The 144179-nt window shown below is 47.6% G+C and overlaps 1 protein-coding gene and 1 long non-coding RNA gene across 2 annotated transcripts; both read right to left on the bottom strand.

Annotated features, from left to right (window-relative positions):
• Positions 1 to 28881: 28881 nt before the first annotated feature.
• LOC121835288 lies at positions 28882 to 41432 on the bottom strand. Its single transcript, XR_006077529.1, has 3 exons — positions 41311 to 41432; positions 37385 to 37515; positions 28882 to 28988 (listed from the first exon to the last, which is right to left on the bottom strand). It is a non-coding gene; the product is annotated as an uncharacterized LOC121835288 (long non-coding RNA).
• A 3070-nt stretch (positions 41433 to 44502) lies between these two features.
• LOC8050708 (metalloprotease TIKI1) lies at positions 44503 to 137834 on the bottom strand. Its single transcript, XM_040210879.2, has 7 exons — positions 137775 to 137834; positions 118918 to 118986; positions 69987 to 70289; positions 61264 to 61539; positions 56782 to 56915; positions 52478 to 52671; positions 44503 to 44597 (listed from the first exon to the last, which is right to left on the bottom strand). Exons 1-7 carry the CDS (start codon positions 137808 to 137810, stop codon positions 44503 to 44505), a joined length of 1107 nt encoding a protein of 368 aa, XP_040066813.2. The 5' UTR covers positions 137811 to 137834.
• Between the last annotated feature and the right edge of the window lie 6345 nt (positions 137835 to 144179).

Here is a 144179-nt window from a genome sequence, read left to right as displayed (position 1 = left end):
CGATAATTGCGACAAGTCAAGTTGAAGTCGTTGGACATCGGCGTCGCGTTCACATACCGTGTTTCTATAGGAGGTATTCACTGGACGCCATATTTGAGGGCGATGTTTAGAGCGCATGCTCAGAACGAGCTCGCATTAATAGCCTGCTAAGACCGGCAACTTTGATGGTGCTAAATGCACGCTCCAAAAGGACTGCGGAAGCTCGCCGTCGGCACGCGCTCAGCAGCAGCGCACACGGATATGGCCGCCAGTGAATACTCCCTATAAAAGCGTTCCAAACAAAATATACATCCGCTTTGTTCCCAACTCTCGTTTATATTATTTTTTTCCGGGGCGCGTGAAATCCCACCTCCCGGCATAACCTTTCTTTTTTTTTTTTTTCTTTAACAACCCCTTGGCATCGACAGTGCTACGAAGGCATTTTGTAATCGGCTATATTTTTTCTTTTTTTTTTTTTGTCCACAGGGTACGCTGTGGGCTTCCGAAACTAGAAAAAAGAAAAACAAACCTTTAGGCCCCTACGCACAGTTGCGTTTGAGAGCGTTTGAGTGCGTTTTAACTGCGTAGCGGCTGCAAGAAACCAGGATATTCTTGCTTCTTATGTCGCATGCCAAGCTATTCCTTGAATTGGATTCCACGCTTCATGGGAAGCACAGATGTGCCGGTTACTCGCTTTTGTTTCTGGGCGCAACGCAACGCAACGCGGTGCAAACGCTCTCAAACGCAACTCTGCAAAGGGGCCTTCAGTGTAGAGTGGGTTGTTAACGGCGTGGCATGGCGTAGCTTAGGGGTAAAACCTCCGCTTTGCACACGGCGACCCAGGTTTGATTCCGGCTGGTGGCCGGCAACCTTTATCAAGAATTTGAACACATGGATGACGGACGCCCTGCACATCGACAAAATCCACTACTACTACAGCTACAACGTCAAGAACGGACGTCATTTCCAGTGGTAGGAAGATCCCGTAACAGCTGCCGCTGTAAAGTGTCTTAATCTACAGTACAATTGCACGTCAAGGCAAAATTCATTTAATATAGAAAAAAAAAACATCACAGGGAAGCAGACATGTGTCCGTTATTAAAAAAAAGCTGTGTTTGGAGATTTGTGTTTGTCCTTTGTCCCTCTCGTTCCCCTTCTCCAGGGATTATTTTCGTCATTCTTGTCCAGCTCGCTTGCACCTTTGCATTTAATTGCATTATAATCATAAACTAAACACCGTTACTCCTTACCTTCTCAAAAAGTAACTAAATATGTTACTCGTTACCGATTCTCAAAAGGAACACGTTACATTACCTAAAAGATGACGAGTTACTTTTCGCGTTACTTTAACGACCAACTACACGACTGCTTTTGTTTCCTATGCTTTATTGTTTTGTTTTCATTAGTCGCTGCACTTTACTGGTAGCTGCCTTTCGAGGCTTTCATCTGCAGTTTTCCCGCGCTTCCTTGGGTATATATCTCCGACGACGCTGAAGAATCGTCCTACTGACGCGCTCGAAGGAAAGGCAGTGTTGTGCTTCAGGAAGAGCTGGTAAATCTGGGATTCCCCTCTCTCTTTTGCTATCTTCGCGTGTTAGCAACCTCCGGGTTTACATTTCGTCTGTTCACGAATCTAGAAGGTTCAGCCAAAGAACCTTATGATGTTCGCTGGGTGAAGGGCATTCCCAGCTGTAGAGTTCGACTGACGTGCTCAGGAATAAACTTGCTATACTGACATACTGTTTGGTTCTTTTTCGAGTTGCTCACCTGCCTTTGTCGCAATACACGCGTACTCGAGTTAGGATGAAAACGAGGCTGTTTCAGGCGGCCGTCCCTCCGCCCCAGCCCTAAAACCGGCGGCAGGTTTGTTAACGCGTCTTTTTGGCGGTGCAAATATCGAGTATGTGCGCGTGCCACAAATTTCGTTCTTTTTGCGAAAGAAAAAAAAGGCTAATTGATCTTCAGTGGCTTAGTGCAGAATGTGATGTGCATTTGTCAAAACCACGGTTGGAAGAAATACATTTAGGTGGTGACTCTGGCCGTCCTTCACGCGGGGAGCGTTCGGAGCTAGCCTCGAACATGGAGTATACTCTGTATCATTTTATGATGTACCGCAGGAAAGGCTACAAGCGCGAGCTCCTTGCTCTGTGGCACATCCCGGCGGCACAAGCTCTCGTGAATTAAGAGCAGCTGCCAACGCTATGAGCTCGCGCTTCTAGCTTTCGCAGCGGTACAACATAAGGTGAAACGAGGTGTAGTTGTTCCGCACCGCCGCGGAGGGCGCTGAGGTGTGAGCATCGTGAGTTTGAGGTCTCTCCTCGGCGGCCACGGTGTCGGGGGCGTAGCTTGCTCACCTTTTTCGCAGTGTGGTGGTGGTGTGCGGTCAGTGGCTGGCCTCATGTTTTGCTTTGTTGCTGTGTCAATCACCGGTGCCACCATCGTGCACGAAGATGAGCCTTAACTCGAAGAAGAAGGTATGCTATAAGGATGGGAAAGACGTGCTTCGTTCCCAACTGCAATGCGGGGTACCGGAACTGCGCAGAGCGAGTGTCCTTGTTTAAAGGTCCATTGAATGGCGCTCGCCTAGACCTATGGCGTCGTGCAATCCCGAGGGCCGATCGCAAGTTACTAGTCTCCTCATCTCGTTGACCAAGTGAAGACCAAGCTTGACAGTCTAATTTCTGTCGAAGACTGGGACTGCGAAGATGTCTGGACAGAAAAAACTCAAGAAACCAAGGCTGTGGACTGCATGCTTTCTTATGTAACTAAGTTTTTGAGCGTGAAAAAAAAAAAAAAAGCTACACGTTGTCCTGCATGCCGATCAGCTTTCAGCACCGACAAGAACACTTCTACTGAAGCAGCCCTGACAAACGTGAAGAACAGAGGAAGCCTTATACACCCCAACAAGAACCTTTTCCAGCTACTGAAGAAAGAGGAACAGTTCTTCGTGGAAAATAAAAGCCACCCGAGTGTCTACTGGGACACAATCGACAGTGTTCTTGACACATGCACAATAACGTTTCCATGCGCTGAACACAAAGAAGAAACAACTGCCCAGCTGCTCCACTACTACTTCAGCATGCGAATGCGAAAACATTGTAAGCATATTGCGATGAGTATCAACAAACAAGCTCAAGAAATAAAGAAATCAGCAAAGCAGCGCTCTTAGTTTAAGGGCATGGGCGAGAAACACAAGATGTAGGAGGTGGCGTTCTTTGGTAGTATGCAGCGAATTTAGTTTTTATTTACATTTTAAAGCAAAAATACTTGTCAGGTATTTCTTTACCTGTAAGATGGAGTGCCACCACATTGCGAGAGCTACTATTGTTTGACTTTCAGTCACTGTGTCATCATGTCAATCAGTATGTCATCCTACTGTGTCATCGTTTCAGTCACTATGTCATCATAAATAGGAATTTTTTCTGTTCACAAAGTTTGTATATTCCATGTTTATTTTATGTATAAAGCATTTGTAACGCTAAAACCTTTATCCGCATGTAAAGAATTATTTAGGCCCCACTATGTAACATTATTATAATTTTTTTTAATAAGGTAGGAGCAGGGGTGAAAAATCACTCGACCTCATATAAAGCCACGAAATGTGTGTAAACAAATTACGGAACTGTTACCAAAGATGTTGATTGACAAAACATGCGAGTACGACCTAGGTGTTTACTCTAAATTACTCTAAATCATTGAAGGCCCAGTAGATTATGCCGGGAAGTTTTATATTTATACGAGTATTATTTTCACGTTGAGACATCATCAAAATGTTCTCGTCTAAAAAAAAAAAAAAGAAAAAACAGGAACCGCACGGGGAAAAAGGCAATCCAGTGCCAGTGCCGCCAACATAAATCCATCACTTCACTACAAAGTACACGGGGACCGAGTAAAGAATGCATAATTTCCTTCAGAAGCCCTCTATACAAGCCTTCACAAGCCCCTCTATACCTGGGCGCCATCTATCCCCGTGCGAGTGAAGCGCGCTCGGTGCGCCGAACATAATGTGGTCGCTGCGCGAGACAGAGAGTCATCACCTTAACGTATTTCTTTCACCGTGGTCAAAATGTAACGCATAATAAAAAAAAACAACAAGAGGTACAAGTTTTGATATTTTCAAAGTTACGCCTTTACGCATTCCAACTTTCTAGACTTTTAATGCATCCAAGTCGAGTTCTTATTTTTGAATAAATAGATGAAGGATTCGTGTGGTTGTACTTGCGTTTCTTTCTTAATTAGTACACTCACATTTTAATTTTTATTCAAAAAGTGCCCCGTTTATACGATTTTGAAGTGTCGTAATTAAATTTCACATCATTACGCAGCAACGAAATTTCAAGACATGCTCATGGTAAACATAAGAACTCAGTATTTAAAAAAAATATTGGAACTGCAACACCAGCAGTCTTTTTGCAAACACTACCTGATCATGATAAAATTTCACAAGAATTTCCTACATGCGTTCTTTGTTTTCTCATATAGCATTCTAGCATCTGCTCGAACCAGGCTGGTTTGGTTGTATTCATATTCAGATTTTTTTTTAGACTAATTTTAAATCATGGGACTTTTTTGAAGCTCGACTTTGTAAGCAAGAAACTGGTTTCAAAGAAGAGGACAGCTATTTAAACAATGATTTTAATTACAGTTTTTATTGTTTTAATTAAAGTCATTTTCAATGATTGTAATTTTTTCAAAGCATACTAATTATCCCGAACATCATAAAGGTCTTATGTTGTAGCAGGCGACGCGCACTTGCGCCATCTTTTGAAAGGTAGCTAAAATTCGAGATTGGGAACATGGCCTCCGAGATTTTTTGCGTGCTCTGCTCCGGCCTGTCTAAATGATCGGCTGCCCAGCAGAAAAAGCGAGCCGAGTCAGTTCTCTAGATTTCCGCATGCGGCGCTTAGAACCAAACCAGAAACGAAAACAAAATCGCCTCAAAGCACGCTGTGAGTGTGAGAGGCATGAAGCTTGTATTTGAATTGTTCTAATCACCAAAATAGAGAAAAGTAAGTTTATCCTTTTTTAATTCGTAATTTCTATGCTCCGGTTTTTGCGCTGTTTACCTCAGAATGCAAGATCGGAAGTAGAGAAAGTCAGCTGGGCGTAAGACGAGTTTTTCCCATCGCCAAAGAGTCATCCGGACCAGTGGCACACATTATCAACTCTATACTTACAACCACTGCATCTGAGTGCTCTCGACGGAAGAGCCTGCTACCGAGTCCCGGCTGAGGGCCGAGTTTCAGCACTTCCTGGTAAGAGGCGTTCTCATTAGGCGGCACAAAAACTCGGTCCTGGGGGGCTATGTTGCGCTTTTTGGACTCCCAGGAGACTAGTGAGAGGGAAGTGACGTCAACGACACAGCAAATGCAGATTGGATGTTGATTTTGTTTTCTTCTGTCAATATCCAATCTGCATTTGCTGTGTCGTTGACGTCACTTCCCTCTTCCAAGTCTCCTGGGAGTGCAAAAAGCGCAACATAGCACCCCTGCTGCGTCGTCGGGTTCTTCTGTTATCCGTGGGTGCGTGTCAGCTGATCGCGCTTTCTGGCTTCAAGCGCGTTCAAGCTGTAAAATAGTTTTCTCTGTGTAAATGATACTAAAGGAGTCCAATTCGTTAATTAGCTTGCTTCTTTTTTTTTTTAGTTTGCGTAGCCAACGCCATATGGTAGTGGCTGCGCCCGCGCGGCGCCAACGCCATAGAGGCCAACACAACCTAGTGCAACGCAGAAAAGAGGAAAAAAAAAAAACGAGTTCCAGGTTTTGCTACGATCGTTTCTTTTCGGGGTCTCCCTTTAAACGTGGCGACGTGCTTGACGCCGTGCTTTTTTTCGCACGAAACAATCGCACACCGTTGCCAAGATGTCCAAGGGGAGGTGCAGCAAGGTTGCGAAACCAGAGGACCCCCTCATCGGCTGCGACAAATGCGGGAGATGGGCATACGTTTCCGAGAGCCATTTCAAGAGCACCCAAGAGGCTGAAAATGCTGACTTCGTCTGCAGAATATGCAAGATGATTAACGAAGTGGATAGGACACAGAGAAACAAGAGTGAGGAACTGGAAAAAACCATGATAGACATGATTAAAAGGTGAGAAGACACCAGCAAAGCAGGTGCCGTGGATCAGAACGACATGATACATGCACACCCAGACAGGGTGGATAAATTAGAGAATTGCGTCGATGAGCTTGTGTAGCGAATGTCCTCCAGTCAAACTGACAAGGTAACTCTGGACACAACAATGGAGAATTCTCCAGAGTAGAGTGCACGACGTGAGCAAGAAAAAGAAAAGGAAAAAAAGCCTAACCAGATTGACTATCAGCGACATGGGCCTGTGATGTCCCAAAGTGGTATCCCGTTTCCCGAGACCTGCGACAACAGAGCAGGACCACACCTTTAACATGAAAATGGCATGATGCAGGTACAAACAGAGCAGCAAGAGGCAACCACATCAGTCAAGGACTTGCCCAGCCAGGTAGGAGACCAATAGCAACAGTACCACCATAAATGGGACTCGCATAAACCAAAGGCACATCGATGAACACGTCCGTCCTCCCCAAGGAGTGACACGAGAAGTGATTGTTGCAAATGATAATATTGTTGCCCGTTTTGCGCGCACTCTCGTATGTCGAGTGGGGGACCATCGCCGAATGGGAATCTCATATAACAGAGGTGGAACAATCAGAGATGTACACCACCAAATAGACGAGTTTGAAGAGAAAGAAAGAAAAGTACCGCGATTGTATATATTGCATGTTGGTGTAAATGGCATCTTGCACGGCGAACAACTTGCCGCGATTGTAGAGCAACTGAGGCTGAAATGGACAGATCACAAAGACGCACTGGCCATATGCTCAGTACCAGAGATTAAGGGAAGAGGCAAAGGAATTCAAGCAGCAACCATGCTGCTGAATGCCCAACTAAAAAAGCTCGGTAAGTACCCCAAGGCGCGATTTATAGACCTGAGCCGAGATCTCAAAGCGGAGGATGCAATGGAGAGAGACAGGCTACGCTATAAGGAAGATAGGGTGCGAAACGTGGTCAAGAGGCTAGGAGCCGTGGCCAGCCTTTTTTTAGGCGTACAATGTCGCAGAGACTCAACAGCTTCAAAGATCGGTCAGCAGAGGAGTCCACTGGCAGAGCACAGGAATGAACCAGTGCAGGGAGGAAATACAACAACAATGTATGGCCAAGCTCAAGCTTATCACCTAGCCGAAAAGCACCGCATGATGCATGAGGCAATGGGGTGCCTGCATGCACAACACACGAACGACCCCGTGAACAGATGGCACGCCGGCAAGACCGAAGTGCTGGTTGGAAAGCCTTGCGATCACTATCCAGTCGGAGAGCAACGCACGAACTACCAGAGAAGTTTTCCGCCATTGGGCCCAGTTCGCGAATTGGAGAGATGGACACCGCGACCCCAAGACATAGTACATTGCATAAACTCGAACATGCAGCTTCCACCATCGCAAAACAGTCATGTAGCACTTGGGTGGACTCCAGAAATTGACCCTCTAGACCTTCAGCGGTAAACACTGTCAAACGGGGGACTCCCAGTGTTCCCCCAATCCTGGACACCCCTAACGTCAACACGTCGCTCCCAAATGTGACGTGCTGCCACATTTGGGAACATTTGGGGTCGTGGGGTTGAGGCAGCACAAACCTGTGCTGCCTCAACCCCGCGACCTGGCTGCAATCGTGGTCGAGATGGTCAGTCAACAGCTGGGTTACCACTACCAGCGGCACAGGGTATTAGCCCCGAAAAGTTCGCGTGGTGCCCCCTTACGGCGAACCGGGGTGACGTCACGGCCGAGGAGAGAATTTTTCCCCGAATCGCCCCGCTCGCCCTGTGGAGGCTGACAAAGCTAGCTGTCGGCGCGCTCGTTTCTATTGAATTTTTTTGGCGTGTTTTTCGTAGGAAGTGTAAATTTTTATATGTGCCTTTATTGAGGTATAGCCTGTAGCTACAGGCGAAACTTCAACCAACATTTTAAGCATGGTTGACAGGGCAGGCAAAGCATGAATCACAGCTGGTATATGAAAATAAAGAAATATGGCCACAATTGCAGGAGCATCGCTATAGATTTACATTTCGCACAATAAATGCTGCTGATGGTCTGAATGAATTGGCAGGTTATGTATACAATTTTTTTGTATCTCTGTTTTTAAACAAGATCGCCGAAGCAGAAAAGCTACATGCTGCTCGAGCAACATGCTAAATACAGTCTGGGCCATGGGGAGAGAATCACAAGTAAGACAGCCCAAGCGCAGGAGCAAAGTAAAAAAACAAGGAACATTTATTATATACATTGCTCGGATTTGACCTTTGCTGGATTCGGATAGTATTTCAATGGGCTCCACTGGTTGTATCTGTACACTTGTTTATATCATCCCTCAAGTAATGTACAACAAATGAGCGAAGGTGTCTTGCTCGTTATTAGTCCCTTAAGCCCTAAAATTGAGATTTTACTTAAATCGAATTGTCCCGAAGATGAAATACCAGAAGCTTTTCTCACGCAGACTGTCGCCCTTCACAGATTCCACATTTTCTGCTACTAGTGCTACATCTACCACTGGACAGACGTTCGAATGCTTGCTTTTAATCCTGTTTTTCTCTGTTGTCAGAGAGTTCAGCCGTAGGGAGTTTGGAGGCTGAGGAAGCTTTTGGGAACCTGACACAGTGTCTCTTTTAATTGGAAATGACAATTCAGACTAAACGGTGTATTTTCCAAATACCCAAGGTTTGAATAAAGAATGTCAGGAAAAAGTATAAACATTCCAAATTACGGCACTATTGCTGTGAATATTTTGGGCAGTTCAATACACATACAGGCAACTGGAGCAATTCGGCCGTTTTTGCTGCTACCATACAAATTTCCAGTAATTGTGCATATTTTAAGAAATATGCCTGCATACGTGTATCAACTATATAATTAATTCAGGAAGAACCTACATTTATGTAAAACAACCCTGTTTCACGAGCACTTCAAAGATCATCATACGCAGGGCCTTTAAAACATCTGCGAACCAGCGCATGCAGAGTGGCAGCGCAGAGTCGGCGTCGGGAGCTAGTTTGCCGACCACCCAAAGGTCCATGATATAAATGCCACTTCAAATGCCCTGAAAGCGGGATGTAATATTGTCTTAAATCATGAACATGCAAGGAACAGAATTCCAGCGTCTGAAACGCTTGCCCCACCGCTTCACCGACCCCTCGCAAGATTGCCTTGTGTCGTGTGGACGGACGGGGAGGTTCATCGGCGGAATTACCTCCGCCGATAGCTTTCGGGATTTGTAACCCAATTTTAAAGGTAAAAGGGACAAGCAGGCTTATAAAAGGCACGGAAGCACGTCAATATCGGCCTAACTCAAAGTCTTGTACACCGGGTAAACGAAGTCCAGCTCCTCGAAGAACTTGCGGCACACAACGCCAAACCAGGAAACCGGTGCTGGGAAACGAGCCGATGCGAGATCACGGAGCGGAGTCCTTCCCCTGACGTCACGGTCCACCTTACCCAATCAGGGCGCGGCGACCGCAGCGACGCTTGTGTTCGCTCTCGGGGCTAATAGGGCCGCTTTCGGGGACGGGGGTCGCAAATAAGAGGATGAGGAACAAAAGTAGGTGTGGCAAAAAAAGACGGAGACGACATAGACGCGGCAGATGACTGACAGATGTGGTAGGATTGCTCAACCTCCAAGGAGCGAAACGGGAACACAAATGGGAAGAGCTATATAGGGAGTTGGAGGCGGAAGGAATGACACTTTTTGGAGTGGCGGAGACGCGCCTACGTGATATTGAATAAGCTCCAACCGATAAAAATTGGTGTTGGGCTGGACGCAGTCGTGTGGAGGGACAGCGTCGAGGTGGGGGAGTTAGCGTGGTGTGGTGCAGTACACGAGCATGGTGCAAGGAGTCACGAGACTGCTGGGACCATATTTGGTAACGGGAGAGATAATCGGGATTCCTGTTGCCGTCTGTATAGTATACGTGTTGGTGGGAGCTCTGCGCAGAGAGGAGAACCAAAGTTTAATGCGTTGTGCGGGAACCGACGTCAAGGACTTCGCTGCTACAGAAGACATTCTCATTATAGGGGATTTCAATGGACACCCGCATGAACTGGACAGATGGGAGGACGAAAACGGGCGAGTGATGCTGTGGATGGCCGAAGATAACGCCCTGGAGATACTAAATCTCAGAGCCTCATGTGAGGGTCAATATACATGGAGTACCCGGGGGAGCAAAACATGCATTGATTACGACTTAGTCTCACAGAATATGGCCCGTTATCTGAATTAAGGTGGCGATGCAGGCGAGTTGGTTCATGTCTTAAGAAATCGGGAACAGCGCAAAAAAGACGAGGACAACGAGAGTAGAGCACAGGACAAGCGCTGACTATCAACTGAAGTTTTGTTAAAGACGGCTCAAACAAGAAAACACCGCAAAGCCAACCAACGCCGAAACAACCAATGGCGTGTCGCTCACCAGGCATCTATAAAATCTATCTCTTTTTTGTGAAGATAAACCGATGGCTGGCTGACGCAGTGCCCCGAGCCAGCTTTTTCGATAGCATGCGCCTCCATCACCTCTCTTTGCACTTATGTCCAAACCTGCCAAAGATTACAGTATCTTTGAAGACGGGGTGACACAAGCAGTCTTGCAGTGTACGTATAAGTGACCTCCTGTCATTGACCGCAGGTAAAGGGCATGTTCACGCATTCTCTCATTGACGCAGCATCCCGATCTGGTCCACGCACACATTGATGAAGCTGGTGCACACAGTATTGGGAGTGACCGCAACCAGGTACGGTTAGAATTCTCCAAAGCTACACCAAAAATAATAAGACAAAAGCCCTCTCCGACAGGCCTTTCCCGGCTATCTCCAACGGCAGTGGAGAAGGTGGTTGAGGAGTTTGGAAACAGCCCCAACAGAAAGAGCGCGGCCGGGTACGCGGAGTATCTGGCAGAATTAAAGCGACTCCTCCACCCACATTCTACAAAGAACCGAGGTGGGCGACGACAAAGAAAGCGTTGGGGGGACGGTGAAGTACAAGCCGCCATCAGACTAAGACCGGAGCTAAACAGGGAGCACCGCTAGGTTCTCCATGGCGGCCCGGCAGACGCAGTTGTAATAAGGTGGCAAAAGTACAACTTGCAGAAACAGGCCGTAAAACAGCTTGTGCAGGACAAAATGGCCCCGACTGATGTAGCCACAATGAGAGACATCAGTTCAAGTGGTCGAGACGCACCCAGAAAGGTCTGGCGATATATTGGAACTCTCAATGGAAGAGACCAGTGCCTGACAATCCTGAACGAAGACACAGGACTGCCCACAGAGAGACTTGGGCAATGCCTTGCAAACCATCTCGTTTAAATTGTTCTCGCCTCCAGGAGAGACACCACTACAAAATCTCTGCTGTGCACCGGATTGCAATAATGTAACAATTGGTAGGGTGTCAGTTATATGCGCCCTAACGCATATTAAGAACAACACCGCCCAGGGATTAGATAACATTCCGGCAAGTGTGCTCAGAACACTGGGCAAGGATTCCAGGGATCAACTCGTAGGAATTTTCAATGATATTGCATCTGGGACAGAAGAAATTCCTCAAGACTGGAGATGCAGCAGGGTCGTCCTGATTCATAAAAAAGGATATTGCCGTCAGTACCTTCGACAGTGTAGACCCCTGACTGTGACAAGCACGGTGTATAGGGCATTCGCCCACATCATGAAAAAACGCATGACCGCATGGGCGGGGGAGGAGGGTATACTTTCGGAAATCCAAGGAGGCTTCCGACGGGGACGTCGATTAGCGGACCATCTTTTTACCTTAACAGAATGTATTTAGGATGCACGGAAACAGGAGAGGAGCCTAATATGTTGTGTCTTTGCCATCGCAAAGGCCTATGATAGTAACCATTCTGATGTTAGCCTGAGACTGAGGCAGGAAAAGATGAAGTTTCAAAGTAGAAGAAAAAGGAACAGTCGAGGAGACGTATCCTCGACTGTTCCTTTTTCTTCTACTTTGAAACTTCCTCTTTTCCTGCCTCCGTCTCAGGCTAACATCAGAATGGTTAATTTCCACCAGCTCGCCTGCGCACTCACTACAATATCATTGCCTATGATAGTGTTTCCCCATGCCCACCCTACAGAAAAATCTGGTATAACTTTTCCCTATCCGGATTATGGAACCGAAAATTTGGTCACCCGAAATTCAGATTGCAGACACAAGCATAATTTCTGAAAGCCTAAAATCCAGATAGAATTCAAATAAATTTCTAGTTCCATAATCCAGATAGCGAAACGTGTACTATATTTTTCGGTAGGGCAGCTAATTGTTAGCCTACAAGAGCTTGACATGCCGCCGGAGTGGACAACACTCATCTTCCGCCTATACCATGGCAACACGGTTATGACCCATTTTGAGGATGCTCACTCTGAGGAGGTGCTGGTGACGAGGCGTTTACGCCAAGGTTGCCCGCTTTCTCCCCTATTGTATATGCTATATGTATCCACCATAAAGAAGCAACTTATCAGCACTACATGGTCTTTTCGCTAGCACATTTGGAGCATGGGGATCGAGTTGACTGGGTACTACCGGGATTGACGTACGCGGACGATGTGGTACTTACCACAGGATCAGTGTTTGAACTACAAAAACTTCTTGACATATGCTCCAAGGAGGCTATGGGACTTGGTTTAAAATTTAGCACAGCAAGTCAGCGGCGGTGGTGTGTTTGGGCTCCCTCGAGACAACTCTCTATAGCCTTCGCCTCGGAGGTTGCGATGTACCAATTCTTAATTCTTAAAAGTACTTGGGCATCACAATGTGAAACGACACAGACTACCTGCAAGGCCATCGCACTCATCTCCGCCAAGCAGCCCTACGAGGAGCCAGCATTATCCTTTAGCGAAGCCTCTGAGTCACCACAGGTTTATCGTTTCGCGGGAATTGTCGAAAGCAGTAATGGTACCAGGACTAACATTACCAAATGCAGCGGTGTGTTTCCCAGGAGATGTCCGCGCCAATATGGATCGTAGGCAGAGACACGTTGGACGCCGGGCCCTGGGCTGCCATGGAGCGGTCGCCAACGAGGCAGTGCAGGGTGACGTGGGCTGGTCCTCTTTTGAGGCTCGGGAGGCTTCAAGCAAGATTGCGCATGACGGACGCCTTTGGCTTATGGATATATGCCGTTGGGCGGAGAGACTGTTTATAAGCATCAACTTGATTGGTCTGCGGAGCCGCTGGCAGAAGCGCCTCTATAAACTTCAACACAAGTACGGCTGCTTCTCAGAGCCTGTTGATACGTTAACGGAGACGGAGTGGCCGTCGGAATTTAGGAACAGGGTGCTAGACTACGAGACCCAACAATGACTCCAGGACGCCCAAACGAAATTAACGCTGGGGGTGTAACTCGCCAACAAAATGACCATCGCCTCGAGAGTCCGGCTGTATGACAAGAGCCTGGGTAGCCGCTTCTTGTTCAAGGCACGTGCCGGGGCGCTCCGGACGCTTTCTTATAGGCGTCGTTTCGATACCACTGTTACGTCAACAACGTGTAGGGTGTGTGGGGTAAACGACGAAACGGTAGAGCAGATCGACTAGACTGCGCGAGGCTCAAGCCGCCCCGGTCACAGGACACTGGCCCAAGACTTCCAAAACCCTTAGCTCTCGCTGAAGCGTTGGGCTTCACAAAGAGTGAAATCAGACAATTCACAGCATTCTGCCTAACTACGGGGTTGAAGGTAGCCTCAAACGACAGAAAAAGGCTTGTTGCAGACACGAAAAGGAGACGGGAGGACTGGTGGCAGAAGATCCGCCTCAGGGAGCATTAAGACACCTACACTCTCAGGCTTGGGCACAAACCTTGTTTGAGTCCTCCCGATTCAAAGAGAAATAGCCGCAACATCATCATCATCATCATCAACACCGGGAGGCTCGTGCTGGAGAGTTTCCAGATGGAGTGGTCGTAAGTATAAAGTAGGTCATGGTGTCAAAAACCATGTCTTCGATCGACAGCGTGGTCATACTGCTCGGTTACAAACTCGATCTCAAGCTGGGAGACTTCAGAGCCCTCTTTCCCGAAAATGGACCCTCGGCCAACACTAGCGCTAACCCCTGGATCCCCATCATGGGGGTGCTGGACTTCCTGCGTTGCCGGAAATTCGGGTGGCTTGTCTGCAAGGCGGGCATGCAGGGACCCTCGCCAGGCGCTCAAGACCGGCCTACTAGAAGTCAGCAGCTCATGGTGACCCCACGAAGGCCACCGTCACGAAAACCGCTGCAGCCCTGACGCTTTTCCCCCCTTTCAACCGCAAAATCAGCTCCTCACCCTCGTCCACAAGCTCCATTGAAACCATCTGTTTTATGCGGGGATAAACTGCCAGGCCAACAGGACGTGGCCGGCTCAACAGAAACATGACAGTGATTTATTGTCCCGTGATGGCGATCGCGGTAAATGACTACTACCGCAACGGGATCTTGCAGCGCTAGCAACCAGATGTAGAATGTGACAACTTTCCCCCCTTAGAACATTTCAAGCATAAGACAACTAAGGGGAGTAGCGCTGCACGGGTCTTGTAGCCCTAGCGTTCGTCGCAGTATCCTCGCTGGATACTTTATCACGTAGCGCGTAGGGTACAGGGCTTGCTCGTGCCAACTTGGGTTGAGCGTCTTGGCGTGCGATCAGACTCACTGGTGGGCCTTGCAATGTCCCAAGTCCGGGCTCGAACAAATTTACGAATTCGTCGAGTAGCTGTTGTAGGCTCCGATCGTCCGTTGGTGCTGCAGTACCTGTGGCTGGAGCAGGGGTACTGACGCCTGAAAGACTGAAGACAGAAACTCCGCGCGCGTTCATGTTTTTAATTAGTTTCCGGCCACACAAAAAGAGGCCCGAACAGCCATGCACAATCAGATTGCTCTCTGTTGTCTTGGTCCTTCACGCGCATGTTCAGCTCTCCCAACACGGGCAATGTTTCAAAGAAACACTACAAACAACCCAACGACTTTTGAAGCGATCGGCCATGAGTTCCGGTTCTTGTCACAGACGTCTTGTGACATTGAGCTCTGGGAGATCCTGTGTCTACCAACAACCTGAGGGGCACTCCGGCCCAAACAAACTTCCGGATTAGCGGTTTTACTAAACCAACCAAATTGTCTGACCTGGCGTGGGAACATTGGAGCGTAAACAAACTTCCTTCCTCGCCTGGTAAGCTATCGCAGCCTTCGATAGAGTTCATCCCAGCATCATAGTTTTTTCAAAAGTCCACGCTTTCTTTTCTTGCTAGTCATGCAGTCTCGACAGCATCTGGCAATATAGCCAACCCGTCCACAGTGATGACATCAGGCTCTCTTGAACTGGCACGATTCCGCGTCGTGCGACGAGCTTCCATAGCGTGAGCAGGCGAGAGTTGTATTCTTTGCGGGAGCTTGGAGCAAGTGGTGCTTGGTGATGTGGGTTTTGTGTAACCGCGTTGACATCTGACTCCGGCTTCGGCTGCATGGCTGCGATGTTTACGGTAGCGGCTTCCGCGGCGAGCGCCATGTCTTCGGCAGCTTGTAGCAACAAGTCTTTTTTGGTGAACAGCAGTTTCCTCACGTCTGCGTTGGCGATTCTGCAGACAAGGTGATCACGCAGTAGACGTTCGCGAGTGTCACCGAACTTGCAGGTTTCGGCTAGGCGGCGAATCGCAACCAACGAAATATTCCTGTACGAACTCATTCGGCTTCTGATCCCTTTTGAAAAACTTGACTTTCTCAGCAATTTTGTTGTTTTGGTTAGTAGTAAGTCCCTAACTGCTCCACAACTTCGGCATACGTGAGCTTCTTGACCGATTTTGGTGAGCTGGCGGCTTATAAGACTTTGATTGTCTTTGAACTCAGGGCGGACACTAGCAACGTTCGTTTCTTCGCCGCATTGGTCACCGCATTTCCCTTGAAGAACGCTGCCGACCGCGTCAAATAGGACGTTCACTTATCTCTGCTTTCGTTGTTCTGGGGAACAACCAAGGCCATGGTGCGCGTGGTGGGGGTGAGTTGACCGGTTTCAGGCGTTGGGTTCGGCCTCGTCGCCATTCAAGTGAATGCCGAAAAAAGGAGCCATGGGCAGCGTGTCTGGTTTGCCAACAGATTGAACGTTTGTTCGACGCAGCCGATTGCTCTTATCGGCTTGGACGATCTTGTTTAATCGGCCGTGGAAAGAAAATAAAAACAAAATAGCTTCCGTCAGCCGCGTGCAACGCAATGTATTCAGCGTCATTCGCTCCCCAACCGGCCGTAGGACATCTAATGGTGTTTTAGAACGTCTTCCGGTCAGTAGCTCGCACGGCGCCCCGCCAGTGACCTAATGCGGATTGGTCCTGAGGTGGAACAAGAGTCCAGAAATCTGAGTCTGGAAATCCCCAGATGCACTTTTCTTGAGCTTGTTCTTGACAGTTTGAACTACACGCTCCGCTGCACCATTTCAAGCTGGAAGATAGGATAGTACAAGCATGCGGCGTATACCATTTCGTGTCGAGCAGGACCATTATCTTATGCTGTCATATCTGGTAGTTCATGCTGGGAGATGGAGCATAGGAGTCCATACTGGGCAAATACTACTTGCAAGGCTGTGATAGAAGCTTCCGCCGAGGTGGTGGGCATGGTGAAGATTACAACCCATTTTGAGAATGCATCAACCATGATTAAGAAGGCTCGCCCCATGAATAAACCTTCGAATCAACGTGAAGTTTAGACCAGGGTTTTTGTGGAAAAGACTAGGGCGTCTGCCGAACTTGCTGTGGAGCCCTTTGATGAGCTTGGCACGTTACGCAGCTCTTCACGTTTTCGGCGATCGTAAAATTCTCAATACCTGGCCACCAGACGTTTCTTCTGGCGACCATAATAAAAATAAGAAAGGGGCCTGACGTTCGCCGACGTTTCGGCAGTGGCACTGCCTTCTTCAGGACGGGCCGTCCTGAAGATGGCAGTGCCATTGCCGAAACGTTGACGTCTTTAAAACTGTACGCGAACTCGTTCTGCATATTACCCTTACACTTTACATTTAAGAAAGTATTACTTAACATACATTTTGGTGTTCATAAATCTGGGAAACTTGGTGGGTGGCTCCATTCGAGACATACGTCAAGAAGCACACTCGGGCGTCTTTTGTGTGCACACTTGTTTACCTCGTTATGTTTTTGCCCCCGAAGAAGTCCTGGCGGATGAATGCCGACAACTCAATTGCTCACACATTGGCTCCTCTTATTATAGAATACATGGCTTGCATTGACGTCAGGTCGGCCGCCATTTCTCTGTACTATGCTCCCGCGCCCGTGCCTTCTGCAGCGTACATTTTGTCATCATCGAATCTCTTCTTCTCGGCAAGGCATGCCAAGAACAAATTCTATTATGACAAATGAATGCAGCAAAAGGAACGGGCGCTGGAAAATGGTACGGTGCCGGGTGATGTCGCATGCAAGGCATGTATAACAGCCGACATTTTACATTTTAATACTATCGTCAAATTGCACGACAGACTGTATGACGAATAAATCCAAATACGATTTCCACATTAAAAAAAAAAAAAAAAACTTATAAACAACGTTCGGATATCTCCTACTGGTGGCAGAAAATTGCATATTTTGAGCAATCAGATAATTTAGCACGCTGGCAAGTTTGAAGGATAGCATTTGTTCACCATACGTTGTTTTGTTAATAAGAACCTTTAAGATATCTGTGTTACGGGTGGGGTGTATTGGTAGTTTGGCTGTAAGGGACACTAATTTAATAAAGTTGCAAACATTGTTCTCTTCATTAGATGTATGACTCATGCATAAATTGTATTTATATAAGGAACTTACGTGCAGCGGATTCAAACTTGAAAAAAGAGGGCCACTGGTGTGATTATAGTATAAAACGCTGCTGGTTATTCGTATTGTATTTTTTGTAACATAAGTATTTTGTTTAAATTTGAGCTTCTAGTATTTCCCCGAACTTGGTGAAAACCGTTTATTCGTGGTGAGAAATCGGGGTATCGCCGCCTGGTGAAATTTTTTCACAACCCAGTGTGAGGATACTTCTATTTCCTCTTCTGGTGCAAGCACGTGCAGTACCAGGCTTCTATGCCTTATAAAAATTACTACAAAACTGCGTGGGTGACACGTGAACTACCTATAGTACGGTACCTGGAGCTCGTCTACGGCTGGTGTGTTTAGCGTCCTATCCCGCCCACACATCAAAAGTGGTTCCGAAATGACAACAAATGACGTCAGAAAAGCCGGAGTGTCCTGCTGACGGATCTCGCGATCCTGGCGGTTGGTTGTAGAAATGCTGGCGAAAAGCACGAGCGAGCACGAGTGTCGCGGTCGGCGCGGCTTCCTAACTTCTGACTGCCGGAACTGTCGTGGACTGCAACACTGGAGAGCGACCTGCAGCACAACAGGCGTCTGCCACATCCACCACTACTGATGGGACACCGCCAGGATCGCGACAGGCGACAGAATTACTTCTATGACGTCATCAGGCGGAAATCAAGACACTCCTTTCTGGACGCGGTAAACACACCAGTCGAGACGAGTTCCAGGCACTATACCCACAGTGAGGAAAACAGAAGCGCCCCTAGCGAGCTCCCCACCTTGAATAATGAAACAGAATAAGGCCGCACTTCCTCCGACTCCCGTCGGACGAACGACACGTATACACGAACTTAGCTCTGTTACGTCACAAAGCGGTGGTGGCGCATCGGTCGCACTTCCGGTCTGGGGCTATGGCCGGAAGTCACCATGCAGGACGTGCATTCCTGTGTTGTTTTGAAAGAAACCAGACAAAAACCTACCTTCTTGTCAAAACGCCACGACTCGGGTGGTACAAATTCGGGAAAGGTTTGAAGGTGCGTTTTCATGCGCTCGGTTCGTCCGAGAACGTGGATATGTGCCGTCAAAAAGGAAAACCCGACGCCGTCGGACCACGATTGCTTGGGCGGGAAACACTTTGGGTTGAATTCACGAATACTTCCTGTCGTCAGATTTATTTGTTTTGTTCCAACGTGAACGCTGGAAAACCGCCAAAGTGTACGGACCACCCGCTGGAATATGTTCAGTTCATCTTCAAGTTCAAACGGCCGCCTGATCATTCGGACTGTCGTCTGCTCTTTAAAACGTTTCTGTTTGTTGTCGTCTGCTCGTTCAAACGACAGCGGCCATTAGACCAAACGTTGGCCCGGTAATTCCAGGCCTCAAAAAGACTTCTAAGTTTGAAAGTTGGTTAGGGTAAGTAGGCTTGGCGTAAACAGTACATACAAGGAGATGTTGATAATTGTTACTAATTGCCATCACCGACTTCTTATGCCCGATTCACTTGGTACGACTCTGCTTGCGATTCTCAATATCGACGTCGATCAACTCAGCTACGGTTCATGAAATGTTAGTCCTTGCGACGTCATCACTGAAAAGAGCGAGCAGAAGCTCAAAATGCAAATCAGGCTTTAGCGTCCATTCAGCGGCATCCACGCGGACTGAATCGCCGCACGTGACATTTCAAGTCACGCGAAGTTTTGCGATGTAACGAGCCTCGTTAATCTCACCGAAGCCGCCAAAATAGTAAGGCATTACCAGGAGGACTTGGAATCAACAATTCCAGCACAAAAAAGAGCACGGAGGACTCACACCGACGCCGACAACATCGCATTTCAATGGTTTGTTTATGGGTGACGGCGAGCTTCTTGCCCGCACTAAATCCCGCATGCGCGGCGCCGGTTGCGTCCGCTAGGGGCGCTCCGGGTTGTTTGTAAATACGAGTTCGTCTCTAGAAAACGCAAATAATGGCTCTCAGACCTGGTAATCTCTGAAGCTGCCCATGTAGTCTTTCTTCAGGAGACTAGTATTGACACGCCCGAAGAAGGCTAAGGCTTTCGCACGTTGTTTCGGAAGCTTTTTCTGGTGTTTCCACTCACTTATTGCAAATCGTGCACTGCCCTACTGCAAAACCCAGTATAAATTTTTACTATCTAGATTATGGAACTGTAAATCTAACTGGACTTCTTCCTGGAAACCTAAAGTTCAAACTGCAGACAAAGAATTAAATTCTGAAATTTTTAAATCCAGTTAGAATCCAGATAGATATCCAGTTCCAAAATCTGGATAGAGAAAAGTTGTGCTACTGGTTTTTCGGTAGGGTAGGAACGGCAGTCCTGATAACGAAGAGGCCCGAACGTGATGTAATGAATTACGAACTAAGTGACGACAGAAGCTTCAGTGTAGTAGACTGCCTGTTTGTAAAAACCTCACTCGTCTCATCTCGATTTATGCCCCTAATTGTGCGGACGAACGAAGGGTATTTTTTGTCACCTGAGCCCCTTTTGAAAACGCCCCGTACTGTGATACTCGGGGGCGATTTTAACTGTATTTGGAGCCGCAGTGACAAATCACGTCATCGTAAGAAGGCAGATCGAAGTGTGGGCGAGCTTCGTGGCAGACTGCGCGCATGGGATCTTGTGGATGTCACTTCGGAGATGTTCGACTTCGCACCACATTTCACGGACTGGCAGGGGCTGTCACATTTATGTGTCGAGCGAGTTGTGCGAAAAGGTGACATTGTATGACACAAAACCCGTTTCTTTCTCGTACCGCGGCTATGTGTTCTGTCTTGTGGAAATCGGCCCATGCGGAGAAAACGAACCAAGGCACAATACTGCTTGGAAGCTGAATGCCAGCCTTTTAAAGGCCGAGGGATTTGATCAAAAGATAAAAGATAGACTTTCAGAGCCTGACGGTGAGGGAGATTTCAACGCATGTAAGCGGGGAAGTTTCAAGTGCTTTGTAAAAAGAAAAAAAAAAGAAAAAAACACGTAGACTGTTTTTGGTGCAGTCAAGAGCGCACAACAGAGGGCAGAAAACAGAGTGCCCCGCGCTTACCGACTCGCTGCATGCACTCATCAGGGAGGCAGGACGGCAACCTGGAAGTTATACAGACGACATAAAGGCAATTAAAAAAGAGCTACAACAACTGCTGTAGCGGAAACACTGGGGTGCACTGATACGTAGCAGATAACTGAGGCTCGAGCATGAAACAGGGCCCTCTAAGGTGCTCCGATCTTTTGAAAGGGAGAGTTCAAATAAGAACAAGGTGAAGAACGTGATTCACGAAAACAAGCTTTGCAAGGGTCAAGAAGAGGTTTACAACGCCTTACATAATTTTTACGACTCACACTTCAGCAGGTCAGTGAAACCAGCCCAGATTCCGAAACAAATACTGTACAAAGTGAAAAGATGAAGAAAAAGACCAGCGAAGCAATTAATGAGCCGATAACGGCGACAGAGGTTGAGAGAGCTATTAAAGACCTCCCTGTCAAAAAGGTTCCTGGCCCCGACAGGATCGGAAGTGAATTCTACAAGGCCTTTTTTGAGAAACTAAGTGTAAGGCTTCTACAAGCATTTGGGGACATAAAAGAACGAGAACTCCTGATACCCACGATGTGCGGGAGCCACTCCTCAAAAATGTTGTAGCAACAACCTCTCCTAGTGTGTCAGACTTCCTATGACCTATGACCTATGAGTCTTCTTTCCACGGACTACAAGATACCTGAGAAAATCCTTTGCAGGCGCCTGGAGGTTGATCTGAGTGAGGTCGTTGGGTACCATCAGAGCTGTGGATTCAGGGGCCGCTCCATCACACCGAGCCCACAGTTGATGAGGATCGTCAGTGAGGCGGCAGAAGCGCGTGACTCCCCACTGGCCATGATTGAATTACCTAAGCAAGGCTTTCGACAGTGTGGATAGAGACTTCTTATTCGCATTGCTGCGGCACTGTGGAATATCTGGAGGACTTTTTTGCGGTATGCTTCAGAGACACTACCATGAAACTGATCTTCAGTGGTACTGTCGGATCTTCCATTATTCTCCACCGTTCCGTGCGACACGGATCCGCTCTGCCCGATCCTATTCGCATTATGCTTGGAGTCCATCAACCGTATGAAAATTCAAAACGATTCAATCAGTGGACTGCGACTCAATACCAACGATGTCAAGGTACTGGCATACGCGGATGACCTGGCATTCATCTGTTCCACCAAGAGGGAGGTACAAGCTGCTCAGAGCGAGGTTGAGGCTTTCTGTGAGTTTACGTGGGCGGTACTGAATCGTCAGGACACAGGAACATGGCTCGGTGACTGGGTCACGACGCCGTACCTTTCTGAGAATAGAATGAACCTGCACAATTCGCAGAGATCTGAGTTTGCTTGGGCCTCAGGGAGAGCCCCACCTCCCTCTGGCGCGCCTTGTAGCGGCGCCGGGGCTCCTCTCCCTCAGTGCGCACAGGTGGTCGAGCTCTTCCTCGTCTACCCTTTGGTCACATGACCTCCCCGTGAACCAATCAGCGTCGGGCATCTCAGTCGTCCTCTCCCACCCGATAATTATGATAATCAGTGGTGAGCCTCGCGGCCCCGCTTTTATCCAGCATTCACTTCGGTCGATTTACTTACACCTCCTGCACCAGTGCAGAAAAGTGTTGGGCCGCATACTTCTGCACGTGTATTAAGATACGACCGGAAGTACACCGCCCTACAGTTTTCTGCACCGGTGCAGGAGCTTCAGGTAAATCGAACGAAGCTACTTTTATGAGAGTTTGACGAAATGCCAAACACGTAGCTAAAGAACGTTTCACGTAAAAACGTGAGACAGGGTGTCAACTCGCTATCTGCCGGACACAGTGAAGGGCTTTCCCGACAAATATCAGCTCTGCTCAAGGTGACGTGCTGCATATAAAAACGAAAGAAATGTATCGTAACATGTTGAAAAGACACTTTCTTAAATAACTATATGGTCTGGGTTGAATTCCCGCCTGGTGCAACGCATTTTTACTGCGATGATCCCCCCCCCCCCCCCCCCCCCCCAATCAAAAAGCCACGCTTTTAGGAGGCTTCACGTTTAAAAAGAATGTTTCATGTAAAAAAACTATATAGTAGAGTAACTTCGTTTAACCACAAAAAAAAAAAAAAAACCTCTTGCAAAAAGAAAAAAAAACAAAAAAACCGCAGGGTATTGTGTTATCAATTTAGCGGTTCAAACTGGTTCGAACTGGATTGAACCGCTGTTTTTGCTCCCCGGAACTGACCCGAAACTGTCTTTAAAGCCTTGATAAAACCGATAAAAATGTTGGTTCGACACCCTGGCTAAGTGGTAACGCCTCCTCCTCGCACACAGCACACCCAGGTACGAATCCCGCGGCGGCGGGCTACCTTTCTCGAGCATTTGGCCAAATCGGCGACGGACGCCCTACGTCCTACGCCGTACGGCCTACTACAACAGTGACAACCACCACAACTTTCACGGACGTCATTTCCAGCGGTCGGAAGATCCCATAACACTTATCGCTGTAACACGTTAAAGTAGCCACCTAACGCTTTTTGCCTAACGACTTTCGTGCACAGCATCTTCTTTCTTTTTTTCTTTCTTTTAGGGGCGAAACTCTTTAGGGTTTAGCCTTGTCCGTCCGGCGTCCGTGCTCACATCGATTGCCATCCCATCTGTCTTCTTAAAAAAAGAAAAAAAAATGTTTGCAAAGTCGACAGGATTCAAACCTTTGCGGGGAGACCCCAATGGATTTCTAGTCCATCGCCTTAACCACACGGCCACGACTGCGGGACGAGTAGGGGGCTCTGAGATGTGGCAGTAACTCAGGAGCTGGGGATGTCATGGATGAAACGTTGCATGTAGCCGCTCAACTTCTCTACAGAAGAGGGCGCTGCGGTCAAATGCGTATATAATCGCGTTAAACTTTGCATGCATTGGCTCAACGTTGATAGACGAGAGGGCGCTGTGGTGAAATGCTCAAATGCGTATATAACTGCGTTCCATACCACACATTCTCGTTCTGACATGAATGAAAACGAACGAAAAGTTCGGTATGCTGCGGCTCAGCGTATCAGCGCCACCAGAGCTTCGTCCCAATCAACATCATTGACCACGTGGAGATGCGGTCATTTTTTTAGGGGGCGGGGGGGAGTACTCTACTCACTAATTAAGATGTGGTTTGTAAACACCGACACTTTAACACTAAAACACTTTAAGAATATGACTTATTTAAAAGTTAACGGATTGCAGCTGACGACACACCATTGCCGTCCCATCCTGTCACTTCCTCATCACCTGTTGCTGGGTTGGTGATTGAAGCCGCGAGAATGAACACTGGGCATCTTCCTGCCTTGGAGCGCCCGCGTTCCTTGTTGGTCTACGGAGGCCACCGGTAGTGCCTATCAGCGAATGCTACATGTTCGGACACAAACTGTGCCAGCAGCCCGGGAAAAGCCTTGCCACACAGAAAAACAAAAGTGGAGACATCAGCACAACATGTTCATCAGAGGTCGGTCAAGCTTCTTTCTCGGGCTTTGTTACGAAACAGCAGAGCGTTTACGTAGATTGTAAGCTGCGGATTACGGGCTCTGCGGGCCTGTGCTGCGCAATCCGCGTGACGGCACAAGCTCCGACTACCTCCCGTGAACAGCGCAAAGCTCTTCAGAAGATGAAAACAGCGCAAACAAATTCTGAGGACACCTAAGCTCTACTTATGAGTTGTGAATGCGAAAGCATGAATGTCGTTCTCCCGCTCCCTTAGTTCGTCTGCGGCGTACTGGCGTGGACAGCGACGTTTCGCAACTGCAGAGGTAGCGGCCGACGGCCGAGCGCGCGCTCTCGTGAAGTGGCCGCGCCGCGCTGAGATTGGCCGTGCAGCCTCTCCGGAGTTTGCCCGTGAGGGCTCTTCGGCCAGGCGCTCCCTTTTACCGGCGGCCGGGCCGCTGCGTGCGCTGCGCCGCCGAGAGGGCTTCTCAGGTGGAGTTCCTTGGAACTACGACGCGACACCTCGTTCCTTGAAACTATGACGCGCGCCAGCCAATGGGAGCCTATTCATTAGATCGCTGCTACAGACGACAGGCGTGGCTCCATTGGGACAGGGGTGTTAAGGTGCCATTGGGCGCGGCTTCAAGAGCTGATGACGTCGGTTCGCTCAATGGGACATTTAATGTTTTCGCATTAAAACGACGGACCGGGTGAAGGAAGACACAAACAGAGCGCTGTGTCTTCCTTCATCCGGACCGTCATTTTTTACGCTGTTTTTATCTTCTGACGTATGTCGGGCCAACTCGCTCAAGCTTCATCTTCAGCAAAGCTCTAGCGAACAATATACGAAAGGCTCCTGTAGTTGCTCATCTCATGATCAATAGTCTATTTATTGAGTGTCGACTTTGCCTTAAAATTCGCATGTTACATCCGTTGCATTGTGTGACCTTTTGACCGCCTAGGCCTAGCGAGGGAAGCCCTCACGACGGTAGCACGGTGGTGCCCCCTCCTGGCTTCATATAACAACTGAGACGTTCAGTGGATTCACCCGCGGCAAGATCATGCGAATAAACCTCAATGCAGTTGAAAATTGGAAACTTTTTATTCGTTCCTTCATAATTAATTTTATACAAGTGAGGCTCACATCCTTGCAGGGGACCCTAGATTCACAGAATCTACAAACATAGTGAGTCCTTCCTTGTTGAACCGCGCGTTTAACTCCTCACCCATAAATGCTCTATACCCATCTGAGCGCAAGCTCTTAAAGGCCAACCAGCCTTCCTTTGACTGTTCGAGGGGGCAGGGAGGAGTTCGGAGGCAGAACCACACACCGATACACAAGGTTCAGAAGTTAAACACATACCTATACACAGGTCGGCCATACACTTTATATCCCAGCCGACGAAGAGGTAGTCAGCGCAACAACATAAGCACGATGGTTCACTAGAATAGGCTAGACGGCCTCTTGGATTTAAAGGGCTGTTCAGACAGGACACGCTCTCTGCTGTGCACGGTAAATAAGGTCTGCACATTTCTCAAGGAATATGAACGCTTCTGCGCGCACGAACGTTTTCAGTAAGGAGATGAACCGCGCAAACAGCACGACTTTCTTTCTTGTCTCCTCGCTGTCGACTCATTGTATTGTATTCGGGAGCATACTTGTACGTAACTTAAATACTCTACTCAAGTCATTCTATCTTAAATACTTTTGGGGGTAACTTGGTATCTTGCACTATCTGCTGCACTTATGAAGTATGTACACTTCGTAGGTGTACATACTTATGAAGTCTGTTTGGGAGTTTGGGGACTTGTGAAGTGTACACACCGTATAAGTTACCTGTAAGTTACTTCCACCTTTTTAAAAGGGTTGACGGTGACATAGATTCAGCTTTGGAGACATCGTGTTTGCGTCCATGGTGACTTTTTTTCGCCCTTAAGTTAGCATAAAAAGGCTTGTTCCCTCTCCTTTCTACTAGCGTTCTTTTTGTGTACGCGTATATATATAATTTACGCAACACAATTTTCCGACACGGAGCGCCCCTCGGTGAAGGGTGAGGCGAAAGGACATATTTTCTATCACACTGATTAAAATGGGGGGGGGGGGGGGGGGGGTGGAAGGGCTCTGCTGCTATAGGGCTTCTTTTTCTCTTCTTTGTTTACTTTTTATAACAATATGTAACTTGAGGGTATCTTGGAGTAGCGAGTTACTTTTATGAGTATTTGTACTCTACTCAGATACTTTTTTTTTAGCATGGTATTAAGTTACTTAAGTGCTTTTTTTTTAACAACTCTATTTGAGAGTTTGGGGACTGACAACCACAGCGGAGGCCTTGACGACAGTCAGTAGAGCGTGTGAGTGGCTACGTCCTGCCATGCGTCATAAGCGAGCTCCAAAGCTTTGTCTAAGATCACTAGTGAAAGGAAACCTTCTCGGTTGGCAAAAAGAAGAGAGAAAAAAAAAACACGTTTTAACGCAGACCGGGAGCGGTGGAAAAAACCTCCGCTCCCGTCCTGCAAATGCTGTGCACGTCAGAATACGTGTCATGTGTGGGCAGCCCTTAATTCAGATAAAGCAAGGACGTCAATCTTATCTTGAACAATAGAGGAAACCTCAGACTTCTATCTGACCTTTGGCTATGACCAATGCCACCGAGACTACGTTATAATTATTGAGGATTTTCTCAAGCCGTTAGAAATCCATTGAAAACAGGAGCGCACGCTGATAATTAAAGGTCATGTTTGCACAAATAAATCACTGTACAAATTGCGAGTTCAAAAGCGGCAGAGGTCTTGTCAAAATATCACTCGTCGGAGAAAATCATTACTTCCAAAATCAATGAGCATTACTTCAGCTTTAATTTAAATTTCAGTATTTTGCAGCAATCAGACGTGGTTACGAACCTCGACAGCAATTAAACGTTTACAGAGGTATTTCTTTTTTAATATTGTTGTTCTTTGTTTCTCAATTTTTTTTTAATACAGCAAAGTCCCGATGGCGCGTTTGTTCTTTAAAGGAGCCAAAATTTATTAAGAGGTAAAGGGTAAGATAATTTGACATGCAATACCGTGAAATATTTACGAAATTGCTTGTTAGTCGTTTCAGATTGAAACCTGTACGTTAGAACGTTACTGAAAAACCTACCCCGTTACCAGTAACGTCGTCCCTTGAAACGCGTTACCTTCAACACTGGTAATGGGAAGCGGCGGCATCAGACGCTGCCTTGAGTGGGCAAGCCAGGACAACCTAAAACCTGTCGAAGATTCAAGCGTACTGTGCCAACTTCAATATTTCTGAATTGGCGTCATTGCTGTTATTGAGAATATTCACAAGTTGCTCCTAACTTCCGGAACCCTGAAACTCTTGCATGATATCCGGAGCCACTGACGGTGCATTTGTTTGCAGATCGAGTCTTCAATTATGCAAACATTATTCTTGAAGTGCGGGGTTCGCAATTTTCCAATAACACCCTGTATAACATATTTAAATATTTAAAATTAATTTAACGATGAACGTACATTTGAGCAACCTCTGAACAACAGCTTATAGAAGGTTCGTGATCGATAGCTTTCTTACGGCGATGGCTTCAGAGGTTGCTATTTTTTTCTACATAGATTTGTAAGATTTTATATGAAACCTTTGGTCTCCCGTACTAAACGTTTAATTGTTCAAACAGAATCTACACAATACGCACTCGCAAGGAGGTATCTTCACATAAACGGCAAGAGTATGAACGCGTTTTTTGTGTGCAATGTTTAGTTTTGTATGGATACTTCCGGCTGATATTTCCCAAAACCAGAGCCGTCTTGATAGCGCAGAGACAAAGTTGCAGCCAAAGAATCCCTGGTGGTAGGTGCTATCCCGGCCAAATAGACAGCGCCTGTTCAAGGGTTAAGGCTAGTTCACACACCTGCGTTTCGTTGCAATCGAGTGCGTAATGCAGCCTTGTGCTCCTTTACTAGAAAGCAAACAACACTTTAGGTTTTAAGAGAGGGAGAGGAACACTCGCAAATAGCAAGCGTTCCAAAGATACCGGATCCATGGCGCCAGTGAATCTTCTCGTCATAAGGGGAGCGCAAGGCCAAACAACGCATCTGGTTACAATCAAACGCAATGTATGTAAGCCAGCCTTTACGCTGTGCGGCGCCATGTAGCTCAGATTTCAGCTCGGATCTGAGGACTCTCAAATCACCCAACTCAGGCCTTATTTGGGACGTGTTCATTGCCCTCTTGTCTGTGGCCTACGGCCCTCAATATTCAATTTATAGTATTCATTCTGCGGATAAATAAAGGATTGGCACCGGTTTCTTGGATGGGAGTGGAATGAAAACGGTCGTACTGCGGGATCGATCTGCCCGAGGCTCCACTAAGCCTGTCCCGGACGGAAGAAGTTGAGCAAGTGTTCTCCCCTTCAAGCGCCTCTTTAACGCAAGGGCGCCGGGGGCTAGAAAGTGCCGGGAGATGGCGCACCCTCCCTTCCAATTGTGCATAGGAACAAGTGGCCCCGACATCCACACTCCGTCGTACTCATCGCAGGTCGATGCCCGAGAGCCTGTGCCAGAGGACGATCCAGGGCACGAGTTGTAGGGGACAGGCGGCGTAGCCCAACGTGGCCGAACTTCGCTGCCAAGACTTGAGAGACTGCTGTACTGCCAGCCCGTCATGTGGAGCTGTGGGCCGATGCTGCAGCAGGGAACGCCTGTAAGCCGCACATGAACAGAGATACAGTAAGATATATACAGGCGTTGACACCGCGCGCGTAGCTGCTGCAAAATGAAGTTTTCTCCACGCCTTGGTTGCCCAGTGCGCCACCAGATTACTCTTCTATAAACGGCTAGAGGTACCTTGTCGCGGACCCAGTTTGCCATGTTCCTCTAGAGACAGTCTTGTTGCTAAAGTCGTTTTCCTTGTGTGTCGCGCAATGTATAAATCAAAACTAACACAAAACTGTTAATTGCTTAGGCACGGCTACGTCACTAAGCAGTTTGGTGCCTCAACGACGACAAGAAGAGCTTTATGAACGTGTTGAAGCGGAAATATCTAGCGCGGTGTTCAAGCCAGCGTTTTGAACATGACTTAGCAGAAAGTTTCTGAACATGACACATTTATATGTCATGTTCGAAACCTTTTTCGATCAGGGATGTCTTCCACCCGACTGGCTTTGTGGTAGAGTTGTACCTGTACATAAGGGTGGGAGCAAACTGCTTGCTGAACATTACAGACTAATATCGTTAATTAGCACCAGCTGTAAGCTGCTTGAACGTGTCATCAGCATCTACATAAGTTTTTTTTTGTTTTTTTAATACCCGCAACATATTAGTCAACTTTCAACTTGGATTTAGATACCAATTGTCTACCACTACTTAGTAGTGCACGATTTCGACCATGCGACTAATAACAAAGAACAAATTAATGCAATATTTTTAGACCTATCCCAAGCCTTCGACAGGGTACCGCCATCACCTACTACTCATAAAATTGCTGCGGGCTGGCATTGCTCCTCGCCTTGTGACATGGATCGCTGCTCATTTCAAAACTAGAGTGAAATTTGTTGAAATTAACGGATGTCAGTCAGTACATCTTGACGTGCTCTCTGGATTACCACAACAAGGGTGGGTATTAGGACCTTTTTTTAAAAATTTATGTCGACGACATGGCCGATAACAATATCACAAGTGTGACTATGAAAATGTTTGCTGATGACTGCGTTGTTTATAGAGCTGTCAAAAATACGTTGGATCAAGTATCGCTTAACGAAAGCGTTTGCAAAATTTCAGAATGGTGTGAGAGGTGGCAAATAATTATTAATTACTCTAAGACATGCGCTCTCACAGTAACACACAAAAAAGTTCCTCTTAGCTTTGCATACCATGTAAGAGACAAATGCATCCAAACTGTAAACGAGGTACAGTGTCTGGGCTTCGATATTATAACCAAAATTAAATTGGGAAACTCAGATAATATAGCTGCAAAGGTTTTCAAAAAGTTGTGTTACCTAAGACGGAAGCTAGGACCATGTGACTTGTCTGTAAAACTTTCGGCATATAAAGGTTTATTCGGCCAGTACTAGAATATGCGTTCATTTTGTAGAAGCCGTACTTAAAATATATATGGAAAAAGTCGAGAGAATTCAGCGCCTCAGTGCATGATTCATTTCTTCCGATTCTAGGTGCCTATCATCAGTGTCGGGCTTGATACGCAAATCCGGACTTGAGTCGCTCGAGTCTAAGCGAAAAATTGCTAAGATGTCTTTTTTTTCTTATCTTTTTTAATTTACAATAATGAGTTTGACCTAGAAAAAACCTTATGCCTTTTACCACCTCCCCAGCGCTCTGCAAGGTTGAATCGCACAAAAATGTAGGACCATATATGCTCCTAAAAATAACACCTTTAAATACTCTTTTTTTTTTGTGCGTACGATTAATGATTGGAATTCACTGCCCTCCAATTGTGTGCATGCCCCAACTATTGACTGCTTTGAGAGTTCTCTTCGAAACCTTGCGCACTCGATTGTGTGCATTCCCAAAATATTGACAGCTCTGGCTGTTCTGTTCGAAACCTGACGTAACCCTCCGGTGCTTGGATGGTAAAAAACCATCTGCGGTATTCCCTAAATAAAACGATCGAATAAAGGAAGCTTCCGTCGAGGTCAGGGAAGACACGCCGAGAGGAAAGCGCGCGCGTCAGGTCTCCCCGGCGGAGGCGCTGTCGGCATAACCTATACTCGGTAGCGCGCCAATAGGACTTTATCTGGTCGATCGCGTCGCAGCAGCGTTCGGTCTGATGTGCGTTTTAATTTAAAAAAACAAAGAAAAACAACAAAAAAAACTTCCGCCATGAACAGGTCGCATTGGCTCGTACACGGTCCTCAGATGACCTTGTCTAAAACATTTTCCTCGCGCTATAAAACAAGCATTTCTTTTTTTAGGGACAAATTGAAGCACTACAGGCGTGCTGCCAACGTTAGGTGTGAACCTGTCAGATCACTCGGAGAACTTAACCGATGGACGTGGGTTCCGAGGAGCCACCGTGAAAAACCGCTAGATCCCACGGTCCTGTGCCAAAAAAATGGACTATTGGAAGCGCCATCTGCGGTGCTGCAATTTTGTAAAAACGAACTATTGGAAGCATCCAGCGCTGCTCCACTGCGTTACTTTACCTGTGTTGCCAAGTGACGTGAGAAACTCGGATCCATTCGAGTAGATTTATAACATAGCCATAGTTGATAGTGCATGATAGCAACCACTCACTTTTATATTTCTATTTACTGAAAGCAAAGCACTGATTAGTTATAGCGAAGTGATACTAACTCGGCAAAACAGATGGACGATGTAGAACTCCGCGACTGATATGCAAAGGTCAGCATTTTAGGTCGACCTCACTCACCCTCACCCTCACAGCCACACTCACCTAAGCCCCTCACTCACCTTCACAGCTACCCTCACCTTCAGCCCCTCACTCACCCTCATCCTCACAGTCACACTCACCTTCAGCCCTTCACTCACCCTCACTGAACCTCACGGCCCTCACGCCCCTCACACACTCATGGCCCTTACGCCCCTCACGCACTCACCGCCCTCACGGCCCTCACGCCCCTCACGGCCCTCACGGCCCTCACGCCCCTCACGCACTCATGGCCCTCACGTCACTCACCGCCCTCACGCCCCCCACTCACTCATGGCCCTCACACCTCTCACCGCCCTCACGCACTCATAGCCCTCACGCCACTCACCGCCCTCACGCCCCTCACTCAGTCATGGCCCTCACGCCCCTCACCGCCCTCACGCACTCATAGCCCTCACGCCACTCACCGCCCTCACGTCACTCACTCAGTCATGGCCCTCACGCCCCTCACCACCCTCACGCACACATAGCCCTCACGCCACTCACCGAAAAAAACGCCCCTCACTCAGTCATGGTCCTCAAGCCCCTCACGGCCCTCACGCACTCATAGCCCTCACGCCACTCACGCCCCTCACTCAGTCACGGCTCTCACGCCCCACACCGCCCTCACGGCCCTCACGCACTCATAGCCCTCACGCCACTCACCGCCCTCACGCCCCTCACCGCCCTCACGGCCCTCACGCACTCATAGCCCTCACGCCACTCACCGCCCTCAAGCCACTCACCGCCCGCACGCCACTCACCGCCCTCACGCACTCATGGGCCTCACGCCACTCACCGCCCTCACGCCGCTCACGCACTCACCGCCCTCGCGGCCCCTCACAGCCCTCACGCCCCTCACGCACTCATTGCCTTCGCGCCGCTCAGGCCAGCTTCAGATGGGGCGATTTCGCCCAGAGACTTGACGTCGCAACACCAGCAACCCGCGATCACACGCAGCAACCAATTGCTGCAATTTGCCATCACCATCATGAAATTTTATTTTTCTTGCACTATTTAGACACAATTACGCGTTATAAACGTGTTTTTATGAATTTAAATCTCGTTGAGAATACTAATGTACCTTTCTGAAACAGCTTATTTCTAAAAACGATGGATTTCAAACCAGAACCAAGTCTTTCGTTGTCATCACCTCCGGCACGAGGTATCACGTGAAAATTTTGCGCCCCTGATTGGATGCAGCCACTTTAAACGTCTTTGAATTGCTCCGAGTTGCTTGATTATTTCGAGCCGCACCCCATCTCAGCAATTCGTGTCGATCTAGGGAAAGCTAGAGAACAACCCGCCATCAACACCAAAATTGCTGAGAAAGATGCTCCGTCTGAAGGGGGCCTCATGCACTCACCACCCTCACGCCCCTCACGCACTCATGGCCCTCACACCCCTCATGCACTCACCGCCCTCACGGCACTCACGCCTCTCATGCCACTCACTGCCCTCACGAACTCATGGCCCTCACACCCCTCGCACCCCTCACGCACTCATGGCCCTAGGGGCCTCTCATGCCACTCACTGCCCTCACGCACTCATGGTCCTCACACCCCTCACCGCCCTCACACCCCTCACGCACTCATGGCCCTCACGCCACTCACCGCCCTCACGCTCCTCACGCACTCATGGCCCTCATACCCCTCACCGCCCTCACATCCCTCACGCACTCGTGGCGCTCACGCTACTCACCGCCCTCATGCCCCTCACGTACTCATGGCCCTCATACCCCTCACCGTCCTCACGGCCCTCACGCACCGCCCTCACAGCCCCACGGCCCTCACTCACCCTCATACTAATGAAATTTCCTGCTTCAGAAACTCACTCACCCTCACTTCACCTGTGAAGATGAGGGTGAGTGAGGGCCCTCATGAGTGAGGTTTGCCGAGGTATACTGATATGGTATGCAGCAAAAACATGTACACGCGTCGAAGCTGATCGGTATCGACGCGTGTGAAGGCGCATGGACGTGTGAAGGCGCGGGAAGTGTGCCGTTGCCTTGGCACACTTCCGTGTGCCACGGCAACGGCACGTTTAATCTCTCCAGCTCCCCTGCACCTTTGCATGAATTGCATTAACATCGTATCCTTTTATCACGCCGCCTGACCACGAGACATGTTTTTGGTCGAGTTGTACCATTTTTCTGCGGTGCTGCATTTTCGTAAAGGCAGCTCTGAGATGTCTTTGAGAACGGGGTTTTCAAAGACTTCGTCTGCGAGCGACGGCGAACGACCAGAAAACGTTCTTTCAGCACTCAGTCGCCCAGCCTCTGCAACGCTTCACCCTGCGCACACTTAAACAGGCCCAAGATGACCGATTCGCAACTCCCGGTGGCGTATCCGCGGAACAAGGAAGTGGGATCCAGCAAATTGTCATGAAGATCGGTGAAGTGTACCAAAGAAATACCACCCCGAACAAACCACCACATCAAATCGCCTTGCTGGCCACCACGAAAGACAGCTGGCAGCCATGACGCGTTTGTGACGTTTGTGGAAGTGTAAAGGAAAGGATAAACATATGTTTGTTTGTTTGTTTGTTTGTTTGTTTGTGTTTATCCTGTTTTGTCTTCCTCAGGGGTGAGCACTATGCACCGACCTCCACAGACGTTAGCGCGAAGTGCGCCTTGATAGTGGACTACTTGCGCATTGCAGAGGAATACAATACTGACAGTAATGAAGAGTGTGAGAGGAGCTTCTGCCGCATTCGTGATGAGACTATGAAATTATGGTGATAGTGATATTTATTTTAGCTCAGGATAGCCGCGGGTCAGCAGAAAGGCAAATCGTGCATTTACTGGGAAGGCCTGAGGCGCCGTGTTTAATGGTCATACAATGACACTTCACAGGTGAAAGAAGATTGGTAATGATGGGGTGCAAGGGGAGCCTGCGGGCGAGGGTGAGGGATTGACGTTGCCGGTGCTTTTGCTCTTGATTTCTGGTGCAGCTGGTCCGTCCTGCTTACCTTTAATATTCAACTCAAAAACATAATGAGAAATCACGTGATTGTGACGTGCTTGGGCACCGAATGCGATGCCTTGAAGCTTCCACCGTGAAGCACACCGTGGAACTTGTCATTCTCAAGTGATGATAAGTGCCGTCATGCCACTCATTGGCCACGAACGCGAATCCCAATATTCGTCGACTGAATTACCGCATAGGGACGCAGTGCTCGTGCCCAATCTGTGAGCTGGGGCTGGCTGCAGTGCTTGGGCACGGTGGATGCATCACGGTGAAAAGGCGAAGAGCTTTCGAAAGAAAGGAGGTAAGCAATAGTCCGCTATATTTTCAAAGTTTTCGTACCGAAAAGCAGGCTATTGACTTTCTACCTTCTTTTTTTTGGCCCACTAAACAATATGAGGTTAGTAAGATCCCAATGTAATATAATGCATCCCAGCCCAAAATTAATTTCATGGTCCTTTTAACTTGCATCTGTTTACAGTATGTGACTATACATCTTTTCAAAAACGTGAATCTGGCCGCTTTCTTTTGAGTGTTCGTGTGTATCGCGCGTAATTGGCTTGCTTTCCGAAGCGCCAACCTCGCGCATGCTGGGCCGTGGAGATCGCACGCTGAGCTGGGGATGTGTAAACATTATTTTTGTTCGATTTACCTGCAGCTACTGCACCTTTGCAGAAAACAGTAGGGCGAGCACTTCCGGTCCTATCTCAATGCACATACCGGAAGTACACTGCCCTACACTTTTCTGCATCGGTGCAGGAGGTGCAGGTAAATCGAACACAGCTACTGGAATGAGGTATAGTAGCGGAAACCGCCGAGGTTTCCAGATGCTGAACCGAAATTTGGATTTCGGAAAACAAGGCCGCAGATGTTTTGAACGGGACGCTGCTATCTCTAAAACATTACTCATACATCGATATCTCATAGGTATGGCCGTGTTCTTGAAAAAGAAGGGCGCGATCAAGCCAGGAATATGACGTCACGACTCTTTTCAAGCAGTTGAGAAGGAGGGAAAGCGGCCTCGCTTCACTCCTCCTCGCTTCGGTTCACCTGCTCGAGAGGACGAAGCGAAGACGAGAGGGAAGGAGGATCGCAACGTCACCTGCCTCGTCGGCCTCGTCGGAAGTGTTCAATCGCGCACTTCATTTTCCAGAATACGGCCACCCGTTTGAAATATCGATGTATGAGTGATGCTTCTGGATTCGTAGCGTCCCGTTCCACGCGTCTGCGGCCTTGTTTTCAGAAATCCAAATTTTGGAAAACGTGACTCCAGATTTTGCACCCACACCGAATCGAGACTTTATATCCACAGTGACTGTATAACCGTTCGCTCCAGCCTTCTTTTGTGAGCTCCAGACCTCTTTTGGGAGCTCCGAATTTCGGTTCAGCATGCCTTTAAGGTCGCACGATTTGTGTGTTCAGCTGGGGTGTCCTGGTGATACCAAGAATCTCTCTTCTTCTCCACTGATATACGCCGAGTTGAAACAAAAGTCTATTCTTGTTCCTCGCAGGTTTATCTTTCAGGTAGTTTACGGTAAATGCAGATATGAAACGGTAAACGATGCATGAAAAGAAGGGCAAGAAATGTATAGCATGACAGGCTTAAAAAAAAAACAAGAGAAAGGGGGCGCTTTCAAACCAATAGACGATCATTCTAATATCGCATTACAGCACTGAAGTCGCAAAATAACGCTTTGGCAACGTTCAGAACCATCTCTCGCAAAAGAAGACGGAAAACATGTACTGAGGATTATAGCTCTCGGTGACTTAAACGAACAGGTCAAATAAAACACAGTCACTTTTAGACAAATGTAAATGAAGGTTTCCATAACTGACTGCGTTGTGCCTTATGGAAGAACATTATTTACAAAAATTTGACTGTGGTCCCTATAACTCATGTTTATCTTGTTTGCTTTCTTTGTTTATAACAATCATCTCCCCTACTAAAAAATATATATATATATATATATATATATATATATATATATATATATATATATATTTTTTTTTATGGCGGTTTTACGTGATGTACTTCAGGCTCAGTATCTCGCCGGAAGCCACGTTGGTTACGTTTCGCCCTATGCCTTTTTATGCACATAGACAGCGTCTCCCCCCCCCCCCCCCCCCCCAAAAAAAAAAAAAAGTTTTTTTTTATTATTAATTTTTTTATAACATCTCGTGACTTTAATTTTTACGCTTTATTTACCATCCTCAGGTTTTCTACTCCAAAGGAACGCCTACCTGCTTGCACGACTGCTCACTGCAGCACGTTTTGTTGGCGTTGGAAGCCGGTGAAACAGTAGTGAGTTTTAGTATTGCGTATACGAGCGAACGCAGGCGCTGTGTGTTTGCGTTAGCTTTGCGTGTTCTACACAGCGCGTGCGCGGAACCCAAGCTCGTGGTCTTAGATTAGCGGATGGCGACGACGCGCATGTGAAGCGTGGAGCACGCAACTCTAATGCAAACGCACGGATCTTGCTTATATACGCAATAATAAAACTTTGTAGTAACGTACAATCCCATACCGGTTGCAGCACTACGTTGGAGCAGTGGAGAGGGTGGTTTGCAATCGGAAATGGCATTTCGCGAGCAGTTCAGCCGTGCCCGCTGAGCAGGAGAATCGGGGGACCCTCACTAGAGCGCTTCCCGTTTCCGCCGCTGGAGGGCGAGCAACGAGCTGGAACGCTGAACCCACCAGTCGAAGACGCGTTGCTCGCCCTGTAGCGAGGTCGCCCGGTCCCCTTACCACGTGGTGAAGCCGTCCAGCTTGACCCAGAGGTCATGAAACTTGCGAGGCCTTCCCGTGTGCGACGACGGCGTTGTCTGGGCTATACCCAGGGGCCGGTTGGTCCGCTTGGGGTTCCGCTTCGAAGAGCCCTGCACGCCATAGAGTTCATATACTGAATTTCCCGTAGCATAGTCTACACCCGGTGTATAGCTCGCAAAAACGAATTTCGACTGAAAAAAAAAAGAGTTTTCTTGGTGCATGGTTTCCACCTGGTGCCTGTAAATCGTACGCAAAACAAAAACAAACAACTTTTCTTACACAGGGCGCTTTGACAAATGCCTGGTTTATTAGCTCACAAAGAACCTTATATCATACAAAAATATTTATTAATAATGTCATTGCAAAATCCGTCATGTCTCGCCATAATAAACGATCTAAAAAAAAAATCCTTGTATAGCTTCAACCTATAGATGCCCCGCACCACGTAAAATTTTAACTTCTCAACATGCATACTCCGCGCGCTATAGTCCGAAAAACACGGTAATAACTCCGCCCACCCGCCCGCCCGCCCTCCCGCCCGCCTGGGACTGCACAGCCACGGGAATAGAGCCGCGTGACTGGTGCCCCGCTGCGGCGAGACGCCGAAACAAACTTCTCCCGAGCGAACGAGTGTGTTTCGGGTCTTCGCCGCTGCAAAAGCTGTGCGCTGACGTCCAGGTTCCCCGAGAAATAATGTTTTGATGCTCTGTGCTACCAGATCCTCGGGCTCCAAATCTGCGACCGGGCACTCTATAGCTGGGTCGTCGAACTGCCAGACTTTGTGAGTATAAAGGAGGCTATGCCACTGCACACGCCGAAAGCGTTAGAACGCGGAAAGCCGTGCATCCGGCGTTTGGCTTCTACACTGAAATGCGTTCGAGCTAGGAGTGCAATGGAGCCAAAGGCTGCCTTTGTCTCCACTGCACTTGTCGGGCGGGTCGAATGCAAAAGCCAAATGCCGCCGGAGACCGGCGTTCCGCATTCTAACGCTTTCGGCGTTTGCAGTAGACACAAGGGTTGCAAATTTAAGTCTACCCACTGATCATTCCAACCAGAATTCGGCATTGTTTCTTTTCTCTTTTTATTTTTTGGGTTTTCAGGGCCCTAAATTGTCAGACAAAAACAATTTCGGCCCGAAGAACTGTGGTACTTGAGCAACCCCCCTACTGAAGCTTGTGATTGCAGACTTTTTTTTCTTTATTATAATGACGAGAACTTTAAACCGCACATCGTAAGTTAGCTACCCCCCCCCCCCCCCCCCCCCCGTGTAGTGTCTGCATGTTTCACGTAATCTGAAAAATATGATATGCAGAAAGAACATACAATCTCTAATGGACCATATGCAGAGCACGACCGGAACACGAAATATTTTATGAGTTTCTGCAAGAATAAAGTAAAAAAAGCAAAGAGCCCACTGTTTTAATCAACATTTCCCGGTCGCAGTGAAAACCAGTTGCAAAGCGTTCTGGCTCGTAAACGCGAAAGAAAAAGCTAATTTTCAATATTACAAGAAGATGACCAAGAACATTACGCAAATGACTTGCCGATGAATACTCCATAAAGTATTTATTGATGTGGACCCCTTTATTTGGCAAATATAGTGCCTACACGCTCACTCCTATAGATTTGAGGAGTACGGTTTACGGCCGAATAAAGGCCGGGTACAGTGTAGGTATGCCCGAAGTTTTGACAGCCATATACCATGCGTCAAGTGCCTGATTTGGCGGCTCCCTTAATTAATTTACTCACGCTCTCTAATGACAAAAACGTCTCTTGTTAGAGCATTTTATTTGTATAAACTGTTCCAGAGTTCGTCCGAGCTCCATCAAAATAACATTCATCCACGTGCTTGCATTTTCCCTCATCTTGCGGTGGTTCTGATCAGGGCTGGTGCGGTAACTGTTAAGATCCGTTTGCTCTACCGACGGATATTCGAAGGCTCCGCTAGTCTTGGAGAGGTCCCGGGATCGAATCTCGGACCAGGCGGATTTTTCTTAGTGGACACCAGCCGCCTAGAGACGCTAGGTGCACCCCATTTCGGGTGGAAGTCAATTTATCCTTTCATGATGCCTTCACGTCAATGAGACTTACTAAGACGACGGACCGTTGGTATCAGGTGCATCTTTCACATACGAGCGGCATTTTTTAAATGGTTTATGAGCGTGTCTTAAGCGCACACAGATGTGTGTATGAGCGTATTAGATTACGGCCGCGCTCCAAAAACTCGTCCAGGCCCCTGGCGCCCTATTTGGGCAGAGATAGAGCGTTCCGCGATTCGAGGTGCCTTTAAAATGCAAAAATAAATCTCTTTTTTTTTTTCTGGGGTTATCTTGCAAGTCTTGCAGTCACCTTTACTGTCGTCTAACGTTGTATTCTGAATATCTTTATCATGCTGTTTACTGCCGTGCACGGCTATACAGAGCGTTCTTCAGTCTCTACAGATTGTTTTCACGATAAATCGAACAGTTACCTAACATTTGTTCATTAACTTTTTGGTTAATGAAGATAGGCCTATGGTTTTATTTAGAAACTTGATCAGCATCATCGGAAACCACTAAGGCAGCAAATTTTAGAAATATTGGGAGCGCATGGGAAAATCGGTGGTGCGCTGGAGTTACCACTTGGTCATCAGACGCAAGATTAGCGGTGCGAAAATTCGGGTGATTAGGATTCTATCATGCGCAGTTTCACACAATCTACCAACGTACTTTCCACGTGCTACAAATCTTTGTCAAATTTATTGATTTAGTGGTTTGAATGACAGTGAGCAAGTTTATAATTGTAATCATGGGCTTATTCTAATTAAGTAAAAAGTAAGGAACAAATCTTTATAAACAATCCTACCTGGCGTGACGATTAGATTCATGCATCATATCCCCCTGGTCATATATTTCACCTGCAAAGGCCACACAGTAAAGCTTTCACGGCTCTAAAAAGAAATTAGCTGCAGAAACCGCTATTGTTAATTGTCTGTGAATTGCGATGGCATTCGTCATGAGACTACGACACAGCTCACTATGAATACGACGACGCAAATTTTTAGTTAACACTTTCTATTATGAATGGTGTACGACGCAATCATTGACGTGAGCGCGACTGCAACACGCAACTTCGAAATTGAGCGACTGCTTCGTGTCTCTGTAATTCTGCAATCTTCCGTATCCTTTAATGTTCAAGCTGTTTCCACACCATCATTGCAGCTTCGTGTGTGTGTGTCTTGTCCAGTCTTTCTATAATCGTTTTATATCCAATCTGTTTCACCCCCCCCCCCCCCCATTGATCATGTACCAACTAGCTCAACTCAAGCCGATAATTGCCTCATAGCTTGGGCGCAAATGGGAATGTGTGCGTACTGCCGCTCCGTGTATGCGTGGTGCGGGCACCTCTGCTTGCTAGGACGACGGCAAAGACGACGTCAAAAACGACGTCTAGGACGACTTCAAGGACAACCTCAAGGATGCCATCTAGGACGAAGTCCAAGAAGACGACGTCTAAAACGGCCCCTAGGACGACCTCTAGGGCGATCTCAAGGACCGCCCAAGAGCGACGTCTAGGACGACCTCTCGGAGGACCTCTAGGACGATGCCGAAGACGACGTTCGCATACGCACGGTGCCAGCATCTGCGGATGACCTGCGTATGCGGAGGCGTCACCTATGCACACGAGCGTATCGCGAAAACCGTGTTAAGTAGCTAACCAATGCTATCTCGCTGAAAAACCCCCTGATGGTACAAGACCTCTGATGCAGAATGCACTGGGGGTCCTTGAACGGACTATGAGTGGGTCAGAAGGTCCGTGACGGCAAAAAGTTTGAAAACCACTGTGCTTGAAAACCACTATGAAAATTCCATATGGAATTTTCAGAGGCCACTAAATAAATACAGAAATAAATGTTTGGGAATTACCGGATGTGTCGGTGCTTGGCCGCTGGTTGCGCTGTCGTCCCTCTGGGCCTCACCGGGGCTCGAGGGACCTCCTTGATCGTCCAGAGAGTGAACGCTCTCGTCACGCCACGACTCCGACCTTCGGTCCCAGCTCTTCTTCAGGCTGCAGAGATTGGAGCGACACAAACGCTTCATCGCTGCGCGGGACACAGATACCACCTAAAAGACAATAGCTGAGCTTTCTTCCCTAGACTGGGGGTTAGGCGACTTGAGTCGCATTTCACCCCTTCCACCAAGACGTTCGTCAGAATAAAAATCGATTTTCAAAATTTTGGAACTACTGTGCCTGGTAAGCGTTTCTCACGTCCTATTCCGCCCATGCCTCGAAATTGTTCCCGAAGTGGCAACAAAGAACGCAGTCGGTGTGTCATGATGCCAGATGTCGCGATCCTGCTGTTCAGCATAAAAGTTCCGGAGATAAGCACGAGGGAACACGTGTGCCGTTGTCGTCCCGGAATCCCAACTCCCCTGCTTCTGAGATTTCCATGAACTTTCAAGCAGACGAGAGACCTGCAGCAGAACAGGTGTCTGCCACGTTTACTACTTCCGTTGCTGTGACACCGCCAGATTCGCGGCCGACGCTAGCGTGACACTTTTAAGACGTCACAAAGCGGAAATTGAGGGACACCTTTTGGATACGGCAAACAGACCGGTCAAAGGCGCGTTCGTGCCCAAACGCCATTACTAGTGGATCCATGCAGCGCCGCCTAGCTTGCGTCAGCGTTGCCGCCAGCGCGTCTTGCGGCGTCTCACAACGACGCTCGACGCAAGCCAGCGGTCGCCGCTTGCTTTCGTCGTACGCGTCTGCCGCGTTGCGGCGACTCTTTCGTCGAGCTTCGGCGTGTGTACCGCTAGGGGCGGGTCGGGGATCCACAAGCGACGACGTCATGGGCAGCCCTTGTCTTTCAGGTGGTTTTAATGCGGAGGCACTAACTGCAGTGAGCGAGGCCGGCGTTGTCTGTAGCAGCGAAAAATGCCACCTAAATGCCGTCTGTAGCAGCGAAAAACAGCGACTAAGTTCCCATTGGCTGAGAGAAGCGGCACCTAAAGTCCCATTGGCCAAAAGTACAGTAATATAGGTGCTTCGTCACGGACGCCGTGAAGCCAGCGGGGGTGCTCAAGGTCAAAGCGGACGTGCCTCGGAAATAAAACACGAAGAAAAGCACAGCGACGTAGATTCTTCGTCACTGAAGCCGTGAAGCAGGTGGGGGCGCCGCGCCTGCATAGTGTTGGAGCGTGATGCCACCGCCGGAGCGCCGTGTACGAAAGGAAGACGTGGCGCGCTGCTTATAGGAATGCGCTGCGTGTAGGAATGTTTTCGCTTTCTTACAGGTAAGCAGTCGTAAGTGTCTTCGTTTATTTATTTTTTAAACATACGCCCGCCTAAACTTTATGTGAGACTGTGAAAGCTATTTCAGCCTGTGAAACCTCTGCCGGTTTTGATTTTAGACGGACGTTGTATTCGAAAGCCTGAATGTGCTCACGAGTGTTATGCAAGTTTTGCGTCCTTTTTATTATGGCAGATCCGTCGCCCCGGTCTAACTAGACTTCAAAACAGCAGGGTGACATATCCCTACATATGAAGCAAAGACACGTAAAAAGCAGTGGAAGTAGACGTTGCCATAATAAGGCGCACGAGAGAAACAGTTGCGCGATATACGACACAAGCAGAACGGTATTGTAGCGTGCCACCTCTAGAACAACTAGATATGAAAGGCGTAAAAAAAATTCAATTTTTTTTTGCTTGTTTTTTTTAGAGCCCAGCTCTTAGGCGCCTGTTTCGGGATTGACCGGTGTCGCCGTCGGCGGCGGCGTAACCGCGCGTTGCGTTATGGGACGTTTGCCATAATGACGTCACACGTGACGTCCCGTGTGACATCACAAGTGATGTCACTCGTCACGTCACCGCGCGTTGCATTATGGGTAAATTTCTTCACTAAATTTAGCAAGAAAATTTCCCCGCTAAATTTAGCGGAACATTTTCCCCGCTAAATTTAGGAAAAAATTGCCTCGCTAAATTTAATGGGAAAAATTCCCCGCACAATTCACTGGGAAAAGTTCCCCGCGAAATTTAGCGGAAAAATTCCCCACAACAGTCAGCGGAAAGGATTCCTAGCGGAAAAATTTCCCCGCTAAATTCAGTGGAAAAATTCCACGTTAAATTTTGCGGAAAATTTTTTCCGCTGTATGTAGCGGGAAATTTAGGGAAAATTTCCTGCTAAATGGCAGGGGAGAAGGAGAGGAGGAAGGGAGGGTACGGGTGAGAAAGAGGGGTATACCCTCCTCTTCGTAGCTTCCCCTCCTCCTCCTCCAGAGCTGCGTAATTCGGCGTTACAGGGGATTCTAAAAAATTTTCATTCTTTACCTTAAAAGTAAAAAAAGTATTGGAGAACGCTCATTCTCTGCCCAAATGTAGCATTCACGGTCTGAACCAGATGACAAAGTTTCAGATCTAAACGTAAACTTATTCAAAAGTTATGCGACCTTCTGAAATTTTAAGTGAGAAAATGGCGGCCGGACTGAGTTCTCGAATACAAGGAGCCGAAAGGCCAGATACCGAGAGCGGGCCCCACCCTCACATTAAAATGTTCAATAGACACTTATAAGTTTTGAATAAGATGACGCGTAACTTCTCGTAGCGTAAATTCCCGTAAGACTGCCCATTTAAGATGATAAATGACAAAAACAAAATGGGGTGGGCTATCTTTGGAGATGTAGCCGAAAAAGTTTATAAAAAAATTAGCGATAAACATCGGGGTACCCACGTGGACCGGGAACTGATAGTGCACATGGCGGGCGCAGCAGATTCGCGTGTCACGGTGAGACAAATCCTCGAGAACCCGCTACGAACACGCCTGTCACACGTACCGGTACCGCAGATGTGATTGATGTGATTCCTGTCGAATAGCGCGTGATATATCCGACGGCAATTAAGGGGTGGGCTATGTTTCGAAATTTGTATGCTCTCGAAATTTATCCAAAAAACAGAAAGTCCGATCTCATGGAGGAGGGAGTTCATACGGGATTTTTCGGTAAATAAAACCCAAATTAAGCAAAAAAAATTTGGCGAGTAATTTTTATTTTTGTTAAAGATGGCGAAAACGCGAAACCCTATAACTTTTTCTCGCCGTTTATGTAATGTAGCCAACGCACTTACATTCGTATCCTGCGTGTGGCCACGATGTGCTCGATGTTGAAGCCGCCTTGGCGGACAAAGTCCAGAACCGTGTTGTTGCCCAGGAAATGTCCTGCAAAAGGAGAAAGGTACACGACCTTGCAAACTCTCGGTGATGGCTGCACATTACAACGAGAAATAAAACACTTCCACGCATGTAGATTCCAAATACCAGTTCCGCTTCTTTGCCGCTCAGTAGTTTACAACGAAAACGTTATGGAAAAATTGCACTAGCCTGATCATCAAAAACAGAATGTGTTGTGAATGAGCTAGGCACATGCTGCGTGTGTGTGTGTGTGTGTGTGACGTCATGGGAAGTCAAGAAGTCGAATGACTGTGACGTCACAAGACGTCGCGGCTCAGGTAACGTCGCGGTGTCACACAAAGTCATGGTGTCACGTCATGTGACATTCTCACGTCACGCGATTCAGTGACGTCAGAGTCACTTGACGTCATGCGAAATTATGACGTCACAGTCGCTTCATGTCGTGACGTCACAGGGGCACGTGACGTCGATCCTTCATGTCGGTTCTTCGTGACGGTTATTCATCATGGTGGTTGTTTTTTTCTTGTGCCAGTTCTTCATGAAAGTATTTTTTTTTTTACAAAATTCGGTTGATAAAACACGTTCCGTATTGAAAGGCTTATCTCAATTATACAGTAAAATAAAGCCCATATTTTTTGTGCAAATTACCATTTAAGCCTCCTTTTGTGAGTCAGGGCGAAAACGTCGTGGCAAAGAGGGCTGGCAACCACCACGGCGGCGGCCGCGTTCCCACGAACAACGTGTAGGGAAGCACGTCTCTTCCTCCACCCCGGCCTCATACGTTGCCGTAATTACTACCGCTCTCGATGCCCCTCTGAGACTTCCAGTCGCTTTGTGCCCCAGTCTTTTCCCTCGCCTGAGCCAGTATCCGTCTCGCCGGTACCATCTAGAAGCCGAAGCCTGCACATGACGTCAGCGTTTGTGGATCCCCGACTCGCTGAGACTCGACCAGGGTCGCCGCGTGCTAGCGTCGCGCTCGTTGAGAAGCGCTGCGAGACGCGCTGGCGGCGGTGATGACGCTTGATAATGTGGACGCTTGGGCTAGTTGATAGTTCATGCTTGGATGGAACAGCGCGGATATACAGTCACACTCGCCGACACACAAGAAAGAAACAAGAAAGAAACAGCGCAGCGCGTTTGTTTCTTTCTTGTGTGCCTGTGAGTGTGACTGTATATCCGCGCTGTTCGATCCAAAAATGATGACGCGAGTAATGCGAAGCGCAAGTTCGTCTGCTTCTTTTGCACGGGTTGTGGTGACGTCAGAACACCGAGCTCTGATTGGCTCTGAATGAAGGACAGCAGGTACACCTATCAAAGCAAGCTGCTTTGAGGTCTACACAGTATCCTTCCAAACAGAACCAATCACACCTCGGGGTTCTGACGTCACCACAACTTCCTGCAAAAAAAACAGCCTTTCCACTCTGGTGAAGAAGGAAGACCAGCGAAGCTGTACAATGGTAGGAATGAAGTAATAGCCGGCCGTAAGTCGGCAAGCCAGAGTGGAAAGGTTGGCAAGGTTGCGCCGTCGCTCACAGATGGCAGTAGCTGCCCAGAGTTTTGTGTCATCATTTGTTTGCTGACGGACACGATCCTGGGCAAACTTGCCCTTAACAGCTCCGTCGTAAAAAAAGCAAACTAACTTGCATCTTCATAGGTGGAGTGCAAATTAGTCTGCGCGGATCCACTTTACTCGGGAACAGCTTTTCCTGGCAATTCAGTCAAAGGTACGGGCACGCGTGTTCCCTATCCTTCTGAGCGCTGATTAAAGCTGTGGGCGCGCTCTCTTTCTCGCCTCGGAAATTCGAAGAAAAAAGTTGTCCCCGAGTATAGTGATGACAGTAAGGGGGAAAGGGGCAGGCCCCACCTTTACTCTTATCAGTCAGCTCGTCTAGATCAGATTTCGAAAGTTGGCATATCAAGTGTTAACAATCACACATACGACATCTCGTTTATACGTGGAACATCACATGACTCAAAGCACCTTCCCAATTCAATTTCTTCAACTAGAGATGCTGTTTTCTTATGTCGAATTAGAAAAACATAATCACTAATAATGTATGCAGGTTGCCAGGGCATCTCTGCCTAACATTTACCCTCGCATAACCGCTACAGTTTATTTTGAAACTTTTACTTAATGTATGTACTACCTTTAACTAAATCTTTTTTTTTATATATATACGCCAGGCACGCGCGTGCGCTATACTCTTTTGGAAGCGTACCTTCCTCCAACGGTGTGCTCCCTCCTAAGAACGCGAATGCGACATTTGTACTTTTCGAGATGTTCATCGCGGCGGGTTAACCCCGTGGAGCGAGTTTTTTGCCGAGCACCGGTGCACTGCAGAGAAACAACACCCGCGGAGCTTCCTTTCGCGGGAGTCGCTTCTCCGTAGTGCACTGGTGCTCGTAAAGAATCAGTCTCAATAGGGCTAACCCACCGTCATTGACACGTCGAAAAATACGAACATCGCAGTTCATCTCGAAGCAAAGATCGAATAGCGTACTATTTCAAACTACTATTCGAAAAATTAGAATATTAGCACAATCCTCGTTGACGCGCCACAGTGATTTACGCGCTACATTCCGTTTCAGACTATAAGTACGACCCCGGGCGACATCACGACTGAATGGACCCGGAAAAACATTGCCAAAAATGCTTCGTCACGGCGCTCGTTGTCCATGTGCGTTCTCTAAAAAAAAATCCACAGATCTTGACGCATTCACTGTGAACGATTGGCCTAGCTGGCGAAAACAATCGCGCAAATACAACAAGCGCCATGACGGTACACTTTTGATGCTTCTTGGTTGGCGCCACCGAATAGCAGCGTCGTCTGCGTCGGACGGTAAATGTAGAAAAAGACAGGGTAAATATTAGAAGAAAACGGGAAAGAACATAGAAAGTTACATGTGGGAGAAGAAAGAAGGCGTAACAATATCATCGTAGTTGGTTGAACATATCAAAAACAATTATCGCGAAAGATAAAGGACAAGTAGAAGAGTGGACAGGACGAGCGCTTCATGGGGAACACCGTGGTGCCGAATGGCGAAGGAATCGAACCGCGCATTGCACGTTGAGATGGCGATTCAATTCACGTAGAAAGAGACAGGGTTCAACGCAGAAGGAAACAATCCTTGCCCCCAATCGACGGTCTGGTTAATAAGTTCCAGGCTTCCTTTCTCTTCAACACTTCTCTCTCACAGAAAACAGGAAGCGGCCTATCGTAGAAGAAAGAAGTGGTGAAGGTATAAGCTTAGGATCTCGTTGGTTCAACATCTTGAGAACTGTTACCGCGAAAGACAAAGGACAAGTAGAAGGCTGGACAAGACATGCGCTTTGGGGAACGATATGGTGTCAAATGGCGAAGAAATAGAACCTCACCTTGCACGTTGAGATGGTGATCAAATTGATGGAAACAAATTGATGTAGCAGTTGATGTAGAAAAATCCGCAGAAAATATTGTCCCTGTCCGTTTTTTTCTCAGCTTGTGTCTGTTTCGTTCTGCATCAATTAGATCGCCACCCCAACGTGCAAGGTTAGGTACTATTTCTTCGCCATTCGACACCATGGGGTTCCCCAAAGCGTCTGTTCGGTCCAGTTTTCTACTTTTCGCGGTAACTGCTTTTGTGATCTTGAACTAACTAGGCCATCAACATACATTGAAAACACGGATGCCTGAATACTTCGAAGCGACGACGGGTCGCCGGAAATCGAGCACCGCACGGAGCTAAACAAAAAAGAATGTTAACCATCGGCGAAGATAAAAATATGTTTGTTTCTTTCTTATTTTTGATAGAACCGTTTCCCTTAGATACAAAGAAGACTGGATCGTTAAACATTTTAAAATAAAAACCGGACCCCTCCTCGTCTGAATCAGAGGAAAAGAAAAACGATGTTGCCTTCAGCCGTACCCTACGTGCATCGAATGGCAAATCCTCTTTGAAAATGGAATGCGCGTCTCAAAACGGCGTGCCAATTCAATAAAATCAGCGGGCGCCCGAGGCGCTCCGCTGTTCGAGAGGGAGACGGGATGAAGAAACGGCCCAAGCGCTCTTCCAATCCGTTGTTGGGATGCGGCGCCTCGCGGTGAAGCGATTCGATCGTGCAAAAGCCCAATCCTTGCAAAACTAAACAAGAAAAGAAATCACGTTTCCTTGGTTTACGTAAGTGCAACGGCAGCCTCCCTTTTAGAATAAGTATGTGAGGCCCCAGCAGGATTTCTAAAGAACTTTAAAGTTCTTAGGAAATCTCGCCGTCGCATTTTTGAACCACCCCAAACTATATCCTCTGTTGAAGGTTAAGAAAAGCGAGGCGAGCTCCTCCCGCTAGGCCGTTCACCCTTTTCACTTTAGGAGAGCAAAGGACGGAGAGGAGGCGAGTGGACTCGGCTTCTCTATTTCCTGCTCTGCAGCGTTAGCTCTGTTAAAATGGAAAGAGCAGAGGGCATTGCAGGAGAAGTTTGTGCTGCTTTTGTTAAAACGAGTTATAGACACATTTGCGGAATTCCCAGGCTTTGCTCTTCTCGACATGGTATTTATTATCTTTGCAATTTAGATTAATTATTGAGAAAATTGCAAATAATGTTTATGACTGAATCAACATTCAAAGTTTCGAACGCTTCCCAGTGTGGTGCCGTCGCATGTATAAATTGCGAGTCAAGCAGGCGATTTCAATACCGTAACATTAGGTCCGTCAAAACTCTCGTACCCCATCGGGAACAAGTTGTACTTCCCCCTGTTACAAAATTTGACCTCACTTTTTCAGTGTTGTTACAATATAGCCTTCTCAGCCTCTAAGACCAAATCTGAATATCCAATAACTTTGCAAAACCAAACTATTGTGACTCGTAATTTCGCTTACTTGTTATGATGTGCCTATTAACCTGTTAAACCGAATTGGAGGCAAATAGGCGACTACTAAAATTTAGGGGTGTGCCGTTAATATTTACTCATTCGCTCCCACCAAAATTGTCCATACTGTGAGTTGTACTTAATAACGAGACAAAAATGTATGCATTTAACCAGCTTGTCTCCGAAAATTGTGTCCATTAGCGGAGTATTAGGTTCATATATTAGTGATACATGACTGTACGAGGAATTTATTGGAAAAATAAAGCTTTCTAACGTTACCAAAAGCAGAGTTGTCAATTTGACGGTTTTTCCATTAAATATAGTGCTTTTCAACGTTGCTCAGTGAGAGAAATTGAGTTTTTCCAGGTGGCGGGATTTCTAGTGCGTTTCAAGTGATCCCAACGTTTTTTCGGGAGGTCTAGCGTGTTCTGTATACAGATTCAATTGTCAATCCTGGATAGCTTAAGTTCCGCGCTAAGTCAGGGTCATGGGGTCGCCATCTTTGCTTACTCCCAGCAGAATTGTTGTCAGTGATATAAAGGGTGTTGTCTTTCTTTGTGTTTTTTTTTTTAATCGAATGCAATGTTTTCTAAAAATAGCCGTGAAAGCTACGCAAATGCGGTCTGTGCATATGGGTTATACGGCCAGGCGCGCATTATGTTCAAGAGAGAATGCAACTAAAGTATGACTAATTAACGAAACTTCACTAATTACCTTTCATAATTACACGTTGGCGCCAGGCGGGAATCGAGCTCAAACCGTTTAGATCGTTAAGCGGACTGAGGTTCTATTTAGCGGGGCATCGGCTCTGCGTCCGGCAAATAGCAGTTTGATACCCTGTCACACGTTTTTAAAACCCGCGCTGGCGCAGGTATCTCCATTCCAGGAATTGCTATCGAGTGTACATACACGCGTTAATCCTGTAGCTACACTAACCGATGAACAGTGTCGACACCGTAAACGCCACATGTTTCACATGCAACACAATTGCCCAGCAATTTGCTTTGTATTTGTTTTGACTGAATACTTGAATCCCCCCGGGAGAGCCACTGCAGAACCGTTCTGAGGTACACTGAATATAGGACAGCTGAGCTTGCAATAGCGCCCGTCCGTCGAAAACCTCAAAAGTAAAAGGTAGTTCTACTTTCAAAGCCAAGAAATCCCCTTGTCCTGAGCAGCACAATTTACGATGCTGCCATGATCATGAAACGTCCGAATTCCATCTGGAATTGTATGCTTTCCGTGCCAATAAACCAGCTATCATACGAACAACACTGATGCTTCTGTAGGGTCACTTTCACAGGCTAATAAATCTGTCACTTTTAAGATAATTCGCTTTCGTGTCGAAGACGGTAGATACTGTTCGATGATTTCAAATTAGTAAAAAAAAAACGCTTCTCGGTGATATCGCGAAGGAAAGAAAAATAAACTTGTCGTGGCCGCTAAGGTGGCTTACGCTTTAGTTCGCCAGCCACGAAGCACCGGCTCCAGTCAGCTCCGGCGCGCTGTGATGTAAAATAGTGACGCAAATTTCGTCATTAACACGTTGCCCTCTGGCGTCAAACGAGGGTTGTCATCTCGGCGGGAATGGCGCGTCTGGTTTCGGTATCGACAGATTTTCAGTACAAAATTTGACAATAAACAACTCGAACGTCGTGCCCGGTTCAGGGATTTTAAAAACTGGACTGGCTTTCGGCATAGATTGCCTCCATTTCTGCACTATGAACATGTGCCCTAAAATGTCTAATTAAAAATGAATTATTGCATTTTCGTCAATTAGTCATCTTTTGTTTTCTCTTGAACGTAATGTTCGCCTGGCCGTATAGCTCGTTTGCACAGAACACATTTGTGTACTTCTCACGGCTTTTCTTTTTAGAAGAGTTTGACTTCAATAAAAAAAAAAAAGCATTCGTATTACGGTGCAAACAATGCAATTTTTTAACTGATTTATCCGTGAAAGTACGAATTTGTTTTTTAAGTCTACCAGAGGAAGCGGGCCTAATGAAATATACGCAAAATCCCGAAAAAAAAATTAGGGACTGGGATTCTAAACTGCCAGACCAGTACTGGAAGTTCCCAGCGATTTGAGAGGAGTAAAATGTTTCTACTGGAAAATATAACTTTCTGCGAAGCATGTGAATTTGGTTGCTGAAGCCTTAAAATGCCACTGAAGGTTTCACAAAAAGAAAAAAAAATCTGAACGATGAATATGTACGTCGACAGGTATACACCATTCCAATATTTACAAGTTCTCAGCCCAGTGTGCGATCTCCTCAGTCCATTAGACGCATGTTCGTCGCTTTGGAAAGTGACGTAATTTTGCGCCATACGCGCGAACACTGAAAATAGAACCAGCCGGGAGCCCTTTTTTCTTTGGAAAAGTCTATATCAAGCAACGCACATATAGTCAGTAACAGGCTAGGCTAAGAATTCAACGACAAATTCCACTCAAAAAGGATTTATATCACTCCTCCAGCCAATCACTTCCATTTGTTTTGTTGACATCACTGACGTCAAGGCTTAACAAACCTTTTTTTTTTTTTTTTCAACATGGCAGCGCAGGCTTTGATGACAGCCAGCAGAGCGTGTGAGGGTCTACGACCTGCCCTATAGACCTTTTTCGTGTACTCTCGTTCCCAGCCACCTAATAGGCGTGTCCGGTATGGGCGACGAAAACCTACTAAAACGTTTCAACCTGGAACAAGTAAAAAAATTAAGCGGAGGCAAAACTATAATGGGTGGCGGTTACGCTTATATCCTAAGTGGCTTCTACTGGCGTGGGGACGGCAAAACAATGTTTTTGCCCATACTGGAAGTGACGAAAATTCAAGATGGCGGCGCCTTTGGAGAAAGGGTCTATAGGCCGTCAACACGCTCTAAGGCTTTGTTCAAGAACTCAAGCAAAAAGTTACTTGCTCCCAACAACACAAAAGAAAAAAGAAAGTCCCGAAGCGGACTTTTACTTCCGTCCAGCAAACACTGTGCACAACAGAAAGTGTGACCTGTATGAACAGTCCTTTCGAAAGGCAGCCCGCGTGGCCGCAAAAGACGCGCTTGCCCACCTGCTCCGAAGGCGAAGAAGAAGCTCTGTCCGGGGTGTTCCCTGAGCAGTCGCAGCACGCGGTCCCCCATCCGATGGTTCCGCTTGTAGATGAGCTCGTCCCGGAAGTAGCGGTCGATGTCCCTCGCCAGGCGGAGCTCGCGGGCAGACAGCCGCACCGAACTGTTGGCCAGCCGAGGCACCGGGGCAGAGTCTCTGCACGAGCGCAGCTACAGGTTACTCTATTCAAATCATCTGGTGGGCTAGTTGGGTACACACGTTGGTAAAATTAGCACAAAGACTCCCTTGTTTTTGCGCTAATTTTACTAAGATACACGTAACTCGCGGGCACTAAGAATTGCCAGTTCCTTGCCGAGTCCTGAAAATGAACTGATGTGACAGTCGAGGCGCTACACTCTGCTGCACGAAGGCTACACACAATCATTCTCGACCGGCACAGAAAACTATCGAAGGTACGACCATCACGCGACGTCATGCCGTACAACGTTCCAATATCAACGCTATCCTTAGAGGGGAAATGTTCTACGTGACATATACGTGACGTGACGCCGCGTGATGTCACAATTTCCCCACTTAATTTAACGGGGGAACGTTTTCCATGACACACCGCTCGATGAACAGTGAGCTTCGCTTCTTTCGCTCACACCTGCAGCGTGTGTTGCTGATGTCACCATGTCACGGAGGAGACGACGCACCATCCTCTCCAAAGCGGAGCGGGCGCGTTCCGTGTATGAATAGAGGATATACTGGCTTCTTAGCCTGTCACTGACTGTAGTCCGTTGAAGATTCTTGGGCACCAATAACAGCATTTTGTGGCACTATCACGATTTTATACTTCCATCTCTGGCATATCTAGAAATTTAGAACAGGTTATTGAGGGTCGCTCCGAGTGTAATGCCTTTTACTTTAATATGTTGGCCCAAGTCGCTACAAGCGGGTGATGGCACTTCAACCTTTTCGTCATTATTCAAAAACTTTTCTTGCCGCGCGACAGTTGGCAGCACAGGCGCCGTATTACAAAATGTCGCCTTACACTAACTTGCATTTGCTGCAAAGTTGTGTACTAATTAAATTCTAGCATGCAAAAATATTGCATGACCATTGACAGTCACCAAACTCTCGCGAAACATTTACAGAGATAAAAGAATGAATATAAGAAAGAGTGCTAAGATGGGTAGCGCGTTTTAGGGCTGGCAACAGCGGCGTAAAAGACAGGCCACGTTCACGGTGGCCATACAGAGCTGTCACAAAGCAAAATGAAGAGCGTCTCGATTAGCTCATCTCCATGAATCGACGGATTACGACTATAGATCTCCGTACCAACGAACGCTACATCGCAACCCTGGCTGAGCTAAAGGCCCCGATTGCTAAAGTCAAGAGAGAAACATTTAACCTTTCTCTCCTAACAAGATAACGACAGGCCCCATACCAGTTTGAAGGCAATGCATCAGATTGCCAGTCTTGGCTGTAAGGTGGATCCAACCGAATCCACCTTACAGTCTGGATTTCGCACCTTCTGACTTCCATTTCTTCGGGGCGACGGAAGATGGGGAGCATTTTGTTAGCAACATCGCCGTCATGCATGCTGTGAAGCAGTAGGTCACCTCCGTTGGTACAGACTTTTGCCAGAGCTGCATGAAGGCTCTTGTTCATCGCTGGAGAAAACGCGTAACAGATAATAGGGACTATGTCGAAAATTAGGGCATTGTAGCTATTAATGTGCAGTACGAAGAAAGGTTGACGCGCTGTTTGTATCTGTTCTATTTCCCAGTGAAATAAATGGGTGGCCTTATTTTCAAGCCGATCCTTGAATCTAGCACTAAATCCGAAAGAAGTCCTAGGGCTCGTTAAAAAGAAAGCACGACAAAGTTTAGCATGGTTCTTTCCCACATTTTTAACATATGAGATGTATACGGAGCTTCTGACGCGTAACCTGTATTAAGATATGCACATGTTGTTAAAAGCAATTAAAGAAGTATCATTGGTACTTCATCGCTTGTATAATAACGAAGGAGATTAGTCGATATGAAACCTTAAACGGAACGAGAAAATTACACTTGTAGTAACATCTTAGTCTTCCTGACATATTTTAAGCAGATTGCCTTCTGATGCATGCTGCTATAAGACATGTGTAGGAGAAAATAAAATGGACATGGTAAAGAGTCAATCAAACAAACCTCGTCGATTATTTTCGCTTCTAAGACCTTTTCACACATACAGCACACTACTATCTCAGCGCTGGAAACAGTACTTTTAGTCGGCGCTTACCTTGCTGATGCATCGCTGACTTTGCCGCGTATTAGTGATAGAGAGAATATACAGCGCTGCGTTAATTCTATGTTTGCTTCATGTCAGCGTTGCATCAAGGCACTTCTTAGTGTTGACTTAGCGCTGCGCTCTAAGTTTGAATCGGCCTTTAGTCTTAAGAGGGCTAAGAGCTAGAAAAGAAGGAGTGAAGTACTTGTGGAGTCACCGTGGAATTAGGGGGAAGGGGAGCGAACGACCAATCAACTGGCCAGCTATACTTCGTTTCAGCTTAAGCCAAGGCGCCGCCGACGCTACAAACTAAAGAGACCGATCACGCAGCGTCAAAAGCGCAAGTCATCGGGCTTTTTTGTTGATGATTGATTCAGCGATTAAAGGTCACCTAGAGAAACATGAACACCATGATGGTGCGCCTCTAACGCTGCCTGATTGGTCCCACCAGCTCGTAGCGTCGACTGCATCTGGACTTAAGGGGAAAGGAAATATAGACGCTTTAGACACGTGCCAGATTACAGCCGCCATTGCTGACCTTCTCCTGTCTTACAGAAATACCGAGCCACTGAAACGGTCCTTGGCGAGCCTCCACAAAGGCCAATGCTGCGGAGAAGGACACAGTAGACTCTAAACTGGCAACAATCTGGCTATGGTAATGATGAAGTGAAGTAAATGTGAAAAAGGAAACAAAATCTGAAGGGCGGTCATGGTGGCCCCCATGCACGGCTTCCGCAAAGCGAACTGGTGTTAAATAAAGAAAGAAAATCTACCCTATAAATGAACAGTCACAACGATACCGTCCCACTTTGCGCACGCCTTGCAGGGTTATTCCGCCTGGTTCTCGCGACCGCACTGCGCAGGCAGAACCACAGCCTGTCTTAAAACAAGGTTGGTGCTGTACTTGTTCCTAAAAAAGGAGCTAAATACGTCACCCGATAACTGTTCAAGTGCCCTCCCAATTTCGTGTTAAACAAATATCACACTCCTAATTTCTGCGGTCGGCAGACCTGGTCGCAGCAATGTGCTTCGAACAGAATAATGAAAATTAAAGGGAGATCTACTGGTGGTTGCTTAGGAAATGCGTTAGTATGACGCTTGGGAGCCGCCCCCCACAGGCTCCCCTTTGGGAAACGCTTAGGCTGACCCCTTCATCTTTTCTGTTCTGGCGTTTCTCTTTTGGCTTTCTCTTCTGCTTCCCATATTTGTTTTTACTGCATTTTATTTTTGCTTCGTTACGGGGTCAGTGTTAGAGTTTCCTAAAAGACGACATGTGTGGCATTTCCCAAGGGTCATGCTAAAACATTCCCCAAGGATCTACCAATGGGTCTTCTTTTGCTTTTTTCCACGCAGATCCGCTTCGGCTTGCCGCTTCTTGCGCCACAATTCGGTCAGCCTAGCTAGGCGCTGCTGCCACTCCTTCATCGCGTTCGCACGCCTTGCACGCTCAGCGGCGGTATTCGCTACCTGACGCTGCTTTCGCTGTTCACCGGTTTCGGCAGCCCGTCTCCTTCGCTCACGGTCCGTCTTCTTTTGCCGCCTACTTGGACCAGCACTAGTACTTGGTTCATACTCCATTTTGTAGTACAAACCAAGGCACACGCGTTCTTCCCTCTGGCAAGTTCAGACTCGCCCCAGCATCCGCGCGCGCATTGGCTTCCTCCCCGTGACGTCGCCTCCCTCTCGCCTTTGTCCTTCACTACTCTCCTCCTCTCCACGCGGCGCGCTTCCCTTTCCACTGTTTTGTTCGCAGACGGACGCCGTCAGAGTTTCCCTGCCATGCGGGTACTAATGCTAACGCATTACAAATTATGAAGTCTTGATGTCCCGCATGAAGACAGTGAGGTGTTGTCAAAGGGCACGTAATTGGGCAAGACGGTAACTCATTGTAGAGGATAAAAGGGCCGAAAACAACGGATAAGCCGAAGATTGACAAAGACCACACCAAGCATTCGGTGGTGTTCGACATTCTTCTCGAAAGTCGGGAGTTACGACCAACTTGCACGATCGCAGCTCATCGGGTTCGAAAACTGCCACGAGCCTGCCCACCTGGAGAAGACGACGGAGTCCAGGTCGCCGCAGTTGTAGTGCCGGATCAGATCGTCGGCGCTGTACGTGGCGCGGTGCACGCCGCGTCGGATGTGCTCGTGCTGCCGCAGCGTCTGGTCCAGGGCGAACAGGACCTGCGGGGAAGCCGAAACTCAGCCGCACGCACCTCCTATACACCATTGAACCCAACCGCAGTAGACAAACGCTCAAAAACGACGGCTTATGCTTATGCCCAGCTGCGTTTTAGAGAGCTTCCAACCGAGACGACAACGTCACTGAGCTTGAAGGGCACTCGAATGGATATGAGGTCGTAAAGCGCAAGTTTTAAAAGCATGCATGCGTTACACGCGTTGGCATAACTAAGCTGTCGGAGAAACTTCGAAGATTTTTTCAGCAGACAATAGACCTATAGGGAGTATTCACTGGACGCCATATTTGTCGGTGCTGTTTAAAGCGCATGCTCAGAACAAACTCACATCAATAGGCTGCTAAGACCGCCACTCTTGAGGTGCGGAATGCACGTTGCAAAAGAACTGTCGAAGCTCGCCGTCAGCACGCGCTCAGCATTCCCGCACACAGCTATGGCCGCCAATGAATACTCCCTATTGCTATATTACCAAAGCATCAGGGGGATCGGTGGCCGAGTGGTCTAGCGCACACCAGCTCGGAGCACGTGGAGCGAAAGCTCGCGCTGCAGAACCCAGGGATCCTGGGTTCGAGCCCCACCCCTGCCCGTTTCGATCTGGATGAGCATCGTACCGGCGTGCGGTCGTGTATCACTACTGCGTGGTGCACGTTAAAGACCCCAGGCTAGCGGCTGTACCGCACTGGCTAAATTGCTCATCTACAGCTGGGAGACTCGTCGCCCCTGTGAGGCAGACCAAGTTCTAGGCTGTATAAACACACACACAACCCAATTTTTACCAAAGCATCAAAGAGAATGCAGGAATTGGTGTTCCATACGCCGCACGTGCTGGCCTTACCAGTAGTAACTTTTCTAAAGTAATTACATAAAACAAATGGCATATTGCACGAGCGTTTGTCAGCGCTTTATTTTGGTTATTTACTTCGAATCTTTTATACGGGGATTGTGTGCGCGTGTGGTGCGTGGAACACCAATCGCTGCATTCTCCTTGATGCCTGCGTAATATAGCAAATGGTCTATTGTGACGTCTGAAAAAGCAAGTTTAAAGGCTGAACTCCATGGGACGAATATACAGCGAAAAATCGACGAATTTGGCCCGGCGGATTTTGCTCTGCGCGTGGCATCAGCACAGTAGCTGCTGCGTCACGCGCAAAGCGAGCGTGACGTCGGCTGGCGTTCGTCAGTTATTCGTCGCAAATTCGCTCCATGGAGTCCAGCCTTAAGAACACTATTATCATCGAATGAAAGCAGAGTTGGGGCACAGGCGAGGTGGTAAATATTAAGCAACATAATAAAACCGGAGACATGGAAAAAGAAGGACACACGCAACATTATAACGAAGCCAAGAGAGAGGTGTGTGTCCTGGTTCCGTGTCTCCGGTTTTATTACGTTGCTTATTATCAAATGGCTGCTCAACCACCACAAAGGACTGGCAAAAAAAAAAAAATTTCAGACGCTATTGCTATAAGGTCAGAGCCTCATTCCAAAGAAGTCGTGACAGCATCCCGAAGAGCTCATTCAACATGCTTGGACTCCAACAACTACCTTCTCGATCACCATATGTAACAGGTTCGTCAGAACGTGTGAGCTTAAATGTGATTTTAGTTATTGATATAGTACGAACATTTAGTGTGCTATTCATAGTAATACGCTTTCGATTTTATATTGTTTTTTCTTCTTTTTTATGTAGAAGCCGGCTATTATTATCTGTCTGTTTTCCTTTCCACACAGTAGCCAACCAGCATGCTCGCAGTGTCAACCTCTGCGCGTTTTCTAATACATACGAACTAACTGTTGCCGCATCCACGTTCTTCACTATTTTCTTGCTATATTTCACATTTGAACTTCGTTGTGAGTTGCACCCACAAAAGTGAGATGGCGGTAGCTGACGGAAATGTGCACCCAATATCTTCCATTCATTCTGAGATTACAGAAAAGAAACTCGGGAGGTTCTGTCAATACCACCTGTAGATGACAATGTATGCGTCTTTGCCCCTCCAGCGTCAACGCTACCGAATCCACACAGCGCGGCCTGGCTCGCGTCTGCATCGCATTGTGCCACTACCACCGGAAAGACAAGGCCTGCGTATGACGTCATCGGCCGTTAATCTCTGACGCACTCGACCATAGCCTCCTATATACTGAGAAAGCCTGGCAAATCGCCACGAGAAGCGGCCGCCAAAATGGAAAAGGTGGAGCGACACACGATGGATGAGAGGAGAGCCACGTGACTGGCGACCCGCTGCGGCGAGACGCCGAAACACACTTCTCCCGAGCGAACAAGCGCACTTCGGGTCCTCGCCGCTGCAAAAGCTGAGGGCTGACGTCCAGGCTCCCCGAGAAACGGTTCTATGATGCTGTGTGCTACCAGGCCCTAAGTCTGCGACCGAGCACTCTATGGCTCCTTTGTCGAACTGTCGGGCTTTGTGAGTATAGAGGAGGCTATGACTCGACCCACGCCAAGCGGCAAACACGCTGAATCTCGACGCAAGAGTGACGCAAGACGCGGAGTGCATCTTGCCTGCTAGCGAGCGCGCGAGCGGCGACGGCAAGGGGCATTCGTCTGCTCCTTTGCCGCGTACTCTTGTCGAGTTTCAGCGTGTTTGCCGCTTGAGCCAATTCAGAGACCCACTAACTGTGAAGTCGTGCGAAGCCCTTGTCTCCTAACTGGTATTGGCTTCTTTCGGCCAGTGTTGTACCTGTCACCGAAAGTAAGTATTGAAATAGCGTTACTCATTAGTTACTAAAAAAATAACCCGTTACTGAGACTTCAAAATCTAATGAAACACCACTACCGTTACTTCCAAAAAAACTAGCGAATGTCACTTTCGCGTTACTTTGGATTTCAGTATTTGACAGAGATAAGCCGCGGTTACAAACTTCGACAGCGATTAAACGTTTACGATGCGGTTTCATATTTTTATTGTTTTGTTTTTTTTAAATAAAATCAGCGAGGTCCCGGTGTCGCGTTAGACCTTTCAAGAAACCAAAAAGGTGATTAATTTTAATCTACAAAGTGAGTCAAAGAATTCGATGGCTGTTTGAAGGGACTACATAAATCGGTTTCCAAGCGAATCAAGCTAAACTTTTGTACGGAGGTGGCCGGCGAACACGCATTAGGGTTATACAAATTCGCCTGGACAAGTTAAGCTGCGTAAAGAACTAGAAATAAATGAGGTCGGGGCTCCAATCCACAGTGTGAATGGGGTTGGCCAGCGAAGCTGTGGTATCACCTGCAATGATTGCCCACTGCACTATACCAAATGACTGACGAAAGAAAAGTAAATGCACTGTACCAAAACTTCTATTTTGAAACGACATTGATAAGTGCTTTGTTATCAATGCGGGGACGTGCTACGTGCTTCGCATTGTTTACCCGCGCCTTGTCATCTATCATGTGGTTTCGACACTTGTTTTGCGCTTTTCTTATTGAAGCGAATACTGGGGTGGTGTTACGTGTGTAATTCCAAAGGATATATGGTTTTCTGTCGACTAATGCTCTGTCGAAAGACACGAAGAAATACGACTAACGAGTCATATACAGCTTCGTTGGAAAACTTAAAATCGGACACAGAAACTTGAAGTCGGGCACAAAAACGATCTACGAAGAAAACTCCCTAATAGGGAGTTTTCGCAGATGGTTTTCGCCGTCCCGGAACGCTCTCCGCAACCCGCTACGATGCCCGAAACTCTACAGTCAAGGTCATGAGCGCGCAGGCGCAGTAGCGGCTCCTTTGTTGCGGAGGGTTTAGCGGAGAAGAAAAAGCGGTCTACGAAAACTCCCTAATATCTCTTACGACGAGAGGACACGCTGGCGCCATCTATTGGGTAGCAGTGTAAACTTGGCGGTCGGGCATATTTTCTATTTCTCTCGCGCATTATACTTTCTTTCTTGGCTCGAAGAACTTCTGTCAACGTTATAAACGAGCCTTTCTCACAGGTATTACGCACATTTGACCTCGGAAATCCCGCAGAACCTTCGCTCTTGTGAAATGCAGTTCCAGGGTCACCGCATAGATGGCGCCAGAGTGCCAGTGTGTTCTCGCGTCCTAAGAAATTTTAAGAGGTTTCAACAGGTCTCGTCTCTCTCGGTCGTACTCGGTTGCAAGTGTGTGAACGGGCCTTAAGACCGAGAGACACAAGACCAGTTTTTAAGCCTCTTGCGACGTCTCAGGACCGAATGCGCTGCTGCGGAGCAGGTCCTCCGCCGTCGCAAGAGGCTTAAAAACCGGTCTTGATTCTCTGTGTCGTACTCGGATGGAAGTGTGTCAACGGCGTTTAACGCTACTCTCAGGCCCTCCTCGGGGGGCAACGACGGGCAGGTGTGTCCCCCTTACCTGGCTGAAGTTGAGTCCGTTGAGCGGCAGGCACTGCTCGTGGACCCTCTCGACGGCGCCCGTGCGCTTGGCGAGGCGCTCTGCCTGCTGCGCCAGGTACAGGTCCAGGACGGGGATGCCCCTGGAGCGCACGTCGTTCTCGGTGAGCGAGTTGACCATGAGCATGACCCAGATGGGCCGCTTGCGCTCCCAGTCACCCGTGATGGCGTTGAACAGGTAGTCGGCGTACAGGCCCTGGCCCCGTTGGTCCGCCGTCATCCACGACGACATCTTCACCTGCGGGGATGTACTCCTTCTTGATTACGGCCCAGAGACCTTCCGGGACCGCCTTCTTCCAGCTCAGGTACTTCATAATAGCAGCAACAGCTCATATACCAAGAAAAGACACGGATAAAAGAAAGGAGACAAGGACGAATAAACGAAGACTTTCAGCGGCCCTGTTGGTCCTTCTTCGTGTCCCCTATTTTGTCCTTGTGTTTTTTGCGATGTTGCTACTAGTATGAATCCCCGACTCGTCCGAGTTTCCATCTTAATAAACTCCGGTGCCCGCTTCCGGCATGGCTTACCACGGAATGCTTGAGTCGTTTCGAACGGCACTCGAACTGCGACCGATCGATCAAACGGCCACCCTTTTCAAAACCCTACTAAGCAGCATTGGGGGTCTCCATATCCGGGGAACGAAGCGTCTGATTAGATCCCAGTCCTCGCCCAACGCCGACACAGTACTCATGTTTGGTACGAGCAAAGCCGAATTCACGCCGTACTCCGACGCCCCTCTACAGTGTCCAATACATGCTCAGAGTACAACAGCGGTCTTAGATATTTAGCACAGCAACTACAAGGTGACGCGCACTTTTGAGAAGAGTCTATTGAAGAGGACAACATACTTAGTTTCACCATACTTCTAGACGCAGCCCGCGCTACGAGCTGAGGGGAGCAATCGAAGTGTCAAAAACGCAACTCACTGGGTCTAGACTGTACTTACATGATAGGTTCAGTGTTAATAGAATACGTGACGAACATAATGACGTTGCGCTTTCGACGATGTTTCATTTGTCCCATCGTCTCGTAGCTTCAGCTGCGCTCGGATCTAAGGCGAAACAAAGTCCAGGGATACACTTTTCGCCACGCTGCAAGGTAAACGAGGTCCTTTTGAAAGTTAGAAATGAGATGGAGAGATTTTCTTTTTCGACTCCAATTATTTTATTGACAGCGCAATATTTTATCCTTCCGTGACACGACTGAACCTTAAAACTGTAGTCTTCTGGAGAGCTATTTTTGTTTTATTTTGGTTAATTGGTTAATAGCCCTAATTACCTTTTAGCAACATAAATAGATAGGCGCCTCCGTAAAGGAATGTGAACTGTACCGCGTCTTTTTCAACCAATGAATTGACCTGGCAACTTGTTCCAAAGGTCAAAAGGAGCGAGGAGTGTACATTCAGCCTTCCCTCCAGAAGTTCAGTGCAACGCCCGCGTGTTCAGAGGTGGCGGGGCATCGACATTTGAATCTCAAATGCACAGCACACCGCCAGGAGCCACCATGCATGTATTTATTCGTTTACGTCAAAACCGAAGGGTATCTGAGTTCCTCTGTACATGATTGGGGCGTAGGAATGCTTTGCTGCAGCGTTTTCGGTACAAGGGTATTTAGGTGCAAGGACGGTTCAGTAAGAAGCTTGAGCATTTCAGGCATCCGCCCCTTACACCCCCGAGGTGGGAAATTACAACTGCAATTACAGTAAGCATTCCTTGCAGAGAATCGATTCCCGTTAAAAATTGATCGCCCCCGACACTAATTACTGGCTGCAATCGCCTTCCCGCAAAGGCAGTTTCAATGACTGACGCTACTAATTACTTTAAGGCCACGGTCCCACTGAATGTGGCAGTCTAGGTACTTTTTGGCAGGCAATTACTCGTCACCTTTTGAATATTGTTTTGTGGGATTGATGTCATTCGAAAGGCAATGCAATCCTCTTTCATTTTATATTATGTATGTGTTGGTTTTTACTGTTCATGCGCATTTGTAGCGTTGCGAATATAATGGCGCGGACCCTCACTTGCTCCGGTAGTTCATGTTTTATGAACGATCCGTTCAAGATAGCACGGTTCCAATATAGCAGTTTTGTTAAGATGATGTCGGAGCAGAATCTAACGATCCACTTTTTTGATATTTGCACTACTTTGTTTTTTTCATCCCTCCAAATATTGCCCTAAAATTGACATTTTTCAGCACAAATATGTTTTTAATGACAAGAGCTAGGGCAACGAAATTAGCTACAGATGTAGTGCTTATAATTGGTAATATTCAGAAAGAAATTTAATGTTATGTAAAATTTTTTTGTTTAGATATTTTGTATCAAACGTAGCACTTTTTTGTGCTTCGAGTCATGGTAGTTCAAATGCCGCTGAAGAAATAATTAAACTATGATAAAATCTTTTATAAAATTTAGAGCTACAATGGTTGCCCAAGAGGTGGACGATGGCTTTTTTTCATTTTCAAAGTCATAACGCTCCAGGAGCCCTTCAAACTTACCTGTTTTTGACGCATATCTGTTTTGGACATCAAGCAGATTTATTGGCATTTAATAACATTTATTGTTTGGAATAGATATACATTGCGATGTATTAAATTTTCACAATGATCTTGCTTTGTTTCTTAATAGGTGTAGAGCTTAGCTAATTTTAAAAACAATTAAAAACTGTTTGGGTGTTTTGTTGCGCTACCTGGCGGATGGCAGACAAACTGCTGATTTCTAGTGTTCAAAAAATTTCCGAGGGCGGCGTTGGCGTCTGTATCATCATCAATCTCCGTGTCTCTTTACCTTCACATTTAAAAAATATATTGGAAGATTTACTATCGATAAATGAATGGTTTAAGTACTGGGTCAGGCTAATAAATCTGAGAAAAATAATTACACAAGCGTAGCGTGATATAATGCGTTCATTATTCGATATGATTGAAATCAATAAACAATAAAGACGAAGAGGAAAATAATACACCCGAGTTCACTTTATGAATAGAGTCACTACATGAGCTTTAAAGTATCGGCACTCAGTTCCCCAGAATTGGTTTGGGCGCCGCCATTCTGGGTCTTGCTCAGAGCAAACGCAACTGCCGATCGTGATGATCCAAAAGTAGGACCCTCAGCATTAAGCGCCGTTCACACTGTTGCGACCGAGTACGAATGAGAGAGACCAGACCGGTTTTTAAGCCTATTGCGACTTCTTAGGACCGGATGCACTGGAGCGCGGAGCTGGTCTAAGAGATCGCGAGAGGCTTAAAAACCGGTCTGGTCTCTCTCGGTCGTACTCGGTCGCAAGAGTGTGAACGGGCCTTTAGATGCGGTGCTAGGAAGCTGATGCAATATTGCAATGCTCTGTCGCGGGTTGTTTAAGCATTTGTGAGGGACGGAAAAGCGTTTCCTGTGATTTTAGATAACGCTCCATATAACTGGCAACCATGATTTTAAGCCACAATTTTAAGCCAAGTGTCGTTACTCGGAACCGCAGCTAATTTACTGGCACAAGCGGGAACAATGAAGAAGAGGCAGGTGTCAAAAGGTAGTGGCCCGTGGAATCCACGGGGCTTACGTCATGGCCCCTCCAGGTATTACAAGCCTTTTGAACAAGAGCATGAATAGTGTCATTAAATAAGCTACGGTTCCGAGTAGCGACACTTGGCCTTAGTGTGGCTTAAAATCATGGTTGCCAGTTATTTGAAGCTTTATCTGAAATCACAAGAAACGCTTTTCCGTCCTTCACTTTAAACAGTTTTCGACAAAGCAAAGCAACATTACATGAGCTTCTTAACACCGAATCTAATGCTGAGGATGTCGCACTTTTGAATCATGACGATCGGCAGTTGCGCCTGCTCTGCACAAGCAACAAAATGGCGGCGTTCACAACACTGTCGGTGAAGAGAGTGCCGATACTCTAAGCGCAGCTCATTTATTGGCTCTAGTTCCCGCGAAACTCCTTACACCGTTATTATAGCTTATTTAGTTATAACAAAATACACATAATGAGAGGAGGAAGCGGGCGGGTAGGAGAAACGCGAGTTTTGTGTGCGACCGTTCTAACCGTCTCAAAAGAAAGAACGCACAAGCTTGCGCTGGTTTAAAAAAAAAAAGCACCAAAAGAAAAGATGCGGCACGCTGTGTTCTTTGTTATTATGCGTCTAATTGCAAATTGTTGTGTGTATGTTTATACAGCCGGAAGTTAGTCTGCCTTAGTGGGCGTCTGGTGACTCAGCTGTAGATGAACAATTTAGCCAGTGCGGTACAGCCGCAAACCTGGGGTCTTTAACGTGCACCACGCAGTAGTGATACACGAGCGCACGCCGGTACGATGCTCTTCCAGATCGAAACGGGCAGGGGCGGGGTGGGTTCTGCAGCGCGAGCTTTCGCTCCAAGTGCTCCGAGCTGGTGTGCGCTAGACCACGCACTCGGCCACCGACCCCCCCCCCCCCCCCCCTTCTTGTGCGTCTAATTTATATACAGGTATAAGTATTTGAAGATCGACGATGGACGTCGATCGTCTCGAGGTAATGTAACGTAATAACATTGTATAAATAATAAACTTGTTGGAGGACTGAACGACTAAATTTTTCAATTCTTGGATTGTAATATGGCGGTAGCCTATTGTACTTACTGTTGATGAAGAGCAATATGAGGTGACCAGGTAATTATTAATTGATGAAGCTCCATAAGGACGACGACATTAGTGGGTGTCGAAAAACAACGTACAGTGCCAGACTTGTTTCAGGTATCGTGTACCCAAAGACTTGCTTCACCCGCAACAGTATAAGGTAGAATCAATGAAGATGCTGCTTTACAACTGTACGTTGAACAGGAAAACTGCACTGTGCGGAAGTGCGGCTTATTCGTTAATATGAGGGACGGATTTCTAGCAGCATTCCCTGATTGACTACTTGGAACAGATGGCCTCGTTGACGTAAAGTGTCCCCGTTCCAAAAGATTCTTGAAGCATACTTAAACCGCAAAGGAGTATGAAGCGAAAAATAAGAAAAAGGAGCCGGGTGTGAAAGGTCCAAATCACCACCATAGCTTCTACTACCAAATACAAGGGCAGTTAAACAATACACAAAGAGAGTTTTGTGATTTAGTTATATTTACACTGAAGGGCATTGATATCCAACGTATTCAGAGAGATGACACCTCCTGGTCAACCAACATAGAGCCTTTTCTACTCAAGTTTTACATGGAAGGCCCCACTTCTGCTGAAATTCCTCACGTAGACGAGTTGTCCGACCGATTAAACTGCTATTACTATCTATCTGGGAATCTCTCGATCTTTGTTCGTAGGCTACAGTATTATGAGATCGAGGGGTGTGGCTCTTCGTCCGCCGAATATTGCTTCGGTGGGTTTTTTTCGTGTAAGATGAGACCGTCGCGTGCTGCCGGAACAAGAACCTGGCGATTCTTGACTGAACTGCCTCTTCCGTAAACTTCTAAAAAAGCTTTTTTTCGTTTCGCACATCATCTGCTCTGCTTGCCCGTTAGTTGCAGGATGGTATGGTGCACTAATGTGATGCCTCATGCCGGTTTTTTTTTCTTCAAAAACTTGTTTATTTTATTTGAAGCAAAATTTTGCGCGTTATTAGTGAAAAGTATTTTCGGTAGGGCAAAAGTAGATAAAAGAGACCGTAGAACGTCAATGACGTGTTTGGACGTCGTGGCAGGCATCGTGTAAACTTCCAGCCACTTAGAGTACGCATCGCCCATGACTCCGTAAATGCCGATACGTTTCGCCACCCACCGACTGAATAGTGGATCGTTTTCAGTTACTGTTCATGATGGCGTTGGATTTAAGGAAGACTTCGAGTCTTTCCACAAAGTTAGCCCAGGTGCCAGGACTTTTGTCGAAAGTGGTAAGTGTTCGAAACGTCGACAACGTCGGTAGCCACGTGTTGTGCTTGACACTGGACACTTACCATTCGCTGAAAAGAAACTTGCTTGTTCGTCTGCCAGGAGTCGTCCGATATCAGGTCATCACCGCTACACCATCTCCTGACCAAACTGGTCTTCATTGTTCGCATGTCCATAGTTAGCAATCACGTCAAGTTATAAATTCCCGAACGCTCATAACTTGCCGTCGCTAAACGCCGTTCAATCATAGCGTCTTCATTGCAAATAAACGTCTTCCTATTTCTTCTGATGGTTTTCATCATATTCTTCCTAAGCTGTACTTACGACATTATGTGTGTCGGTACTTCCGAAAATATTGCAACGGCGTTTGTTTTCCGGGAACTATAATGTAACAACCTTTACAACATCTTCCGGACCTCGTGAAACACAATATTTCGTGACGTTATTTTAGTCGCCATTAAAATGGTGAGGTAAATACCGTAAATCGCGAAGCAGTTTACTTGACGTCCGCTTCCACTGGTTGAGTCTACTGAGCATGCATTCCTGAAGAGGAAATTTTCATTGATAGAATATTGACACGTCAATCAACATTTGATTCCTTCTTGGTAAGATTTATTGCTAAAGCCCGTTACAACCGCCGAACCGTATGTCCCTATATCATACAACAATTTATACCCAGCCTGACATTCTCGCATACATCCGTTTGCTGGGCCACGCTACTTGAGCTAGCTGAGCACAGCTGGCAGCGGCGCGAGCAAGGCCACCAGGGGAACGTGATGGTGCTCGAGCCATCCCACTGTGACCCAATGTTTCGGCCACCCCACGGGTGCGTGTCGCCATCTATTGGTTGAACTAACGCCTTGTTCAAGATGGCTGCCGTGGGACCGCAGCCTTAAGGGGCGGTGGAACACTTCTTTTATATTGGCAGTAAATACCGCTTAGGACTGCCTAAAAAATGCGGGTTAGTTTTTCTCCCCACGCAATAGAAGTCGCAGGAAAAAAGATTAAACGAAAAATGAGCAGCCTTCATTTCCTTAAATCTCAGCAAGAACAAGCGGCCACGCGACCTGGCGCCGATTATATGTGGACCATGTTCATCACAAGTCTACACTGGGAACCAACCATGTCTTCAGTTCCCTACATTGTCATTGGTGGGCTATTCCCGAGATTTCATTGATTGTTAACGGTTGGCGTTGTTTGCAGGATACCGCTTACGTGTGCTGAAGACCTAGCCTACATGGGCCAAACGTACCGGCATGTAAATAATGAGACGCGTGAGCATGCTCTAGAGTTTTGCCGTCCTCACAGTGAGATCCGAACGCAGGCACAGATTGAACTCGGGTACTGCGACAGGCGTTCGGCTGGAAGTCGTGTTCAATCAAAGCGTAGAATGTCGCTCGGCATCGGACTCGGGACCAATTGCTGAGTTTGTGCCATCCGACTGCGACGACGTTTCATGGAGGAAGAGGAGGATATTAGTTGGCCTCGATTCCTCCTTGCGGTGTTCCTAAAGGTCACTTGCTGCCTTCCCTGTGCAGACTTCTGCTGTCATACTGAGCGAATCATGATTATTGGCAGGGGCTGGAATCAAGTCGCACGAAGTTCGTTGTATCTTGGTTAAAAATCGCGCACAAAGAGACAAGGACAAACGAGGAAGGAACACACAACACAGACGGGCGCGTACTCACAACTCTGGAAAGATGAAGCACGATTCACGACAGGGGACAACGGCACTTTCCTTTCTTCACTTAATATACCACAGTTGTGAGTACGCGCCTGTCTGTGTTCTGTATTCCTTCCTCGTTTGTCCTTGACCCTTTGTGCGCAATTTTTAACCATGTTCAACGTTTACCAAGTCGCCCAGCCTACTACTTTATTATAGTTTCGTTGTATCTGTTCGAGCCTTCGACAAAGCTCGGACGTATGGTCAAACAATTTATAGACTTTTTTTCTTTAGATTGCAGTTTTTAGGTGCTTGTTTCCGGCATGAGTGGCGTCGGCGTCACCGTCGGCGTCGGCGTAATCGCGCGGTGCATTATGGGAAACGTCCCATAATGCAACGCGCGGGACTCGTGACGTCACACGTGACGTCACGAGGGTCACGATTGACATCACGAAGGTCCCGCGCGTTGCATTATGGGAAACGTCCCATGATACAACGTGCGGGGAGGAGGAGGAGAGGGAGGAGGGAGATGGGACGAGGAGGAGGAGAAGAGAAGAAAGGCGGAGGAGGGATGAGGAGGAGGAGAGGAGTGAGAAGGAGGAGATGAGGAGGGACGAGGATAGGAGGAGGAGGAGAGGGTACGGATAAGAAGGAGGGGAATGCCCTCCCCTCAGTACCCTCCCCCTCCTCCTCCTCAAGTGCTGCGCTCTAATTCGGCGTTACAGGAAGTTGGAAACGTCTTTCATTTTTTCGTCTTCGTTCTATGCACTCTCTTTTGACTTTTCTGACATTCTCGCGCGAACAAAGGACTTCTCGTCTAGAGTTCAGGGGACCCTAAACTCGTCAAACAAAAATTTGGAGCCGAAGCTTTACGGAGCGCGCCGACTGGACTCTTGAAACGATGACGCCACACATTTGTCGCTGAAATCCAACCTGCGCGCTCTGCGAACTTTCGGCTCCAACTTCGTGTCCGACGAGTCTAGAGCCCCAGTTGACTACTATTAACAAACCTAGAGCCTCTTCACAGAGAGACTTGTGCGATTTCCCGAAAAAAAAGGGTTTGGTCCCTCACTTTTTCTCATCATGATTAATCTCTTATCTAGCTCTCTCTCATCTCGAGTTGCACTATTTTTTCCGGTCGGACTCGGGCTGAACCCACCCGACGGGTACCTTGACGTAGTCGAGGTGCCGCTTGAGACGCTCGAAGAGATCCCTGGGCAGGACGTCGACGAGGCTGAGTCCCTCGGGCAGCATCTGGCAGGTGGCCAGCGCCGAGATGGTGGCCGGGTCCATGAGGTCCAGCTCGAAGACCACGTTGTCCGCGTTGCCGAATGCCTGCTTGGCGTTCTCCGGCACGTGGTCCCAGACGCGCGTGTACGGCACGTGGATGGTGCCGAAGAAGTACGACGGGGGCTCCTGCCGCGTCGACCAGAGGAACGACGAGCCCGTCTCCAGTACGCTGTCCGCCGGGCTCTGCGAGGTCCCAAGTCAGGGGTCACCGGGAGGAAAGCGTACTTGAAAAAGCTCGCGGAGCAAGTGAACTGATCGATGCCGGCACTCTGATTGGCACGTTTTCATGGACGTCGAGTCGGCTCATTTACGGCAAAAGAGGGAGGAGGGGGCTTAGATAAGCACGCCTCAATGATTCACGTGCTAGCCTTTAGCCGGCCACAAAAGGGAGTCTTCAGACACGGTCTAAACCACGTTTGCTCTTTGTTTGGCGGCCCTGTTAGATTGGTGACACTGATTTTAGACATAAGCCCATATACGTATGAATCAAACATGTTTCAAACATGCCTGCGTCGTGGCTGCAGATAAATCGGTCGTCATGTCTGCACGAACACCCTGCACCTTTTGTATGACGCATGACCAGCGTGACTGGGCAAAATTTTGATAGACACTCATTTGGATCGAAATTGGTTCAACGCACCAATAGACACAGTTGAACAATGCTTACCCAACTTATAAGTCACATTATTCGCCTCTTTCTCGCGAGCTTATTAAAGTGCTTTTTTTTTAATTTGGTTCGAAAGGTTGAGAGGTTCTGGCAACACTGCTGTAATATGGTGTTGGTACGGCTTCCTCTCATCGGGTTACAAGTTTGATGGTGTGAAATTAATGCAGGGAAGCTCACCGAAGCAAATTAAAAATAAAACGCGCGTAATACTCTGATTTTTAGACTGCCCACTCGACTTGCAAGTTACGCAAGATCCGCCACCACCCCTACTGAAGAGCGCGGCTAAATTTGAATGTAGGTCTTGGCCATAAACTTCATTTTCCCTTTTCTCAAGAGCTATTTTGAATTTTGGGGGAAAATAAACAAAATGGCAGAAATAGTAAAACCAGTGTATTTTGAAAATCTGCTTAGTGGCCTGGAGCGCTTCTCTGACTGGTGTGTTTCGCGTCCTATCCTACCGGTACATCTAAGGGGTCCCGAAGCGGCAACAAATTATGTCACAGAAGCCGAACTGTCCTGCTGTCGGATGTCGCGATCCTGGCAGTTCGTCGTAGAAATGCTGGCGAAAAGCACGAGCGAAAGCGAGTGTCGCTGTCATCACGGTGTCCTAACTTCAGGCTGCTGAAGCTTTCGTGGACTGAAGAGCGACCTGCAGCAGGACAGGCGTCTGCCACACGCACCACCCATGCTGGGACACCGCCAAGATCGTGACCGGCGGCGACAGCACGACACTTCTACGACGTACCCGCCAATCGGAAATCGAGGGACCACATTTTTGGACGCGGTAAACGCATCAATCGGAGACGCGTTCCAGGCACAATAGTTTGAGTAGCTCAGAAAGCAGTCGGCTTCCTTACCACTCAAACTGTAAGCAAAGTATGGGATTGAACACGACTGTTGCGTCATCATGCAGCTGGGATTCGGTGCCCTCGCCGATTGGTCACGAACCCCGGCCGAACGCCGACTCGGCAGTCGTGTCCAATCCGCGGCCCACGCTGGCCTGCGATCGGTGACGTATCGAAACTCCAGCACGGCGGCCTTGTTTGTTGTCCAGGAGGTGCTGCATCCCTCATCCCGGCCGAGGAAGAGGGGGCCAGGCTATCGGCGGACCGGGCGCAGAAGTGCACGCCGAGAGAAGAAAGCCAGAGACCCCCGCCGCGGTCCGATGCGTCGGTCCGCCCGCCGCCCGGCTTTCTCGCGGCTCGCAAGAAAGAAGCCAGATTTGTTTTCAAAGGCGGGAGGGCCTCCGGGGGCCGCAGTCTCGTTTCTCAATCGGCTAAGTGGACGGACGACTCCCTCGCCCGCGGAAACCCAGGGCTGACTCCTCGAGCCCGCCCAACGCGACCACTGCAAGCCAGCGTCTCCGAGGCACGCTCCGGAAGCGCGCGTCCCTCGAAAACCCTTTCGTGTTCGCATCCCTCGTTTCCTTTTCGAATCCGTTCCCGATTCAATTGGCTAAAAAGCAGCGCCGAAAGCCGCCGTCTCACTTCTTGTAGATCGGAGGAAAGGCGGTCTGCAGTCAAAGGCGTGTTTCTTCATGGTACGATGGCCCTGTCACATGGGACATACAAAAACTCTGCAGACATAATCGAAACGCACATCTGTATGAAGCAAGCATGCTTCGTCGAACCTGCTTGAGGCGCAGATAATTCTCTCATCCTGCCTGCAGACTGTGTGCTTTGTATGATGCAAGAGCAGGTTAACTGCAGCTTGAGGTTTTCAAGAAGCGAACGGGTCCTTTGCTATCTGTGAATTTTCAGCTTACATTATGTCCTCCGCAACATTTCAACATATTTGAAATCGAGGAAAGGAAGGTATATTTCATTTAGAGAAATTAACGCGGTGGAAGATCTGACCGTTATATCGTCACGAATGAAAATTGATGAGGCGATGATAACTGAAGAAACTAAACGTTTAATGGGGCGAATCTGTGCCTAAAACAAAAAGGGGAGGGAAGAAAAAATTACACCATCTTCTTGAGGGGAACCATGGCGTGATGCGGAGCATCGTTCCATCACACTTCATCGGAAGAACGAAGTGAAGTGGAGTCAACAGCGGTGAACTGAACGCGCGCAGAAATTGGTTTGCTCTTTATGTTTATACAGCCTTGATGGAGATGCGCCTCAACGGGTAATCGGTCTCTTCGCTGTAGATGAGAAATTTAGCCAGTGCAGTACAACCGCTAACCTGGGATTCTTAACGTGCATCACGCATTAGTGATCACACGAACGCGTGCCGGTACGAAACTCATCCAGATGGAAACGGGCGGGGGTGGCGGGGACTCGAACCCAGGAGGTTCCCAGCGCAAGCTTTCGCTCCACGCTCCGAGCTGAGACGCGTTAGCCCACTCGGCCACTTCCTCCCCTTGAACACGCGCAGCGCGCTACCGCTGCTTGTATTCAAACTTGAAGGAGAAGAAACTAGAGGAGGAGAGTTGCGCCTGCGCGCGCGGTGTGAGTAGAAGCGAACGCACGCGAAGTGCACGCAGCTGGTAGCTGCGTGCACTTCGCGCAGCTGTTGAAGAGAGAGAGAACGCACGCGCAGCTGTTGGAGAGAGGGACGCAGCTGGTAGCTGCGTGCACTTCGCGCAGCTGTTGGAGAGGGAGAGAACGCACGCGCAGCGAGGAGAGTTGCGCATGCGTAGTGTGAGTGCGGACTACGACGCCGCGGGACATAGCCCGAGCAAGAGATGCTCCGCATCTAAAACAGCAGAGCCTCGCGCGCGTCGATGACGGCGAAATTGAAGAATAGAGCGCTGCGGCGAGACTGACCCCGGCTCGCCATGCACGCGGAGCCCCTTTTGTACACGCGTGGGCTTCGTGAACATTCGGTGAAGAAGGTTCGGTGCTTAGAACACTCCTCGAATCAGCAAAACGGTTCTCGAATTTACCAGAACATCACTTTACAGGGTCCACAAAAATGGGTAGCCGCGGCAAGGAATTGAACCCGGCCTTTTGCGCTGAAGGCAACCACGGGCGCCCTGCCAACTTCGTCAGCTGCGCGCGCAGCATTATAGTGCCGTCTTTGTCTTATGGAGGCACTGCCACGGTTTGTTCCGCGCCAACAAGACAAGATGGCGGAGAGAACACGGCATTTTCCGGTTGCCAGACTCCCAACTAGGGTTGCTAGGTTGTCGCCATCTTCGAAACACTGCCCAACAATCCCAATATAAGCGGCACTGCACGTGGACATGCAGGGTGTTCCAGATAATTTAGACCAAACTTTAAAAGAAACAGAAAAAGGAGCGCTTTATTGGTGTGAAACCAACTGTTCGTTGTTAGCAAGCGTCTTACAAAACTGCAAAAACTTTTCTAGTGCGCGCTTGCAGCGCTCTCAGAAGTGCTCTGAAAGAACGAGGATCACCTTATCATTGACGCGCTGCTTGAGACAGGGCTTTGAGGACGCAAGTGCTCGCGCCTATCCTTGGGACCTGCGCCATCACGAAGCCCTGTCTCGGACAGTACGCGCCAGTGATAATGGGCACTTTGCATGTTCCTTCAGAACACGTCTGAAAGCTCTGCAAACCTGACGCGCATGCGCAGAATCACGTGTTATATATATATATAGCGTAAACTACTTCATTTTCGCGAGGACCTAATTTTCGCGAATTTCGCGAATCGCCTACAATTCGCGAAAAATAGGTCCCGCGAACAATTGAGGTAAAATGTAAACACATTGGATTCTATATGGAGATCCCACCGCGTCGCGAAGATTAGAACCCGCGAATTATTCCAAAACTTCACCTTTGACCTAAAACGCGAAATATTGAGACCGCGAAAAATAAGTCGTTTACAGTATATATATTTATTACCCTAGAAAGAAAGCCCGCAATATATATATATATATTGCGGGCTTTCTTTCTAGGGTAATTAAAAGAAGCGCGCAAAGTGAATAATGTAACAACCACCTTAATTCGGTGTTAATGAATGCTCTCTACAACTTTTTAAACAAACAATTTAGAAACTAGATAATTCATCTCGGTTAATAAGTTACTAGACGCGCTAAAAAAAATTGATGCTCTTTCCGAAGACACCTGCTAACAAAATACAGCCGCCTTCGCTCCCGCAAAAAGGACCGTTTTTTTGTTGTTGTTTTTTTTTTGTGTGTTTGTTTATTCAAGCTATTTGGGACTTCCTGTATATAAGCGATACGGCATATAAATTTCTTCATTCGGGAGCTCTAGTAGATCGCTCCGATACCTCCGATAACGGTACCCGATAATGATGTGACGCATGCGCAAAGACGCTGCCAAAGTATTGGGTATCATTATCGGAGTTACCGGAACGATCTATTAAACTCTCTAACGTATTCGCCAAGCCAGCAACGCCTATTTTATGATATTTATTACATTTTTTGCTAGAGGGAGTAGTGCTACTTTGTTATCCGCACGCAGTTGATATAAAAACCATTGATAAGTGCCCCGCTGTTGAGTGTGAGTTGACAGCGTGCCATTAGAACGTGCATTGCATATCATCGATGCTTTTGATGTGGATTATTGATGAGCTGTTTTGCCCTCAGCTCGAACTATTGATCCTTGTGCCGATCAATGACTCTTAGTGATCAATATACGCGAAGGAGAGGAATAAAAAAAGAACGAAAGAGATTTAAAAAAAAAAAGATCGCAAATGGATTGACGTTTTTTTACCGCTTCCACTCTATGGGTTCTATGACTGACTGCCTTCAGTTTTTTTTTTTTTATTTTTGTTTTTTTTTTGCATTTATTTATTTTATTTTATGTTTCTTATTTTTGTTTTATTTTATCTCAAAGCAGTACACATTCAGTGGTTGAACTCAGAGCTGCTCGTTCTATGTTGAGTGGCACTGAGTAGCAGAATACTACTCAAGCTTAAGTTAGGTAGCAGAAAAGCTACTCAAGCTGCGTTGAGTACCACTGAGTAGCAAAACGCTACTAAAGCTTGAGTTCGGTAGCAGAAAAGCTACTCAAACTACGTCTCCCTCTCCGTGAATTAGAGTAAATAAAATTGAATTGATTTGAATTGAATGCGACAGACACCATGAGCACATAGAAAAATAAAAACAAAATAAATGTTTTATACATTTCATTATTCTGAAACACAGCGTAACATATATCAAGAAGAAAATATTTTTTTACACCAAGACTTTATTTTTTTTTTTCACTCTGCTAGATATACATAGTATTGTCAGAGATGAAGGCGAACAGACGATGAATGATGAACTCAAATAAAGGTTAAATCAGCGAACTTGCGCCAGAAACAAGGGAAAGAACGAGCGTCCAGAAACTAGCAACGAGCGTCGAAGGTAGCAGCGGCGAGCGTCGCGTCACAGCCGGCTGGAGCGAGAGCGACGAGAGGGATTAGCGAGTTTTAGTAGACCATGTTTCCCCCTCCGCTAAATGAGTGTCCAAACAGGACACTACAAAACGCACGACTCCGACAAATCGTGAAAGTTGAAGCGGGCTTGAAGCGGGCTTGAAGCGGGCGCGTCCGCTTCAATTTTCATGATTTGTCGGAGTCGTGCGTTTTGTAGTGTCCTGTTTGGACACCCCTTGAGCCCCTCCGCTACCCGGAACTCTACAGCCAAGGCCATCGGCACGCAGGCGCAGTGGCGGTTTCTTCGTAGCGGAGGGTTAGCGGAGGGGGAAACACGGTCTACTAAAACTCACTATTAGGGAGATTTAGTAGACCGTGTTTCGCGCTCCCCTCCGCTACGAAGAAACCGCCACTGCGCCTGCGCGCCGATGGCCTTGGCTGTACAGTTCCGGGTAGCGGAGGGGCTTAGCGGAGCGGGAAACACGGTTTACTAAAACTCGCTATTGAATCCGCAAGGCCACGCTCGGACGTGCAGTGCGTTTTTGACACTTTCTTTTTAACGTTCGAGCGCTCTGCTATTTATTTAGTCCCATATTTCTCACACAGTCAACCGACACATATTTGTTCAATTTCTCCAAATGCCTCATTCAAGAAATAAACTAAGCACCCAAAGTTCCTTCTCTTTCGTGACAAAGGTCTATGCGACCCCAACGCCTAATTGCTTCGGTGAAATCTTGCGGCAACCGTTTTCAATAAAATAACATTTTCTTTTAGATTTTTAGCACGTTTTGAGAATTCTGCGAGATCGTCTTAAATGGCGACCAAGCATCTTCACCTCGTTCCGCGGAAAGATTTTCTTCTCTGGGTCGCTAAACTCGTGGACACAGAGATTCTTTGCGTTATGACGTAGTGGGGGGAGTGACCGAAAGAGCGCCGCAAAGTTGTCTTTTCTCACAAACCCGCAGATCTGTTTATCTTCGTGACGTTTTTCAATTGAAGGGGCGAAAACTCCCTAGCACTCCCTAGGTGCCGAACAAGAGCAGCACGAGAGAGAGCGCGGAGACGACCGTGGTTCATACGCGTGACGCCACGACAAAAGATTATTAGCTGCGACCGACATGTTTGATAAGCTTCAAAAGGCACGGCGCAGGCTTGTGGTAATTGCATTCTAAAATCAACACCGTCAAAATTGACAGCCCGATATCCTTCTTATTTCTGTCGATAAAGCAGAAGCAAAAATCACCAAGAACGTCCTCGCTGAGTCCTCGCTTTCCGCAGAAGCAGCGCTAGTTTTCGGTGCGAGCCAGACTTGTGCCTATCTAAATACTGTAGTCACGATACTTTATTTTAAATACTTTTTGAAGTATCTTGCAAATACTTTTGATCGAGATCTATTTGATACTCTATTTTAATTACATTTCTGAGTATTTTGTACTCATTGTCTGAAATACATTTTTGAAATTCCGTCATTTTCCGACTTTTTTCGTATCAAGTGGCATCGGCGTAGCACGAGCATGCGTGAACATTCTTTCGGGCAACCAAATCACGTTGCTAGCTCCGATATGCTACGGTGACTTCTGGCCTGACAACAGGTGTCAAGCGAGACTTTCTCAAACGATCGTTAGTCGATCCGATCATGCCTTGGACTGATTCAGCGGCGCATCCGCCGGCTGCCTTACAGACTCGAGGGGGCCGCATCAGCGCGGTAACGCGATAAAAAAACTACTCTCATATTAAAAAAGACACCTTCTCGACACTCCATTGGTTGTGAAACACTTCCTTTGCCTTCCCTTCTGCAATATACTCTCACTCACTCAGGCTGTCACACTCATCATGATGGAAGACGAAGGTTCTGTCATACACCGTGGCTGTATCTAAGGCCATATTTAGAATGTGTGTCTGAGAAAGGCAGCCATCTGCAAGTGAAATGCAAGTTATGCCTCCCCAAGACGAAGATGATCTCCGTTGACAAAGCTTCAAATTCCAATATCCGGAAGCGGTACGTTTGAATTTTTATTGGGGCTTTCAGGCTTCAGCTCTACATGCACAATTGTTATCCCAAAGCATTTGCATTCCAGACAACTCCTCTCTGTATCTATTTCGCTCAAACTGCAATTGAGATAAAGAACGATAAAGTAGAGAATTTTTAGTGTTGTGTCGTTGACCCGCAGTCCCGGGTTTTTTTCAGCCATGTGAAAAAACCTATTGAGTTTAGTATTGCATTTGGCGATTGTACTTCCTTTTGTCAGGGTAAACCGAAATTATGCGGTGATGTCTTCCAGCGCAGACGAGGGCGGATATCCGACGAGAAGTTCGAGAATCAGCATCTGTTGCTTGCCAATAAACCATTCTGGTAAACCAGATTCGCGCAACTGTATAATTTTGTTTGTCACTGACGTCGATACAAATTACACAATGCGTAAGTATTTGTAAAAGTAATTGAATTACATTTCTAAGTATTTGTACTCTACTCAAGATACTTTACAGTGAAAGTAACTTGAGTATAGTAGTTTAAATACATTATGAGCAGGTATTTAGTACGTTAACCTAAATACTTTTATCGAATATCTCGTCCAACCCTAGTGCGAACCAAGCCGATCGTGCACGCCGAACGCTGAAAGAGTCCTCCTGTTCAATACATGTTCAGAGTGTGTTCCCAAACAATGGCGCACTCCGACAATCGGAGCAGCTGCTACTAATGGTGGCGTGCGCGAACTACTAGATATCATCATCTTCGTTTGTGACGAAACGGGTAGGAGAGAGAGAGAGAACTCTGACGGCACGGCGTAGCAGATTCCTCGCTTCGTCCGATCGCTTCATGCATTTTTCGCATCTATCACGTGCGTTTCTCGCGTTCCTTTTTTTTTTTTTTTTAGAGCGCAGTTTTTAGTTGCATGTTTTCGGGTTGAGCGGCGTCGCCGTCGCCGTCGCCTCTGTACCGTCGCCGTCGTCGGCGGCGTAACCGCGCGTTGCATTATGGGACGTTTCCCATAATGACGTCACAGGTAGTTATGAAAATTTCCCGCTAAATGGGAGGGGAGCAGGAGAGGAGGAGGGGAGGGTACGGGGGGGTGAGAGGCGTACCCTCCCCTTCTGCTCCTCAAGAGCTGCGCTCTAATTCAGCATTACAGAGAATTATAAACGTCTTGCATTGTTATTTTTTTTCTTGTGATATTTGTGGGATAACTTTTTATCTCGGGCTGGGCGTCGATTGAAAATTTTAACCCGATTATTCGCCACCATTTAATCGATTACTTATTCGATTAATCGGTTTCACTCATCGCCATGCAGAAAATGTTTTAAAAAGTAAAATTTTTTTTTTCTTTTTTTTTTTTTTGCTGAATATGTGATAAACGTTACAATGTACAGTTTTGGAATTTAAATCAACCTTGAGGTGTAGTTGACAACAGCCAAAAGACTGTCCTCAACAGTCAAAAGCCAAAAAGACACCCACACTCACAAATGATCAGTTCAGCCGGAGAAGCAAAGACGTTCGTTCAACATCATGGTAAACCGATGAAGGTAGGAAAATATAAAACGCAAATGAAGACATAAAATGAACAAGCATCGTATCACGTCGCCTGTTCTTTTTCTTTTCTTCCTTCGCGTCTTGCGCTTTCTTACCGTAGTCTCAGGTTTCCCACCCTGTTCAACTCACACCAGCTCGCCTGAACTCGGACTATTATTCAGGTTCGCTGATAATCTCCGGCAAAGCGAACCTCCTTGATTGTTCACAGCAGCCTCTGCTGGGCTAAACGGGCACTCACACGGCGTTGAAGCGGCTGAAAATACGTATAACCTTCTCAACTTCTTTGAAGTCACGAAATCTCGCCTCTACTATCTACATTAGGTCAAACTTTCACCTAAAGTTCACATTCATACAGGTGCTCTCGTCCCCACCTGCGTTCTAAAAGCCTTGAAATTTTACCTTTTTGTTATTCAAAATTTAATTAATAAACCGGTTAAACATGTAATCGCGATTAAAGCATTAATCGATTATTGGGTAAGTTAATCGATTAAGTGCCTAGCCCTCAAAACTTGAAGACGTGGTACGAATGACGGTGCTAAGCAAACATTTTTGGTGCTGAAGTGTCAAAGCTCCGCGACGCGGGAAAGTCAAACTTTAAAATCTATATTATGTGTGCAGTAAATGCCTCAATGAAAGCGACTTGGGCCCACTGCGTTCTGTGAGTTGTGGACTCGTATTAATTCCAAGTTGTTTTGTTTTTTTTTTTTTTTTTTTTTGCGTTTGAAAACCAATAATTACGTTTCGCACGTTCGACGCAAAAAGTGCGAAGTCACTTCCAAGATCGACAACTCGAAGATCCAGCGAGTCGCGACACTTGGGTTGCACGTGACATCATCCAAAGAGCGCTCCGATGACCATCAGAGAAGAGGGGAAGAGGGAGCTCCCCTCTTATCAGGATCCTTTTTTATGCCTCCCGGAGCAAAATGATTTGTTGGCCTAGTTGGTTAAACATTACGAAAATTGAAAGGCGCTTGTCCTGTGTAGTCTCTCTTTTTCGCGCTTTTTTTAATTTTCATAGTGCCTCCCCGATTTGCACAGACCGTCGCTATTCTCCTCCCAGAAGATGATAGAAGATTACCCCGTCACTCAAAATTCTTATAAAAGCAGCTTCCCTCTCCTCCTCTTACATGGTGGTCAAAAGTATGCAATGTGACGTCAGTGCAACCCATGTATACACCTAAACTTGATGGATTACGACCATTTGTATTTGTTTTTGCGGGTCCAAAAATATTTGGCAGAACGTGTCGTGCACTTCTCAGCGAGAATTTCGAAATTTACAATTCATCTTCAATACAAGTTGAAGAAAACCATTTAACCAATTGCCCTAATTTCACGGGTCAAGCCCGACACTTTAAAGAAAAGGTTCTGTGTGAGAGAGAGAGATCGGACGGGACGGCGCGGCAGATTCCTCGGCTCGTCCTCGGCTCGTTTGTGTCGTTTTTACCCGCAATCTGGAGGAAAGGGGGAGGGGGGGGGGGGGGGGGGGGGGGGGTATGTTATGTTTAATTTACACCAGCTTGTTTGCACCCTTACATTCACTTCAGAAATTTCGGTTTTCGCTTTGAAAAGAAGTCGCGATGTCGCAAACCCCTTTATCACGTACACGATTTATTAAAAAAGGTCACATTAAAAAGAAAAAAAAGCTTTCACTTAGAGTTGGTCCGCACAGTATGGTACGGATACTCGTCAGCAACTGAAGCATCGGTAGCCGGCAAGCTTCATATATTAGCCAAAAGAAGTGCTGCGCCGCCACGCGAAACGGGGACGCGCGCGGAACTAAGATGACAGCACGTACTACACTCTGGTGACCGAAAAACAACATTTCCATATATATAGCCTCCGAAAGATCCAACAGAAAGAGAGTCAGAGACGTCGTGACTCACGCCGCACAAGCTGTCATATCAAGCTCTGCAGGCTCGTTTTTGAATATTTCAAAGATTGTGTCTTTTCAAGGTTGCTCTAAAAAAAATGTTGTACTTCCGTCTTACCAGAAAAAAAAAAAAAAAAAAACAACCTCATACAGAATCTTTGGAACGTATCAGGTGCTATCAATTCACTCATGAGCAAACTAACATGAGCACTCAGTGAAATTACTTGGCGCGCCCATCCGTTCGAATCACACTCGCTAAATTTAGCACACGAGAGCGCCCGCGGTGGCGCCACCGAAACATCTCGTCGCCAACTGATGACGCGCACTTTTGAAAAATGATCTATTGTATTTACGTCTTCGCAAACCCTGAATCAAGGGCGTCGATTATCCAGCCCAAACTAAAAAACAAGACTGCTCAATTTTTTTCTTTTTTTTTTTTAATGCGAAAGCATTAATTGGGTTTCATTGAGTGAATCGGCGTTATCAGCTTTTGAAGCCGGGCCAAACGGTACCCAATTTCTCCTGTTCGATGGAGGATAAGTTCCCATTGGCTGGCGCCCGTCATAGTTTCAAGGAGCGCCGCCCCACAGAGAAGCCCTCTCCATGGCGCTGCGGCCCCCGCGCCGGTAAAAACAGGGTGGCGAGCGCTCGCCGGAGGCCCCGAGGGGCAGGGAGGGGGGGGGGGGGGGGGGGGTGCTTTTTTCGGCGCTGACGAACATCGCGGCGCTTTAATACTCGCACCGCAAAACTCGAAGCAGTACTCAGCGGCGTTCAATTCGACATTCATGCTTTCGCATTCACAACTCACAAATGCTGAAATGCCCTCGATATTTTTTTGTTTTTGTTTTATACGGCAGTTTAAAATTAGGTCAAAATCAATCAATTGCGATTAATACTTTTTGGCACTGTGTGTAGTTTTGTAGACATGTGGTCTCAAAGTTACGTCTTAGGGGTGGATTTTCATGGCAAAGCGGGCGATTACATTACAACGACGTTGTGTGTTGTAGTAAGTGAGCCTCTGTGGTTTTGCGAATTGCGTCTGGTTTAGGCTCTTTGCAGCATGCGATGGAAAGGGGGGGGGGGGGGAGGGGGGGGGTTAGTGATTGGCTGTGGGGTGAAATAACAATACGATTAGATGCAGGAGAGTGGCATCTCATTGGATTCCGACCGAGAAATCTCTGCGAGGGAAGTGGGTCTGAGCAGTCCGATGCGAACGCTGGCTCCTATAGCGCTTGCGACGTGCTAGAAAGCAGTTCGCACCTTGCTAGCAAATAAAACCTTCTGTACTCTTCTGCTTCGAAGCGGCATCTGGGTCCACGTGTCGGCGGATCCCGAATGCAGCCCCTATGCGCTCTGAAACAAGTCCGTGCGTCTACTTTCCCGCACAAAACTCGGAGAGCCAATCACTGCAACTTACGGAGGCAGCTCAGCGAATGATGATGACAAAACATATGTTTAGACCAAAAAACGCAGTCTGAGTTGTCACATTAAGCAATGCAAAATGTCACGCTTGCATTGCTTAATGCAATGCAATGCAAGACTGCGTTTTTTGGTCTAAACATATGTTTCGTCATCATCATTCGCTAAGCTGCCTCCGTAAGTTGCAGTGATTGACTCTCCCAGTGTTGTGCGGGAAAGCAGACGTAAGGGCTTTTTTAGAGTGTGGGAAGTCCCCTGGAAGGCGATGCCGTCGGATCGAATGCGAAGGGCGAATCGTCTGAAATCTCCGTGCTGGAAATCTTAAAACATTTTCTGATCAGTGCTGAACTAAGTTACAAACTTGATGAATCCTATTTCATTATTTCCCACGGAAGATCGCGACGGCCTTTAGACTAATTCTGACGCTGGGCGAAGCAGGCTGAAGCTCCCCATGTGCTGATGTTAACACATCTGACGTCACGACAAGATGGCGAACCAGTAGAGTTGCAGGTTAGTTTCGGTTTCGGTTGTATCATATTTCTATAATTTAAAATTATATAAAACTTGGGAAAAGTTACTCGCTCCTGTAGGCCCAGTTTTTTTTAGCTCTTCAGAAAACATGTTTAGTTTAAAACATTCCAATCGACGCGGGTGCTTTGTACTTTGCTCAAATGCGGCTTAGAATAAATTCATCACGTTTAAAACTGATGAAACATGCTTTCGCTTTTCTCCCCACGCAATAATATACACAGAAAAAAAAAAAAGAAAAAAACGAACATAGTTTATTTTCCCAAATCGCAGCCAGAACCTCGACCGAACTAAGTTCGCGTGTTTCTTTTTCATACGGCCTGTTCCGTCGCAAGAGAAAGTATGCGCAACTTTCTGCGGAGGGGGGTGCTGCGGCCCGAATATATTCTCGTTATTCCACCTTTCTCTTCAATATGTTCTGTTCCGCGTGGCTCAATGAGTTACTGTTGAGTCCCGAGTTGCAAGCCCACATCGGGGAAGACTTCTGGCGTGCCTTCCCACCAACTGCCCAGACGAATCGCTAAGCCCCGGATGGAAGAAGAGGATACCAAGGCAGAAACTTACTGTGAACGCTAAAATATCCATCTACGGCTGTGCGCAGCAGGCACTTTAAACCGGGGATTACGTACCAAAATACCCCATAAAGAAGCTCCTCCCTGGAGCCGTGCTCAGGGTGATCGATCAGTCTTCGAAGGACCCAACGCCTGAGCCTACGAAAGCCCGAAGAGAACCCGTTTTGAACTAGTCGGCCTCGGCGCCGGCAGGCAGAAAGCGGGAGGCAGAGCTCCGAGAGGATTGTGAATGGAGCGAGCAAGATGAACCAAGTGGTTCTCAAGCGGTATTCACAGGAGGGAGAAATCCCAGAGATCTCTCCCCGGCGCGCGCATCCCGCGACGAAAACGTCAGGCTTTTGCGATGCGGCGTTGTGACGTCAGCTACGTATGAACACCACTTATGAACACCGTATGAACACCGCTTGAAGCGCGCGCTCCTGTACCTTTGACTGCATAGCCATGACACAGACTGCACAGCCGGAGCTGCTCAGCGGCGCAGCTCCCGGCCGCTCAGTGGCGCTTTCAGCCAACTATCTGCAACTATCTATTCGCGTCTCCAGCTCGACGCTCGCCCTCCCGCGGCGGAAACGGGAAGCGCTCTAGTGAGGGTCCCCCGATTCTCTTGCTCAGCGGGCACGGCGGAACTGCTCGCGATCATGGCTCGCGGAATGTCGTTTCCGAATGCAAACAACACTCTTCACTGTCCCAACGTAGTGCTAGAGCCGGTATGGGATTGTACCTTACTGAAGAGTTTTAGTATTGCGCATAGTAGCAAACGCAAGCGGTGTGCGTTTGCGTTAGAGTTGCGTGCCCCACGTTGTGCGTGCGCCTCATCGCCATGCGCCATCCAAGACCGCAATTTCGGGCTCCGCGCACGCGCAGTGTGGAACGCGCAAAGCTAACGCAAACACACAGGGCTTGAGCTCGCTCGTATACGCAATATTAAAACTCGCAGCTGTTTCACCGGCTTCCAACGCCAACGAAACGTGCTGCAGTGAGCAGACGTGCAAGCCGGTAGGCGTTCCTTCGAACTGGAAAGGCTGAGATTGGCAAAACGACGGCGAGCAGATACAAAAGTAAATAAATGTTATGAAAAAACTATTAATTAAAAAAAAGCTTTTTTTTTTTTTTTTACTTTTGGGCATTTGGTCTGGAAGTATTGGCGGCGACTTTGGACGTTTCGCCGATTGTCAAAAGTCGCGACTTTGATAGCACAATATAATTTACCCACAATTAATGTAATTTTACATGGATTTCTCACATTAGCTAGAATATTTTCATTGATTTTAGACTATTTTTATTTTATTTGTAATTAAAATGCAGCAATTGGAACCAGGGATGATAATTAGCACAGTTTTCATTGTCATATTTCTTCGCGCGTTAAAAATTAGATCATAAGCAACAAATTATATTAGAGCTTGAAGAATTACTTATTCAAATATGTGAACTTTAATATTATTATTATTATTAATACAAATCACGGCATGCCTCTAATTAGCGCCAAGATCACGAGAATACTCTATTTAACCATAATAGTCTTTCCGGAAAGGTATAATTCTGTTTTCTTTTTAGCATATGAAAAACACTGACATAGTTATCAAGATAGACAAACAGTTAAACGCTGGATGTATATGAAGTCCTATACGCGTCACGCGGTGCTAGAAACACACACACACACTTCAGCTGTCTGACTCGAATTTCGTCTTGGGTTGTCGCAGTGAGAGTAGCGTTTATTAGTCTATGCGTTTCGTGGACTAATTGTAAAAATTGTAATTATTCTCTTATTCTTGTGCTGGGATAATTGTCATTATTTCCCATGACAACTATCTGAGCGAGAAAAAGGCAGCGAGAACGCACGGATATCAGCACTGATTTTTTGAACAACTACGGATATCAGCCTGGATCGAACAGTATGTCACAAAATAAAGTTTCCGCGAACAACTCTTCTAACTAAATAATTACGATGCGAGACACATCTTGAGTCATGAAAGAATCCGAAATTAAGACCTCTATCGAGAAATGAAATCCAAAATAAAGATAAGTTTCGGTTTCGCTCCAGAATTAAAACGCGCATCCTTCCGTATATAATACGCTAAACACCGTTCTTGTTTTCAGGTTAAAGAGGTGGCCTTCCCTCATAAAACATTAGCTTCCTCGTATTACCAGAAATAATTTATGTCGCTCAGTGAAGCCAGCACACTAGACAGGCTCAACAGCGGCACGCATCTCTGACCCTCACTAAACCCGCCATCTTGGAAAATGAGTGGCGCCACCTATAGTTAGTTGGAGTCGCGAATAGTGCTGCATTACTAACATAGGTGCTGTCACGCCTCACCACTGATCTCCACCATAGGGGACTGGATGGCGCATTGAGCAGACAGGTATGAAGCCACCGGAAGTAAGCGGCTTGTCCCGGAAGTAAGCGCTTGACAGGCTTTTCTACTCTTCCGAGTGCTGAATCGAACAGCGTTCAGGGCGCTGGATTCTTTATTGTCATTACAAGAGATCCTGCTTGTTGCAGAGTAACAGCGCATGTGGACCCGAGAAGTCGCCTGGGAAGCCATTCAATGTGAACATCTTGAGATTCTAGTTGATCAAATGTGCGTATGTCCCTAGCTCAAATGCCTTATTCTCCGGATTTCATTCAGAACGCGAGTATTAAAACTCAATCAGAAACACAAAAAAAAGCATGGACACAAATATACACTGAATGTACTAGGAAGCCCAGCGCACGCCCGACTTCCAGGACAAGCGTCGAACTTCCGGTGGCTTCACTTGCGCCAGGCTCGGAGAGCTGCAGCTACGCGCCAACAAGCTCCCTTTAGTGGAGATCAGTGCGCTTCACTGGAGAGGCCTTGAGCGTTTCAATCGCTGCAATCCTGCACTTTTTAAAGCATGAAATGCTTTTTAACGCCATTCCCTACCCCAAAATTTCGTTCGTCCGTCCGTCTGTTTCCCGCTAAATTTAGCGGGGAAACAGAAGTGTTGTGTAAGACATGTACCAGTTACTCAAAAAAAGTAATGAAGTTAAGTTACTGAGTACTGGCCTCAACAGTAATTGGAGTAGATTCGAAATTACTCAAATGGAAAGTAATTGGGTAAATTACTGACTACCGTAAAAAAGTAGCGAATTACTTTTGAAGTTAATTTTATATTTTCTTATGGTAACAAGAAAGTGCATAGGTTTTGATCTGTTAGCGAAGTTCTGGTAGCAAAATAAAGCGATTTGTGTTTTCACAGAAAGGATTTAATAGCTGGTTCTGCTTTTGCGTGCGTAATTGTTTTGTACTTTTCTGTTTTTTGGTCAACGATGTGATGCGTAAGAATCATTTCTACTTTGGGGTTTGGCACTGCCTGAGCTTGATTTTGCAGGTAGTGTTTGCTTGTTTACAGGGTTGCGTAAAGTACATCTAAAAAGTACTTGAAGTAAAGTACAAAATAAATTAGACGTTTTGTACTTCAAGTAAAGTAGTAAGCACACCGGGTGCAATGTACTTGAAGTAAAGTTCTATAAATGTAATGTACCTTAAAAGTAAAGTACAAGTAATTTTTTAACACAATCTTTCATGGCGCCCTTTCATCCACATTTTACTTTTTTTTTTTTTTGGTGGGGGGGGGGGGGGGGGTGGTGTGCATTGCTTCAGGGGTAATCGGAGGTGCATCAGTTTTTTTTTGGGGGGGAAATGGCGGCTACGTTGGATAAAGTCGCTACAGAGTAGTTGTTTTACTCTCGCCCGTGAACTATTTAACACAAAAACCTATAAGGCACTTATTTGTATTGGTCTTATAGCGGCCAATATTTCACTCAGAGAAATGACCAGACGACGTCTTCATACGGTGATACGCCATTTTTTGTTCTTAAATTTGGGGAATGTACTTTGAAATCAGGAGTTCCACTTTCATGGGAAAGTTCCAGAAAAATTTTTTTTTAGTAAAGAACAAGTATATGCTTAGAGAACGTACTTCAAGTAAAGTACAAGTTTTCTAGACCTACTTGAAGTAACACTTTAAGTATGCATGCACTTAAAGTGTTTCCTAACACTGATGAAAATAATCCCTGGAGAAGGGGAACAACAGGGACAAAGGACAAACACAAATCTTGCAGATTTGTGTTTATCCTTTGTCTGTCTTGTTCCCCTTTTCCGGGGATTGTTTTCGACATTCTTGTTCAGCTCGCTTGCACCTCTGCATTTAATTTCATTCTAATCATAACCTTAAATAGCAAGCTTCACTCGTGTTGGTGTTAGACTGATGGCAGCTGATAAAACCCGCTTGCTCTACTGACGTCTCACCCCTCTTTAGCTCAGTTAGTGGAGCGCTCCACTGGAAATGGAGATGTCCCAGGTTCGATACCCGGACCAGGCGGATTTTTTTCGGTCGCGCAGCAGTCACAGCTGTGTTTGGAGATTTGTGTTTGTCCTTTGTACCTCTTGTTCCGCTTCTCCAGGGATTATTTTCGTCGTTCTTGTCCAACTCGCTTGCACCTTTGCATTTAATCGCATTTTAATCAATTGCGGACACTGCTTGTTTATCATTATTTTTCAATTTTTAAAAGGCGGGGGAATCACTAATGTTTCTCGAACGATTTTCACACCTTGGAAGACCTGCATATTCTGAGTTTTGGGGGGAAAGGCGACGAAAAGAGGTTACCTTAGCGTTGCCCTTTAGCACGCGATTTTTTTTTTTTTTTTTTTTTTTTTTTTAAGTACAGCGTAAACTACGGGAGCGCACCAGATGAACTTCAGGACGGGGGCTGCTTTTTGTTGCCTCCTTTGAGGATGCAGAGTGCAATGGCCGCATCTCCTGCAGTTTGCGAGAGTTCCTACGTTGGGGAGAAGCGAGGACAAGCTCTTTCTTCAAATACGTCAGGTCTCCTTGAGCTTCGGGACACAAGCAAACGCGTCTTCGGCGCAAACCCAGCGGTTACTCGGCCTCTTTGAGTCGTGTCTGTTCGCTCCCCGCGCCTCGTAGCAGTGTTGTTGCATCGGGGGGTTCGTGAAAATATTTGGGGGTTTCGGACTCTCCAAACTGTCTCCTCCCTCCCCCCCTCCCACGCCATATGCTTCCCCCTCTTTGCAAATATCAGCTGATCTTCCAACATCTTATCTCTTTTTGTACAGGAATGTTTGTTGATATGCAAAACAACCACTAAAATTCGAAAGTAATTTGTAATTTGACTAGAAGTTACTCGGAAAAAGTAATTAAAGTAAACTACTAATTAAAGAAATAAAAATATAATTGGAAGTTACTAAACTACTCGGAAAAGTAGTTAAATTAATAACTTGAGTAGAGTAGTTGAACTACATACAAGTCTGTATAATTTAGGTCACGTGACTTGCCCACGTCACCTAGACGCCAGTTCAGTTTCCCCGCTAAATTTAGCAAAAAATTTAGAACGAATTCGGTTTCCCCGATAAATTTAGCGGAATAACTGAGGTCATGTGACCTACGCACCGATTCGGTTTCCCCGCTAAATTTATCGAAAAGAAATTACGTCACGTGACTTGACGTCACGTGACCTATACACCAATCCATTTTCTCCGCTTAATACAGCGGTAAAATGGATTTCACGTCACCTGAAGTCACGTGACCTATTCCACTACCAAACAAACATGGCGGCTGGGAACAGGTCGCGTCGGCTCGGCCGGGCCGCCTGAACGGGTGGCGCATTCAATTTAACAGATTTTAGTTTCTTTAATGCCCTATTTTATAGGTATTTAAACCGCGACAGTTAAGTGTAGCCGGTGCACATAAACTTGCGGAGCATAGTTTTATTTTCCCGGTGCTTTTTTGTTCCTTTCATGTCAAACCTTTGTTTCGGAGATTTCGTTCAGAACCGAAACTATGGGCTCCGGAGAGACGGTAATAGACTCGAATCAGTTTTGATCAGATAAGAAAAGCGGCGATGACAACAGAATCGTTCCACCGAGAGTAATTTTCAGCTAACTCGCATTCCTCGACCATGCGACTTATCTGTCCGCGAAATCGAGCTTTTGTGCGCATCCGCGTTTAAGAAACAGCTCCAGTCGTCTGCTCGGTCAACGACACAGGCTGCAGGAAAATTACGAAAACTAAGCAAACGCTTCTTGAATCAAGGAGCATGTTAACCCGCTGGCGCCCCACTAAGCAGCTGATACTCGTATTTCAATTCAGGTTTTAGTACAAATCGCGAAGTCATTTTGACGAGCGGGTTATGTATTATATTACGTACTATGGGTCCCACTAAAGCGAAATTAGTATATTCTTCTGGTTGAAAAATGAGCTTAGTTGACTAGCTATTAGGTGCACTGCTTAATAAAAGCATATTTAACGGACAGAAAGATACTACTCAAACTAAGCCGAATGGTTCTAGCCGGTAGCACGGAGACGAATGCGGACAAACTGAAGAGAGCCTTCATCGGAGATTCAGGCAGAACCTCTCTGCATTGAACCTGACTTTTAATCCTGAACGGAGAAAATGAGTTGGCCGGACAACCTGAGCAATGTAGACGTATATTGCTGCTGGCTTCGACGGGGGTATAATATAAATATCGGATGCGCGATAGACCCTAATGTCGTGACAGCTTCTAACTTTGCGAGACACGTCCCCCATCTTTTGAAAGCAGACACTTCCCCTCGTTAATCGCATGCAACGAGCAGGTTTTCCGAAATCAAGTAATTGCGAAATCAGCCAAACTCCTTCGGCGTAATTCAGAGGGTTTTTTTTTTTTTTTTTTTTTGGCGAAAAGCAGCCAAGATGAATAGCCAACGCACCGACCGGCGTGGGTGGCTCAATCTTGAAGCTACTCGAACACAACCAAACTCGAGAAAAGCAGCTATCGAACCTTCCCATTCACTTGACTGCAACATTGGTGTTTCCTCCAGTGAAATGCCTCGTCGTCGTCCTCAGTCCACTGCCCTACATCCTTATAAAGCAACAATTTACAGTTACCAAACAGTCATCACTTTGAATGCTATTCGAGACAGACAAGAAATCAAAACGTATTCCGTGATTCCTCCCCATCTAAGAAATCGAAAGCACGCGACCATGTGTTGTGGAGTAAATGGGCTTTCAAGTACGCGATGGAAGGAAACAATCTACTGAGGCTTCACCGCACTAATGAACACTAAGGCAAACGTAAGAAATATTCGGACCTTCGTCAAATTACACTGCTCGCCCCCGCGCCGACAACACGTGTCCGCGAAAGCCGCTAGAGACGCGGAGAGACGCAAAGCGACCTGTTCCGGCTGGTTCCCGGTTTTTCCGCTTGTTGGTGTCCGTTTTGCTGCACGCCGGCGCAGTAGCGGTTTGTTCATCGTTGCGGGGGGCTTGCCGGAGGGGGAAACGCGGTCTACAAAAACTCCCCAATGCATTCTAAACAATTTTAAACGATCGCACCTTGGATACTGTTTTTCATTCACTATAGCTGCATTCATTGCGTGACTAGTTCAGCCCGTGATAGTAGGGAGTTTTCGTAGATCGTTTTCGCCGTCCCGAAACACTCTCCGCCCAACCGCTACGATACCCAAAACTCTACAGTCAAGGCCATCGGCGCGCAGGCGCAGTAGCGGCTTCTTCGTTGCGGAGGGCTTGGCAGAGGGAGAAACGCGGTCTACGAAAACTCCCTATTGGAACCACAAAAAAAGCGAGGGCCTTGAGGGGAGACGACGACGAAGTTGGCAGGCAAGTCCACTCTTCCTTTGGCTCCTGCTTATATTTCGATTTTTCTCTAATTATTTCATAATATTCATACCTTTTTATTTACCGGATATTAAAAAACAACGTCTGAGCAAGGGAGCAGCGTTTCCAGGCGCCGACGGGCGATCTCCCGCCCGAGAATACCAAGAATGAATTCCGCAAGCCCTGGCACCTCAGGAGGCCTAACGGCCGACCAAAGTGAGCAACTGAGAGACACTGGACCCATCGGCTGTATGCAAGATGCACATACAATCGCTGATCATGCAGCAAAAAGACCACGTACAGGTACGGAGGACTATTACGAGGACACAACCTCGAACTACTCGATAAGCGGGATGGAGAACATCGAAGAAGGAGGCACTCCATTCACCTTCGTTTCTTATAAAAAAGATCGCCCCTCAGGGATTCCAATCCTGATCAAACCAACAAACCCTGGATCATCGTTCTGGAGGGTAAATCCAAACGCAATTGCTTCAGGAATCCTCGCAGTGTCACAAGAGAAACTGATCGCGCATCGCTTCACCAAGGACGGGAGCCTGGCGGTCAATGTGGCATCACTTGCGTCAGCCAACAAACTCCTGGCCATAACCACTCTGGTTGGTGTTACATGCACAGCCACAGTCCCCAAGTCCTACTCCAGGAATATCGGAAAAATCACGGGAGTTCCTCTGGAATATACAGAAGAAGAACTCTTAGAGTTCTTGAAGGACTTCGGGGTGCTCTCACTCCGACGCCAGGCGTCCTACTACCGGCGTGAAGACGATGATAGCACAGACACAATATATCACGACAGCGTGATACTTCACCTCCGACCAGACAAGCCACTACCAACCCGGGTAATGTTAGGTTTCACAAGCCATCCAGTCCAAGAGTACTTTGGAACAGCTGTGCAGTGTTTCCGCTGTCAGAAACATGGTCACATTGCCAAGTACTGCCGGGGACCGCAGCGGTGTAAAGTTTGCGCGGGATCGCATCACCATAAAGAATGCGGTTTAAAACAATCTCCTCTCTGTGCGAATTGCGCTGGACCCCATGCAGCGTCGTACGGAGGATGCCCAAGTAAGAAAACTGCGTCTCTGTCGAGGAAACAGGAACTGCAAGAAGGAAGACCACAAAAGAGACGATCGCCTCCGCCCAATCCAAAGATGATTCGCACAACTCCAGTTCCAAGTCTTCAAGACCCATTGCACTTTCCCCACATACAAGGGACGAAGGGAACGTACTCTGCAGTTTTGACAAGCAACCCACTGAAAAGTCAAGTGCGTCAAAAAACCCAAGCTCCGGACGCACAGGAAACTCGACCAAAGCAGACTGTCACTTCACCTATACCTGCACCTCGGAGGAAACGTGCGAGCAGAAACGACGGTGGTACGACTACGAGGAACATACAATCAGAAAATGACAGCTTGGAGAAGATCATCCTTCCACTTGTATTCGCTGCGTTAAAAGCAATCTTACGATCATTTCCGGACATCCGAAATGTACAAGAGGTACAAACTCTCCTAACGATGGAACCTCTGATTACCCTTGCATCACGGGGATTCCAAACTCAACCTTATGAATAAGTCATATAAAACAACTGCCATATTTCAATGGAATGCAAACGGATTACGCTCAAAAAGCGCTGACTTCCGTCATTTCATTGCCCAATACCAATTTCCTATTTTGGCTCTCTCAGAGGCCAGAGTAAATGATGATTTTCGTCTTTCAAATTATGTAACATACAAATCACAGCGTTTAAATGGACTTAGCCGAGCCATGCTCTGTGTACGCAAGGACCTGCCCTCATCTCTAGTGGCCTCATCTGACGACTGCGACGCACCGGAGTATGTTACTTGCAAAGTTCTATTCGGGCGTGTGAGTGTGTGCTTATCAAGCGTTTACATCGAACCTGGTGCCAGGGTATCGTTTTCTTCTGTTTTAAAAACCCTAAGTGAGCCCTATATTGTATGTGGTGACTTTAACGCTCACAACACAATATGGGGAAGTGATCACACGGATGCGAGAGGGCGTTCGATTGAAAACATTATGGACAAATTCGATATTACCCTACTTAACGACGGTTCACCAACATTCCTGAGAGGTCACGATTATTCGAGTTGCCTGGACTTGACTATGTGCTCACGTGAATTTGCGCCCGGCATAACCTGGAGAACGGATACTGAAACTAGGGGAAGTGATCACCTACCGATTCTCGTGCATCACCCCAAACTTTTGCGCTCCAAAAATCGTCGTCTAATTTCATACACAAACTGGAAGGCGTTTCGCCATTTCAACACGGCAAATATTAATCAAGTGGCAACAATTGACAACTTCGCAGAATGCGTCCGCAGCAACCTCAAAAGAGTGACCCGAAAACTTCCCGTTCCGCAAGGTCACACAGGTATAAACGGAGAATATGAACGGCTGCGGGCCATACGCCGCAGGTCAGAACGTCGATATAGAAGAACTGGAAGTCTTGAGTTTTATAAGGAAGCCCAACGCATCCACGGACTTATGCGCAGAGAATTACAAAAACTGGCTACAAAAAACTGGCGAGGAATGTGCGGAACATTGACTCCATTCACTCCGATACCCAAAGTATGGATAATTCTACGCAGCCTGCAGCTCCCTGTTATCCAGAAAACACCATTTCGCGCTTTGGCTGTCGCACGCGGTGTACTTGAAATGACCGTGGCCGACGAGTTTTGTAAATTGCTCTCAAAACCAGGAGAAGCGGCCAACAGCTCTGAGCACAAATTATCTTGCACTTCTGCTGAAACCAGTTTCAAAAGGCACAGCTCAGAAGCTAATGTACAACTGGACAGCATGTATACCATGGGAGAAATGAAAACCGCACTTCGGACAACAAGAAAACGCACCGCCCCTGGTCCAGATGGTGTAACGTATGGAGCGCTCGCTAATCTTGGACCAACAGCAACGGACGTATTGTTGCAATTCTTCAATTGCATTTGGGAAGACGAAATTCTTCCTGAATGCTGGAAGATCGCACAAGTTGTTCCGATATTGAAGCCAGGAAAATCACCGTTGTCCGTGGAGTCTTTTCGTCCAGTCAGCCTCACCAGTTGTATAGGCAAGCTGATGGAAAAGCTTGTGAACGAAAGACTTCAATGGTGGCTTGAGGTCAACGACGTTCTTCCATACCAAATGACCGGATTCCGACGCCACCGCTGTACCATGGACAGTGTCATAGACCTAGTGACTTCTGTGGAACATGAAAAAACTCTGGGGAACGTCACCATCGCCATATTCTTAGATATCCGCCGTGCATTTGACACAGTAAGTCACATTCATGTACTTGAAGGACTGCTAAATCTTGGGGTAAGAGGTAGAATGATTCGGTGGATCGCTAACTTTCTAAAAAATAGGAAAATCTTTGTCCTTACATTAGATGGAAAAAGCAAAGACCATGACATGCCTCATGGAGTCCCACAAGGCAGTGTCTTAAGTCCGACATTATTTAATGCCGTCATGTCCCAGCTCTCCAAATTGCTGCCATCGTGTCTCAACTTTTCCATATACGCGGATGACATCTGTATTTGGGCTTCGAGCTCTTCTATACAAATACTTCAAGCACAGTTGCAGAACGGCCTAGATATCATTGAAAAGTTTCTAAAAGAACGCGGAATGGATTTATCGGTAGAAAAATCTGTCGTTCTGCCGTTTACGCGGAAACGTATAGAAGAATTTAAACTTGTTTCGCATGGTCGAAACCTTGAAATGGTTCGTGAACATCGATTTCTAGGATTAACGCTTGACCAATCACTCACATGGACGAAACATGTAAATGCGCTAGAGACCAGAATTAATAGAGTTATTCATGCCCTGCGCTGCATAGCAGGCACGAAGTGGGGAGCTTCAACATCGGCAATGCTCCAATTGCACGGCGCGCTCGTGCGTCAAGCAATCACTTACTCACTTCCAATCCTTCATGGGCTTTCGAAGACTCTGGACAACCGACTACACTACTTGTTGGCACGTAGCCTAAGAGTGTGCTTAGGTGTCCCCCGCGCTACATCCGGCGTCCTTGTCATAGCTGAAGCCAGAGAATTACCTATTTCAGTTCTCCGGAACCAAGAGACATGCAGGCACCTTCTACGTATCACTTCACAGCATCGCCACCACCCACTTGCGAACCTCGTTCAAGAAAGATATGGAGCGCGTTTACATAGGTCCTTAGCACTATGCGATACCATATGCCCACCGTTTGAATACTGGAAATATGAAAACAGCTGTGCACCTTGGACCATTACAGTTCCTCACATTCAAACCAACATACCAAACATTGAGAAAAAATCGGCTGTGTCCGGTGTCGTAGCTGCACAACTGACGTTATCCCACCTCTCGTCATTTCGGGATTCTAGCTTGATTTACACAGATGGATCAACCACAGAGACGGGCTCTGCCTCTGGTTTTACGATTCCAGATTTAAATGTAAAAGTGTGCAATCGTCTCTCCCACCAAACCTCCTCCACGTCTTCAGAACTTCATGGCATCTTGTCAGCTCTTTATTTTATAAAAGAAACCTACGAAACAAGAAGATGGGTCATCTGTACAGATTCGAAAGCAGCTCTAGAATCCCTACGAAACGTAAACACACGAAGTATAAATGCAAAGTTCGTTTACAGAATTTTACAGGAAACATCATTGCTTAAAAGTGCCGGACATGACATAAAATTACAGTGGGTGCCCGGACACAGTGGCGTACCTGGCAACGTGGAAGCCGACAGACTCGCCGCCCTGGGACATGACTGCGCAGAAGCCCAACTGATCCCGATATCACGAACTGACCTGAGGTCTCTACTCCGCAAGTCCAGTGAAAACTTATGTAAAGATTCCTGGTTTGATGAGCACTCAAAGAACTCTCTTCTCTTCTCCATTGATCCTCACCTGAATTTTCCAGCAGACACCATTTTACCACGGCATCTGGACACATTGCTTCATAGACTTCGTCTAAATGTTGCCTTCACGAAAAAATTCTTGCACAAAATATCACGAGCGTCATCCCCTGAATGTCCCTGTGGACAAGCAGAAGAAGATGTCGAACATCTGATTATTCATTGTGTCCGATTTTCAAGACAACGCAAGCGACTTGAACAGCGATTACGCTTCATGGACAATCGACCGTTTACTCTCTCGAAAGTGCTTGGACCATGGCCCAGTCCGGCTCTTCAAAGAAAGGCGTTAAATGCTGTGCGCGACTTTATCGTCGAAAGCGACATGACTTGTACGTACTAACTCGGAACGTTGCCTGGGGTGCGCAACTACGTACCATACGGTGTAGCATCGTTGCTTCTGTGCGCGTGAGTGTGGTTTATATGCCCATCCGTATGTATATATGAGTACACAGCTTTCAGGGTATTTTTAACTTGAACTATACATCCTAAGTGGCTCTCAAGTGTATATATTACCAAGACCAATCAACCGTAGTGGAGTAGCCGGCACTGAATAGACAGTGCCAACATCTCCACAAAACCCTCCATTTAATAAAGAAAGAAAGAAGAAGAGCGCCATGACGAGGCACTTTTGGCGCTGCTTTATTAGGAAGTTTTCGTAGACCTCGTTTTCCTTTCCGCTAAGCCCTCCGCAACGAAGAAGCCGCTACTGCGCTTGCGCGCCCGATGGCTTTGACTGTATAGACCTACACGCTGTTTACAAACAAGCCCGCGTTTGCCCACACCAGGTCTGGGCACTGCGGGTGCGCAGAAACCAAATTCACGTGAGGGGAAGCCACTGCGCATGCGCCGTGGCGACAACAGCGCCACCGCAGAGGCGTGATGTCAGAGCCGCGTGTTGGTCTATAGAGTTCATGGTCTCGTAGTTGGTTGCGGAGAGCGTTGCGGGACGCCGAGAACCATTAGGGAGTTTTCGTAGACCGCGTTTCCCCCTCCGCAAGGCCTTCCGAAACCCGCTACGATACCCGGAACTCTACAGTCAAAGCTTTCGGCGCGCAGGCGCAGTAGCTACTTCTTCGTTGCGGAGGGCTTAGCGGAGGGGGAAATGCGGTCTACGAAAACTCCCTATTTACAAAAACTCCTTATGTCCGCTGTGGTCAGACAAAACGGAGTACACCTGGAGTCGCTAGACAGGTTTAGTGGACCATACGTTAAATCTTTGTGCACGCAAAGAAATTGCGGGTCGGTAGTGCGCATGCGCAGAACGCAACAGAAGGGCTAGCGTTTTGCGTACGTACGCAACGCTGGGGATTTTGCGCTGCCGGCTAGCGGGCTTTGCGGGAAGCTCTCGAGACATCTCGGGGCCCACGACAGCAGAAATTTCAAGATGGAGGTTGCCTCGATTGGCGCTTGCATGGGCGACGTGGTGTTCGCGAAGTTCGGTGCCACGTCAAATTACGTGGTATTCAGCTCGGCAATTCCTTTCGGGACCTATAGCGCAGTCAAATCAGATCGCCGTGCAGCTGAGGGAGCGCATGCGTGCAAATGTTCACAGCTCGCAATGTGCGTGAGCGTTGCAATCTGCTGAAAGCCCCTTCGCGCCGTTAATCACTAGCGGGCGTACGACTCTCCGAAAAATCGCCGCCGCCGTGCACTGGGCATCGGTAGGTCAAGGATTTCTTTCCACTACAACATCGATAAAAGGTGCTCTTTTCCATGCTACGATCGACAGAGGCTGCGTGATCGAATTTAGCTATACGTACTCTTCTCGCAGCCTCCTGGCCTCCGTACCACGCACAAAAAGCGCGCTTGATAAGGAACTGCGACTTGGCATAATTAAAAAAAAAAATGGAAACGTTTTTTTTTATATATATATATATTTATTTTGAGGAGCGTAGTGTTGCTGTAAAGCACATAGAATTCTACGGTTTTGGCAAGTTGAATCAGGATCACGCGAGATGTTCACGCGACAATGTTTACAAAACGCAAAACTAAAATCAGTCCGAGCAGGTAGTTTTTAGCGTACGCTGCACTCTTGCGTGCTGCGTACTACGCGAGCGCCAGCGACGCTATACTAAAACACTCTACTGACAGCTGAAAAAAACGCGGGGCGATTATACGCCCACGCTTGATTGATTCTTCAGCGTCGTCTGATGCCGCGATGTGACTAGCTGCGGAGCGCTGAAGAGATATGCGCGTTCACGCCGTGCGTTTCTTGACCCACCGCCGACCGTACAAATATTGTACGAGAAGCTCGCGCAACGCCTCGGCGGTTGGGACATTTCTGACACTGGGCCAGTGCGGCTAGAATCGATAAAGAAGAGAGCGCGGCGAATCTCGCCGCGACGCCGGAAAGACAAGACGCTTCCCGGAAAAGAAAAAAAAATTATAATAATAAAGATGGCAAAAAAAATTGGGGAAATCTTGGTTTTCGAGGAACAACCCACTACAAAAGAATCACGCTGCGATGTCAGCCATATTAGTTTTCTCGAAAGCTTCCCGATGCCACCGTAGCTCGTTTATTTTATAGCACCGTTATTTTTTATTGTCTTTTTTTTTTTTTTTTCGTTCCGACCGGGTTCTAGGCCACTGCACTCGAGTCTCGGAGCAGATCCTTCTTTTCTCGGCGCTCTTCGACTCCCCGCCTTTTCCTTGTCAAAGAATAAAAAAAGGTTTCCTTCCGAATCTACTTCCCGTTTTTTAAAAGGCTTTTTTTGGGGAGAAGCCATTCCGCGACGCAAACTTGGTGAGCGCTTGTCTCGGCTCCAACAGTCTCCCAAAGTTCAAGGAGACGCCTCGGGCCACAGGCGACATGATGTCGGCGACCACCGGATGGATGGGTGGATGCATTCGGCTGAACCCTCGAAGTCGGGCGACGGTTTGCGCCATCTAGCCACCGTTTGTCCTATCGACATGTAACCTCTACCTAATATACGATGGTTCACACACTTGTGTTTGGTCGCAACCGAGCGCGTTGTGCAGACTTGCGCGATTGCTTACGACGAGACACGCTGGCGCCATCTATGGAGCGCTGGAACTGCATTTACTTAAAGTGAAGGTTTCTGAAATATTCGCGAGATCGAATATACGTGCAATCCACGAGAAACTGTTCTATATAAGATTTCCAAAACTTTTTCAAGCACGTGGTGAAAGAACAATGCGCAAAAAATAGGAAATAAACGCAAATAACCAGCGTGCCACATCTACCCGATAGGTGGCACTAAAGTCACTGGATCCTAGAGAAAGGGAGAAATGGGGAGAGCGGAGAAGAAAACTTAAATCTAAATATATAGGCAATAGTAGGCAGACTACATCCATAAAATTGAAAGAATAAAACACAGAGGACAAGCACAGGAAAACCACTTTCCTTCATTTAGCAACGACGTTTATTTTGGGCAAAGACATTGCACCCTGAGCGAGACCCCGACAAGAGAGGTTGATAAGGGGGAAGGCCTAACAGGGAACCGACAACGCCATTCATCCTATCGCGGTTCACGCGAACGAATGCATTGGATGCGCGCCTGACTTCGCAGGAACCAAGACAAGAGGGAGACACCGCAATCGCCACGGACGTGAAATCGTCGAATCTTTTCTCATCCACAACGCAGAAAACAACGTTTCATCGGCCTCAGTAACCTTATCAAGACGGGAATTAGAATTCCTCCAGCCTGAACTTGGAAAATATCGCAACTCCCCGTAAATACACAACATCCCGGTAGTTCTGCCCGTGCATCGTGGTTCCCCCTTTCCTTCTCCTATCACCCCTTCCATCTCCCAGTTTCCCTTCCCCTTTATCGCCTTTCCATCTCCCAAATTTCCTTTCCGTCCCCCACATCACCCTTTCCATCTCCCTGTTAGCCTTCCACCCTTATCAACCTATCTTGTCGGGGTCTCGCTCAGGGTGCAATGTCTTTGCCCAAAATAAACGTCGCTGCTCAATGAAAGAAAGTGGTTGTCCTGTGCTTGTCCTCTGTGTTTTATTCTTTCAATTTTATGTACTCATGTTCAACCCGCTCGCCTTCACCAGACTACATCGGCCTTGGAAATGTACAGATCGTTTAAGAAGGACATTACTAAGGAGCCGATCTTCAACAATTCTAGGGGGAGCTCCTTGTTGTTCGAAGCGAGGACGGGAGTGTTGCAGATTAACCAGTACTGGGAAGTGCTTTAAGTACATTGTACTTAAAGTACAATGTAATTTAAGTACAATGTACTTGTAGTTTACTTGAAGTACATTCTCTGGGTATGTACTTGTACTTTACTTAAAGTATTTTTTTCTGTTACTTTCCGAGGAAAGTACAATTCCCAACTTCAAACCACATTCCCCAAATTTAGTTTTGTTAAATTTGTATCACGAAATGATGCTTTGTCAACTCCGAAGAAATACTGGGAGGGATATTCTACTCTTGCCAGAAATGTGAGCAGACGTCGCATCGCTCCATTTGCTCTGGAGGCGGCTTTCCGGTGGCTTTTTGAACTCTCGCTACTTCTCGGTCGGTCAGCGCAAGCGAAGAGGTTTAAAATATTAGCAGAGCAAAATTAATCATAATCTAGCCCCTGAGACTGTGGTGCGGAAAAAGTAAATTTTCAAGTCGAAGTAAATGACAACAAAGGAGAACGTCACAATGTTTTGAGACATTATCTTTGGTCTTTTCCTTCTGTTTGAAAGTTCATTAATTTTTTCCCAGCCCAATCTCAGGTGTCACATTATGATTAATTATCACCAACGCGCTTGCACACTCACTGTTTTTTTTTTAATTATTATTATTATTATTATTAAGGAGAGGACACTCCTCTACGAGAGGATTGCTTGCGGAAGCTACGGGGCTGACGTCATGCTCTCTCCTAGTACATGTAACCCCCTTGGGTGCAACAATCCGGTGCAAGGGGCGCCAAATTCAGAAGAGGGACTTCTGAATTTGGCTCCGTTCCTGAAAATAACTACTCCGTGGCCACTTTATCAAATATTCGCCGCTGTTTTTGAAAAAAATTCCATACACCCCTGATTACCCCTGGGCAATGCATACCAGTTAAAAAATCACTCTGTAAGGGGAATGAAAGGGCATCATGAAAGATTGTGTTAAAATACTTGTACTTTACTTGAAAGTACATTGTTTTATGGTACTTTACTTCAAGTACGTACGTTGCGCCCAGTGTAGTTGATACTTTACTTAAAGTACATCACGCCTCATATACCTTGTACTTTACTTGAAGTACCTTTTAGATGTACTTTACCCAACACTGGGATTAACAGATATAGAGCTAGATATCAGGAAGTAGATACGGTGTATGGAGCTTGTGGGGAGGAGTAGACGGCTGGGCACCTGATGCTTTACTGTAAGGGGCTTCACCCTGTAGTAGCTGAAGACACGACCGTAATTTAACAAACGCACTGGAATTTCTGGAATAGTTAGGGAAAATAGGCATGGGAAAAGGGGAGATAACTAAGAAGACGTTATCTGACTGGCGGCATAGGTTGAGGGAAGGATGAATATTTTCTTACTCCCTTCCGGGCGACCCGTAGGGTGGAAGGTGTGTGCACCTGGTGGCATACAGGCGCGTCTGTCGTATGGATCGTATAGACCAGTGTCCGCGCCAATTCCAGGGCGCCGCCATGTTTATCTACGCTCGCGCCACCACGCGGAGAGAAGTGGCAGGCAGGAGGGGGGGGCTGCGTTGGCGGCGTTGCTTTGGGGAGCTGGATGCGGCAGGCTGTCCGAATGCACCGGCACATCGTGAAAGATGTCTTCACCAGAAGCCTCCGCGGCCCGTTCTTCAACAGATAAGATGTCGTGAACATTCGAGAACCCATCTCGATCGAGAAAACAAGAGAAAACCTTTCTTGTCTTAAATGTTCTCGGTGTCTGCTGACCCTTGACATCCCCGTTTCAGTCCGGGTTCATTGCGTAGTAAATATTTCGCTGCCACTTTCTTGTAGCTTTCAAATGCTTGATTGTCGGCTTCTTGTATACGACATTACATTCGTGGCACGTTTGAGACCGATTTTCGCGATCTGCTTGCCTTTCTGCGGCAGCGCGGCTCTGCCGAGCCGAAATAAGTGGGAGGCGTTCACTTGATCGAACGCCGTTTTAGCGAATGAAAACGAGACCACGACGTTTCATCGAAGGACTAGTGACAGACACACACACACACACACACACGCTGCGAGCGTCTGGGTTCGAAACTATTAATTGCCAGTTCTAAAGGATGGTACTTACTTGAAGTGGGAGCTGGAGTTCTACGAGGTACCAGGAGACACTTACTATCGGGCAACGAAGCAGGGTGCCTGTGGGGACGGAGTCTAGGAACGCTACTGATTAATATTGTGACAGGCGATCAGTTATGATAACAGACGAAACTTCGACTCGTTTGTTCAGAAGTTCGCGGTGATATTTTATTAGCCCCCGTTATAGCACACCAAGGATCTTAGGCAGTGAAATTCACATCACGCAGGCTCGTCCGTCGTGGTCAAATGAGCGCAGTCGACGACGAAATGTAATGAGCTACTAAGCTTCACAAGGTAAATGCCCGCGAGAAAGAGTTTTGTGGCAGTCCAAAACACCGATCCAGCAGACGCACGTACGTACGTTTACTCCGGACTCCATGAACCCGACGGCGCAAGATCAAAGCGATCAAAGAGCACCGCCGCCATCGCCACCGGGTTTTCTCTGCACTTTGCGCGACAACGGCACTGCAACGGAGGGCACTCACCTCGGAGTTAACAATCTGCGAAATAGATTAATTTCCCACTCTTGAAGCCATTCCAAACGATAAATGAAAATATCTCGGCGTTGTAGAACATCTGACGACACAACTGTGCCGAGCGCCTGCTCGGCGTCGTTGTTGCTCGTGCAGGCCTGCTTATTTGTAGTTGAGACGATAATTCCACATCTTTCGTGCCACTCGTGGTGCCTGCGATAACTTCGAAGGGCAGGGGAATCTTTTCACGAGGACGTTGAAGACACTCAACACCGGAGCCACCAAAGCAATCGCACAAACCGTCGCCATGTTTGCTTCTTCGTCACTCGCGGCGCGGTCAACTCGTCGCGAGATGTTTTCTGGCTCGGTTAGATGGAAACCAACAGCGGCAAAGTGGCGTATGGACACACTGCTCTCACATTACGGGCACTATACTCACATACCGCGGTTAACAGGACCGATGCCGGCGAAACTGCAGTCGGCACACCAGCGAAGAAGCCTTCAACGGGAAGCGGCGGTGCAGGCCGACGCAGCCCCCCCTCCCCGTGAGCGTCTGGGTTCGAGATTATTGTTCGCTTTTGCTCCTTGCGGTCGAGGCTAAAAAGAGCACTTCCGGACAAAGGTCTATAGATCAACACGCTGTTTACAAACAAGCTCGCCTTTGCCCACACCAGGTGTGGGTACTGCGCGTGCGCAGAAACCGAATTTGGGAAGAGCGAAGCGTCTGCGCATGCGCTGTGCCGCAGACAAAGCCACCGCAGCTGCATGACGTCAGGGGCGCGTGTTGGTCTATACTATATAACTTTCAAGAATAAATCTCTGGATATATAAGTTAAATAAATCTTGAAAAAAAAACTGGCTAGGTGGCGCAAGCAACCGCCCGATTCAAAGGGTTCAGCCTCATCCATCCATTCATCCATCCTGGAAAAGTCTCGGAATGAGCATGTTTCTCCTTCACATCTCCATCCTTGGTGAGCCGATCTGAATTCGTGGTCACAGTTTGCATTGCATACCAAAATTGTGTTATCCACACACCAGCGAAACAAGCGCACATCGTCGCACCGCCACCACACGTTGCGTTGGTGCTTGGCGGCATTGAGAAAAAATTTTCCTGCCTTGCAATGCTCAAGAAGAACAATATCAAGGTAGGATATCTGCGGAGATAAGCACGATTAATAAGTTGATTGCTTACACAGTGGCAAAGACGCTTCTCTTGGCGAGGAACGACTTCAATGCGATGACGTTCCCTAACGAAGGAAAGAAGCTCGCGCTCGAAGCGGGGCAACTGACAATCCTGCCTACCATCCTCATCCTGTCTGTAATTATATAATAATAGTAATTTTGCTCAAGAAGACCATTCCTCGTCGACTTCTCACGCCGCCCTGCGGCGTTCAGACGCAGTTAATGAGCACCGTTTTCGACCGGCAAGAAAGAGGCGAACAGAAAGCGAGATTTCTCGCGCTCGAAGCGCCTCCAATCGGGCTACCTAATTGGCGGCAGCCTGTCTTCTACGTGTCTTCTTGCAGCAGCGGCGCTTAATTCTCACTTAATTAGTACGATTAAGTCGGAATCATCCTAACTTAATTAGAGGTGAGGGAGATGTTCTTGCGGGAGTTGCACAACTGTTTTCCCGGAAAGGAGATAAATAAGGGAGAAGTGGGAAGAGAAAGGAGGACGAAAAGCTAACCGAAAGGGCAATTAGGATGATAGAGTAATGAACGTATAGAACACGCACACGCAAACACACACGCGCGCACACGCACACACACACACAATCATATGCGCACATGCACATGCACGCGCACGCACGCATGCGCGCACACACGCAGACGCGCAGACACGCACTCACACACACAACCTCAGTGTCACTGATACGTGCTATGCACACACACTCACACGTTTACGCACAAACATGCACACACACATTCAAACACACGCGCGCGTTATTGCACATGCGCCGGCGTGGCTTCCACTAAGCAAAATGTCCTCGGCGCCCAGCAAAAGCAAAAAAAAAAAAAAAATCACCGTGGAGAACCCTTAGAGTCTGGCGGACAGGCCGGCAGAGGCCAAGAAGTTGAAAATAAGTCGCTCGGGTGTACGACGTCGGCGTGGGGACCGAGGGAAATCTATATGTCGTCTGCTTCCGGTGTCGTGACGTTTTAATGCGCAAGAATAAAGGCAAGGGCGACGCGAGCAGCGCTACGTAAGTGGAATAAAAAAAAAAAGAGAAAAAAGGGTCTGGAGCGAAATCTAGCAAAATCGTAGGGAACATAAATTAATATACAAAACGGAAAGCCTGGAAAAAAAGGGAAAACAGGAAAAACGAAAAATGAAAAAGGCAAGAAACCGAAGAGGATACGAAATTTTTTTTTAGTCTGTGACAGGTCAAGAAGCCAGTATAGATTTTCCGCCTCCAGCCTGGACTTGGGACTTCGACAATACTTCGTCGCAAGCGCAGTCAAAGTCCGACGAAAGGCAACAAACGGGTGCTGGAAACTTAGCTTATACTCTGTTCTTATACATGTCACCGACTTTAAATTGCACGTTAACAGAGCATGAGGAACCAAAGTTTAAATAGTGCTACTCCTACACCGACAGCGGCACAAGAAGGCGGGCTATCACACGCGTCCCCATTGGTGACCAAACATAAATAGATAAATAAATAGAAGGCATTCACGGGATACTTTGATCAATCTCATTCTTTATAAAGGTATTTTAAAAAAGAAAAAAAAACGCGTACGCTGCAGTTCAAATAGGACACGCCTCAAGCAGATTTGAAGCCGGACGGTCCTAAACCGCAGTTACGCTTAAGTATGGTTGGCAATCACTGCAAACTATACCTTAGCTACACGGGTGCCCTGAAAAAGTACCCCGAGGTGGGTTTCTGAGATTGCCTAAATATGGCAGCAACTCACTTTGTGGGCTCTAAGCATCCTGGAAATCCCTAATTCATAACGATGCACGGCCAATTTTCCCATTTAAAAAAAAAAACAAAAAAACAATCAAATATTGAACACACCGAGGCCATCTTGGGCGATGGGAGGAGGCATTGTACCGGAGGCCAGGACGACATATGGGACCAATCAAAACGCGACATTTCCTTGAGATTGCAAACGCCGTTATAAGAAAAGTGTGCATGCTTTTGTGGACGATAAAAGCAAATAAGACTAGTCGAAAAAAAATTTTTTCGCGGAGTGGGTACAAATACTGCGATGAAAACAACGCACTATGTTGTTCTTGCTTTTTGTCTTTCGCGGAAGGGATGCGTCCGGTTGTCAGCTCTCCATCGCGCTCTCGCTGGGTTGAATCGTATAGGGAGTTTTCACATGACGTCAATTCGCCATTTTGATGTTAGTTTGTTTTTTCAAACAAGTTTACTAATACGAAGGATTACATCGCAACCTGTTGAGGAGATGTCAGCGTGGTAGGACTTATAAACTTCTGTGCTTTACACATTTAAGGGGTCATGTAAGTCACACGCCACACAGCTCACAACAACAATATGGAGGACAAAATTACGTCAGCGAAGACACCCTATGGTCCGGGCTGTATGGGCAACGAGCCGCGCGCATTCGAGATATCCCTCCGCAGTTCCACCGGTCGGAGGCGCGAGGATCCTTCGCTCGCTATTGGCTGAAAGTGGTCCTGGTTTCGGAACATGCTCCTCCCATCGCCGCAGACGACTCGCGGTGTGCTACGACCTTTGATTGCTTTTAAATACGGAAATCGGCCGCGTATCGTTATGATTTATGGATTTCTAGGATGTTTAGAGCCAGCAGGATGAGTTATCGCCATATTAGTCAATCTCAGAAGCTTCCTCAGGGCACCATTAATCGCACTTAAGTTTGATCTTGGTCCCACTAAACTGCGGTTAAGGGTGCCGTGTAACTAGGGTATAACTAGGGCTTAAAATGCCAACTAAAGTCTGTTACGTCACTCCGCGGTGGTGGCGCTTCGGGCGTACTTCCGGTTGGGCTGGGGGTGGAGGAAACCCTCAACCCAGACCGGGACTGACTGGGCGGGCCAATCGGCCTTAGACCGGGGCAGACTGAAGGCCCGTTCACACACTTGCGACTCCTTAGAACCGAGCGCCTTGAAACCTTTGAAAATTTCTTAGGACGAGAGAACACACTGGCACGCTGGCGCCATTTCTGCGGTGACGCTGAAACTGCATTTCACGAGAGCGAAGGTTTTGCGGGATTTCCGAGGTTAAATGTGCGTGATACCTGGAGAAATTGTCGTTTATAACGTTGACAAAAGTTTTTCGAGCTGAGAAAGAAAGAATAATTCGCGAGAGAAATAGAAAATATGCGGGACCGCCAAGTATCCACTGCTACCCAATAGATGGCGCCAGCGTGTCCTCTCGTCGTAAGAGATATTAAGAGATTCCAAGGCACCCGGCCTGAAGAAGTCACAAATGTCTGAATGGGCTTGGGCCTCAAGGCTGTACCAAGAAAACCGGGAAATATGTAAAGATCGTTCTCATGTTCTGTCTGCCTAGTGGGTGCGTCCGAGAACGTGAATAGGTGTCGGATGACAATTTCCTGTGCAAGAAAAAACGTTTGGGTTGAATTCACGGATGCCTGCAGTCGTCATTTTTATTCGTTTTGTTCCAAACATGAACTAGGGAAAACCGTCAAGTTGTCAGAACTACCGGCGGACCACGTTTCAGTGCGTCTTCAAGTTCAAAAACGCCGTCTGATCGTTCAAACTGTCGCCTGCTCTTTCAAACTCGTTTAAAACTGTCGTCTGCTCGTTCAAACGAAAGCGGCCAGTCGACCAAACGTTGCGATAAGAAGGAAGTGCAGGCCTCTAAAGCCGTATTAAGTTTGAAAGTTGTTTGGGGTACGTAGGATTGGTGTAAACAGCAGATACAAGAAGATGTTGAATGTTGTTATCAGATCACCCACTTAATATGCCTGAGTCACCTGGTCCGATTCTGCTTGCGATTTTTAGTGTACGTCCAGCGTTGCAACTACCGTCCATACTTTTGCAGCCCGAGGCTCATCGCGACTGAAAATGTCGTCATATGAATCGGGCTTTTGGCTTCCATTCTGCGGCGTTCACGCGTAATGAATTGCCGCACGTTACGTTATTTACACGAAGTTTTGAGGTGTAACAGTAAGGGTTCTCGGTAATTTCGCTCAGGCCACTAAATTGGTATGATCACGTGTCTCGTGCTCTTCAAGCGCGAGTGGTCGTCCTCAGGAAGCGCGTTTTAAAGCGAAAGTCCCCCGCTCTTCTCTCTTGTTGCCTCAGCTGCGAACTCAGCTGTTCGCGACCGTCGTCACCCCAAGCCGCTCGGCCAAATTACTCGCTTTAACGAGAACGCTCGGGCAACTCTCTCCCTCTCGTCCGTCCAATCTCTTCGGACAGGGTATGCTAATGGCGTCACTCCCCCGACGCGGCAATGAACATGCAAATGACGACGAGGGCCCCCCGACCCAGTCGGAGGGAACAAGTAGAGAGCCTAGATTTTAAGAGAGAAAGCAACTTAAACCACGGCGAGCGTTCGCAGTTTCATGGCGAACGCCCTCCCCTTGCGCAGATTGGTCACAAGTGCGCACGCGCTGCGTCGTCGCGCGGAAGAAAGACGAAGACGGTCGCGAACGATCGACGCCTTCGTCGCCTCCTCGCGGCTCGTATTTTTGCAAACGCTTCCCATAAACCACGTGATTCCGATCGAGCGGTTGGAAACACTCTGAAATCGAGGCACGCTATAGCAAAAAGCACGCGAGGCGTCGGAGGCACTCTGGCGGTCGACCGCCGGGCGCGTTTTCCGTGCGGGCGCGCGTGTCGCCCGTCGCTCGACGTCTCGGAACAACACGTCCCGGACAACGAGGCCGTCGTGCTGAATTGTCTACGTCACCTGCCGGGGGGCCAGCGCCGACTGGACACGAGTGCTACGTTAGCGTTCGGCTGGGACTCCTGTTATGTAGGCAATACCACGTATAGAAGAGAATGCTTGCTCATGACGTCATCGTCGGTGGACGCCCAACCCGCCCCAAGTGGCTAACAGGCCGAAGCTCCCCTCCTCGTTCACACACGCACACGCACACACACACACACACACACACACACACACACACACACACACACACACACACATATATATATATATATATATATATATATATATATATATATATATATATATATATATATATATATATATATATATATATATATATATATTGATGACACGCCTTCTAAACAAATTAATATCATCCTTTCTGAAATACTGCATTTCCCGGATTATAGGGCTTTCAAGGTAGAGGTGGCGGTCAATTTTTGTACGACCAATGTCACAGGGCTGTCATGCAAGAAAGAAACACGGCTCAGAGGGTGGCTGCCTTTTGGTTGGGTGTACACTATAAACATAAACGTAAGGGTAAAAAAAAAAAAAAAAAAAAAAAAAAAAACCCTTTTAAGGGTTTTTTGGTTTGTTCATGTTTTGCATCATAAAAGGTTTTTGTGGTACCCCCTAAAAGGGTTCTGCGTAAGAAAACCTATAGGAGGTTCTTTTAAGCTCCTTTTTTTTGTCGCGAAAGACTTCTTTATCGTCCAGGTGCCTTTCTGGTACGTCGGGGGGCGATAGTGCTCGAGTCGAAACCGTTCTTCATGACCTAAAAGAGTTCTTCAGCCGTCACAATTCGTTTCAAAAACTTTTGTTTTTGTATGCTTTAGCAGCGTGACCGTGGCTTCGACGCTCTGCGGAGACTCTAGCTATGCTTCAGCCATGTTTTTCGCTTGGTGCGGGTCGTAAACCCATTGCCGATGTCTTCATGCGCTTCCCTTGTCTTCTCTAAGTTATAATACGAGTATTGATATAGGAGGACACGCTCGTGTTCAATGGGACGCGAGTTCTAGTGAACAGCATAAGGAGGAACGCAGAGAAAGGCGCCGAATCATGACTCCATGGAAGCTGCAGCGACGACAGCCGAGGCACGAACTTACGCTAGCGGATGTTACGACGAAGTATAAACATTTCTTTCAGTGATTACTCCTAAAGTAAAATAGTCGAACCATTGGTACTGGCCTCGTTTCGCGTAATAAACTATAAAAAGAAAAGATATTTGCGGCCCAATGTGCTAGCACACCACCGCTCAGAGCACGTGTCAAAGCATGCGCGGGGTCAACTTCTGCCAATGCCCGTATTAACATGCTACAGCGTGTCACCCCCCTCCAACAAAAAAGTTTTTCTTTATTTTAAAAATAATCTACGCAACGCCGAGCGCTCATTCCCCGCCCAAATGTTGAGCTAGCGGTGCCAACTAGATTCCAACGTTTCACGACGAACAGTTATCTCCTTCGAAAGTTACGTGATTTTGTGAAAATTTCAAAGGCCTCTCGCTGAGCCCCCATTGCAGGGCGCGGCGCGGGGAATCGTGGGGCCGATGCGATGTGCGCTAGGGCCGGCTCGTACAACCTGGAAATGGCGTAATTCCGAACCTAAAGAAAAGAGCGTCTGCCAGCGCGAGAGTTTTGTTATCGTCCTGCTTTCTTTGCGTTCTGAAATTGCAAAACGCGAAACCAACACGAACCGCTCCTGTTCGTGTTTATAGTTCTTCGCGCGCTGTAAGTCCGATTGCCGGGGTGCATCGAAGCAGTGCTGTACACGCGTTCCTCCAAAACACGAACGAAAGCTCGTTCCTTCTCAATCTTGGAACGAGTTGCCATTACAAGTCCCGGGGGTCTGAAATGAACGCGTTCCCGTGGCATTTCTAGGATTGAAACGCCTCCTTACATTATCGTTACGCTTGCGTACTTTAATAAAAGAAAATTGTGCTCCATTATCCGTTCATAAGACAAAGCCAGCGGGTGAAAATATCCACATCGAGCTACGTGTCGGGTTTGCGACGATGATATTTGCTCCAGATTTTTTTTGTTTGCTACTATCTCTCCGACATTTCCCGATTCACTCATGTCGGAGGTTGAAATATAGACCATACTAAATAATGATCGGGTAAAATTGCAGATTAATACGCAAAATATAAGTAAGGTCGTTCATCCTGCCGTTCCCTCGAAACTGTAACGAGTTCCCGTTCCAGTTCCCCATTTGTAGAATGGAAAGGCGCGGCGTTCATTTCTCCTAAAAACGAAAGCGTCTCGGCAAGTCGTTCCTTGGAGCACCGTTCCGTGCAACCCTGCGTCGATGAGGCGATGGCAGGCGCCGCGTATTTTAGGAACGGTCTTGTTTTCTCCGTTTGAAGATGTGATTTGTTCCGGAAAGCCCCGGGTCGGACGATAAGCCAGCTCCGCCGGGCCCTTCTTCTCCGACGCGGTACCCGCTGCCGAGCTGCACACGTCGGGCGGGTCCAGCTGTCTCGACCGGCTCACGAGGGATCTGAAGCGCTCATTAGCCCCCGGCGAGCCCAGCGCCCCCCGGAGGATTTGCCGCTAAGCCGCTTACAGCCCCGGCCCTTCCTAAGCGCTCTCGGAGGCTCGGGCTGTCTCGCTGTCTCCGTTTGCCCTTATGATGGACCGCAGCCGACGCTACGACCCATCTCAACCAATCAGGCGCTGAGAAACGTATGACGTCACTAAGCGCTAGCTGCTCTCTGAGACTGGGCGGCACGAGTGAAGCCACCGGAAGTTAAGTGCTAGTCCCGGAAGTCGGGCGTCTGTTTGGCTTCTTAATGCATTCGGTCGACGTGTTGGTCCATCCCCTCAAATGCCACGAACGAGGCATTTGAACGTGAGACACGCGCACTTGATCACCTCGAATATCGAAATTTTCACGCATAAAATGATTTTCCGGAAGATTTATCCGGTTTGCCAGCGTGGTTATTGCGCAACAAAAAAAGCTGTCTTGATATATAGACTGTTTTATCGTGTGTAGCGCCATTTTGAGAGCGAGAGAGAAAAGGGGAAAGGGCTACCGGTTCTTTCCAGCTTGCTGGTGCGTTAGAAAGAGTGAAAGTCCCGGATGAGAGGCTTCGCCGGTGTTGGGTGTCTGCATCGCCCAAAGTTCGTTCGCGCTTTCTTCTCCGTTTTAAACTCCCAAACTTAAATGCAGCCACAGGCTTGGATGGCGACAGTCCCCCGCTCATTGGGACACTATTACTCGGTTTTAGGGTGCACGAATAACGACATAAAGCGTCAAATACTGTTCGAGGCCCTATGTAGTTTGCACAGAATCCGGCAAGTGCGACTGCAATCCCTTTAATACCCCTGTCAGACGGGCACCTAAAAATACCTTTACGCCAAAGGACCTTTAGTGTAAATGTCAATTAGGCAGTGCCACACGGCAACTCAAATGGCATTTAACATAAAGGTCCTTATCGTGAACCTGAGTTTCCGCAACTCCTTTACGACTGCTAAAGGCGTACTCTCGTCAGCAGTTGTCAACACTAAAGAAGCCAATTGAAATAAAATACCGTTCTGATATGTATGATCAATGTTTTTAGTATTTTTGTTATTGAAAAGAGTGTGTTTGACGTATATTCTGCACAAACCTCGCTCTACTAATAGTTTTCTGTACTCACGGCCCCACTGTCTATTCGCATTTGAACCTTGCACATTTCGACCCATTCTCATTTGGTCCTTCTCGTTTGAACGTTCTCATTTGATCCGAATCGTGTTTTTTGTAACTGGACCAATTCTCATCTCGCCCGTTCGCGCTACGACCGAATGACACTCGTTCGGCATGCTTCTAACGTCGTTATGCCTTCGCGGCTTTGTTGATGAGCCTTACCTTGCTTCGGCCCCCAACATACCATCAGATATATGATGTGTAGAGGTACGCACTGAGAATCCTACATTGACGCCTGCTTCCCTTCCTCTAAGCATGCACATTTAATTTGGAAACTTTGTTTGAACAGAAATAGCATACATAATAGCAGTGGTTCTTAACCATTGATGTTTCGTAGACGCCTTGTAGAAAGGCGAAGATGATGGAGGACCCCGTTCGGGGTGAGGGGCATAGAAAGGTATAGATTATCATGATAATGATTTAATAAAGGGATATAAGTAATTGCTGGAGTAAAATAGACTTATCTTATTGACATACATACGAGAGTACTGTCCCAAAAATTGGAACGTTTCTCAACGTGAAGAAAGACAACTAATATTGCCGTGCCTGACTGATGAGACAGGGCTTCGCGGACCCCCAGGATGTCTTCGCAGACCCCCTTTTGAGAACCTGCATTATAGAAGTGGTGGCATTGTCCCAAGTCGAGAGACATCAAACAACGCGACATTTCGGAATATGATCTGGCTGCGATAAATAGTTGGTCTGTTTTATTGGAAGCTAGTAGCTTTTCACGACGACCTCGACGCACGACTAAGATCCTTAGCAGAGAGAGCATGCCTGTAGTGTGGCACACGCACACACTCACACACACAAAACGCAAAGTATATCAATGTATTAATATTACCCTAAAAAAACGAGTGTGGTACAGAAAGAGTCAAGTGCGACGGGTCCAAGCGAGATATTTTTGAGAATGGCTGTTTTGAAAAGGGCCAGGTGAAAAGGGCGAAACGAGAACGGGTCCAAATGAGGAGGGTTGGAATGCGAAAGACGAAGCGGGAAATGGCCAAATACGACGGGTCAAAGCATGAAGATCTTTTTGAGAATGGTTGTTTTGAGAAGGGCCAACTGAGAAGGTCGAAACGAGAATGGGCTCGAATGATAACCACCGTTCTAAAAGAAGGCTTCGTCGTCCTGCTGCTCTCATCGCCCGCTTCGGCGTTTCGGTTTTCCTCCTCTCGATTTTCCTTACAACCATACTTCATTAGCTTTTATTTCTCTACTTTATATCTTATCATTCTTTAATGTGGATCGCGGTCTGTTATTTGTACATTTATATTTCTGTATCTCACTCTCGCGTCGTGCGATATATGTTGAACGACGGAGGAGCGGGTCGCCGCGCTTTCATTGGAGCGTTGAGGCGACCTGGGCGCTGATACGACTTTGGAAGGATTGGCTGGGGACCTCCGACGCGTGCACGATGAAACTCAAGCGCGAGCACGACGCCGAACTGAACAGGACAAGAGCGTAGCAGAAGCACGGAAAAGAGCGGGAGCACTCAGCAACGTTAGGACTGAGTGAGTGGGAGATGCTCAGGGTTGCCGCTGATAGCCAAAATACCACTTTGCTTGGGCTTGAAGTGGACTTTGTTGTAATCACTCGACTTAACTCGTCATTTCGTCTTTTTTTATTTTTTAATAGTTTGTTTCCATGAGAAAGACAAAATATTATTTTTCTGGCGTAAACGTAATTTATTCGTTTGGACGAGCTACGAACTTCAATCGCTGTAAACATCGTCTAAATGGCATTTACTTGCACTGTATGGCACGGCAGAACTTAAAGGTCATTTGAAAATCCTAAAGGCCTTTGGCGTAAAGGTCTTTTTAGGCTCCCGTCTGACAGAGGTACAAGCTCCATCGCTTTCCACGTAACCCCAATCTCCGGCGGCAGTGGGTTGCGTCCGTAAACCGAAAATACTTTTCCCCAACGCCATCCTCTCGACTGTGCTCAGAACATTTCGTGAATGGGGCGCGCACCGCACTTAACTGCTGTACCGTTGATAAACATGGGGTACGGTCGCAAGGTGTGTGCAAGTTTTCTCGTTATAATTGCTATTTCAGCTTTGTAACCGAATTTATCGTAACATTGATATTTCGAACTGGTGACACTGCCTTGTTTTTATCATCTACAACACTTAGTTGAAGGCTCATTTCCGCCGCCGGGTGTGGCTGGAAATTGTCAAAAAGTTAGTTCTGTCGGTTTTCCTGAATCGCGATCTGCTGCGCGATACTAGAGGGTCGTGAACCTATGTTGACCGTCACAACACCCAACTAGATTCTTCTTATTTCCAAAATTAGTACATAATAGAGCTAGAAAAAAGCCTTCTATTTCTGTTGCTAAAAGTTGAAGCATGCTCATGCATCGCTTTCGAATCGTTGAATCACTGATCGACTCGCTCCGGCAATAGGCCCATCTCGACTTTGCTGCTTTTATTTCTCGACAAAATCCCCGCTCGTCGACACGGGATCCTTAAATAAAACGCTTGGTTGATGTCATGTTTTAATCACTTTCATTCCACGCGTAACGTCACGTTTCGCGTGACGGCGCACGTGACGGTTTTCGTGACGTCTCACGTGTGCATTGTGTGTCGTTTGAAATTCCCGCGCGAGCTCATGTGTCGTAACGCCACACACGTGACGTCACGCGTGACGTCACACTTGGCTGTGACGTTATGACCATATATTGATCAGTCAGGATTTTCGCACCTACCGACACCGACGCCGGCTTTTCTGCAACACGAGTTCCTAAACGCCACCGCGTTAAAATCACAGGCACCTTAATTGCGTCTCACTGCCGCTCCTTTAATCTTGTGGCTGCCATTGTGTAAGTATGTAACTTATTTCATGGACCTTGTGATCCATTGTGACAGGTATGGGTGTGTCCCGCAGTTGGATGACACAGAAGAAACTGCTACGGCAAACAGAGAACGAGAGCATTTTCGAGTGCCTTAAAAATTAAATTAAATAAAACCATGTGCATCAGTTCGCCACCACTTGAATTGTATGAAGATGAGAACATACCTAATTCGGTGGGAAGCGAATTGGTTCACGACATTGGTCTGGTAGTATGTTTCTGTTGTGGCAGGTTCGTGTGTTTTCCTATTAAACTCAATCGTAAATCAGCACCTGTGGCCCTAGACTCATGAAACACAAATTTGAGGGGCCGAAGATTATAGAGGACATTATAGAGGACGCCGATAGGACTCTTAAAAATGATGACACCTTTTTCTTTTTTTCTTTTTTTTTTTTTTTTTTGTTTGCTCTTTTTATATTTTGGGGAGACTATCGTTTTGTTGTCGCCACGCCACTGGGAAGTGTTTACGGTTTAATCGCGACTGGCGCTTAGCCTTGTTTTTATTACTTTACGTTATTGTTCTTTGTTTATTTTTTTTTTTTTTTATTATCGTACTTTTTATAAGTGTCAAGTTTTATTTAGTTCCCCACCGGACGTGGAAACTACGTGGCTGAGCAGTGAGGACGAAGAAAAATGGAAAAAATCCATATCCGCAGCAGCGTTTTCGGAAATGGAGATTGTTTTTCGCTCAAGATGATAACGGCGTAAAAATGATGGTGTCAACATGTTTAGGGGATAGTAATTCCCTGCCAAATGGCAAAACTATATTTCGTTTCCATCGAATGGCATTGAGTGACCGTCGAACCAGCTTGCTATACTTACTGTAACGAGTGCCGCGCGCTGAATGGCCCATCATCTAATGGAGAGTTTTGAAATCGGCGGTCCGTAGGCGCTTTGGGTACACCGAGCAGCCTGGGGCGTCACACTCCGCAAGCGCAGACGTTCTGCGCATGTGCAGTGCGACACCCGAAGCTCTTTGGGTTCCCCAAAGCGTTGGGGCGGTAGTTCCAAGATGTCGGAAGAGACCTGGAGAGATTGTCCATGGATTTCACGTGCGCCTGCTCGCTGAAGCTGGTCAGTGCGCTAAAACTGATTTATTTGTCTACAAATGCGAAGCGGTTAGGGCAGGATCATATTACAGGTGACGGAGATGTTGATGCGCGGTAAGAAAACGAGCATGCTGATATTTAAAAGTTGCAGAAACCTCGACTTGCGAAGCTTTGCGGTGGGCGAGCGCGTTGTGGGCACCGGCCACGTCACTCTTTGTGGCAGAATATTATTGAGGGTGATGAAGATATCGTGCTTGCACTTTGCCTGGCCAACAGTGCTCTCAGAAGTGAGCCACGCACGGTGACCATCAAGATGTGGAAGAGCAGCGTTCACAGTATTGCTGCATTCGTGTCACAGGCTCGCAACTCGCTGCTCTCCGTCTCGGTTTTAGCGTGTTGCAACACGTGATCAAACTGCTCTCTGGTTATTGATAGGAAGTTTGTTACCGCAGGCTATTGTGCGGTGTAGCATTGCAACCGGAAGCTCGCGCTGCGCCTTTGAAGCACAAGTTTCAGCGCGCGCCAGGAGCGTTGCCATGCTCACGGTAGGCAATGGTAGCCTCCGGGAACGCTTTGCTAAAACTGCCTATTAATAGAATCGGCGTGTTTAAGGATTTTATTTATTGCTATATCGAAGAGAAATATTTTAATATACGTACATTTCTTGTACCGTGTTATTTGCAACGTTGCGGCCGCTCTCGCCAAAACTGCCCATTCTAAGCTCTCGTCACGAACAGCTAGCTAACACAGACGTGCTTAAAATTCTTCGATAATTTATTTATTTGCTTTGTAATTACCTTAAAGCAAGTACGGGTATTGTGTCTTTTGAAAGTGCTTCGAATAAATGGTCATGTTCCTTGTAACGGCCTTAAAACACGAACCCAATCCCGATGTGTATTATTCGACATACCGTTGCTCGACCAGTTTTCTCCTAGGGCAAAGGTTAGACTCTTCGTAGACCGTACGCTAGAGCTCTACATTACTAGCGGGAGCGTTTGCCGTCCCGTTGAGCGCAGATTGAGCTGGCGGCCATGCACAAGACCAGAAATCCGCAGCGTATACGATTTGGGAAAAGTCCCCAATGAAATTAGACATCACGGTCCTTCGTGTAACGCGGTTGCAAGTCGGAACATAAGAATTCCTATTTTAACACGTTCACTTTTGTCCGTTAAAACGGCTTCACGCATCAAGGCCGACAGTCCCTGCCACCGTTTCCGCGCCGCCGCCGCCGCTGCCGTCCCCGCTCCTCTGGTTCTCCGTCGTCCGCGAGAGCGCGAGCGGCGCGCTGGAGTTGCAAAAATTTGCTTATATTTCTACGTGCCCTTCCGACACTATTGGCGGCGTTCGCGATCAAAAGCGTCGCTGTGGTCGCAAAAATCATATCTTCCATTAAAAGTATTCTTGTTGGATTAGTTGGTGAGGAACGTTTTCAAGCTGTGGGTTCAAAAGGGGTTAAGTAAACGGCAGCAAGAGAGAAGACAAACACGCGGGCCGCCCGTGTTTGTCATCTTTCTCGGGTGGGCCATTTGATCGCTCTTACCCGTGGATCATAGAAGCTCCTGCATATTGATAATGCCTGCCCAATCGCCGCTTCATGGTGAGGCACATCCTGCCAATCAAGGCGGGGCGAATCCTGGTCGTGATGTCATGGAACGGAGGCCGTAAGAAGGCTCCATGGAACCATCTCGGCGCCAACGCCCGAGTCCCATTAGATCGACCAAACAGAAACAAACGACAGCGGCAAGCTTCGAACCAGAGACTTTCGCGACTTGACAGGCTTTGTAGATCAAAGGAGGCTATGCACAAGCACTAGCATCATGCACGCGAGCGTATCTTTGGCAGGCTTGCAATCACTCGTGCTTACTTCACGAGCCCCGAACGACGAAACGCCCGCCAAAGGCCAAAGGTCGTGGCCAAGGGTTACCATCGCGAGATTGCTGCATGTGTTTGAGGCTTGTCGCTGTCGTTTGTTTCTGTTTGTCGCTCCAGTGGGACTCAAGAGTCACCGACAACAACCGAAAGGCGGGGCGTGGCGACGTTCGAGCATCTCATTATCAGCCCGCAGTCAATCAGATTAAAGCAATAGACGATTAGAACGCCGGTACCAGTCACTAAGCGAGAAGCGTGATAAGCTACGCCCTGCTGTCTGTGGCTAATGCTTCTCTCTGTCCATGCGAATGTGCGAGAAACCAATCTTTTTCCGGCGACTGTGTCGTGCCCCGACACTCGTTCCAGAGGAGCACTCACGTTGGGAGGACTCTCGCAGAACGACGGTCGTTGGTGCTCGATCAAGTAGGCGTCGCCCATCGACGCACCCTGCAAAGAAGGCGACGCTGCAGTGAGACGGGGCCCCGGGCAGCTGACGACCCGCAGTACGCTCTTTCCACTGTTTGCGAATACCGTGGTCATGCTTACTACTCAATAGTATACAAATATTGGCAACTTCCGCCCTATTAAAAAAAGTAAACTTTGTCATTACAAGCAAGGGAGAAGTAAATTAGTTGACTAAGTAGTAAGTTTAGTACCCCTGCCACACGGAAATGTTAATATATTTCCATTCAGTGATATAGGATTTAATCAGCTCGCGGTCTTGAGTGATTATACGAGCGCCGCAAGAGGATTTGTTGACCCAATAATGTCATTCCATCGAAATTACATTAATTTTGCTATGTGGCCGGGGTATGATGCAAGAATTCAGTGACTGCACGCGATGACGTCGCTTACATGATCGTAAGTGACACTTGCCTTGCCTTGTCCGCGTTGACTATACGTCTACCTGACTTTTAACTGATCTGTATTGCTGTTTCCAATCACTGTGTGTCTCGCCATTTTGTCGAAGTATTTCCATATAAAATATGCATTCCTACAACAATAATTGCGTGACTCAATGTTTCCGACCTAAAACAATCACATTTTTCTATAGACGTCTTATACGCATACCTCGTGCCATTTCGTACCGATTATTTAGCGGTGTAATATTTTTCTCGTGTAATAAAATGTTTTCTAGACCCGTTGCTATGTGCAGCTTTCATTTTAGCTAATATCAAACGCCTGTGTGACTAAAAACGCGTTACGACGGTCGATCCGCGCGTGTTGCCTTCGCTTCGACGCGCGCCCCGATGGCCCTCCTTTGTGACGTCACGAGAAGAGCGCTACGGCCTTCTTCTTTAGGAGGTGTTGCGTTTACCCCTTGCTGGTGCGTTAGAAAGAGTGAAAGTCCCGGATGAGAGGCTTCGCCGGTGTTAGCTGTATGCATTGCCCGAAGTTCGTTCGCGCTTTCTTCTGTTTCAAAATTGCAAACTTAAAGGGGCGATGCAACGATTTTTGTATTTCGCGCAAATACCGCTTAGAACGGATCCCTGACGTTAATGACCTGTGAAATACCTGTTCGTTTTTCACCACACGCAATCGAAGTCGCAGAAAAAAAAATAAAGAAAAACTAGCAGAGTTCACTCCCTCAACTCGCAGCTAGAACAAGCCGATTATACGCCGCTAATGTTGATCATAGCCATGCGCTGGGATTGGCAAGGCACAGGACACGCGCTGAGTTCCGGACTTTGTTATGGTTCGGCTGTTGTCATTGCAGCGATTGGACACGGGACACTACCCGAATGCTTCTCGAGCTATCTATTATCACGAGCCTAAATCAAGTGTCCACGCCATGCTCGGTTCCAATCTATGAGCCGCATTCAAATATCGTCACTGGGCGGTACTGCTACCGCCCAGCTACGTCATCAGGTTTTTCGAAGGAGAGATTGAATGAAAACACTCGGTTTTGTCCTCGAAATTACAGCGCAACTAAGGCGTTTCTTGGTCAGTGGCGTTGCGTGCGAGTATCCTTGAGTCCCACTAGTGCCACTAAGCTCGTGTAAAGTAAAAAAACATTCCAACTGAATATCGTTGCACCGCTCCTTTAACTCGAGCCACGGGCTTGGATGGCGACAGTCCCCCGGTCATCGGGACATCATTGCTCGGTTATAGGGCGCACGAATAACGACAGAAAGCGTCGAATACTGCCCGAGGAGCTATGTAGTTTGCACCAAGTCCGGCAAGTGCGGTTGCAATGTCTAAGCGCCATCGCTTTCCACGTGACTTCGATCTCCGGCTGCAGTAGGTTGCGTCCGTAAACCGGAAAGGCTTTTCCCCAAGCCATCCTCTCGACTGTGCTCGGAACATTTTGTGAATGTAGCGCGCACCGAACGCTATACCGCCGATAAACACGCGTACGCTCGCAAGGTGCGTGCAAGTTTTCTCATGATAATTGCTGTTTCAGCTTGTAACAGTTTGTAACCGAATATATCTGAACGTTGTAATATTTGAAGCGGTGACACTGACTCGATTTTATCATCTACAAGGCTTAGTTGAAGGCTCCTTTCCGCCGGGTGTGGTGTGAAATTGTCGAGAAGGTATAGTTCTCTCGGCTTTCCGGAATCGCAATCTCCTGCGCGATACCAGAGAGCCGTGAACCTATGTTGACCGTGTCAACGCGACTAGATTTTTCCTATTTTCAAAATTAGTACATAATGTAGCTGGAAATAGACCTTCAATTTTGGTTGCTGTAAGTTGAAACATGCTCATGCATCGATTTCGAATTGTTGAATCATTGATCGACTCGCTCCGGTAATAGGACCATCTAGACTTTTCAGTTCGCAACAAAAGACGTCGACACGGAATTCTCAAATAAAACGTAACTGGCAGCCATAGCCGAGTCCGCGACTGTTGAGCGCGTGCATGCTGCGAGATCCCACTCGCGCTTTTGCAACGTCCATTCGACACCATCAAGATTGCCAGTCTTAGCAGCCTACAAGTGCGAACTCGTTCCGAGCACGCGCCGTGAACGGCGCACTTAAACATGGCGCCCACTGGGAAATTAGTCGCAAAATGATCTTATTATACACGGTGCAGCTCCCCTTCCTGCAGCATGCCGGACGCGAGTCCCTCGGTGCCCGCAGGCTCCATCATCCCCTCTAGTTAGGGGTGGAGGCAGTACAACCTAGGGGAAAAGGCCGGCGCACTTCCTTCTCGAACGTCACCATTAGTGGAACTACGCATGCGACGCCTATAGCTAGCGTCAGCGTCGCTGCAAGCGCGTCGCGCAGTGTCTCACAACTACCGCGACGCTATATATAGTACGCGACGACGCTACGACGGCCGTGTCTGACGCTTTGCGTCGCTTCTCGTCAAGCTTCAGCGTGTTTGCCGCTGGGTCGGGATCCACTAACAATGACATCATGAGCAGGCCTTGTCTTCTAAGTGGTATTGGCGGAGAATTGGGGGAATAGCTAAATAGAGTTACTCTGAGGGGTTCCGTACAGGGACGGTCGGAGGAGTGAGTTCATGAGGTCCCCGACCGGGGAAGCCACAATGGCCACGCTTTCACGCCCCCCAGGGGGGCGACAGGGGTGGAGGGCTCCCCGACACTCCGTGCGGAATGCGCGTCGGCCCATGCATCCCGGCGCCGCACAGGTGCAGTGAGTCAATTCCACCTAGGAGACAAGGCCCCGAGCATGACGTCATTGTTAGTGGATCCTCGACCCGCCCCAAGCGGCAAACAGGCTGAAGCTCGACGATAGTCTCCGTAAAGCGGTAGAGCTTGATACACTTGAATGTATAATGTGTAAGTTTAAGAAGCTGTATGCCCCTCCCCTTTTTTTTCCCCCCGTCTTTCTTAGTGTTTTACTCTTTTCCACTACAGACTTCCACACATCTCTCCCACGTGCTATGTGGGAAAGTAGAGGTTGCAGATATCTTAAAGGGATACTGAACCAAGGAATTTAGTGTCCATAATAAGTGGCGCACGTTCTTTCCACGAGCCAGCAGCCGCCGGTGTGCGCGAGCACACGCAACAAAAATGACGTCACAGACCTCCATTCGTGGTTGAGATGACAGTGAAATGTATGGGCTTCGGACCAAAGGAGAATAAAGACAAGTTTTTCATCTACAAAGTGGTGCCTGGTGTAAAAAGTAAGCGATGAATTGGTCTAACAAGCACGTAGCTTTCACTTGTAGAGATGAAAAGCCTATCTTTATTCTCCTTTAGTCCGAAGCCCATGCATTTCACTGTCATCTCAACCGCGAATGGAAGTCTGTGACGTCATTTTTGTTGAGTGTGCTCGCGCACATCGGCGGCTGCTGGCTGGTGGAAAGAACGTGCGCCACTTATTATGGGCACTAAATTCTTTGGGTCAGTATCCCTTTAACAGGTTTTCGTAATGTTGAACGTGGGGGTGGACTGCGAACGGCAAGAACACGAGGAAAGTAGTGGCGTCCTCTCATCTGAGCGCCTCCAGTGGCGGACTTTTAGTGTTGTGTCAAAAATCGAAAGCTCTCCCACGCGTTTCTAAAAGAAGCAACTACACAATTGAAAAAAAAAAAAAAAAAAACATGTGAGTGTGCAAGCGAGCTGGTGGTAGCTCATTATGTCGTCCAACACCAGCGACTGTGGTGCAGAAAACGAAAAACTTTTAGTCGAAGGAACAAACACAGACGTTCCCTTCTGTAACTGTTCTTTCGACGAAGAGCTCTTTTTTTTTTTTTTTTTTTGCCTTTTTCTGCATTACAGTTTCAAGTCTTAAACGACACAAACTTGAGGGTCAAATTTTGGTCATGCCCGATAAAATCGCGATGTAATTGTAGAACACGGTTTTGGGTCACTAAATCTCAGTGCAGTTGTTCATGTGCCGAGACTCGAACCGCAACTTCCGACACCGCTGCGTATTGAATACGTATGGCGAGTTTATCAGATATGATAATATGCTGTCGCATATGTTAGCAGCCCATCGGTTGGTATTGGGCCAGTTGATTTTTGTGCTTTTATTAAACTAACAGTGATTATGATTGGTCAAGAGTTAGTTCTTCGTGCTTTTGATTGAACTATCGCGTCGCCTTTCTAGTCTCAGTGTCGCTATTTTCAATCCTTCGCTGCGCAGTTGAATTAAGGTTGGCAGCACAGTATAGTTCTCCTTTTTAAACTACACTCTTTGAGCCGGAACGTCACTGCTTGTCGCTATGGTTACATGATCAACCTGCTGCGGGGTCGTAACGTTGTGTATCTCGTTTTTTATTCTTGACGCTTATACACACATTTCCGTTTGGCTGCGTTTGAGCGCGGAACGGCGTCCTTACGGCACCGGGCTGCGCAACGACGCACGCCGTTGCGTAGCCCGACGCAACGCAACGCGAGAAAGTGTGTGTGTGTGTGGGGGGGGGGGGGGGGGGGGGGGGGGGTTACGTCGTGCTTGTTCAGTACCGCGTGAGTGACGTGCAACCGGCTGCCCGTTCGGGGACGGAATAGTAGGAACTACGGGAGCTGGTTATTCCGAGGCTGCGATGCATCCTGATGAACAAAAGTCGCGGAAGCCAGAGGATTCAACCCAGGACGGGCCATGTCAACACCATCGCCGGGCGCCGCCGTGTAGCCGTGAATTTCGCTTACTATTGGTGAGCAGCGAGCGGCCATAGCGGTTGACTGCGTTTTAACGAAACGGTGTGCACAAGCTTTCCGCAAACGTTCCGCTCATTTGCATTAGGTAGCGCGCCACAGCACTGAATCTTACCCTTAACGGCGTTGGCCATCGTGCATGGACAGACCTAGGGTGCCTACATGTTGCCGCCGCATGTAGGCACCCTAGACAGACCACGTCCGAGAGAACGCCTACGGACCGCGCTGTCGACGCTGCCGCGCTTTTGTGCTGCACCGAGGGAGCCGCCGACGGACCGAGATACCGGACTCGGCAAAAGAGGAGACTGCTGATCTCGAAGGCTGTCCATCAGGATAAATGGCAGCAGCCATCTATCGTCATGGACAGCCTTCGCCACCCGGGTTCCGGAAGAAATGTCCCCGGAAAAAACGTCCCCGGAAAAAATGTCCCCGGAAAAAAAGTCCCCGGAAAAAATGTCCCCGGAAAAAAAGGCCCCAGGTGGATAGTAGGAAAAAATGTCCCCAAAGGGACATTTTTTCCACTTCAAGTACAATCTGTTTTTGACTTTTGTGTATGAACCAAGAGTTTGTCATTTCATTCCTGATTTTGCAACATTGCATCTCAACTGTTTGTGTTTGTTTTTCATTGTGAATAAAACATTCATAACACTTCTAGCTAAAACGAAATTATTGTGTCGGGAAATTTGATAAGTACTTGTGTACCCTTTTCCAAATAGCTAAAAAGCGCGACACTTAACACGAACAAGCGATCACTAGTTTTTTTTTTTGTTTTTTTTTAAGGGGCGAAGCTCTTTAGGGTCTAGCCTTGTCCGTCCGGCGTCCGTGCTCACATCGATTGCCATCCCATCTGTCTTCTTAAAAAAAGAAAAAATGTTTGCGCAGTCGACAGGATTCAAACCTGTGCGGGAGACCCCAATGGATTTCTAGTCCATCGCCTTAACTGCGGGACGAGTAGGGGCTTTGAGATGTGGTAGTAACTCAAGAGCTGGGGATGTCATGGATGAAACGTTGCATGTAGCCGCTCAACGTCTATACAACAGAGGGCGCTGCGGTCAAATGCGTATGTAATCGCGTTAAAATTTGCATGTATTGGCTCAACGTTTATAGACGAGAGGGCGGAGGGCGCTGCGGTCAAATGCTCAAATGCGTATATAACCACGTTCTATACCACACATTCTCTTTCTGACATGGACGTGGAGATGCTTTCCCACGGCATCCAGCGGATCCAAGCTGATCCGCTAGAAGAACCACTGGCTCTGCATTTCACCGACCATAAAGCAGTAATAATGAAGTCGAAACGCAACCCGGAACTCAGCAATACCTATGAGCAATAAAAAAAATCCGCACCATCAGCACTACCTATGAACAATAAAATCAGTATCATCAGCACCACCAGAGCTTCGCCCCAATCAACATAATTCACCACGTGGAGATGCGGTCATTTTTTTATAGAAACGAGAGGTTAATTGTCATCAAAGTTATTATAGGTATTGAAGGTGCTTATTTGGGGATATAATGCAAACGGTAAAATTTCGTTCTCACTAATCCTCTTTCGGAGCCGTTTTCCCCTACCTGCCACACGGTGCCTTTTTTCCCAGGACATATGACCGGACCGCCCGAAGCACATGAGGGTCAGGGAAACCCAGAGATAGAAAATCCTTTGGGGACATTTTTTCCTACTTTCCATCTGGGGCCTTTTTTTCCGGGGCCTTTTTTTCCGGGGCCTTTTTTTCCGGGGACATTTTTTCCGGGGACATTTATTCTGGGGACATTTTTTCCTACACCCTCGCCACCCAATAGCATCCCAATATACCTTTTTTAAGAACTGCTCGTCATCTGTGCAGTGACCATTATCCGAGCCCGGATAATTTTGGGCTTAATTTCTGGTACACACTCTGGTGCTCAGAGTATGTGCATGAGCATATACTCTGACAATGTACTAAACACGAAAGCTTCGTCAGGGTTCGGCGAGGGCTAGGGCAGTCACACGCTTCGTGCTCAAAAAATGGCGACCGCCAACGTTGCTTGATCGGGTTTTGAAAAATGAGCCAAAAGGGGAAAACCTCGAGCCTGCGCGTTCCGCCTTCCCAACTACACAAAAGCTGTCGGCTTTAAGGCTATTGGATTTTCGCGGAGTAATATGTATTTCCTGGTAAGTTATTCGGCACTGCGCTCAAACGCAGATATGTCTATGGCCCTTGAAGCCCCGCATTTGGCACATGACCCCCTTGATTGGCAAGCTCCGCGCCTCACCTTGGCCTATCGCGGCAGACGGAAATCTTGCCGACTTTCTCGCCGAGTTTCCAACTTAGAGCCCCAGGCGGGAGTAAAACGCGCGCAACGGAGGAACATCCAAGTAAAGTCACTGTATCCTGAGAATGTGGCGCCAAGCTCCACGTATGGTCGCCATTTTGGTTCCCGAAATGAGCAGTGCACTTTCTCTTTGACCTCTCCATTCTTGGTGTGCCTATAAGAATTCGCTGGTGACGGATGGCCTTATAGAGACATTTCTTGTATACCGAGGTTGTCGCTATCTACACACCGACGAAACAAGCGTATACGTCTTCGTACCGCCAACACATGCGGTATCGGTGCTGGAGGTATCGAAAAATAATTTTTCCGTCTTGAAGCGTAAGAGCAATATCATTGTAAGATGGACGAGTTGATTTCCTACACGGTGCCAAAGATGCTTACATTGGCGAGGAAGGCTTTCAATGTATACGATGACGCTCCATAGCGATTTTGGCCCGACTGGTTTAAAACAACCCCTTCGGAGATTCGAAAGGACGAAAATGGCGATTGTCATGGAGACCAATCTGCTAATCGCACTGTGCGGTTTTGGTCGTCTATATGTCAGCATTCGTTTGTGTACCGCTCGAAGGCAGGGAAATCAATGGCGTTACTTGCCGGGGATCCAGTGAATTTACGTTCAACGGGACACCAGAAGGGACAGAGGAGAAAGAGCTTAGGACGACTGAGTGTCCGCACAAGGGCCATCGGAAGGAGTGAGTGACGGAGAAACTCCCTCAGGCTGGAAGCAACTCACGGACCTCCACAATGTCGGGGCAGAGGTTGCCTGCAGCGGCGGCATTTTTCCTCGTCGACAGCGGACACTCGCCCGAGGGACCGGTCCGCGAGGACCCGGGCCCAAAACAGGATTTACTCGGGCCAGGATTTGCTCAGAGCCCCAAATGGACCGGGGACTTAGAGCTCAACGTGTGCCTTGTTTCCCCGCTGACAGAGAATGTGGTGGGCAATTCTTCTCTCTCTGCCTTTTTTTTTTGTTTTTTTTTTGTTTTGTTTTTTTGGCACCGTCTTTCAGAGCTTTCGGCAGTGTCCCATATGTTTTCTTCTGTGTATATAAGTCGATGAGAACGCCGCGGCACAGTTGATTTATATTGTGACCTTATTCGGGGTTCTATTCCAGAGAAGGCTGAAACAGCTGAAAGCCAAAGTCATCCCGCTCATACACCATACTGAAAACAAGGTGTTTGCTATTGGCATAGTGGGGCCTTTAGCAAGCCGTTAGCGTGTTCCGCGTATCGCACTTCCGGGAGCCTTTGAAGCGTGTTGTCAAGCGCGCGCCCGGCTGATACTGTGACCGCGGAGCACGAGCTTAAAACCATGCTTCAAATGGCGCGCGCTCCAGTAGTGCGGTACGCGGATCACGCTAACGGTTTGCTGAAAGTCCCCAAAGACAAAAGTTGTCGTACCCAAGCTGTGGGCGGCATTTAGATGCAGTTTGTTCTACCTTTTCTTCGTGTATGTAACTGTTTTGTGTACCACTAAGAGTTTGGTTTGCTGCGTTTTGGTAATGAACAGCTTGACTTCGAGTATGTTAGCTGTCCAGCAACCGAATCAAGGAGCAAGACCCCTTCAAGTACATTCAGCGCTGAACTTTTTTTTTTTTTTTCGGTAAGCATCTTGGCATGCGTCCAACCACTCCCCTGGCCCTTTTCTACTGTCGCCATTTCCGAAAGGCACCATCCCGCACGACCAGCGTTATCAGTACCTATCTTTGCGCGTATTTGTATTTTTTTTTTTTTTTTACATTATGTCTTTCTACCATCCTTGGTATGGGGAATAAAAAGAAACAAAACCGATACCACGGCACAATGCCAATGTGTTCTAACGGGCTGAGGCATGCCATGGGCTGTCCATCATTTGTAGTTCGCAGACAACCTCCCAGACGACAATCGTTACCGGAAAAAGGTCCACTAGCGTCACCTTCCACAACTCAATCGGGTTCGCGACGGCAGTCTGAGGTACACGTACGTCCTTTTTCGAAGAAAAAAAAATAAAAGAAAACAACTTTACTGACGGCGCTATACAGAACAACAGGTCCGATCGAGGAGAAGGAGTGTCACTTGGCGTCGAACAACCCCGTCCCCCAACAAAACCGTGACCCGCTTGCCCCAAACAGGCATTCTTCGCAACACTACAGCCGCCCCTGCTCGGAAAATGACGAGAGAACGAGGAGGGGGACAAAATTGCCCCTCTTATCCCTAAATTGGCGCCAAGCTGTTCATGCGAAAAGAGGACACTTCGGGTAAACGGTCGTGCGTATCCTTCCATTCGGCCTTGCCTCCAGGCAGGTTTCAGAGCGTCGTGTATTTGGCGTCGTCGCGTGAAAATCTGCGATTCTCTCTTTCCCTTAGTTGTCTCGATGATAAAGCACGCCCATTCCTGAGCTGACAGTGTTTCGTAAGCTGCACGCTCGTTGAAGCAGTCATACATATACCTTTCACACCACGTGATGACGCTCCCGCCTGTATACCACACGCAGAGAAGGGTCGGGTGAAGAAAGGGAGGTGGTCCATTGGCCCGGCTAGCGCGTGCTACTACAGCGCCGTCAACTTCAACGGAGTATAAAAGTAGCCTCCAGTAAAATGGTCACATCCGTGAAAGTTTCAAGCACAGTTCACTAAACGGAGAGGTGTGCAGAAAGGCAGCCTACGGCAGCGTCCCAAAATGCCTACCGCGCCTGCCGGCACAATTCCTGGTTCAACACGCTGAGTTCGCGTCCCGTTCACTAATAACTAATTCGGGTGGTCATTCCCCGGCGAAATATTTTCCATATCCTCGACAAAGGCGCTCGCGTGGTCAAAGGCTGGAGAGTGTGCGCAATCCGGGTGGCGCTTCTCAGGTGTGTGCCGGCAATGTGCCGGTACAACTTTTGCCCGAGCTCCAAAAGGCCGGGCAGCTTGTCTGCCAGACTGTATCCGGTATCGTCACATTCGAATCAGAAAAGGAAACCAAGGGAAACAATGCTCGCCGATAGCGGGTTCTAGAAGTGTCACTGCAGACTAGAATGCACACACGTCTCACATCTACTCCACACTCCTCAGCGGATCGCTGAGGCGTATGGGGTTAGTGATAGGTGTCGCCACCGGCGCATCGGCAGTATAGGGTCAGTATGATGGTAGTGGTTGTATGCGTGCGTGCGGGATTCAGCTGCCCTGTCGACTGCAGCGCCGGGATTGTTGTCTACACTCGCTGCCTCACAAGCTCCCATTGCCAACCTGTGCCGGTCCGAATATTTTTTCTATAGTACACTGAAGTGCCACTAAACACTCTGTCAGAGTACAGCATTCCCAATCTTTAACGCCTACTGGCTGACAACAGCCTCACTCTAGCCGAGTATGTTTTGATTTTCTGCAGCACCATTGAAGGGAAGCAGTCACGTGAGACGTGTGTATCGTCGTCACTGTTTACAATCGTTGCCATGAGCCAGCGTATCAGGGCCCACGGTGTGGACGACCGGCTTCTGCTGCAACGCTCCGGGTCGCTAAGGGGCATTCACACGAGGAAGGAGAAATCCCGGGAATTTTTCCCCGGAGCGCGCATCACTCGACGAAAATGTCAGGCTCTTACGATGCGGCGTTCTTTCGTCAGCTCCTCGGCGGAGGGAGGGAGGGATACTCGGGTGGCACGAACACTCCCGCTTTGGCGGCCGATCAGTTTTGTTTTAATCATATTTTTCATGGAACTATTTGGTGTCAAATGTAGAGCTCGCTAAATTCGTCTGCGGCGGTGTCAAGTGTAGAAAACCACTCAATTGGACAACACGAAAGCAAAGGCTAGTATAGACCTTTTTCACAAGGGCGCCGCCATCTTGAATTGTCGTCACTTCCAGTATGGGCGAAGACATTGTTTTGCCGTCGCCACGCCAATAGACCTTTCCAGCGGCAGTCTCGGACGAAGCGATTTACAGCGCGTGTCCCTGGTTTTGAGAGTGTACGTCAGTGTTGCCCGACTGCGCTGAGCTGTGGAGTTTCTCGTCAGTAGGCTGTGGCAGCCTGCGTTGGCGCAATTCCGGACGCTGGTGGTGGCTGAATTGCCGCGTTTTCTTTTTTATCTTGTATTCTGTGGCGAGCATAATTTATAGAGGTCTTTAAGAAAGCAGTGCTCTATTTTTGGGAACAAAAACAAAGAAATGAAAGCTGTTTTGGTGAGTCCGTGCGCGACAGTACAAATGCAACTGGAATGTTTGTTTCATTTTATGTTCATTGTTTTACGGCACTGTAAACTCAGCCGTGTCACTCTATAAAGGTCAAAATATTTGACCACACAGGATATCCGTACTGCATGGATATTCCCCGCCCACAACATAAGATTCAATGAGTCTCATCAATCGAACAAAAAATATATTGTACGTACCCCTCGGTGCCGCATTATCCGAACAGGATTTGAGAAAGGTCTCAAATAACACAGAATGTCCAATATACAGTGTCGACGATAGTCACTTCACGACGATGGGACGGAATCCGGCGTGTTTTGGGGAACATGTAGAAGAGAGCTCCTTTTTTTGCACAGCTTCATAGCAATGAACGAACGTGCTTATTATGTCGCCACACCCCGGACCCGACCCTATCAGCTAGTTTTTGCGAAGACCCGGAACACAGCCTGGAAGGCTTTTTGGAGATTATCTCGACGGAAATAATCCTCCAAGCACGTCGAACTGCCTGCGTCGCGGGCTGCTTGACGTTTGCCCTCTTCGTTCGTTTCCTGCGAAGGCCGAGCGGGCTACGAGCCCTGGTATTCCCTGGTTCTCAGACTGGAAGATAACATACAAAGGGTAAGCATCCTAAACAGGCGAATAAAATAAAAAAAACTTCCAAGAAAAGCCGGCGAACTTCGAATGCAAAATGCATGTGGGGAGTCACGCTGACCGGGTTTCCACAGCTCAGGCGGGTGCCAGAAATTTCTGGCTGATAGGGGTCGCTCGATTCGCAAAATGGCGGCGGCCAGAGCGCTCTTTTTGGAAAGGTCTATAGAATGCATTTAGGAGATAAGCGTAACCGTCACCCATTCTCATTTTGTCTCCCCTCTATTTTTTTACTATTTGCAGGTTGAAACGTTTTAATATTTTTTCGTCGCCCATACCGGATATGCCTTCTTGGCGGTTGGGGGCAAGAGTAAGCGGAAAAGGTCTATACAAGGCTGGCCCTCTCACGGCGGTCTTGAAAATCGGCAACCACAGAAACAAAACTGCTCGCTTACAAAATGCTGGTACGTCCTCTGTTATGGTATGCGTCTGAGGTATGGGACCCACACGGCGAAAAACCTTATCCTTCATCTCGAACGCGTGCAACGATTACTTACAGTTCACAGCACCCAAGAATAGACACACCTCAAAAGTTCACTTACACAAAGAAAGAACACTCCCACTGCGCTGTGTGAGTGTTCTTTCTTTATGTGAGTAAACTTTTGAGGTGTGTTTGTTCTTGAATGCTGTGAAGTGTAAGTGTAAACCACCAACTCGCCCAGGCTGAAGTATTGTGCAACGAATAGCTTTAGATTTTTTTTTTTTCAAACGTAGCGTTGATTAGATCCACTAACAGAGCTGTACGCTCTATCTAATCTTCTCTCCCTTGAGTCTAGACGAAAAAACAAGCGCTTGAAGTTTTTTTTATTATTCTTCCTGAGTCATTGCTCATAAAACCATCAACTTACGTGACATTTCATAAGTCGCGTATCACTCAGAAAAAGCACTCGCGTTACTTGCATGAATTCTCGTTCAACAGATTGTTATCTTTTATTTTTTTTACGCACAGTGCAAGAATGTAATGTACTACCGAGAATATTGTTTCGCTCCATGACTCTGAGTTGTTTTCATCTTATGTAGACACAACATGACTATCTGTATACACTGTATGCCAATGCATACATTCGTCTGTGCATTGGATGTCGCTTGTGGTTTGTATGTTGTGTGGCGTTCTTGCGTGTGCTTCGATTGCTGGTACATTTTTTTTTTTTTTTTCAAAATGTGTTCGTAATTACCACTACTATCGAAGTCCTTAACTTAGACTGAAAGTATGTGAAATAAATAAATTTTAAAAATAGATAAATCCCTCTCCCCGGTACTTTGACGGAGCGAACGACGAAGCTGCATGGAAGAAATTTCGCCTGCTGTCGACTTCACGCACATTCCTGCGCTGAGTTGTCCCTCGTGTGAAATACCCTTTGAGCGCAGTGACTCATGTGCTAAAAAAACAAAAAAAAACACCCTAACATTTGGTATTTCGTGGCTCCTACGTGCCCGCTTGCTGTGCCATCGGGTGCAGAAGGCAGTTCAGAGAACGGCAAAAGACTCTTCCCCTTCCCTCAGTTAACATCGCTACAGTGAAGCGGAGCAGCGCTTAACTTGCCATTATGGAACGAAAGAATTCAAACCCCAATTTCAGAAAGCAAGCTTTTAGATGTGAGTGTATTTCACTGGTCATCTCCGTGCATCGCTCGTCGCCTCGCAGCGGATCGGGCTGTTTCGACTGAGCTTGGTTCGGCACGAATGATGTTCGGAGGAACGGCTGCGTCAGAATAAGAATTCGATCACAGTGCTTTCTATTCAAATTGCTTCGCTTCGTAGGGAAGGGGAGAACCAATGTAAGGAGTAGCTTTGCATGCGAAATCGGAAGAGCGAGTGCCCGGGTGACTCATTACACAATTTAATCAAACACTCTTGTTTGAATGGGCACTCAAAAAGTTATAATTTAAAGTTGTTTCTTTTTTTTTTTTCTTTTTTTTTTTTTTTTGCGGCACGAAAAACACATTAATGAAGACTTGTGAAAGAGATTAATCTTTCTGGTATTTTCGGTTCAGAGAGTCACTAATTTCATATCAAGCCATACTCGTGGCTCACCGTCGGTCCCATTTGTCTGCACTAACAAATCCCATTGTCTGCGTCGACTTCCAACTGCCTTGAGGATCGCCATGGGGAAAACATTGCTGGACATCCCTGCAAGCTTCATCTGGCCAGCAAAGCAATTGTCAAGCTATCATAACAGCTCGACACCATGTAGTATATCCTACCCTGTTGCTGTTCAGTCCTGAACATACTGTATGCAGTTTTAAATATATCGATGAAATGCTGTTGGGTTTATACGACGGTATTTTGATTGCTCAGAGAGCGTGAAAAATGCCGGCGGCTGAATGCGATGACATATATAGATGGCTAAGCTCTAATGCTACGTGGATATTTGCTACGTTGGTATTATTTCTTGAAAGACACGGGGATCGGATTTCACTCGTATTAGCCCCTGCCCTCAGCAGCCTAGAGAGTCAGTCTGACAACTCTGACACATTTCAAAGGTAGGCGATTTTCTATATTGGCACTCGGCTGTCTACGTAGCTGAGACCAATACGGCATGCTTTATACGCTGCACTCTCAAAAAAAAAAAGGTGTAAAAGGGTGTATCGTTACACCCTTTGTCCCATATAATACACCCCAAAACTTCAATTCGACGTACAGCGCCCTGCACCTGAAAGGACGGCGGGAAATTGATAGCCGTGTGGTCACGTGCTTGATAGCCGTGTGGTGCAACTTATTAGAATAGCTAATGTACGTGTTACTCACTCCCAAAAAAATAATCGGGGTTTTCTTGTTCCAACTGTAAAAACTTGGTGTTTTCTTTATGTGGTCTTTGATACGTACTTTAGCCGTTTAAGAAGTTATATCCCACCGTTACCAAGCCCCTCGTAAATTTTGGGGACGTCTGTTCGACTATAGGGCTCTGTACGTCGAAATGAAGTTTTCGGGTGTATTATATAGGACAAAGGGTGTAACGATGCACCCTTTTTTCTTGAGAGTGTACGCTGGTACTGTCGAGACGGGTTATAACAAAGTCAACGGGAATCAGAAATCACTTCGCTATATCCGCTATTTCGTTATAACCATCCTCGGTTATAACGAAGTGCAAAAGGGATGGGAAGTCGCAATCGCTTCGCTGTAGACGCCATTTCGTTATAACCGACTTCGTAATAACCGGTATCTGTGGTCGCCCAGTAACAGGACCGGGGAAAACACGCCGAGAACTGACATGGTTCTCGCACGTCCACGTGGGTCTTTCTTGGAAGTCAGACTAAACGGTGACGGTCAAGAACTGTTTCGGCCAGGGCGACGCTCTCGTCAGGCCTTCATCCTCAAAGACCGCTACCGCGCGCGCTGCCGCCTGTAATCCCGTATGCGGAATCAACCCCATGTCTCGGACCCATCGTCAAAGCGAAGCTCGGCAGACTTGGAATTCATTTACTCTTGCCAAATCAATGTACAGGGTGTCACAAAAACAAAAAAAAAATCACAAAGTATTTTTTTTTTTTATTTATTGCGAAAATAAACTAGGCATCGTCGAACACTCATACTCCGCCCATAGGCAGCGCTAGAGGTCACAACCAGATGCCAAAGTTTCAGCCCGATCCGATACCTTAAACAAAATTTATAAGTGATTTTCTGAAAATTTCAATGGGAAAACGGTGGCCGACGGAGTTTTCGAATACATTGGGCTCTACGGCACTAGAAACTGAAAGCCGGCAAAAACGGGCAAAAATTACTTATAACTTTTGAATAAGGTGTCCGTTCGGGCTGAAACTCTGGCATCTGGTTGTTACCTCTAGCGCTACCTTTGGGCTGAGAATGAGCGTCCGGCGATGCCTAGTTTATTTTTGCAAAAAGAAAAAAACCTGTATTTTTTTTTTTTTTTTTTTACACCCTGTATACTTTTTTTTTTTTTTTTGTAGCGTATGAGGTCGAAGGACATGCAGTGCTTATAGAAGCGATAGAAGGCGGACGGTAATCGTTAAAGAATGGAGACAGGATCACATTTCAATCGTTTTGGAAACGTTTTAGTGCACTCGAATAAAAAAAAAAGCATTAATATAAAATATTTTGTTTGTATGTTTGAAAGCAAAATAAAGGCGAATGACCCCATGAAGCCCTGGACAAACGTATACACGTCGTAGACGGTGGAAACAAGGCGTCTCGGTTCTTCTCCATCGTTGGCGTTCCTCCGCAACTCAAAATCGAAATGAGATATCACGTGGTCAACACGTTTCTTCTCCGCTCCGGAAGTCGATTACAGCGCCAGTCTTAACGCGATGGCTGCACTGTTGTTTCTACGCTATCAAACAAGGAAAGATAATTCTCTCAACAGACAACGAAGGCTCCACACGAGCCTGGATGAACGAGACTGTCATTCACGGAGCTGGCGGTAGATGCACGTGTCAGGTATGGATCATTCTGTCTTCTTTCTTTTTCCTGTCAGTAAACCAGTAGTTGTGAGTGGCGCTCTTTCCTGCCCTGTTCTTCTCCTCTCTACTTTATGCGCCAAATGCCTCAATACCTAAGTTAGACTCATGCAGTCCTCTGAACTCCGAACTTTCTGGCCGAATCGAACAGAACCTAATGACTAGCTGATGCAGTGTTCATGTCGGCTGCCAGAGCCGAGATGAACACTGCATTAGCTGCAGGTCCGGAGACGTCAGGGACAAGAAATGACAGTGACGACAGAGTGCGCGTTTGCGCAAACATCATTAGTATACGAACCCCATTGAAAGGGAGTTGTATTGTATATTGGTGCGATAACTTCGATAGGCGACACCTGATTTACTCCGCGCCAGCGCCTTTGCGCGTGAGATATCCGAGGTATCGGAAATAATTACTAAAACTTCTTATATTGATAATCCGCTATATAAACAATTTTGGGAACGGATTGGGTAAATAAATGCGTTTTTGTTTCGTTGTTACGGATAACTCCCATTGTGTACAATTTTGCGGGAAACGTAAGTTGTCCATACCAACGACACATGTCACCGTACGAATAATTTGAATCTAAAGCGACAATATCGGTTGCAAAAGTACAAATCAACTGAGCTGGATTCGCCGCCTCTCGGCCAAATGCTGCTAACGAATTCAGATCATAACGACAGTTTTACCTTCTCGTTGCCTAAAATCATGCTTGCAAGTCATAAACATTTTGTCTAAAATCGCAAAAGAAAAAAGAAACTTTTTTTTTTTTTATGTTAAGGCAGTCCGCAACGAAGTAGAACGATATATGGCCTGAGCTTCGTGACAAAGTATCTATAGTTCAAAAAACCACATCTTTTTGATCCTAATGTGGATGAGCACCAAAATGACGGCGTCCACGAGCAAATAGCGGAGGATGAATTTCAGATACTCTGACCGTAGCCTATTTAGTGGCTCCAGAGATATAGGCAAGAGCAAGGCCGTCTCAGCTACAGTTTTCTTTTCTTTCTCTCCTCGAGGAAAGTTTTCGACACAGTCCTGATCTGTCCGGATGAAGTCATGATCTGTCCATGACATTCCCGCGGGTTCAAATGGCTGAGAGCGCATCAAAACCAAACGCAACTTACGAACCGGATACGATCATTGGCATAGGCTCGCTTGCGCTAAAGGTAAAGCGCAATACTCCGTTTCACCCTATGTTGTACCGCAGGGAAGGCTAGAAGCGCGAGCTCGTAACGTTGACAGTTGCCCTCAGTGCACGAGAGGTGCCGCCGAAATGAGCCCTAGAGCAAGGAACTCGCGCTTGCAGACTTTCCTATGGTACATCATCAGGTGAAATAGACTATGGGTAACGAATGGCGAGAAATACATTAGCAAGTCATCGGGAAATCCATGCTTTCGATGAAGCGTGGCAACCAATTCAAGGAGCTTGGCATGCGGCGTGCGAAGCACGGATGTGCCGCAGTCTCGCGGTCTCGTCACAGCATGAGGGTCCACTCACAGACCCAACTATACGTTTTCTTGCGTACGTTATGACGTGACCGCGAGTACACTAAGTTATCCTGTATCCGTATGTCGCCTGGAAAGGTACTCCTTAAATTGATCGCCACGCTTCATACGAAGCATGAATGACCAAATGGTCTTATAGACAGTCAAACACGACTGTGTCAATGTCCCTTGAGGTTCATTCACGCGTTAGATACGACAGCGGGTTACTGGTCTGGAAGACCAGTGCTTCGTACGCGGATCGCTTTTCTCCAAATAGAAACACACGTCGCATGTAATATAAGTACGAGAAATCCCATTGGAACGGTATTCAGCGAAATCTAGGTATTTATTTGAAGGACGCTAAACACACGAAATGGTGCCCACGTGTTCGGGTCGGCGAGCGGGATGCTTTTCTTACTCAGGATCGTCTCGCGAAAATCTGTTGACTGCTTCTGCGCCCTTAACGATGTGCACTTTTCGAGCCAACTAATCCGATCGATGTTCGTCGTTACGCTCGTCAATTGAGAACCCGCCACCTTTTTCCAGGACAGATAGCCGCCTCGTTCTCCTCCGATCGACGGTCGGGGCGCAGTCGGTGCCCTCTCGGACCGACTCGGCCGACAGACAGAGCGCGCACGGAGGAAGCGGGCTCACCAGGCAGCTGACGACGCAGAGCAGCCAGGCCTGCATGCTGAGCGAGGTCCCCCTCAGCCGGCGCCCGACTCCGACGACGTCCCGACGGCCCGCGTAGCTCCTCGCGCTCCCATCGCACAGCACGCACTGAGCCACCCCCGCGTGCGCAGCCGCCGTCGAGCGTCGCTGCGAGCGCTCCTCTCCTCCCCCCTTCGGGGTTGGTGGGAAGGGCGCCGGGAGGAATCGAGGAATAGGGAAGCGCGACGGTCCCTAGAAGCGCCGCCGATTTATTCCCCGAGGAAAAACGATTGCGCCCCCGAGAGTAACGACGGCCTACCGACTGATTGATTTTCGGTCGTCGATCGCGCCGACCGACGTCCGTGGCCCAAAAATAAAAAAAAGCCCGGTCTACGGTGACAAAAGAAAAATAGGTGTCTGAAACGGCGCCTCCTCGACGTGGAACAAGTGTGTCAGATGACTCGCTCGCACTTCTGGCATACGTTGTGAGGTGCGCGACATGACCAGGGCCTCCAGGAACCGTCATCATCCGTGCACACGTTTTCAAGACCGCGTGGTGAGAGACCGCGCATGCGCGGGGGCCCCTAAACCGACAGTGCCCCCCGGCGGGAGATGCGCGAAACACGAGTGAAGCCACGGTCACACCGGTAATACATCGTACAAAAGAGGCGGTAATTGCTGCAGACGCGATGATAGAATTGCCTCGTACATCTCTAAAGAGATTTTTTGTGCGAGCCATGTGCAATATGACAAAGTAGAAACTCTAATAAAAGGCAGTGTCTGCAGACTGTCTTTTATTAGCGGTGAGAGTGCGGCTTCACAAGGGTCATGCAAAAACTCTCTTCGGAGATGTTGGAAGTGCACATATGTACAAAGCAAACGTGCTTCGATGTGCTTGAGCCGTGTTCTCAGTAAATATGTGATCGGGTGTGCAGCTAACACCGATTCTTTTGTATGACGTAGGAGCAGATCTTGAATTGGGTGATTAGGGGGAAAATAATAATGTTACGAGGATACTGCAATTAATGCGAAGGTGCAAGCGAGCTGGACAAGAATGACGTCATTCTTATCCAGCTCGCTTGCACTCTCGCATTAATTGCATCATCATCGTAACCTTAAAAATGTAGGCCGTTCACTATTGTTGGTGTTAGACTGGTGGCAGCTGGCGAAACCCGTTTGCTCTGGTGACGCCTAACTCCTGGTTAGCTCAGTTGGTAGAGCGCTCCACTGGAAAGGGAGAGGTCCCTGGTTCGACACCAGGACCAGGTTGTTTGTTTGTTTGTTTGTTTTTCGGTTGCGCACCAGTCAACTATCTGTGTTTGGAGATTTTTGTTTGTCCTTCGTCCCCCCGTCCCCCTTCTCCATGGTTTATTATCGTCAATACCCCTGTTTGCTCCTGCGTTAGCACTGCATACTTGAAACCAACTTAATATAAATATATAAATGAATAGACCAAATGTACCAACTGTAAAAACGAATACTCTTTTTTAATGACAATTACAAACCCTCAGCCATAGAAGAAGCCTTGTCTAGGGTCACTATTAAATTAAGCGAAAATTGCGCCCCTCCCCCCCCCCCCCCCCCCCCAAAAAAAAGATTTTTTTTTTTTTTTCTTTTCTTATTGGTTGTCTAGAGCTTGTCTCTGGAGTTGGTTGTTCTGATTCTTGTTTCGACGCATCTGGGGTTTAGGGTTTTCACGTACGGGCAGCGAGACCGAGGTTTGTGATTTCGGTCCTCTTTTTGGCCTCGTTCAGATACCCGTCTCTTCTTCCAGCTTGGCCCGGTCCTTCCGCCGAAGCGTTCCTCCGCCAAAAGACTTTGGAGGAACACTCCGAGCCCAGAAAGGACCGGACGGACCCGGGATCAGCGGGCAGGGCGGGCAGCGACCACAAAAGGGACCACCGTTCTTGCCTCCTTTGTCGCGGCGCATCCCGCAAAGTGAGGTGAAAGATGATCGGCCACTCGCTCATTGGCGCGGCGTTGATCGATGGGCCTCTCTCGCCACCTCAGGCGCCGCAGATCATAGAGTGCTTCCAGTTGCTGCATTGGGGTCACGTGGTTTACGGACCCAATTTGCGATACAAGCAGCGAGGAAGTGTCAAAAGCGGCGATCGTCCCCAAGCGTCTCTGCCGGTTTTTCTCCTCGCAGCGAGAGAACGCAACGCACGCGCACTTGCTACCAATCGGCCAGGTAGGCGTCCGCCTTTAAATTGCAAACGCTTTCTGTGGTTGGAGTTGCCCCCTCTCTTGAACCCAGGCTCTCTTCTCTGCAGCAACGACCCGTGCCGCCATCTGGCGCCGCCTTAACCCACCTGTGCACTGGGCCCCTCAGAGGGCGCCCTCTTAAATCTTCCCGTATTGATCCCGGGGAAAAAAGTCTTCCTTCCGTCCCCGGGACGGCCGGACCGGCTTCTGCGAGAGGCTTATCTCTGCTCGAGATAAATCCGCCAGTCCGTCCAGTCCTCCTCGCGATGAAGTGGCCGGGCAAAGAGCGCGGGAAGCCGAAAAACTCTCCCTATTTTCGGGTGACGCTCACCGGGTTCTCCTCTTCGAGCGGTGGCGAAAAATGACCGCGATACAAAACGCTCCAGACCATCAACAAAAAAAAAAAAAAAAAAAGATTTTTTTTTGTTTGGCTTAACGTTTCTTCTTCTTTTTCCTTGTATCTTTTCGTTGTGTCTCTGCGTGTGTGTGTGTGTGTGTGTGTGTGTGTGTGTGTGTGTGTGTGAGTGTGTGTGTGTGTGTGTGTGTGTGTGTGTGTGTGTGTGTGTGTGTGTGTGTGTGTGTGTGTGCGCGCCTATGTGTTAGTAATGTGCGTGTGTGTTTGTTTTCTTCTTGTTTTTTTTTTTTTTTTTTTTTTTTTTGCGCGAGGGATTTACGTAGTGCAGGGACTCTAAACTCGTCAAACCCAAAGTTGGAGCCAAAAGTTCGCGGAGCGCGCCGATCTGATTTCGGCGACGAAAAGCGCGGTGTCATCGTCCCGAGACCAGACGGCGCGCTCCGTGACCTTCGGTCCCAACTTTGAACCGTTTGATTTTAAGTTGAACCGTTTGATATCAGGTTGAACCGCTTGATATCAGGTTGAACCGTTTGATATTAAGAAAAGACTATTTCGAGGTACACTGCTCAGAAGCACCCCAAAAGTTACAGTAACACTTGCCATTTCCGTAACCGAAACAGGTCCCGACGAATCATTATAACAACGACAATGGGGAGCGAATAGAAGGTGCGTAAATATTAAGAGAAAACAATTTTTTTTAAGAGGGTGAGAATTAGACCAGTTCCGTCTTCACCATGCATTTATCAGGCTCGGCGGATATTAGATGAAAGGATAATCGTCATGGAAAGTTGTCTAAGGAACTGAAGAAGGTGGAGGCTCCCACTCCGGATGCACATCTCCTTTCGCTCTTGAACAAACGAACCCTAGCTTATACTTACGGAGTGACAGGACCCAAAGGGCCCTTCAGGAACTCAACCAAATCAGGTCGGAAGCAGCTGACTACGCCAAAACTCTTAAGGTGAACGAATGGCTCGAGCACTGGGGGTCTTTATATCACCCACATCAATACGGAAACTGTGGCGGACTTTCCACGTCATGCTAGAAATCAGCAAGACTGGAAAGACCATTGAAAACATAGCCTTAGCTCCCGATAAGCCACTTGAAACCATACTACGAGATCTCGGGAATGTCTTCTTCCCCCAACCCTGATCCGCTCCGGAGCCACCTCTGTACAACCCGGAGCCCTTACCCGCAGACCCGCCACCTTGGAATATCCCAATCACCATGTGGGAGCTCGAGACAACAATCAGCAAAGGCAACGTCAAGTCGGCACCCGGCCTGACGGCATCACCGTCAGTGTGTCTCCCCACACCGGCCAAACAACAACTACTACAAAGGTCCAATCAGATCTAGACCCACGACACCTTCCCGGAAGAGTGGAGAGAATCTTGGGTCACGCCGATTCCCAAAGCAGGCAAACCATCCAACACTCTCAAGAACACTCGCCCTATCTCTCTCACCTCCATCATGTGCAAGTTATTCGAAAGAATTCTCCTCGCACGGATCGAATAGGTCGCCGAGAACCGCAAGGTGTTTCACCCCACCCCAACTGGCTTCCGCAAGCACCTAGGCACGAAAGACAGCCTTCTCTTTTTAACCAGGGACATCTACAGCCAAAAACCAGGAAGACTGCTCGCTCGTCGCTGGCGACATCGGCAAAGCCTTTGATTCTTTACCTCACGATGTAATCATCCGTGCACTTCAGCAGAGTGGCATCACACACCGACCCCTCAATTTTGTCAAAGCCTTCCTAAAGCAAAGTAGATATTCCGTCCGGTCCGGAAACATTAAAGGCCCTACCCGGCACAACCAAATCGGGGTACCGCAGGAAGCGGTACTCTCCCCAACCCTCTTCAACATCACCTCGCCTGGAGGCTTGAGAACGTACCCCATCCCTCAATTTTACCCTTTAAGCCGACGACATCACCACTTGGACGCAAGAAAGCACCCTCAACAAGAGAAGACAAACCCTGCAGCAGGGACTCGATATTATCGAAACTCTCCTCAAGAATTGCACCTTCCTTGGACAAGACCAAATATATATGATATTTGCCCGACGCCGAAACCCAACCCTCAGCCTCGCTTTCAGAGGAGCTTTCATCAAGAAAGCTGATAGCCATAAAAGCCTCGGCATTATCTTCAATCCGAGAGGCTCCCCGAGAGAGTGGATCACTCATGGCGAATTCCAAGGGCGTTTTGGAGCGCGCCGGAATCAGTTGACCAGATCCGGACTGAAGCACACGATCCGAATGGGGTCGCGCCGCCTACGGATCCCCAGTGGAACATGACCACTGCTCCGGGATCGGCGGATGCCTTCCCGTCATTCAACTGCCCGGGAATCCCCTTTCCGCGGCCGCCGCGGTCGTTTCGAAGACGTTTTCGCAATTGCTGCGCTAACACGTGTTCGACGCACGAGCGGCAGGAATGGCTCAGGCGCTTCTAGCAAAGATTGCCGGAATGCCCGTAGCGCCGGCAAATACCTTCTCTTCTCCTTCCTGGAAAACGAACCGACTGTCGAGCCAAGGGGTAAGCAAGCGGCCATTACGAATTCTTCTGATGTCGAGGCAATCTATAGGAGCCCAGCTCGCGATGTGCTTCTTCTCCTTCCGAGGTGAGATAGCCGAGATCAGGCGAGTAGCCACACGAGAAAGGAAGTCACGTGTGTGCGCCGAGGGCAGGCCCGGCTGGCTTCCGGTTGAATCCGCCGAAATCGTGGGAGCGGCTTTTCTCGGATCCAGATCGAGATCTGGAGCGGGAACTAATCCAAAACGACCAGTAAACACGTCGGTCTCGATCCCGATCGCCCAGTGAAGTAGGCTCGCTCCAGAAAAGTCGATCCCGGCGCGCTCCAAAACGACCAGTGGAATTCGCCATCAGATATCCAAAACCTGGAAGCATGGCAGGGCTCTCATTCGTACGGGTAGCCAATATCCTGTGCCAGGCGGTACTCATGTCGAAGGTTTTCCACGGATCAAATTTCTACAGACTTGTAAAGAGCCATTGGGAAGCGCTCGAATTGCTCCAGAATGACGCTGGAAGGTGCATACCAGGCCTCCCTAGACATATCAAGCTGAAAGAAATGCTCACATACTCCCTCCTCCCCAAGCTACAAGACATAACAAGGCCCCAACAAAAACTTCACTACATTGCTCTCCAAAACTCCAGGCAAGGCAGAGCCACCCTCCGCCGATTTGGCAAAAGTATCTCACACCTACCCAAGCTTGGACGAGCCGTTGTCCTGTCGTATTCTTTACCCGTTCTTCGTCGCTGTTTATCTGAGGCTGTTTTTCATCATGTTTAACTGTTACCAACTGGCTCAAATCACCACCCGACCTCTACCTCCTTGGGAACTCACTGACATTGTCCCCAGCATCCCCATACCGAAGAACATGGGGCCAGAACACCAAGAGCACCGCCAACTCTTAATTCGCTCAACGACACAAAGATATCGTAGCCATCCACTCCGAGACCCCCGACGTCCTCTCGGTATATAAAGACGCCGCATATCGCCCCCAAGCCTCCGCTACTGCTTGGTACATTCTCAACATAGGCACATGGGGCCAGGAAACCAAGACCGCCAAGACACCCCATGCAGCCGAGGCCCAGGCAGTCCTCTACGCCATGGAACACGTCGCTCGGAACTTCCCGCAGGTGAAGACCGTCAACATCTACACTGACTGCCAGGATATTCTGAGACGGTGTAACAGCTATGACCCTACAAGTCTCACTACCAGACGAATCCTCATCCTCGCTCGACATCTCGTAGACAGACGCAACACTAAAATAGCTCTACAGTGTATCCCTGGACACTCGGGAATCCCAGGCAACGAGGTTGCTCATCGAGCTGC

Source organism: Ixodes scapularis, unplaced genomic scaffold, assembly GCF_016920785.2.
Source record: "Ixodes scapularis isolate PalLabHiFi unplaced genomic scaffold, ASM1692078v2 PGA_scaffold12__126_contigs__length_90152505, whole genome shotgun sequence".
In the NCBI taxonomy this organism is placed as follows: Eukaryota; Metazoa; Arthropoda; class Arachnida; order Ixodida; family Ixodidae; genus Ixodes; species Ixodes scapularis.
The sequence above is the reverse complement of the archived record's forward strand: the minus strand, read 5'-3'. Positions and strand labels throughout refer to the sequence as shown.

Excerpts from the sequence above, each read along its gene's own strand:
- LOC8050708 (XM_040210879.2), bottom strand. The coding sequence starts at position 137,810 with ATGCAGGCCTGGCTGCTCTGCGTCGTCAGCTGCCTG. Across the intron at positions 56,916-61,263 it reads ACGGACTCAACTTCAGCCAG|GTCCTGTTCGCCCTGGACCA; the intron begins GTAAGGGGGACA and ends GCTTCCCCGCAG. Across the intron at positions 52,672-56,781 it reads GACTCCGTCGTCTTCTCCAG|AGACTCTGCCCCGGTGCCTC; the intron begins GTGGGCAGGCTC and ends GCGCTCGTGCAG.